This window comes from Mustela erminea, chromosome 3 (assembly GCF_009829155.1).
Source record: "Mustela erminea isolate mMusErm1 chromosome 3, mMusErm1.Pri, whole genome shotgun sequence".
NCBI lineage: Eukaryota > Metazoa > Chordata > Mammalia > Carnivora > Mustelidae > Mustela > Mustela erminea.
The window spans coordinates 48,118,298-48,262,476 of NC_045616.1; the positions used below are offsets into that span (position 1 = coordinate 48,118,298).

The following is a 144,179-nucleotide window of genomic DNA, read 5'->3' on the forward strand; positions in this document are numbered from 1 at the left end:
GCAAGATTATTTCTTCAACCTAAAACATACGGGCTTGTTTATTTGGTGAATAATGGTGCATATCCCTAGAACATGCGTTAGTAGTCATCTACTTTGCATCTAGTGTAATGTGCTCTTTTGTGATGAAACATAGAAGTTTGAGTTTGAAAAATGATGTGTCTCAGAGAGTATGGACTAAGCAATTTTAGATATGGCAGAGCAATAAAAAACATTCCTGCCATGGATTCATTGGAGGTGCAAGGACACAGATTAACCTTGGGAGGTGTATTATAGCATTTATTTTTTCAAAAGAGAGGGAAGACTTGGTATTTAAATTCTCACTTTCATTTGAGGAGGGAAAAATATAAATCTTGGGATGTCTGAAAAATATTAAAATGTTCACAGAATTAACCGTCAGTGATAATATCAAATGTCACATTTCTACTTCATCACGTATTGGGAGCAACTGAAATATGCAACCAAGTGGCCTACGAAGCTTTTCTTACGGTGTGTTAATTTTCTACCAAAGTTTCTGGGTGTAAGTATGTGTATACAGTTTTGTTTGGGGTCTTAGGTGATGTGGTTTGTGATTTGCAGTTGGATTTAAAATAAACCAAGGAATTCAAGTGTTTTTGTAACAGAATTTTAATAGTATTTATCTTTTAGTGACATTTGTTTATCCTCTTATTTTCCCATTTTAATTCATTTATTTATTTTTTGGTTGAAACAGGATACATGTTGAGAGAGTAACCAATTGAATCTATTTTCCCTAAACATCATACCTTAAAAATCTGTGATGTTTCTGGAGCATTTGGATTCTGAAAGAGTGGTTTCATACCTTACGGTCCTTTGTTCTCTTTCAAAATTTGTGTAAGTGAGATGAACTGTTCCTGGGGAAAAACAGCGATAATGTAGACAGATATTGAACTTTTCTCTCCCTGGGTGAAAATTCAGAACATCAAGCTATTTATATGTGGTACATTTTCCATCAAAAGGCACAGAGTGACCACAGTGGAAATTGGTGTAGAGCAGCTGTGTCCAGTATGATTTTTCTATCCTGCTTGCCTAAGTTTTCTCCTTTGCAACTGGTCTTGCGGCTTCTGAACCCAGTGCTAGGTCCTGGGTGCCTTCCTTTCTCTCTCCCTGACAGGTAGAATGGCACCTTTCCTTGTTTCATCCACATCTGAACATTTGCTCTGAAGGCAAAAGGACTAAACCTTGTTTTATGTGGAAGCATTTAAAATGTGAAGTCAGAAGAGAGTCAGTAAAAAGAATATTGGACTTGGAATTAGAAAACATACTAGATGTTCTTTTTTTTTTTTTTAAAGATTTTATTTATTTATTTGACAGAGAGAGATTACAAGTAGGCAGAGAGGCAGGCAGAGAGAGAGAGGAGGAAGCCGGCTTCCTGCTGAGCAGAGAGCCCAATGCGGGGCTCGATCCCAGGACCCTGAGATCATGACCTGAGCCGAAGGCAGCGGCTTAACCCACTGAGCCACCCAGGCGCCCTACTAGATGTTCTTTAATCCTTACCAGGCTGCTTATAGCTTAGACAGGATATTCAATTCTTACTCAAACATTCCTTCTTTAATCCATTGGCTCTTCCGTCCATTCATCTTCTTTCCAACAAGCATTTATTGAATATTTCCTGTGCTTTAGACACTGTGTTAGGCACAGAAGTGGAGATAAAAACCACAGACCCTAACTTCAAGGAGTTCATAGATCAGACGGGAAGATAAAAAAAAAAATCATGGTTGGAGTGATGAATGTTGTCGTAGAGATAATCATGTGTAAATGAGGAGGTAAAATAATATGATTTCTAATGTTCTTTTTACTTCTATAATTACATGGTTCTAAGTCTATAAAAATCCTAAAAGCTGTTCGCATGCCTTTCGACTTGGGGATAAAACAGGCCTAGCGATATAAAGATAAAAAGTCAACCTGTTTCCTCCACTTAACAGGCCCCTGACTTGAACAGAAAATAGACGAGTAATTGAATGTGTGTATGTGTATCCTTTACTTGCTCTCGGAGTCCTTGGACTGCGACATTCCTCATTACCGTAGGTGATTAATGGCCTTGGAATCCTGGCACCTTGGACTACAATTTGTTCAGAGTCAGAGGAATTTGGAAGTAAGTGAATGGTAGTCTCTGCGTGCTAGATGGAGTAAGGCAAGAAAGGTAGAACTTCGTCATTCTCATCTACCTATGTTAGAGAGGCGAGGGGATCATCGGAGAGGTGAGAGCAAGACTCCAGAAATGTGCTTGGTGTTTCTTCCTGCACCTGAAGATATTTTAGAAGGAGTATAGACAACACGTGACTTATGGAAATATATGGCAAAGAACCAAGCCGCAATAACTAATGTTTCTCATTTGCAGCTGTAGATACCCTCTAGGTCCTGGTGGAGACATTACCTTATAAGAGTAAAACTTCTCTTGGGGGAGTTAGGACGGTTAGTGACTATTACTCCAAAAGTTTACCTCCCATTCTTTACCACCACCAGTTAAAAAAGAAGGCAACCGAAAAGACTTCAACAGGTAGACTTTGTACAAGTGTAATAAAGCTGATGTGATTGACTTGTTTAAACAGGCAGTGTTTAATCAGACCAACAGAATCCATTTGAAGAATTTCGAGAAGAGTTAATATAGTTACAAAGTACTGGAATGGCTAGAGGCACGGATGGGGAGAGAGAAGTATCTGTAGGGAAGCACTCCCCACCCCTAGGCCCAGAGGCCCAAAGGCGAAAATGGATGTTTTGTAGAGTCCACCTGTGGCTGAGGCTGCCGGTGTGGGCCCCGAGTTACCCGAGTGCGACTTGGAACCATACTTGCCTGTCACTATTGTGACGGCTGAAACTGCCGATAGAATCTTTTCTCCTCAGTTTCATGCCACTGGCAGAACTTAACAGGTAGTCAGGCGGCAAGGGAGTCTGGGAAGTCCAGCTCTGCAAGCTCCTGCCCATGAAGTACCAAAGAGGGTAGAGAAAAATGAAGGAGGAGCCAAGAGACAACACACTCCAGCACACGTCTCGTTGTCTTCCCTCTCCTTGATAATCTGCTTTATTTCCTGAAGCTTGTCCACAATCAAGCCGGTGAAGGAGAGAGTGAATTAAACTGAGAGAAAGAAGAGGATATAAGATGGTGGCAACAACAACAACAAAATCCAATTAAAATGGTGGGATTCATGGAATGGGGGTTAGGTTCAGCTTGCTACTTATTTCAAGATCTATTTATCCTAGGAGAATTTCAAATGCCCTGAAGTCTCATGGTTATCATGGTATGACACTGATATGTTGTCGTATGGCTGGTAAGTTAGGAATAACTGAAAGACATGAGGGCTGAATAATGCCCCTGGTTTCCCATGGTCCACAAGGGTATCAGGGGAATCGGTAAATTCTTTAATCTCCGATTACTAAGAAAATCCTTGGAATGCAGGGAGCTCGGGATCAGGGTAAGGATGCTATAGAGGCTAAGGACCTTGTTAAAGAAAGTGATAAGAGAATCTGAGGTCTTTGGGAAGAGATGCTACCATCACCCTCCCTTCTGTAAAACCCCCCAAAGCACCAGGCAGTACAAAACCTAACACGTGGGACACTAGCACAGAATACTCCGTAACTCGGTACAGTGGGGGAACACACCAGCAGAGGCCAGCGAACACCCGGAGGCTACTACACAGGCCGGAAGTCCTTCCCCTGTCACTATTAGGACAGGAGATCATCTCCTTCTACCCAGATAGCATCTTGGGAAAAAGAGAGAGTGGGGTAAAGTCCCTTGAGAGGAGAGATTTAGCCTTGCTAGAGAAGGTAAGGCAGTCTTTTTCACCAGCCACTTAAGGTTCAGACTGGGAGACGGGAGCATCTTGGGTGCTGCAGAGGAAGATACGATGAGTTCTGTGGTGGAGCGACGCAGCCACACCTCACAAGCTTCTTCTTCAGAATCTCCTGATATTATGAAAGGCGTCATGCTCCTAATTGGTTAGAATAAATGAGAACAAAATTTTTCCACCTGAACCCTTTTTAGAAGGAATATTTAAAATACCAGTCTGTCCTTCTATGAAGTAGAACAGTCCCAGAAAATAAGTTACTTTTGAATTACTACAGTTATGGTTTCATATGATAGAGAATAGGGTAAGCTAATTTTCAGGAGAAAGTGCTTATAATTATTCATTATTTATGTTATTATGGGAAGGCCTGTGTGGTGTTTTTAAGAACCTATAGAAAACAAGGTTTTGTGTTCTGAGAAGCTGATAATCTAAAGTGATTCATTTATTTGTAAAGTGAGGGTTATTGTAAGAACAAAAGGATAGTCTTTATTAAACTTTATAAGCTAAAGGAGAAGAGATTGTTTCCATCCATCCCCATCTTTCCATAATGCTTTTGTAATGGGAACAAATATTAAAATGATCCGTTCTTGTCAAAAGAGGGTATATTCAGATTTGGGTCACTTAATAAATAATAACAGAACTCCTAGGCTACCCACCCTATTGTGGGACCCTGACCCCAGAGGGGCCATACCAGAGTGAAGTATTCCGAAAGCCCATAAATTACCTTTCTATTTTTAAAATTTATTTGTGGTAACTACAACACTAAATTGTATTAAATAATGACTTAAATAAGTAAGATAATAATTTAGAAGTGAAATTGTTCTATGTCTGTGCTCAGATTCCTAGAAACAATGTATACAGACTAGTTATTTGTGTCCATAAATACATGATGATCTCATAATGAGTTAGTATATAGTATTATGCATTAACTTCTCAGATTGCTCGAGTATCATTTTCTACTGGCTATATTATATTATTGGGTCACCATAATACTAAACTGCAGGAGGTTTTAGCTGATAATTCCTGAAAAGTGCTTACTTTTGAAATAAAAAGCAAGGCAAAAAAAAAAAAATCAAGCCACAATGCTGACTGAAAAAAATATTTATATTTATATTAAACCCCTCAGCTAGATTCTCAGACACATCACTGCTTAAAATGCAGTCACCTGACAAAAACAGTTCTAATTATTACCCCCTTGGGCTAACATTTTTCAGAGTGACTGGCTAAAATGCACTCCAGCTCATAATTTCTGTCTCTGACAGTGGAAGACATAACCTAGTTTCCTCTAATGCAAAAGTCTCTAATCTAGAGGGCAAGACCCTACTCCATATAACACTGAAGGGAGAAAATGCAATTTGAGCACAAGGAAATTGCACACATAGTTTGATAGTTCTACCACTCTCAGAATTTTTTTTTTTTCCTCCTCGGGTTTAAATGTCTTGTTTTATTTTATACTAAATTATGACCTGGCTGAAATTGCTATGTTTTCTTTGTCATATTCTAGAAACCTCTTACCATAAAAGTGAAGGTTATACTATAGTTCCATACTTCCATTTTTTCAAGGGGTGGGAATGTTCGCGTTTTGACAGTTCAGCAGTGAAAACATTAAAAGTTACTGTGCTTGCTACAGCAATATTTTTTTCGGGTTGAATAATAGCTCTTTTGTCTTGGCAAATGGAGCATATATACTGCATTAGAAAAAGGTAATTAAATCGTTTTGAAATGACGAAAGTGCAGATTTTTGACTTGGACTAATCAGTAACAGTTTCATTGTTGAATCTACGAACGAACAAACTTGTATGATTGCTGGGAGAGGTGAATTAACCTCAGATTGTTCTGGTTCACTTCACAGGTGGTGGCTGTGAGCGCATCGCCCGGAAACTGATAAGCCGGAAGGCTACAGAAGTTTCAAGGAAGTAAGTCCGAAGTCTTGCAAAGAAGGCGGCTATCAGGGTACAGTACTGGAGCTTTTCATTAACAATTTTTGTTTCTGTGAATTGGAGAGACTTTATTCCCTTTCCTATCTCTTTCTGCTGACAGCTGCTGCTTAACACCTTCCTTCCAGCTGGGAGGGCAGCTGGATGGCTGCATACGCGGCTAACGCCAGGATGGCTCCTTAGCGAGCAACCGGGGCATCAGTTTCCTCCTGGAGACTGCACATGTCACCTTCACGTCTCATGCATCTTCCATCATTTATGTGACTCTATCAAGGGGCTCTGGTAGAAGGCACTAGGCTATGAAAGTGCAGTCTAACCGGTGACTGAGAACAAAGGCCGCCTTTAGCTATGAATGATTCACTACAACGGTAAAGAATACTTCCTTTTTTCCTCCAAAATGACTTTGAATCCTAAAGAGTCAATGACTAGGCCTCCACACTCGCTCAAAAAATAAAAATGAAGGAATGGTATAGAGGAAAGATTTTTTTTTAAACCTGATTTTGAGAAACATTTATGGTATTACTAGGCACAGAGATTTGGCAATGTTTTGGGTGAACTTGTAATTTCAGGAGAAACGTTCATACCCAGTAGCTCTCCCACATGCTACAGTAACTTATCCCCCCACCCCCCAGATCTCTCAGCTTCTGTCAGCATGTGTCACGATCTCATCAATCTCATCACTACATATGGAAATGGGGGGGGGCGTGCTGATTTGGACAAGATTATTTAAAAAGTTAAGGGACTATATCTGACAGGTACTGTAAAACATCTTGTGTGGTTTATTAACTGGTTTAATCCAATGAGTTAATAAAGAGACTCCATAGTTCATCTCTAGAAAATGAAAACATTGATTTTATTTTTCGATCAGGAAATCATAAACATGAAAATGTTTTTTAAAAGGTACTTGTTTTCCTACGACCCCATATCATCTGTGTCCTTGGGAGCAAGTAAGAATAATGAATAGGAAATATTTTATGCATAACGATATACCCCTGAGATTGGCACTAAAGCACCCCTGTCTCTCCCCTGCTCCTGGCCTGTTTAGGAAACTGACTCGGTCTCAACTAAGGTAACATTGAAAGTATGGAGAGGTTTCAGCCCAGAAACACAGAATGCCATCTTCGGTGCTAATTCAAGGAGTCTTATGGACAGCATTTTGAGGAAACTCAGAGTATAGACGCATTTGGCAGTTTCTTATAGATATGGAGAGACTTATTTAGAAGGGTTTATTTCGTATGTTTGGTAATTGTATTTTGAAATTAAGTTGTCAGTAGAGAATACATGCTAAACTTTGAATGCAAGAAAGTAGTTCACAACAAAGAACAATTACATACCGAATACACTATTCTGGAAACTTGTTGAGTATTAAACTTATCCTTATTGATGTTAGTTATAGGTCCACAGGACTCTGTCACCATCTATCCATTGTTCTGTTTTAATATACCTCACAATATTATTCCCAAGGAAATCTGAAAAATAGTAGATTGAAAAGCTTGCTTCTAAGCTGTTCGGTCAGGTCTGACTTTCATAAACTTAATAGTTTCTAAATATTTCCAGATTTAGCTGTACGATATTATCAGAACAATTATGAAATACCTGCAGTAATACTGTGCCAACATAGTCTTTGGTATTTTTTAAAATGTCTCTATTAACTGCTTCAAAACATGGAAGGTACTAAAAATAATTTTAAAATTAACTCAACCAAAATTAATGGCTCATCTATCCAGTATTAGTTTTATATATTGCATTTATTGAGGGCTTACCGTGTTCCAGGCACTTTGGTAAAGCCGTATGTGTATTATTCTATTTGATCCTTGCAACAATCCAGCGGAAAAGTTACCACTATTCAGTCCATTTTTATAGATGAGGAAACTGAGACACAGACATAGCATGTAACTTGTCCTAAGGTTCATCGTTGCTGGGTAGAAGCCTTGGTATCAAAACTTAGGTAGGCTGAGGCTGTGTTCTTTGCCCTTACATTTTATTATATTGTTTTTTACTGGTTAATTTTGATTCAAAAACTGTTAACATACAAGATAGTTCTTTCAAAAAAAATGTTTAAAGGGTAAAAATCATTAATAAGGAAAAAAAGATGGCTCTGTGAGTCAGTGGCCATGGCGATATCCCTGTGTCTCCATCCCTGATCTTGAAGCTTGGTAATAGTGTGGGGAACATGTGGCATCTTCTTCATGGACAGAGCTGCAGAACATACTATTTGCCTGTGGGAATGCTAAATATGAAAGCATGGCATAAATGGCTGAGCAGTTTTATGGAAAGTGGGCAATTTTATATTTTTTCTCTTACAGGTTAGTAAGATTTCTACATTATAACAAGAGACTATGGTATGTTTAATGAAAATACTGACTTACATATATCCAGGATAATATTATATAGTGAAATTACATATTAAAATAGATCTTTTTTGAGAAATGACAATCATGCTTTTAAAAAAATACATACTTTTTGATTCAAGTATAAAATAAATCCTCTGATGAAAATTACTTGGACAAAACTGAATTCAGGTTAAAAACTGTGAATCATGAGTTTTCCAGGAAGAGTTTTATTTTGACCTAAATGATATCTGAGAGATGAACTTCAAGCTTGATACATTTTTAACACTACAGAAGCGCTGTGGCCTCTCGGTGGGTGTCAGGGAGGAAACACTTGAGGAGGCCTTTATCTACCAGCGTTCGGCCAAGGGGCCCAGCAGCCTGGGGTCTCACTGGTCTATTCCTGATCCTCTCTTAGCAGAAAGGACAGAAAGCAGGAAAAGTGAAAGCTGCTTCTGAACAGATTACTTTCAATGTAGAGGCAATTAATATTCCCAATTCTTTTTTTGGTAATAACATGCAGCTACCAAAATCTTGCTAAATTTTTTTGTCAAAGGTGAGAAAATGTGTAATGCTATTGTTTCTCACATTTGTTTTTGGAGGAAAAAAACCCAATTTTTATTTTGTCATTAGAGCCTGTTAAATAAAATCCCAGTAAAATTCATGTAAACAAATCTATGCAAAGCAGTGAAAAGAAAATATTTGCATAAGTGTCCTATTAATGAAAGCTAGTTTCTGAGAGTTTGAGATTCACATTCTTCGATGTGTTTTGCTTACCTTTCCTATCTAATTTATATGGTCATATTGGGGATATATTTAATGCATGTATGCACACACATATATTGCAGAAAGTAGTTTGAGTTTTTAATTAGTAAAGATTTCAGAGGTCAGCAGTTACCCTTTTCATTTAGCATTTCACTTCAGTCTCATATTATTTGCGTTTTCTGCTCACTTCTGTATAGACCACAGTAAACATTTGGAAGGCATTTTGTATGGTAAGTTTGTGTATTGCAATTTTTGAGCAATGCAAACATCCCCCTTAAATAAACGAAAACAGATCCCAGAAAGGGTATGCTTCCAACACATTCCCCAAAGATCTGAGTGCCGCTGTGCATTCTTGCTCAATTTAAACAAACTAAACTTCAGTTAGTCTCCCCTCCCCTAATGGGCACCCCCACTGGGAACATTGTTAGGTTACCACCATGGACAAGGCCTCAGTACAGCTGGATCTGTAAACAAGACCATAATCCGCATGAAAGAACTCTCAGAGTTTTGGCAGCACTCGCAGTGTTGTTAACATATTGTGCCAAAGCAATAACAAAGCCATCATTTTTAAGTTTGTTCACGGATTTGTATTAATCAAGAAATTTTCCAGAAATTACTTCTAAATGAGGAACCTTCCAGAAAGTTACCATTTGGCAAGAAGGCTTCCAGATGCCTTTTTTTGCTTATCTGCAACATATTCTTCCAAATAAATTACAAATTTGTGGAAGTTTAGTCGAGACAGAAAACACATTGCTGCTGTGTTGGCGGAAGGAGGCTCCCTTCAGTTCACTCCCTGCTTCATCAAAGCCTGGCTAGTGCTTAGGTCATTTTTTTCTTATTAGGAGGAGGAGGAGGAGGCCAGGCCATCTAACTTGGCATTCTGGTGATAAACATTAAGTATTGATATTTGGATCAGAAAAGCAATTATTAGATTACAGTCAGAACTGCACACTAAGCATTTAGGAAGAGACCAGGAGAAGGCTGTTGGACCTTTGTTGGAATTTAGTTGTTGGTTTTTATTGGCATATTAGGCGATTGATTCTCGCAAATTCAATCTTTTCCAATTTAGACCTTATTTTTAAAACTTGTGGACAAGCAGGGCTTCTGCAAACTATTAGTCTGCTCTATAGGAAAAAAGGGGAAAGAGGAGTATATAGCAGCGCACTTAGACATGAGTAGTGGGACAAACCTAAAAGTTTTGATTTTCAATATTTTCCTTAGTCCTTAAGTACTTAGAAGACTAGTTTTTCATGTACAACTCAAGTGATTAAAACAGTCCTGGGTATGCGTGCTAAAAACTGAAAATGCATCTCAGTATGTGATTCAGCCTGAACGGAGGGTACCTATGGGGCTCCGGGGAGGGTTAACTGTGTACAAGCTCGAGACTGTCTGTCGGGAGGTGAGGACCCATAAGTGAGTCTATCACCAATGGTTTGTGTAGAGTTTTGGTTGTATTTCGTCATTTATTCAGGTCCATGTTACCTTCTGGATGACATTCATTTTTGTTACAACAAAAGAAACTCTTTAAAGTAACGACTAATAGTAAATAAGCCCTTTCTCCAGCTAAAGACAACCCCCAGCCTCCAAGCTACACATCTTTCCTGTTTCCTCCTATGGTGCATTGTTTAAAGCACCAATATATCGTGTTTATATTCTGCCTTGGTTTAGAGTTACTTGTGTTCATTTCTTCCTTTCCCTTTGAAAATGTAATGTTCCTGGATGTCTCTCTCAATATCTAATACGGTGCTTTGTACGTAGCAGACTTTGACTTTGCATGAATGCTTATGTAACTGATTTCAAGAGGTTTATTGTTTCTCTAAAAAAAAAAAAAAAAAAAAAAAAATCCTTCTCTGAACAGATAGCACTTTGGAAGCCCCTTTAAACTGTAGAGAGCACCAGCGTTCTACTGGGTCAGTTATCGCTGCAATTGAATGAATAATACTCCAATAGTCTCCTAGAAAACACCTCACTTAAGGGAGGATCTATAGTATATGATAATTAATAAACACTACAAGGGCATGAAATAATGACAGAATCATAGTTTTGGTTTTAAAATATAAAATTGTTCTTCAAGAAACAAAACAGCTAGCCAAGTCATTCATAATCTCTTCGGGAATCAGCATACTGTTCCCAAAGAAAGTATACTTGAATTTTTTCCAAGTATTTGACTATATATTATTGTTGTTTATATCTGATATATTGATGCTGATTATATTTATTAGTCTTTCTCTAAAGACTATGTATTTACTCTGTTTTTGAATTACCTCATCTTTGAATGGTTGATTGCTGTATGAGATTGAGTGCATTTACCTAATTTTGAAGAGTGCTTTCATCTGAGAACTTCCTTGTGCCTGTGGATTGTGACCCAGTGACGTGGTGACTTTTGTTTTCTATCAGTCAATGGCCAAACTGCATTACTCATGTGGTTATGTTGGTTTAAATCAACCAAAATAAATTTTTATAAGTCTTTTAAAAATTTGACTGAAGGTGAAATAAATCAATAGTTTGGAAATTACCCTTTCTTTATTACCAATAGAGACTTGGAAAAATTAATCAGATAGATACATTAAAATATTTATTTCAGCCAATGGGACATCTTTAATCATACCCTTGAAATCTCTTTACTTTGACATTGTTTCTTTATTTTTAGAAAAGGAATTATTTAATCTTCTCCTTGAAATTCATAATACTTAATTCCCAAACAGAAGCCACTGTAGATTAAGGTCTATCCTAAGGGGTAAATTCAAGAGACGAACTAGGAAAAAAAAAAAAAAATAGCAGGGGATACACAACAAATGCGATCTAAGTTCTACCAGTTGCATATTCTCAGAGCTGTGCTGATCCAAGTGCCCTTGTGGATGGTCCAGGAGAAGGATTCCTTGTGTGCAGGGAAGGTCAGTGGTGCTGACAGGGTGTCATTTGGTGCTTGATTCACAAACATTTAGGGTTGCCTCAGCCATTTTTAGGTAAGATCGGTTATTTACTAGAAAGGGCAATAAGAAAATAAATAAATATTGTTTTATAGTCCAGCAATGTTAAACTAAAGAAGCTCTCTCCAGTAAACAGCAGTTCGCAAAAGCAGATGTGAAGCCTCTAGTTGTTTCTTACGAATTCAAAATGTAAAAATGAGCCCTGCAAAGCTGAGAACTCTGGCACAACCATGTCAGTTAACAAGACAGATAGTAGCTCCCTATCTCGGTTGCTTTTTCCTATCTGACATCTGGTATCCCTTCACAATTTTTACTTTCAAAGATGCTTTAGGAGTTTTGCTTTAAAAGTGATAACCATAAAATGCTTGCCTGCATACTCTAATCACAATTTTGGGAAAAGTGTGAAAGAGGGGCAGTTTTCCATGCTACTGATTACACTGTTTGGTTAACGTTATTGGAGGGTTCAAGAGTCTGTCAGAAAGGTCACATTGTAGAGAGAACTCAAGGTGCTGATTATAGAGAGTAACTAGGGATAATGGAGAGAAATGTAAGTAGGAAGAGGGGACAGCTCTGGTTGACAATAGCAAAGCATTATGCTGATGAGAGAAGACACGTGAGCATACACAACAGAACACACAACAGCATGTATACACATATCATGAACACTCTCATTCCCTCTCTCTGGCCAGTGGAAGATGAAATTCACCCAGGAGGGAGAAGCCACTGAAAGATTAACAGTACCAGTAAGATGGAGGCTTGCCTTTTGTTCAGGAAAGGAAAGTCATCTAACTGTAGTAATTCAGAAGGTTTAATTAATCCATTGTTCATGTTATTTACTTTTTTTAAAATCAGTGTGGACTAGTAGAGTGATACGAACATACAAGGTAAAGTTCCTAATAAAGTATTTCTGTGGTACTCTCCTAGCTTGATACCAAGCTCCTTTTAGTTAGCTGATTAATTAATTCCTATATGCTGGGTACTTTATTTGGGCAATAATTTGGCCAAAACAGAGAAGGTCTCTGCCTTTTTGGAATCTATGGTTTATTTGGGGGAGCAAGCAATAAGCAAGTAAATTGTATTTAAATATAAATTATGGTAAGTACCAGTCTTATAAACTCCGATCTAATTTTTATAACTTACAAAGAAAGTTGTGCTTATTTTTGTGAATTTCAAGTTCTGCTCCTTCCCATTTATTATTAACATTTATTCTGTACTTCTAAGCACTGCGTTAAATGCTTTATGCATTGTTTTATTTAATACTTACAATTAATTTAAGGGACATGTACTATTGTATTTATACAGTATGGTTAAATAATGTTCCCAAAGACATACTACTGATTAGAGAAGGGACTAAATTCAAACCTGGGGCTCTTAGTGTGTCAAGCTTTTTCTCTTAAGAGCTTTGCTATACTACCTCTCTGGTTAAAGGATAAGACCTATGATCCAATATGCTAATATTTCTAATTAGTTGCTACTCTGTCATATATATTTAAATGTGAGAACATGCACAAGGAATCAACAAGGGAAGAGAATTTCTCTACCCTATCCAGGGTCATCTTTACTATTTCTCTCATCACACAGCTGGGCTGTTGAATGTTGCTATAGAAAATCACAAAACTATTCTGACTGGATCTGTACAGAGTCATGCTTTCTAATTTTATGGCTGCTCACAATTCTTTTGCTGACTCCCTATCACATTTCCTACAGCAGCATTTCCACCCCATCCTCCATCTCAGCAAAAGCCTTTATTTCTGGCTTGACTGATTAACGTTTGGAAGTGTGTTCTATTGGAGAACTCTTTTCCTGGTCCTCTTTGTTTTCATGTTTTGCAGGAAGGAACAGCAGTGGATGAGTACTTCCTGTTCCCCCCGTACTCTTACCCATGAGAATGAGTGATTTAGTTGATAGTGCAAGTAGACTCTGACATCCACAAGTTCACATTCTTTTATTGGGCAGGTTGTATGCTTCAATTAGCTGCTTCCTTTGCTTACCCTTCTTCTACGTCTTCCAGAGAAGCCTGAATGTATTCTCTTCTCTCCTTCATGTGACTGCTTACCAGGGCTGGCAGAGACCAGCCAGCCGGGCATCTGTTTACTCAGTATAAACCACGAAGTCCGCATATGTCAATGTAGCATTTGCTGTGTGGCTCTTACTGATCTAGGTTCACGGGGGAGGAAGGGGGTCTAAAGATGTTTTTTAAAATTTTTATTTACTTTTTAAATTTCTTTTCAGTGTTTCAGAATTCGTTGTTTATGCCCCACACCCAGTGCTCCATGCAATACGTGCCCTCCATAGTAGGGTCTAAAGATTTTTAAGACTATTCAGGTCTTCAAGGACCTTACACACTGTTTGGCAAATTGAAGCCAGTAACAGTAAAAGAAGGCTTATGCCTATAAAACATATCTATGTTTCTAAGAAAACACACAGACTATAGAATTCCAGAGCAACTAACAACAGTCTGTGTCAGCCATGTGAACACCAGAGTATGGAATTCCAGAGAAATAAGAGATCACTCTAGTGGAGATGATCAAAAGGAAAGGTCCCTTTCAATAAGATGAAATTCTCTACAGTTTAAATACTCTAAACTTACTTGAAATTATATACCACCATTCCTCCATGAGAACGGGAAATGGTGCCTTCCCTGTTTCAATTAATCTTTATAATATTATGAGCTCTGAGGAGGTATTCTTAGGTCCATTATATGGACACAGAGCTGCCTACAAAAGTCCTGAGAGGTTAAATAATGTACTTAAAGTCACGTGGTTAATAACTGGTAAAAAATAAAATCCCAAATTTGACTCTTTTGATGTTCATGGTGTTTTCTTAAAACAAGGGCACTTTTCCAAGCTGGTGTGGGATAAAGGACTCTGGATAAGATTAGGAAGGTCAGAGTTTGAATATTGGATCTGCTATTTGATGTGTGCAATCTTGGACATTTTACCTCCCTACTCTTCACTGTCTTTTGTAGAAATAGAGGTAAAAAAAAAAAATCCCACCTACTTCGAGAACTTTGGAAAAGTAAACACAAGATAACCCATCCATTTTGTAGTGTTCTGACCTAGAACTTTATTTCACCTAAGAGCTGTGTAAGTAACCACATTCTTAGCAGCATGAACAGAGACTGGGTTCCCTGGAACCAGACTGTGAGATGGGGAGTTGCATGGCCAACTTTCACCAGAGAGTGGTCTTGGGCCACGTGTTTAAAGAAGTAAAGAAGGAAGCAGGGTAGTATTGGGTAGAGTGAGCAGCTGGATGGCCGTCTGATCATGGCAGGATCCCTGAGGCTGGATGGCTCTTCAGAGGACTCAAATCAAGGCAAAGGAGCCTTTAGTTTTGTTTCCGTCAATAAGCCAGTCATTGGCTGTGAGTTGCCTCTCTCACCTTGGGTAGGGGAGGTCCCTGCAGCTGAAGGCAGTCCCCAGTGAGGGGTGTTACTGTTCATAGAGATGTTTCCAACAGCCTGAAGTGGGTGTATCAGTCCTCAAAAAGGACATCTGGGTAGAGCACTGCAGGATCCACTGAAAAAAGATGAAACCCTCAGAGCCTTACCGCCTCTGCCACGTTCTCTCCGTGCTCGCTCCTGTTTCTTTGCTCTTCCACCCTTATGCTTACCGTGCAATTGGCACTTTCCTTCCTCCTTGAGTTGCCACTGCAAGGCTATGTCTTACATCTCTGAGCTTCCCGCACTGAGGAGAGGGCTGACACGTGGTAGAAAAAGCTCCGTTAATATTTGATGTTGGTGACGCTAATGGTGGTGATGATATACCAACTGTCCTGCTGAGGACTGAGGAGTCTGGGAAAGAAGATAAGGCCTGATTGATTTTATTTGCCAAATATATAATCATAGACTATAAACTAAAGGATGTGAAAGAATCGCTATAATTACCAAAGTACGTTAGACACACAGAAGTGCTCAATATATTTCTGGAGAGTGGATGAGGAAGAAAATGAGTCAGAAGACAATAAAGGGGGCACATGGCTGGCTTTCATTCTGAGCATAACTCAGGCTCACTTTGGACATGGACCGGGAAGTCAGAAGGACTCCCTGGAGATGGTGGTCTTGAATTGGGCGTGACAGTATGGGTAGAATGGGGTTTAGAGAGGGAGGCTAAGGCGGACGTGGTGTGGTAGGTCCAGGAATCTTCTATGGCAGGAGAATCTGACCTGAGGGGTTTGAGTATGCACAGGGGCAAGGAAGGACACTTGGCTTGCCCGGGGTGAAGTATATTTGGGAGTGGACTGCCGGAAGCAAGGCTCAGTAAGTAAGGGGACTGGAAGAGATTGTGAAGGGCTAGTGAGACTGACAGTACTAAGTCATGATGGGGTCCTTATGTGGGGCATGAAAAATGGAAAAAATGTATTTTTAAGAAATAGCTGGCTCAGAATGGATTGGAGGGGAAATCAGTGAGAGTCAGAGTGACCAGACAGAAGGCTGCAGGGGCATTTAAATGTAAGGGATGAAAGGCTGAACAAAGGTGGTTGAAGACAGAATCAAGCATAAGGGTGGAGGTGAGGAGTTAATCTCCAGGAAAGAAAAATATGAATCAATAACATGCTGATTTTTCCCACTTTTTTATTCCTTAAATCTAAAAATGTTGCTAAGGATCAGTGACAAAAGGACTTCAAATTTCTGAAGTATTTATTATCTTTTTAAAAAAGTTGATGCCACGATCCACAATACATCTATGGTTTTAAAAATACTGAGACTTACCTGTACAGCACAACCACGGTGACTGTTTTGGCTTAACTGACTAGGCTAGTTAAATGCTAACTCAGTCCTTTCACTCAAAGGAGCCGCTGAGTATCTGCTCCTTGTATAACTCCTCTGTTAAGTGTGTTCACATTGTAAAGTGACCAGTTAAACCAATCACTCGATTTAGCCCAAACATTTAAACCAACTGTCCAGCATTACTTATCTCTATTTCTGTCCCTCCTTCCCCACCTATGATACCTAATCTACCTACCTCCCTACCTCTATCAGCAAAACTGAAGTTAGGTGATTTATTTCCTGAGCTAATTTTGTAGTGATTTGGTTTTGCCTCAAGGCAGGTCTGGTACAATGTGACCTTGGTTGAAAGAGGATGTCTCTCATAAGTGCGGACACGATGAGTGATGTATGCGGAATTTATCATAAATATATCAACTCTGATATTATTTTATAAATGCAAAGTATATCAGAATTCTTTTTTTCTTTGTTTTTCATCTGTTCTAATTTAAATTGCATAACTTCACGAAACAAAAACACATGAGTCTACTTAAAAAGTGTCTAACCTGACTGAATCCTTAATTTGGGGCTATGTAAAATTCAAAATCTATTCTTTTTGTATGTCTATACATTTTTCAACGTAACCATCTGTGCCTATTAATTAATTAATTACATTTTTATAATTTTATCTGTTTTATCCCATTACTACTTATATAAGATTAACGTATCTTAAAAATTTATTGACTCTGTAGCAAAATACAATGGTTGAGATTATACTCTCAATTCCTTTCTCGTCTTAGATTGCTAGGCAGATAATTTGGAAGGGAGAAGCATAGTTTTCTCCTTCATGTTTCTTGATGTATCTAGTCTTTGTGTTTAATATTTGAAAAGCTGATAGCCATTACATTGAATTATTTTAAAATTTAACTTTTTATTTTGAGATAATGGTAGATTCACTTGCAGCTGTTAAGGAATAACACAGAAAGATCTATGTGCTCTTCAGCCATTTCTTTCAATGGTAACATCTTGCAGCACCATAGTATAATAACACAACCACAATATTTACGCTGATATAGTCAAGTTATAGGATATTTCCATCACCACAGTGATTCCTTGTCTTGTAGTTTCATAGGCTTAGCTACTTTCCTTCTCTCTTCTCTGTCCTGTTCTCCACTAACCTATGGGGAACGTTTCTCTGATTTTAGCATTTCAAGAATGGCACATAAATAGAATCTTCAGGTATGTAACCGTTTGGGACTGGCTTTTTTCACGCAGTATAATTCTCTGGAGAGTCATTCAAGTTGTTGTTTGTATCAACACATTTTCCTTTTTTATTGCTGGCTAGTATTCTAAAGCATGATTATGCCACAGGTTGTTTAAACATTCACCTGTTGAAGAATATCTGGGTTGTTTCCAGTTTTTAGCTGTTAGAATAAGATCGCTATAAATATTCATATATGAATTTTTGTGTCCATATATCTTCATGTCTTTGGCATAAGTGCCCAAGGGGGCAATTGCTGGGTAGTATGGTAATTGTGTTTTTAAAGAAGCTGCTAAACTTCTCTAGTTGGCTACCCTCTTCTAGGGTAGATGTACGTTTATATTCTCACCAGCAATATATAAATGATCGTTTCTCTGCATTATTGCCAGCATTTGGTATTATCACGAATTTTTTTTATTTCTACCATTCTGCTAGGCAGGTGGTAGCATGATAGTGGTTTAATGTGTACTTCCATAATGACTAGTGATGTTCAGTATTATTTCAAGGACTTACTTGCCATCTGTAGATTATCTTTGGTGAACTGTCTCTTCATGTTTTTTATCCATGTTTTTTAAAGATTTTATTTATTTATTTGATAGAAAGAGAGAGTGTGTGAGCACAAGCAGGGGGAGCGGGAGAGGGTAAAGCAGGCTCCCTGCTGCACATGGAGCCCCATGCAGGCCAATCCCAGGGCTCCAGGATCACGACCTGAGCTGAAGGCAGACGCTTAACCTACTGAGGCACTTAACCTACTGAGCGTCCTCTTTTACTCATTTTATAATTGGGTTTTTACTACTGAGTTTTGAGACTTCTTTAGAGTATTCTAGGTACTATTCCTTTGTTGGATATGTGATTTTCAAATATTTTCTTGCATCTCTTGTAAAACGAAAGAAGGTCTCTTGTAAAACAAAAATTTAAAAAAATTTACTGACGTTCCATGCACCAATTTTTAATTTTATGAGTCACTGTTTTTAGTATTAAACCTAAGAAGACTTTGCTGAGCCCTAGCTACTGAAGATTTCCTCCTGTGTTTTTTTCTGAAGTTTTATAGCTAAAGTTTCACATATATGTCTGTGATCCATTTTGTGATAATTTTTGTAGAAGGTGTTAGGTTTATGTCACTTTTTTTGGTTTTGTTTTGTTTCTTGTTTTGCATATGGAGGTCTAATTGCTGCAGTACTAATTGAAAAGTCCATCCTTGCTGATTGAATTTCTTTTGTACCTTTGCCAGATATCAGTTGAGCATATAAGTGTGGTACTATTTCTGAATTTTTTGTCCTGTTGATCCATGTATTCATCCCCCCAACAATAACATACCGTCTTCATTACTGTAACTGTCCGGTAAACTCACTATCAGGCAGAGTGATAGTTCCCACCTTACTCTTCTTTGTCAAGATTGTTTTAGCACTTCTCATTTCTTTTTTCCTTTCACATACATTTGAGAATAATATTTTTTTAAAAGATTTTATTTATTTATCTCACAGACAGAGATCACAAGTAGGCAGAGAGAGAGAGGAGGAAGCAGGCTCCCCACTGAGCAGAGAGCCCGACGTGGGGCTCGATTCCAGGACCCTGGGATCATGACCTGAACCGAAGGCAGAGGCTTTAACCCACTGAGCCACCCAGGCACCCCTAGAACAATATTTTCTAAATCTACAAAATTATTGCTGGGATTTTTATAGGAGTACATTTGGGGAGAATTTTTAGCATATAAGACCCATGCATATTTTGTTAGATTTACACCTTAGTATTTACTTTTCTTTGAGCAGCTATAAATAGTATTACATTTCTAGTTTCAGTGCATGTAAAGATTCCTAGCATGTAGTAATATAATCTTTTTTCCTGTTTACTTGAGTCCTGCAATCTTTCTGAACTCATTTTTTACTTTGACTTTGTTGTTGGTATTACCGTTTTTAAAAATTCCTGGGGATTTTCTATGTACACAATCATGTCATCTGCAGATAAAGACATTTTTGCTTCTTCCTTTCTTATCTATATGCTTTGTCTTTTCTTTTATGGCCTGATTGGAGTGGGTAGAGTTTCTAGCACTATGTTGAATAAAGATAGTGAGAGGAGACTTTCCTTGCTTTGTTCCCAATTGTAGGGGAACACTATTCAGCTTTTTAAAAAATATGTTATGTTATGTAGTTTTTTGTAGTTGCTTTTAATCATGTTGAGGAAGGTTACCTTTATTTCTGTTTTTTTTTTTTGACAGTTTTTATTACAAGTCATGTTGAATTGTGTCAAATGACTTTTCTGGTTTAACTGAAATGATCACATACATTTTTCTTTAGCTTGTTAATATGGTATATTACATTGATTGATTTTCAAATATTGAACCAGCATTGCACTTCTGGAATAAACCCTACTTGCTTGTGACATATAATTATTTTTATAACTTGCTGAATTATACTTGTTAAATTTTGTGAGGAATTTTTACATCTGTGTTTATAAGGGATATTAACCTGTTGCTTTCTTTGTTTTTACTTTCTTTACTTGGTTTTGGTATCTGAGTGATACTAACTTCAATCAGTAAGTGTTCCTTCCTCTTTATTTTTTGGAAGAGATTTTGTAGAATTGGTGCTAATTTTTCCTTCAAGTTTTGACAGAATTCTCCACTTCACCCTGTGGGCTTGGAGGACTAATCAGGGTAGTTTTTAAGTTACAAATTTAATTTCCTAAATAAATATAAGACTAGTAAAACTATCTGTTTCTTGTAGGATGAGCTGTGTTAGTTTGTATTTTTTGAGGAACTGGGGAATTTCATCAACGTTGTCAACTTATGTCGAGTTGTTCATAGTATTCTCTTATTATCCTTTCAGTGCCATCAGAGTCTATAGTGATAACTCCTGTTTCATTCCTGATATTGGTACTATACATCTTTTTGGTCAATCTTGCTAGGAGGTTGTCAATATTATAGCTGTTTCCTAAGAAATAGCTCTTTGTTTCATTGGTTTTATCATTTATTGTTTTCAATTTTATTCTTCTCTTATTTTTAATATGTCATTTTGCTTGATTTAGGTTTGTTTTTCTCTTCTTTTCCTAGGTTCTTAAGATAATAGCTTTAATTATTGTTTGAGATTTTTACTTTTTTCTAGTCTGTGAATTTAGTGCATAAATTTCCCTCTCAGCACTGTTTTAGCTGTGTTCCACAAATGCCGATATGTTGTATTTGCACTGGCATTCAGTTCAGTATAATTTTTGACTTACCTCAAGATTTGCTCTTCGATCCATGGATAATTTACAAGTAGGTTGTTGAGTTTCACAGTGTTTAGAAGTTTTCCTGTTATATTTCTCTTATTGATTTCTAGTTTGAGTCCATTATGGTGAGAGAACATACTCCAAATGATTTCATTTGTTTTCAGTCTGTTGAATTCTGTTTTATAGGAACACAATATGACCTGTCTTAGTATATAATCCACAAGCACCTGAAAAGAAGGTGTGTTTAACAAATGTCAATTAGATCCTGTTGGTTGATAGTGTTGTTGAGTTCTTCTTTGTCCTTGTTGCTTTTCTGTCTAGTTCAGTCTGTTACTAAGAGACATGTTGAAATCTCCAATTATGTTTGTGGATTTGTCTATTTCTTCATTTAGTTCCACTAATTTTTGTGGCTTTGCTGTTTGGTGAATGAACATTTAGCATTGTTATATATTTTTGGTAGATTGACCCTTTCGTTATTATATAGTATTGCTCACTATCTCTAGTAATATTCTTTGTTGTAAAGTCTAATTTGTCTAATATTAAGTAGCCATTTCTGTTTTTCTCTGTAATTTGATTGTCTTAAATATTTCCTATAGACACATTTAGAACCTCATTAGACAATGTTCTAATTCTTTGCTTTAACTATCAAACATGATTAGAAAAGTCAAGAAAAGAGGATACCCATTTACTCTTTTCCCCCCTCCAGATCTCCTGCTTGTCTTCTACTTTGGGCCACTTTTTATTAAAGTTGCTACTCCACACTTCTTTTCCAGATCTGTAAGTCTTACTGCTTTCCCCTGTTACTAGCCACTACTTACCAGCTGAACTTGTTTTTATTTTTAGTGTAAATGTTCACATATTTAATAGTACCTTTAAAAAAGCATTACTGCATTTAAAATGGTTCTAAAGTTTATCTACAAATAGCAATATAAGTTAAAAAAACACAAACTTGAAGTAAATAATATAACATTAGCTATAGTACAAATAAGAGTAAATGTGTGTGAGTCAAGTTATGTCACAGCTATATTCACTTGCTTCTGGAAGAAAATGAAATCTAATTATTAGATCTTTAAACAAAGCTAACAAAGATAGTAAAGCCCTGGAATGTAAAAGGGAGATGTGAGAAAGAGCATTCCCAATGAGCTCAAAAAGTTTTGAGACACACATTTGATGTGTACTCTGGTCTGCAGCAAGATCTTGACATTGTCATATGACATTAGGATAGCAAAATAAGTAAAAACAGTGTTTTTATCTTACACTAATTTTTTACACCAAGAGATAGTCTGGAATAAAAGCCAGTTGAACCCTTGACAGTCCCCAAGCAATGTACAAGGAAGGAGTTGCACAAGCATGAAAAAGCAAAACCACAGTAAATCACGTGATTGAAGTAGACAGATGCTGCAGGTGAGTATGGTTTTTATTTTAAATAAAAAACGAACTTTACTTTCATTAATACGACATTACATTGTATGTTTTTCCAAATTTACATTCCTCAGATACAATTTACATGAGGATTTTTTTTGTTTCTAAGTTATTTTATATCTCCGTGTTCTATTTTACTGTGAACTTCAATACAATGATAAATCTTACTGTTTTAAAGTACCCTGGTTATTTATACAGTAAGGGCTAATGGAAGAAAGAGTTCCAGATCTGTATCTAGAAAGTTGTGTGGGATGTTACTTACTAGATCGTAGAGTCTGATTAGAGACCTTTGGGAGTACTCCTTTCTCCCTGGCCTTTTGTAAGCAAAGACCTTGCTCTTTGGGAGCATTTTTTACGTTGCATTTTAATTTATTGATATGCCTTTCTCTCATGAGAGTGTGAGTTCCTGGAAGGCAGGGATCAGCACCTTATACGCTTGTGAGCTAAGCCAATGTATTAGAAGGGATGAATTTTATTGCAAAGTTTATTTATAACATTTTATAAATGGTAATTTTGAGGACATGAATCTGCTCTAGCTAGTTGCAGAAATATTGCTTTATTATCATTTGCAAAGTGGAAATGAACTGTAATATTTATCAATCTATTAACTCATATGTATTTGACACCTACTCTGGGTTCTGCAATCTACTGATCACTGTAGGAATATAAAAATAGTACAAAGCATAATTCTCTCCTCCCAGGAGTCTCTAGTTAGGAAGAGAAAACTAATATATGAAACAATTCAAGTAAATCTAAGCTTATATACAGCCTCGGCCTAAACTGGGTGGGATAGTATGCACATTAGAGGTTCAAAGGAGGGGCAGAGTCCAGAGGACTGGAGGATCAGGGAAGGGTTCCTGGAGTGGATGAGACTTGATTAGGGTCTTGAAGTATGGGGCAGGGTTTGGGTAGATTGAGGAAAAGACAAGTGGTTTTGGAAGAATGAGGAGTTTCTTGAGGAAAGGATTTTAAGTAGGAAATACATTTTTTAAAAAGATTTTATTTATTTATTTGACAGAGAGAAATCACAAGTAGTCGGAGAGGCAGGCAGAGAGAGAGAGAGGAGGAAGCAGGCTCCCCGCTGAGCAGAGAGCCCGATGTGGGGCTCAATCCCAGGACCCTGAGATCATGACCCAAGCCAAAGGCAGAGGCTTTAACCCACTGAGCCACCCAGGTGCCCCAGAAATATATTTTTAAATTAAGGAAAAGAAAGAAGAGGTCCCAAGAACCATTGAATCTTTTGAGATATGCTTCCTCTTTGTGATATGATGAGAATCAATCCTATTTCCCGGAAGGATGGTGAGTGACAGATAATGAAAGAGATTCTTTGGTGAGTGGGGGGTCAGGATAATTGTTGTTCCAACCTGATGGGCCATCCTTATTCTAGTCAGAAGAAACTCAGTGAGCAAAGACTAAAGCTTCTAAATGGGGGAGAGATAATCGGAGACTTCTGGGAGAGAGAACACTCAGTAAGGAGAACTACCCTAGGTCCATATCTTTAGCTTGCAAGGGTGCCCAAGGTGACATGAGGGCAGTGGCCTCAAACTATTAAACAATGAACTCATTAAGAAAAGGACTTCTGGTTAAGGATTTATTTTTTTCCCCCCAACCATTGCCAAATACACAGACCCTGGCATGGATAAATATCCTTAAACTTGAAAGATTATGCCCATGTGTAAATTTAATACATCAGTGTTTAATTATGTAAGTCATGTATTTTTGGTATTTGTTTTGAACATGATTTATGAAGTGTTGGCTTGTAGAAAATTGGCACATAGAGATATGTTGAAACAGGTTTAGAATCTTTATCAACACAAATTTTACATAAAATACACATTTTATATATCCTAGTAGTGTTATCCCTCTTTCTAACACATTTAAAGGAGGACACCTATTTTCACGTTGTGGGTCTTAAAGATAAGTAAGAAAAAAAAGGACCCATCAAACAATTCTCTAGGTTTCCCTAGAAAATGTTCTCTTTGCTCCATATGTGCTTTGAGTCTTAACTAAATTAAACTCATGCCTGGACCAATGTCATTTGAATTTTAAAGGTTACGTACATAGAATGTCAAAACAACCATTGAAAACACATTACTGAAGTGAAGGATTGGCCAAGATTATTTCCACGGTTCCTACCACACTTAACATTATCTAATTCTACGAATGAGAAACACTCTATCTACTGCAAACGGCTCGGTTTACACTTTGCTAAGCAACTGGTTGACTGGCTTTCTTGCCTAGGTTCCAGATTCTTTGGGGATGCAGGCACAACCTCTCGCAAAGCAGCAACCCCCTCGAATCACAAGTTGATCACAAAGTAATTGTGGTAGCAAAGCGATGCGCGAGGCAGCTGCTCCTCTGCCGTTTATCTGCGCGCCACATGTTTGCATGAAAAATTGGTTAAGCGCTTCATACTTGGAACTTGTTTTGTCTGTAACTTTGGGAACAAGAGAACTTGTATCGCCAAGTTTAGAATGGTCTTGAATTTTATGGCTGCTTCAATTTGTTTCCAAATTTGTGTCATCTGGATTTCACTCTGGTTGTGCTGGCAACACATGACTTTCTGGTTCTGAGACAGACTAATTAAAAGGTGCATCGTCATCACATTGCTAACCACGCATTTTAGGGAGCTAAGTGTAAATAAATCAAAATCATGTGCAATAAATTTACTGAAAAATACACGTGAATTTAAAAACAAATGGAAAAAAAAAAATCGGTGCCAAAATGACCTGTTTCTTTTCTCAAAACCAAAAACACTGAGCCGTTATTTACTGAACTTGAAATTGTAGTTGGGCTTGTCAGTTTTCTACTGGAAAGAAGAGAAGCTCAAGATGGCAAAGCAGTGAATGGAAAAATATTCTAACCAAAAAACAAAAGGCAAAATTCTATTTTAGAATGTTGTGCTTTTCTCAGATTGTGAAGGTCATTGCTATTACCTCAAAAGAGAGACTTCTCCACGTAGTGTCGGAGGATATAGTCTCAGGATTGGAAGGGTCTTGAAGGTTGTTCCGTCAGGCATTTCTTCCTGGGTTTGGGTCCCTGCCACCTGGTTAGGAGCTGGTGCTGGGACTTCTCTGTGGCAGACCAACCTCTGTCTCTGGAGGCTGCCATTTCACATTTATGGACTATCAGAAAGACACCAATTTCTCTGAAGCTTCCACCAATTGATGGAAGACTCTAGAGACCCTCAAGACTCTAGAAAATTGACTTAATCAATTTTCTTAGAAGTTTGTTTTAGTCTTTATTTTATTAGCAGGGCAACAACTTACATGTATTACCATAAGAAAAAGCGAGTTTATTATAAGCATTCAAATGGAATGGAAAAAAGAGAGAGAGAGAGAGAAGTACGCAGGAATGGAACCAGCTTTCGACAACTGCATTTTCTCCTCTCTGTCCTGTTTTCCTGTTTCCCTCTCGGCACCTTTGGCTGCCTTCTGAAGTTTGTTCTGTTTTCTTCTCTCTGCTGCTGAGGTTTCTCTGCTTACAAAGTGTTTTGTTCTGTCATCATTTAAGTTTATACATGGTGTTGGTTTGCTGTGGGCCAACTCTATCTGCTGGCTTCCTCTTAGCTTTTGCCTCCATTACTAACTGGTTCAGTCTGTCTGTGTTTTCCAATACAAATTCCATTCAGGGACCGTCAGGTCCAACTGACCTTTTACTCCAAGTGCTGGTATAGTTATGCTGGTTTATGGACTGGCTTTTTGAGTCACAGTCATATGTCAACTACTAGTCCAATCACCACCCCCGCCCCACCATGCATTGTATGATACAATCACATGGGTATTCAGGAGGAAGGATTTTGGTAGAGGCAGTATCTCTTTATAGAGTGTGGAGTGGCTAGAAGTCCATAGTTGACAACTCGTACACATTTCTTAAGTTATTTGAAGTGTGTGTTTGTTTGCCTTCCTACCCCTTTTATTTTCCAGTTAAAGATTCCTGGGCTTTTCTGTCGTTGCCTATGGGACATAATATTGAGTGTCTTTACCAATTTATCTATCTTCTGTACATAATTTAGTTGGTTTATATCCCTCTTAAAGTGATGGCTGCACGTTTAAAAAACATCCCACGCTGATCTGATCAGTGAGGTTTATGCCACCCAAGATTCAATTACCTTTTCTGAAAGTCACCACACCTTGTTGACTTCTAGAACTTGCTGTTAACTAAAGCCTCTAAGTCTTTTATGCACATGCTGCTAAGCCAGCCATCTTCATGCCTCATGTACAATTGGCTATTTGTATTCAAGTTTAAGATCCTTTATTTATATTGCTTGAATTTTGTTTTATTTTTTAAAGAAAAAAAATATAAATAAAACAAAAAATACTCCCCGTATTCTGGAGGTTTGCATTCCCTATTGACCTTACTTGGGTCATAGAAAGTCTTTAATAACTAACCATTCTGTAACTAAATGTGGAAGAATCATTTTGTTAAAGTTTGACTTCATAAATATCCATTAGGTCCTTTCGGACTGACCCTTAATCTGTTACTCGACATTTTTACTCCCAACCTCATGGGCAATAGTCATTTGATCATGTGCCTTTAGATCCAACTTCCATTCATATTCATATATTGTGTGACATGCTATATATTATATAATACACCCAGTGGAGTCTGAGGCACCAATTAGTAAATATTAACATCTTTTGCCGCTAAAAATCAGAATCAAATGTTGCTGCCAAATGAGTTTGGTCATTTTGCTGCCAATTGAACTATTAAAAAAAAAATCTGGTTTTCCAAGGCTTTTGGATTTTAGAATTATGAGTAAGGGATTCTTGACCTGTAATGCAGAACATTTAAACCAATGTCTGGTACACAGTGAGTACCAGGTAAGTGTTACTGAAAACTTCTTCCAGTTTGGCACTGATTCCTCTTACTCCACCCAGCTCAATAAAAAAGTGCTTTGAAAGGGAAGGATCCCAGGTCTTTCTTGGATAAAATAGCTCCAAAATCATGAGATAAGCCAATTTCCAGTTTTTAAAGCTCAGAAATGCCACATGACTTTTGCATTAATTATTTTAACTCCATAGGAAAAAAACCAACACACATGGGAATTTAGGAAATCATCCATTGAACCCATACAGGTAGAAATCTACTTCTGTTTTATCAACCAGAAACATCTATGCTGAATGCTGAGAATTTATGAAATACAGCAGCAAAAGAATTAGGGAAATACTGGTGTGAGTTTTCCCCTTCACCCAGTGTTTGACTTACTCAATGGCAATGACTAATTCCCCAGAAAACCTGAAGTCCTCTTCTGCAGTCTGGCTGACTTCTCAATCAGTCTTATGTAAGAACCCTGAAGATCAGCAGTTCTGTGAGTTTCCTCGGCTTTGATGGATTCAGTAGGTTACATTTGTCTTGGATATTTGAGTTCTAGGATAGAAACAGAATTGATATTTTTGTTATTAAACTTTAAGATAAAATATAACAAAATAGCTTTCAAAGATAAAGTGTAGGAAAGCCTTCATAAATTTAGAGATTGGAATTGTGTCTGCCCCTATTAAAGTTGGCCGAGTTAGTACATGCATCATGGATTTTCTTCCTAACCTTTCCTTGCCTGAACCACCACTTTTCTTGCTCACACTTGGCCAATATAGAAAATTTGAAGTGAATATCTCTGGCTAATTTTGCAAACAAGTTTTGGGAGCTCTAATAGCACTCTTAAAAATCTTACTGTTTCAGGACTGTAACACCAAATTATTGAATGAAATGTCTGTTTTGTTCTTGGCAAATTTCCCTTTTGTTATTTTCTGTGGCTCTGTAGACCTATTTCTCTTGGAACTGTTCATGGATGTTTGTTCTCCACTTTTTTCTAACATTGCTAATTGTTCCAGAAGGTAAGAATACTTCTCAACTGAGTCACTTAACTCACTGAAACGCTCAGTAGACTGAGACTTTGGCTCTGCTCTCTCACACAAACCATGCCCTCCAGTGGCAGAGCAGCCACAGTAAGTCCAATTCATCAAAAGCAAATCTGGATCTACTTCTTCCCCAACCACAGAGGTGAGCTCCCTTCCACACGAAGCCCACCTCCTGTTGCTTACATGTTACCTAACTTCAGAGTGGAGGGGTAAAGCAACGGGCTTCATCTTCCCCTCCATCATCTGTGTTATCCTCCCGTGACCATTATCAGTGGTCTCCCGGAAAGTTTCCTTTTCTACCATCTCTGTCGAGCAGAGGTTGCTTCAGTTAGACTCACTACCTTATTTCAGACCCTGACTCACAACCTATCCTTGGGAAAATATTTTATTTTTAAAGTTTCTGTTGCTCAAATGACTTCAGGTGTTCGATGATCTCTTCTGGATCTCTGTCTCTTATATTTATTTATTTACTATTGATGCAAGGGCAAGTTTCTTTTTCGGATACATGTGAATCAATATCTATTATCATATATCAACATCACATGTTAATACATAATACATAATGTGTCTGTATATGTAAATCTGTAACCAAATACCATAGACTGGTGGCTTGAACATCGCTCATTTTCTCACTGTTCTAGAGGCTAGAAGTCCATGATCAGGGTGCCAACATGGTTGGTTCTGGTGAGATCTTTCTTCTGGGTTGTAGAATGCTGCCATCTTGTTTGCTCACATAACCTCTCCTTTGTCTGGAAGCAGAGAGTGAACAAGCTTTCTCGTGCCTCTCTTTATAAGGGCACTAATCCAGTCATGAAGGCCCCAACCTCATCCCCTAACTTAAACTTAATTACCTCCCAAAGGCTCCATCTCCTGATATCATCACATTAAGGATTAGGGCTTCAACATACAGTAACATATGTTGAAGAAGTTCATGACCCTGGGTACTTAGTTCTATAATCATATTGAAGGCAGGCCTATGGTTCCATCTAAATTGAGGGCAAAGCTATCAATATTTATGGCAAGAGGATAATAATTTTGTCCTTTTTTTTTTAATCGTTTTAAAAGATTGTTTGAGAGAGAGAGAGAGCATGTGGGAGTGAGCATGCTGGGGGGAGGGAGAGAGGGAGAATCTCAAACAGACTTACCACTGAGTGGGGAGTTTGATAATTCTGAAATCATGACCTGAGCTGAAACCAAAAGTCAGACTCTTAACTGACTGAGGCACCCAAGGCACCCAATAATTTTGTTCTATAAAATATACTGGTAGAGTTGTACCTGGGTGACTCAGTGGGGTAAGCCTCTGCCTTCTGCTCAGGTCATGATCCCGGGATCCTGGGATGGAGCCTCATGTGGGGTGCTCTGCTAAGCTGGGTGTGGGGGAGTGTAGGTGTGTAGGTGTGGTGGGGGCATCTGCTTCTCCCTCTGCCCAGCCTCTGCTCTCAAATAAATAAATAAAAATCTTTAAGATAAAATAAATAAAATAACATACTGGTAGAATTAAATGTTTTGAGAAAGTCTCAGTCTCGCTAAGTTAGCAGAAAAAGTTCAAATATAAAATTAAAACAATGATAGGAAATGCAGTACATAATAATAAAGAGACAAAGGTAAATTACAAAAACCCAAAAGTACCAAATATTGCTCCGAACCAGTTTCAGTTTCTATCAATTCCCATAGGAAGTGCCCATATGAGACAGTACATATGTGAAGCAGCTTTGTAAGGCACGAAGCTTTTGAAATGCATTTTTATTATTTGCATTGCTGACTTCTGCTCTTCTGTTGTCACAGACCTCGGGCCAGATTCTCATCCCCCAGGGCCAGGGAGACCAGATTAACAACAGCCTCCAGTGGGGAGGCCCTGCGGGGCTTCTGTAGGTGGGGGTGGAGGAGGCCAGCTGCTGAGTAGGAACCGAGAGAGGCCGGGTCTGTAACTTTTTGCCGCCTCTGATTCCCACAGCCCAAGGACAGGATATTGGAACACAGCACATTAGATTCCTCTGACCACTCTTTCTGAAGTCCGTCCGAGAGAAGCCTGAAACAGTTTCTGGGATGGCAACTAGAAGACACTGGTATGCTTGGGAGAACATGTGGGAGGCGAGGGGAGCCTGCAACTAGGAGGGTACAAACCAAAGGGTCGAACATCAGCCACCTTTTCAGGTAGAGAGTACAAGTTAGCGGAAGCTTGCAGTGAGGGCTGTTTGGCTTGGCCACCTTCTTTATTGAAATCTCCGTGACATTGTAATTAAAAGCCTCGGCTGTGGAGTCAGTTGACCTGGGTTGAGTCTTGCCTCTGCTCCTTACCTGCTGTGTGGTTTTGGACAATTTATTCAACCTCTCCGGCATGCACATTTGTCAAGCAGGCTAAAATTAGTACCTACATAATATTGTTACAGTGAGGATTAGAGTAGGTAATTCAGGCAAAACACCCAAACTGATATCTGGCGTAGAGTCCTGTAGTTAGTGATAATTAGGTGTTCTTCATTTTACTGTGGCTGCTATTACTGTTTCTGTCAGAATTTGTGTCCTGGCTCTGCCACTTATTAGCTGTGTTGCATTGGGTATGTTGCTTAGCCACTATCTCTCTGCCTCAGTTTTCTCATCTGTAAAATGGGGATGATAATATTACCTATCTTGTAGGATTATTATGAGGATTAAATAAGCTTAAGAGCTTTAAAGCCCTTGGAAGAGTGCCTGGCCCAAAGCAGTTCCATTTAAGTGCTGGTTAAATAATTAAGAGACATTATTATCATTTCACTGATCAAATTAAAAGACATTTCCCTTGACTTTACTTAAAAAAAAAAAAAAATCCCAAACTAAAAATTTAAATTCTAATGAAACATGCTCGTCAAGATTGTGGAAACATCCAGTTAAATATACTTGAATTAAAAAACAGGCTAGATAGCTTACAAACCTTAGAACTACTTTATTAATGAAGTACTTTATGTTTTCAAAACATGAAAATAGTGCATTTAAGTCCTAGAATTGAGATTTTCGTAAATATTTACCTATGTCTTAAAACCTCCACTGCATAAAGTTTGCAGGCAAACCTTCAGGCAATCAAAAGACTTGCCTCAGTGAAATGTAAAATAATAATAAAGGGAGACATTGGGCCTTCCGAACTGACAACATATCCTGAGAATGGAATTATGTAAATGGCAATTCAAGCTTTAGAAAGTAAAGCCACAATATGCGTGGATAAAAGCTCTCCATACTTGTGAAGGGAATGTGGAATGTAGGTTAAGGGAGGGCATGTGAGCTCCTTCCCTCCAATGGCCAGTAACTGGGATGTGGTTACCAAGGTGGCTTGGCCAGGATTCCTAGGGCAGTGGACCCTACTCTTTCCTTGGCTCACATACTTCTTGGAGGATCTCCTGTGATCAGCAGACTATCCACCCTGAACTATACTTTTTTTTCTTCCATCCATTTTTCTCAAAAAGTTTCACAGACTGCACCATGGAGAACTCCTGGTTGAGTGCTTTGGTGAAACGTCAGCTCCGCACTTGGGAAGAGTTCAGAGTCTGGCATCAGGAGGTTGGACTCTTCTGGGATCTCTTGAACTTTTTGACTGTCCCTCTGGAAGTGGGGCAAGTCACTTTTGAATGGCAATACCTAAGCTCCTTTGATGGTGAACAGTAGACCCCTGGCAGGAATGGGTGTGAACATAAGCATATATGTATTGAGATGGGTAATTACACCACCACTTCTCTGTACTTGATAAGGCCCAAGTTATAGCATTTTGTCCCTTTAAGTAAAAAGTCTTCCCTTCTTTTCTCTCTTCCTTTCTTTCTTTCTCTCTCTTTCATTCCCTCCCTCCCTCCCTTCCTTCCTTGGTTCTGGCTTTCAGAAGAGAAAGTCAAAACTCAGAAAGGACAGATGGGCTATCCAAAGTTACACAGCTAATCCCAGTGCCTACTTACTCTTCTTCCTACAAGAGAGAAAGAGTAATTCTCTTGTCCATTCCTTGAAATATAATTTGACTACTTAAACCTGGGTGAAAGAAAGACCTGCCATCGTTGGAATTTAGTTTATTGCCTTTAATAAAATCATTTTATTAGGAAGGATTATTGTCTTCTATCTTGTTTGTATGTAGAGTTTTATTCTTGCAACCTTTCATTCTCTTGGTGAGAAATAATACCAATCCAAACTTTGCACTTATTTGGTAATTGTAAGGAATGCAGTGAATGTAGCCCCTGACAATTCTAAAATTCTTCAGCAACTTGAAAACATGCTGAGAATGTTGAAGTTAAATCATATCTCCCAATGAGTTTTCTTTACTTTTCCTATTAAAAATATTTTTAGTTCATTTATGTTGAATCTTAGGCACCTACTGTGTGCCTGATAGTGTACTAATATTGGACTGGTTGGATGAGTTAATTTTTTTTTCCCTAAGAATCCACTTCTTTTATAATCAAATTTCACATTAGCTTGAGTTTTTATAATCAACAAGACTCCAGATACCAGGTATTTCAGAAATTGGAATATTAGCTTATATGTGAGGACTACCATGCTGGCTGTGACTAGTTTGTTCTCTAGATCCAGGTCCGCACTTCTTTGCCCTGCCCTGTTCTTTGGAATGTATGTGGGCATGTGGAGGGTGAGAATGCTGGTTTTGAAATAGTGACTTCTCTGGCATCTCTTACCATCTGGCGTCTGGTTGTGGTTGACCAGTAGAGGACCAACAGGAAATCAAAGGGTGGGAGGCAAAGAACCCTTTGTATTTATTCTCTTTCTCTGACTTGCTTGCCATGGTCTGGCAGGGATGAGCTCTTCTGCTTTGCATCTGTCAGAGGTTGCCTCTCTCAACTCCAGCCTTCTTCAGGATGTGCGCATCACGTGATACATCTGTAACATTGTTTTGACTACTTGCCCTTGTCAGGTCTGGGGCTGGTACTGGCTTCCCACTGTTGCTAGTCCCTGGATGCCTCGCCATTCCTTATTGGTTCTTTTAGCTCTGCCCACACCCCTGTAAATAGTCCTTTATTTTGAATGTGCCATCTGTTTCCGTTAGCATCCTGACTGATACTGCCAATTAGTCTGTGCCAAGCACTATACTACGACTTCAACATGGATTATCTCATATAATACGTACTCACTCTATGTGGTAGGTTCTAATATTATTCTTATTTTAAAAAAAAAAACAACAACGGATGAAAAAGATTTAAAGAGTAAACTGCTCAAGGGAACACAGCTTGAAAGCAGTGTGGCTAGGCTTCAACCCCAGGATGATTCTAGTGCCCATCTCTTAACCAAGGCACTATAGGTCTCTAGTTGGAGTTTCTGGGAGATAGACTCTGAGATGAAGATTTGCAGGCAGGCAGAATTTTGGGGTGTAAAGCTCTCAGGATCAACACCTGTTGGGGGGGGGGTAAAGGAAGTAGGACTGGGGAGAAGTTGAACTGTAGTGTAGTGATAACAGAGGCGTAAGTTCAACCCAAGAGGAGCTTGGGAGCTAGGAACATTCCCAAATTAGTATAAGGGGGCTGGGCTTTTATACTTTGGCACTGCCTTGTCACTCAATGCAAAGTCTGACCTTAGGCCCTCTTCAGCCAAAGCGAGTCTAGATGGAGACTCTGTTGAGAATACTGACTGCCAACACTTGCAGAAGCTGGGGGAATTAGGGACTAGTCTTGGAGGATGGATCTGGGCAACACACCATGGCATCCACCACATCCTTTGAAACACATATGGAGGTCATGAGTTGGCAGCTTGCTCAAATCATTTGTGATCTCTGAAAACTTTATTAGACTCATGAATATAGCTGGGTTTTCTAGCATACACATGTGTGTACGTGTGTGCGCCGAACGTGGTATAATTATTTGAAATTGTTGAATACACATAGAAGTAGAAGTGAAGAGACATGGTTTCTAGTCCCTGCCCCTCTGCTGACTATCTGCATGTCTTTGTTCAATTCACTTAATGCTTCTGGATCCCAGTTTCCTGATTCATATTTTGAGGCTCTTTGGTTAGATGTCTCTAAGGCTACTTGCACTGTGATATTCTAGGATTCTATTAATTTACTAGCTTCCTAATATCCAGAAATAGCAAAAGTAAACATGTTGGAATGCTTTTTAAGTAATGCTGGAGACTATCCCTTGCAACCTTGGGTTAGTGACTTTCTCAGGCTCTCTCAATTAATCATGGTGAACTTCATGAACATTCACACAGCCTCAATATCACCATGTTCTCTGCAGAACAGAGATGCCCCTTGTGTCTCCAGAATGTCTTTATTTGGTGTATATGATTTTAGAATGCTAGCACTTCTCATTCTTTCTGTATAGCTCATACAGATGTTTTAAGAATTAATTTGAAATTCCTTTCATGGGTAATTGTTACAATTTGAACATGCATGGTCTTAATTTGGACAGCTACATCTTGACCAAAGCAAGAAGAAATGGAAACTAGCTTTAGCTTGAGTTGGTGAAATAAAACTGATTCTCAAAGTGTAAAGAAGCTAGAGAAACAAATAGGTAAACAGACAAAAACTAGTAACAAAAAAGACAAAGTATTGATGATAGAATTATAAAAAAATGTTGATTAAGTACTTAACATTGTACACTTTAACTAAAACCAACACAAATATATCTTAACAGAGAAAAGGGTTAAATAGTGAACTGAGTAAATATAGAAATCCTTTAAGATTGATTTTCCTGAGCTGTGGCAAACGATTCAATGAAAATGGAAAATAACTATTATTGTCAGTCATGTATGGCCCTGCTTGTATGATTTCCCAATATAAGCCTTATGGTTGAAGCTGCTTAGACCATAAATAAATAAATAGACATACCTTCACTCTGGCTTCCTTACCGGACTCTCGTTAAACCCTATCAGCAACTGTAGAGGGCCAAAGTGGCAATTTCAATAAATATTTCATTACATGGGAGCCCATTTGCTGGTATTTCAAGTAAATAAGTATATTTTCTCACTCAGTGGACACTAGAAGAGAAAACTCTCCAGTTTCCATTTTCAGACTTTCTTTTACTTTCTGGGGAGGTCAGTCATTTTCATTTTCCAGTGTACAACTCGATTATTTATTGGAAGAAAATGTTTTAAATCAGGAAAAGAAAAAAAAATCCTACCAAATAATTTATCGAAGACTGTCTCCTGGCAGATTAATCCCTACCACTTAGCCAGGGCTCATTCCACAGTGATCAGACTGGTCAAGCTTAAATTGTATGTCCACAACAAGTTGCGTAAATAACCCCACATACTGTGAACCTCTTTGCACTCGGTCATCTCCATGACCTTCAGAGAAAATGTCAGAAAGGTAGGAAGAAAAAATATAGCCTTCAATGCTCTAGTTATGGTATTTTCTAATAAATAAAACCCTTTTTGGCTTTTTTCATCTAAACGCATTTATCTGTTAAGACACAAATACTTCTCCGTAAGTGAGTAGAAATACTGCCTTTTTCCTTGTGGGTAGCCAGGAAATCCAATAAATGTATTTTCAGTTGTGCTTAGGAGCTACTTCGAGAGCCAGAGCTAACTGTCCTAGGTAATACTCTTAGTTCTTCTAAATTTTATCACCCTGATTTGTCTTTATAATATACTGTGGTCCATTTTCAATTATCCCCTTAATAAAGAGGCTGTGTCTGTGGCAGTGTTTGAAGAGATGATTTCCTGAAAAGCTCCAGCTTCCATCCTGCTTATCCAAAGGATGGGCCTTGATTTAAGCTACGGAGAGACAAGAGTTGTACCAGTTAGAGATGGCCGGGTCTACCTTTGGCCAGTAACTTCAGTTCAAAACTGAAGTCCTATTCTTGGCCAAACTTTTTGCATCTCCAAGTTTTCAATTTTGGCTGGAGACATGACCAATGTGCAGGTCCCCCAGGCCTGAAATTATATAGTTATCTTAATTCTTCTCATTTCCTTTAGTTAATATGTTATGTGCTATTGATTTCCCCCACCTTTTAAGTGAAAAGAACACAATGCTTGGAGAAAGGGACCTGTAATTCCAGTAACCCCGCTCTGCCACTTAACTAATATGGGACCTGGCAAGTTACTAGAAGGTTTAGCGTCTTCCCTGTGAGATGTGGGATATTAGTACTATCTATTTTGCGGACACCACAGAGATGTTCTCATGATGAAATGAGTTAGTGTACTTTGTAGATGATACCAGGTTATATGATGGAGAGAGACAGGGGTAACCTCATAAGGTTGCTGCCTTCTTTCGGGGGCCAGAACATAAAACTCTGCTCTCTGCACACCATCCACTCCCATGCATTTGCCAAATTAGAAGGTCGAGGTTGACCAGCTTGCTGTCACTTATTGTGGATACCCAGCTTTGATTCTGAGGTACAAGCCCTCTAGAAGCTGCTCATCAAATTGCTTGTCCCTGTGGACCAAGCCACATCCCACACATACTGTGGCTGCTAAGCCATCTTTCTGGGCTGCTGCTGAATCTAGTCATGGCCAAGTGTCCACAACCCTTTAAGAGACCACAGAGATTAAATTTACCCTTCTTCACATCCCTGTTTTCCTCAACTGTCTACCGGACACGTGCTTTTGGATACCCCACAGGAACAGCATAGTTGGTATGTCTGAAACTGGAGTTGATATTTCCTCCTCCCACATAGTTCCTCTCTAGTGTCCCCCACTTGAGTGAGCCATGAGCAACACTAACACTCACTAAACTGCCCAAGGCAGCAAGCTGGGGTAGACTTCTCTCTCACCAGTGTCTAATTAAACACCAAAGCTTCTTGCGTCTATCTCCTTAACAAAGGAGATAGACATTGTTTTTTTAAAAGATTTTATTTATTTAAGGGAGAGAGAAACAGAGAGAGCACAAGCAGGGGGAACAGCAGAAGGGGAGGGAGAAGCAGACTCCCCACTGAGCAGGAAACCCGACTCAGGGATCCATCCCAGGACCATAGGATCATGACCTGAGCCAGAGGCAGATGTTTCACCCACTGAGCCACCCAGGAGCCCCTCTCCTTAATAAAGTTTAATTCTATTCATTTTTCCTCATCTTTATGGCTACCTACCCCATCCTAGGGCATCATCCAGCTTTACCTGAACAACTGCTGCAGCTCCCTAAATTGTCTCCCAGCCTTAACTCATTCCCTGCCTCTCTCAGTTCTATCCATACATTTTAGCCAGAGTTTTTCTGAAGTGCAAAGCTGAGCATGTCAGCGTAAACTATTAAACTATTCTTAAACTATTAAGTAGTTTAAACTATTTAAACTATTCTCAGTGACTTCCAACTGCTTTCAAAGTAGTGGTCACATTCTATGGCTCCGTAAGGTCAAATTTCTGTTATTGTCTCCAGCTTCCTTCTCCTCACTCAGACTATTGCATGAACAACTTATAAACTTGAGTATTGCTTTCAGGTTCCAAGAATGTGCCATGAGCACCTTCATGACTTTGCATATGCTCTTCCTCCTCGCTTGGATCACTTTCCCTCTCTCTTTGCCTGGCCACTTCCCAGTCATTCCTTGGATTTCAGTTTAGATGTTGCTTCTTTTGGAAAGCTTCCCTTGAGTCCCTAAATTCTGAGACTACCCCATCCTGCTGCCCTAACACTTGATGCACTGTCCAGTCCTTGTGTGTTTACTCACCTAGGTCTCTCACTAACGCCCATGAAGGCAGCATTCTCACTGGCTCCTTTGGCACCCTGTTCCCAGTAGTCAGCACAGCGTCTCACAGAAAACTCCAAAGTCGTTGTTGAATAGAGGCGTGAATAAATGATACTTTAGTTTCTTTTCTTGGTAAAGCAGACTAATTCAGTTAAAAGAAATCACCAGTTATCAAAGTCTCGTGTTCCAGTTCTACTTTGCATTGCTTGATTATGGATGTCACAAAACCTGTCTAGGAAGTGAAATAATGCCTGTCTCAGGTTACTTCAAGAGTTGCTTTTAATAATAGGTAATTAAGACAAAATCTCACTGTAAAATGTACAGCTTCCTGCTCATAAAACTATGTCATTATTATCACATTCATCGTGTTTTTAGTGGCGTGTGCATGTCTGTTAGGAGAAAGACACAAGAAGCTTTGGTGTTTATTTAGATATTGGTGAGAAGGAGTTCTACCCCAGACTGCTGCCTTGGGCAAGTTAGGCCTAGTATTTGAAAATAGTCATTTATAAAATTCTGTGCTGGGTGTATCAGTTAGCTATTACCACATAACACCCTTCTCCAGAAACTTAATGGATTAACACGTTTTTTTTTTTTTTAAAGATTTTATTTATTTATTTGGCAGACAGAGATCACAAGTAGGCAGAGAAGCAGGCAGAGAGAGAAGGGGAAGCAGGCTCCCTGTTGAGCAGAGAGCCTGATGCGGGGCTCGATCCCAAGATCCTGGGATCATGACCTGAGCCAAAGGCAGAGGCTTTAACCCACTGAGCCACCCAGGTGCCCCAATTTAATGGACTAAAACAGCAATTACTTACTTAGGTCCTGATTCTGGAGGTCGGTAGTTGAGGTAATTCAGGTTGTTAGGCAAGAGGTTAGTGCGGGCTTGTTCACATGGTGGAGGGCAGGGTTCCATGAGGCTAAACAGAAGAACATAGGAACTCTTGGAGTTGAGGCTTGGAACTGGTACAGTATAACTTGGTTGCATTTTATTAGGTAAAGCAAGTCCCAAGCCATCCCCTATTAAATAGGTAGCGAAATAATTAATCTCTTATGGGAACACTTCCAAAGACAGAAAGAGGAGTGGCTACAGGGACAGAAATAGTTGTGGCCATTTGCAAACCGTCTACCACGGTCTGTCACTATCTCCATTTGATTAGTTACCAAGTCACAAATCTGACCATGTCACTTTTTTTATTTCAGATCATTTAGTGGCTCTCTGTTGCTTATAAAATAAAGTCAAGTTCATAGCAAAGACCTCCACGAACTTTCCACATTGGCCTTCTCTGCCTGGTCTTTTATGTTTCAGGGACAAAACATTTCTTATAGTTGCAACAAATCAGTTGGGCTGTTGGTGGCCTCTGCAGCTCCTGCGGCTCCCTCCCTCCTTTCCTTGCCTGGACATTTTACTCATCTCAACAATCAATGACATTAACGATACCATTTATTATACGGCAGGCACTGACTGTTTTAAACACTATCCCCATGAGGGAGGAACTATTATTATCTCCTTACAGATAAGGAAACTGGGACACTGTGAAGTTAAGTAACTTGTCCATGTTCACTCGGCTTCAAGTCTGGTTTCAGAATTGGAATCTAGAGTCTGCGAATCTAACCACCAGGGTCTCCTACCTGTGAAGACAAGCTCAGTTTGGCCCATTCCCCTGTGTGCCTTGCCGTTTGCCGTGTTCAGTGATCTCTTCCAGTGTCGGATGCCCCTTTGAGTTGTGAGCATGTCAAGAGCACAGAACAGGCCTTGCCTTCGACTGCAACTGTCAACTGTGGCACAGAATCATGCCTCCGTTGCCCTCTCCATACTTCTCAAGATGCGTCTTTTGCACCATTAAAAATCTCTGCTTCTTGGAAGAAAAAAAACCAGAGTGAAGACTATTAGTCCTCACAGCATCTCCAAGAAAGAAGTGACGAGTGGGAAGCTCTATCTCATTTTGCAAACAGGAAATTCAGGCATGTGGAGATGAAATCACCCAGCGCCGTGCCAGGATTCTTTTTTTGGTTTTCCGATTCCTAGTTTTGTGTTCTATCTACCAAAAAGTGGTATTTGCCTATGAAGTGCAGCTGATGGTTGCTTAATTTTCCCCAGAACAAAGTGAGAAAACATAACAATTAAATTAAATCACCCAAGAGGGACGCCTTCTTCCTTTGTGAAGTTTGGAGGGAACAAACTTTTGGGGAAACTTTCTTTTCCCTGGGGTATAGTGCTCTCTTCTCTTTCAGCAGAATATATTGTGTCTGATGGAGCAAAAAATTGTTTTTAAGAAACCCTGCACCAATCTGTCTGCCCCAGCTCAGACACATGCTCGCACAGAAAATTAAATTCACAGAAATGAGAGAAAATCAAGAGAACCAAAGGAGCATGTCTTCCGTTTCTCAGAATCATTCTCTAGTGTATTTAGTGGCCTGTTGGGTGACAGGGTGATGAGGGGAAAGGTTTGGTTGAATGCAACTAATTTTTCATGTCTCTTTGCTTATTTCATCAAAGCACCATGAAAAAGTAAGCATTATGCACATTTCACCTCTATGGTTTTAGTCTGTAAGAAGCTTTATTAGAACTTCGTTAAAGCAGTTTTTTTTTTTTTTCCAGTTTGAGTTTCATTACTATCATTTGCTTCATTAACAGCAGTAAGTTCTTGGGTGTGAAGCTTGCTTGAAATGGTAACTACTAAGAGAAAGCAGGGGGAGAAGGAGAAATAAAAGAAGAGGCTTAAAGAATAGTGGCACTGAGAAATGCTCTTGGGAAAGAGAATCCCCAGGATGATCTCTGGCCGTCTAACATGGTTTTCTTCTTCAACTTTTTTTGGCCTTGGTCTTAAATCCTATCACTTCCTAAATCAGAATCTCTAAATCTCCTTCTAATCAGCTCTCTCACACGTATTTTGATCATGCGTAGAATCCTGATTGATATAAACACGTGTTTTGTGAAATGAACCAAGGAAAAAAGAGACACACCAACAAATCAGACTCTTAATTCTAGAAAACAAACTGATGGTTACCGGGGGGGCGGGGGGTAGGGATGGGTGTAATAGGGGATGGGGATTACGGAGTTCCCTTGTCATAGGGAGCACCTAGGGATGGGTGGAATTGTTGTACACCTGAAACCAGTATAATACTGAGTGTTAATTCTACTGGAATTAAAAAAGTAAAATAAAATGTGTTTTGTGTTGTTTTGAGTCATAGTGACTTCCAATTATACAGCTTCCATCTCTCCTACATCACCGGGAACTTCCTTTGCCAGGACACCCATGCATCGGAGTCCTGGGTTGTAAGCTTTGTCAAAAGAGGGACTTTGGCATGTCTTGCAAACCATGCTCCTTATAAATGTTCGATAAGGATGCTGCTGCCACTGCGGATACTAGCCTTTTGTAGTAATCTATTTTCCTTGAAGTAATTATATTTGCCTCAGTTGACTCAAAAAAGTCCCCCCCCCATTTTTTGATATTTGATGAAAGACCAAACACCTCCCAGATTTTGTTCCTTTCTACTCCTGAATTAAGAGTTTGACTGAGAAACCAGAAGCCAAGTCCCTCCGGTCATCGTGCGCAATCATGAGGCTGCATATGAACTGGCAGTTAAAGCTCGCCAACTCCTCAACACGTCTCAGAATCTTCCACCCGATCTCTTCTCACCTCTATTCTCAGAGTGGCTGGTTTGTTATGAAACTAATTTTTTTTCTAGGCCAAGTTTCCTTTGAGCAGGGTGCAAAGGCATATGATCCTGTGGATTAGAAGTGGGTTGTCATCAAAACGATATAGCTCTGTTCTTCTCCGTTCCTTTCTTGGAATGGCTGAGAACAGACTTGCGAAGAGAAAAACTTGTTGGCGTTTGGGAGCTGCCAGGTTTTAGAGAGCCCAATTATGTCTTTTTTGAACTAGCATTTCTTTAATAGAGTTTAATTTAAAAATGTTTTTTTTTTTCATTTTTGACATTTCTTGTAGTTTTTAATTTGAGAGGATGAAGATATGTTTACTTATGGGGAAAGTAAAAACAGATTGCGTATGAGTGAGTGGGGTCACCTGGTCACCAATTGTGATGGTGTTTGAGTGGCCAACAAATGGCCTGTGTGTTCCAGAAAGTACCCCTTTTAATGGCTCAGTCCCTAAAATTGCCCCATTGCTTGTGCCTTTGCTTTAAATCATTGTAGTTCCATGAGAGCACTAGTCTTGTTAGTGGCTTAGCGTCTATTCCATCTACTTCTTATTACGAGCACCCACAGATTCTTTATGACAGTCCTTCCTCCTCCATTTTGGAAGAATGAATTCTGTCTGAGTTTCAAGATTGTGTCAATAGTAAGTCCAGTCCAGTTTCTTGACCAGGAAAATTGGTTCAGATATGGGCACGTTCCCAACTGAAGAGATGTGAAGAGAGTTTTGCTGGATTTAATTTTTGTTTTGTTTTGGTTTTGGTTTTTGAGGAGCCTTTTGTTTTCAATAGGAAGTCTTAGACTTTTGATTTATTTTCCACTTGAGTTGTTGCTGGGAGGATGAGGTATGTGACCAAGCCTTCATTTTCTGTCATGTGAGTCTTGCAAACCATGCTCCTTATAAATGTTAGATAAGGAGTCTGGAACTGAGGAGACCGCTGAATGGAGCCAGAGCATAGAGCTGAATGGGTGGAATGCACAACAGACAGCAAGAAACTGGGCGCTTGGTGACATCCTTTGAACACTAGATCAAACCTCACCTGAACCCATTGCTAGGTAGGATGCATATTATAACTTTTCGTCACATGAATATCATCTGTTCAGTCTTAGTTCTAGATAGTGTTGTCTGTTAGCTCCAGAGAGTGGAAGGGGTTAGCTGAAGTGCTTAGGCCTGCATTACAGCTTGACTTCTCTGTCTACTTAATCCTGCATCTTCTCTTTCACAGGGGTTGATCCTAAGGACCCTCCCTAATAAAAATCCCACATAGATGTTGGCTAATTGAAGATGATAAAAAAGAAAGAAAGGAAGAAAAAAAAATCCTACAGAGGAAATCCCATTTTAGAGTATTGTTTCTGGGGAACCCAAACTGTGACAGGGGTGGCTCCTTCTAGGCAGACTGATTTTCCATCGGCTAACCAAAAAACAAAATAAAGCAGAATATAACAAATTTGCTATACTTTGCTTTTGTGCAATGTTTTGGTAATTCGTCTGTTAGATTTTTCTCCAAGATTCAATAGTCCACATAGGAGACTGACTTATCCCGGAAGGGAGTAGGAGGGAAAGGAAATCAGGTAGACCATTATCTTATAAAATCTCTAATCCAATTTATGGTTTGTTTTTTATTTTCAACATATCTGTATACTCATGAAATTATCACCATGATCAAGATAATGAAAATGTACTTTATCCCAAAAGTTTCCTCCTGGCCCTTTGCAATTCCCCCTCTTCCGTTACTTCTCCCTTCCCCATGCAATCACTGATCTGCTTTCTTTCACTAGAGATTTGTTTGCATTGTTTAGAATTTTATATAAATGGAATCACAAAGTATGCACTCTTTTGGCTTGCCTTATTTTACTCCGAATAATTATTTTGAGATTCATGTATATTGTATACATCAATAGTTCCTTCCTTTTTACTGATGGGTAATTTTCCATTGTATGCATATATAATAACTTGTTTATTCATTCACTTGTTGATGGACACTTGGATTGTTTCTAGTTTTGGGCTATTATAATTAAAGCTGCTATGAACATTTAGGTACAAGTCTTTGTATAGACATATGCTTTCATTTCTTTTGGCTAAATACCTAGGAATGGAATGGCTGGATCATATGGTAGGTGTATGTTTAACTTTTTAAGAAACTGCCAACTTGCTTTCCAAAGTGGTTGTGTCATTTTACATCCCCACCAGCAGTGTATGAGAGTTCCAGTTCTTTCAGTCCTTGCCAGTCTTTGTCTGTCTGTCTTTTAAAATTTTAACCACTCTGTAAGTAGGTAGTTGTATCTCATTGTCACTTGTAATTTGCATTTCTCTAATGACTGCTGATGTTGAGCATCTTTTCGTGTGATGACTTGCCATCCATATATTTCCCTTGATGAAGTGTCCGTTCAGATATTTTGTTCATTATTTGAGTTACTTATTTTTATTGTGTTAAGGGCTTTTAAATATAACATATTCTGTATACAAGTACTTTATCAGCCTTGAGAATATTTATGTGCCTTGAGAATATTTTCTTCAAGTCTTGGTTTTTTTTTTTTGTTCTCTTCTCATAATAGTGTCTTTCAGAGAGCAGAAGTTTTAAATTTTGATCAGGTTCTACTTACCAATTTTTTAAAAAAAATTTTATAGATCATGCTTTTGGTGTCAAAACTAAGAAACTTTGCATAACCCAGAGCCACCAAAATTTTGTTCTATGTTTTCTTCTAGAAGTTTTATAGTTTTGGGATTTACATTTAGATCTATATCCATTTATTTTTAATTTTTTTATGTGATTCATTTTCAGTTAATTTTTATATATGGTGAAAGATATGGATTGAAATTCATTTTTTTTTGCATATGGATATCCAAGTGTTCCAGCACCATGTGTTGAAATCGCTTATCTAATTTTAAAATATGGAGCACATAATTCCAGTGTGGTCCATAGACTATCTCAGCATAATCACTCTTAGTACTTGTTAAAAATGCAAATCCCTAGGTCTCACACTAGCCCTTTTGAGTTAAAATCTTATGGCAAATACCCTATGTGATTCTTCTGGATACTAAACTTTGGGAACAACTGGCATAATGCCATTATTACTCATTAACACTTTACTTCAAGTCAACACTGTCTTCACCAGAGCCCAGAAAAGATATAGTTTAGAAAAAGTAAGTCTCCATAAGATGGAAAGAAACCAGAAAGTTTTCTATTTTTTTAATATAAAAATATTTATACATATACAAAAGTAGATGGAATAATATAAATTTTCATGTACTCAGTGCTCAATTTCAGCAACAATCAATATTACTTTTTAAAAAACAAAACAAAACAAATCAAAATATAGGTGAATTTTTGCTATGTAGGGAAGAACTTCCAAGCTTAAAAAGCAATGGGAAAAACCAACAGCAGGAAAAAAAAATTGAATGAGCAACTGAAAAAAAAACCCCCAAAGATCAATATATTGCTAATATAAATATTAAAGACCTCAACTGATCAAAAAAAAAATCTTAAGTGGCTTAAAAGACAGGTAATAGTCAGGTTATATTTTTAAACAGGACAAATGATTAATTTTTAATCTATGAAGATAAAAAATTTAAAAATGGCAAGAAAACTCACTAAGTGATAAGCAGATAAAAGGGCATAAAATATAGCATTGAGATAACAGTGAGAGGATATTATGGAGCCAGTCACATTATCTTTAAACATAATGTTTTATAGCAATGGGAAAACATTTATGGTATAGTGAAAAAAGCTGAATACAAAATTGTACTTTTTGTATGTTCTCATGTATTTTAAAAAAAGGCTTACGAAAATAAAAGGACTGGAAGCAGATTTGCTTCTGCAGGTTATTTTCTAGGTTATCTCCAATGAACATGTTTGTTTTGCTGATATAATCTGAAAATAAAGTCCAATTTTGAAGAAGAAACTGTCTGACATGGGACATTTCCTTGGCAAAGCCAGAGATTGGCACAGAGTACAAAGATGGACAGTGAAAAGGCACAGGGAAGGCTGAAGACAGGTTGTGTGCGACATCATCTTAAGTGCAAAGGTACAGGTAATGGCTTCCTCCTTTGCAAGTATTACCAGTAGATGAAGATTGCCTTCACGTGAGTGCTACAGGCTGGGGGAACTGGCCAAAGTGGATAGATTCTAATGGCCATGCCACTGTCTGTTTTCCTGATCGGTTGGAGACCCTGCTCAAATCCATAGAGCCCCTTTACGTGACACAAGGAGTGGGGTCCAGAGGAAATAAGTTAGAGCTGTAATTTACAGCCCTTTCTTCTTGTCCAAAGCCACCCAGTGGATGAAATGTCTGTTTGTTCATGGGCTCTGAAGTGTTACTTTGTATCGTTTTTCTTCTACAGTTCAGACACTAAATCTAAAGTACTTCACCAAATTGGAAACCCACTCATATCTTCTGGGTTTGTTCTTCTGAACTGAAATTGAACTCTGGCACTTTAGTTCACATGATGGTAGAACAATGTAACTTTCTGTTTGGGAAAAGAATGGCTTTTAAAGTCTCATAAATGGGTCTTGCCTCTTCTTGGAAATGAAGTAACACTTGTAAACTCTACTTCCTAAATGTTGTGTAATTGTGAATGAATAAATATTAAGGAAGGAGGAAAGTACAGATTATACATCTCAGATTATACACAGGTTCAGAAATAATAAAAATGTATTCGTTCTTTTAAAGTCCTACTATTGAAAATCACATCGAGAATTGCAGAGAGAAGGAGAGAGAGAGAGAGAGAGAGAGAGAGAGAGAAAGAATTGCAAAAAAAAAAAAAGATATTAAAGGACACAAACATATTATGATTCAGGACAATATGTTAATCTGAAAAAAAGTAAATTAAAATGTCACGTAAGGCTGATGAGATTGCAAAAGTACCACAAAATTTACCACAAGAAATTTTTATATCTTTGTTCTTTGATGATTCTCTAATTTTATTGTTTCAGGTGGTATAGATTAATATTTTTATGCAGTCTTCTTCTGTGATCAGTACTAAAATAGCTATTATCAAAACAACTATTGAGTATCTAAAGTATGCAGTACAAATCTCATAAAATAAATGAAATTTGTATAAAAAAGTTTTTCTCAGGCTTGTCAGGGAAATAATATGGAGTGACTGTGAACTATAAAAACTAGGCAACTTCTCTAAAACTAGGCAACTTCTCCAAAATAGCAACATAGGACACCCTAAGGAGGTTAAAAAATAGATTTAAGGATTGATCCAAGTTCTTTTCACTACTTTTGTAGAGTCTCTTTTCAAAACCAAGAATTGAAACATGTAGTATGATGATTTTGATTCTACTTAAAGGAAGAACAGAGCAGAATATCTGAAATAAGAATGGGATGAAACAAATAGGGTGTGTTGATTCATATTCTAAAACATGTACCATTAGATTTCTCTGACATGAAATACACATGGGTTTCATTTACTTATAACTATTAGTGTGAAGTGTGCTAAAAAGTAGACTCAAAATAAGGTCAGATTATCATAGGATTATTATAAGGCAGGAAAATGTAAGATTATTAATTGAGCTCTGGATTCCCATGTACCTGTAGGAGTAGATGTCACATCCAAATTGCCAGGCCAGAGCATCTTAACTTTTCATATACTTAACTTGTCATATACTTTTTACTTAGCTTGAGCAGTTAAATAAATATTACAAGCACCACATATTAAGTATCATAAATGCATAAGACATTCTGCAGTGTTCTGCCTTTGTGGAGAAGGGTTATCAGAAGGGATATATAAATAGCATTTTGGGACTGTTTTGATCATGTACTTATCAAGATAAGCCTGATTTCTACAATTAGCTGGCTCGATCAAAGATGTTTTGCTCCTATTAGCTAGTAAATCCTGTACTTTCTCAGATTCTTTCCTACAATGAGCAATATGGCTGTAAACTCCTCCTTTGATTACTAGAGAACACTGGCTACTTCGCAATATGTGAGCCATTATTTTAGGAGTTATAGACATTCTATTCCAATACATTTGATTTGCCTGAGTCCTTGAGTTTGAAAATCATATGGTCTCATATGGGCTCAGTCTCTTGGTGAATTCTAAAGTTATTGCTCCAAAAATTTTGTAGAAAAATTTCCTGGGCTCAATTAAAAAAAAAAATGGTTTTCTGATAATAAGGAAAGTGCTATCTTCCATTTTAGAATCTGGAGGCACTTGAATGAGTGCTAACTTAATGTCAAGTACTGTGCACATGGTCCCTGACTTGCAGTGATTTGATGTATGATTTTTTGACTTCATAGTGGTGCCAAGTGATATGCATTTAGTAGAAATTGTACTTTTTTGAATTTTGGTCTTTTCCTCGGCTCGTGATACACAGGGTGATTCCCTCATGAAGTTGGGCATGGACAGCTGCATCAGCCACACGATCATGAAGGTGAATAACTCATCCACTCACAGCTGCTCTGTGCCCCAACCGCCATTCTGTTATTCACTTTCAGTACAGTAGTCAAAAAATTGCATGAGATATGCAGCACCTTATTATTGAATAGGCTCTGTTAGGTGATTTTGCCCAACTGTAGGCTAATGTAAGCATTCTGATCATGTTTAAGGTAGGCGAGGCTATAAGCGATGATGTCTGGCAGGTTAGGTGAATTAAATACATTTTCATTCTAAGCCGTTTTCAGATATAACCCCATCATAAGTTGAGGAAGATCTGTGTTAAGCATCAGATTTTTTTTTTTTTAAAGAGCAAAACAGAGTGTCTGTTCATCAATGCACTGTTTTATATTTAGTAGCATACTAATACATTATCTTGTGAAACTTCACAAGATTGATATTATTTCCCCCATTTGCAGTTGATAAAACCAAAACAGAAATGTCGCTTGCTCCAGATCATGCTTTTAGTAGAGCCAGGACGATAACTCAGGTATTTTTGGACTTCAAGTTCTTTTCTATATTATCCAATAGATATATTTCCCTAATGTTTTTTGGACAATATAAAGCATGTAACTATTGTAATGCAGATATCCCCCTAGTCCAAAGGAAGAGTTTCTATACCTTGTCTAAATTTCACTGGCCATTTCAATACCACAGGAGCAGGAAATTATTCAATTCATGAGAAAATTCATGCACCTGTGGATTTCATCTTTTGTGCCAGATGAATAGGTGAGGTTGGATTTGATTTACTCCATGACTAAACTCTGAAATTGGGATTTAAAATGGATATGTAATCTCACTCTGATTCCATTTTTTTCCTGTACTGCTGCCTAATGGTTATGCAAGTCTCAGGAATGTATTTAAAGTAGTAACATGTCCTTTTATCCAATAACATCAAACGGAGATCTTTTTTGTTCACTTTTGCTAGACCTATAACCTTTAAAGGTGAGTCAGGCAGCTGCAGAAAACCTGATCTTATTTTCTGCCCCTGGCAAGACTTTTTCAAGTTCATCTTTTTTCCCTTCTCTCAAAATCTGATGAAAAATGAAATGTCAGGAAAACAAGCTCTCGAGCTAAAAAACTTGTGTCTGTCTCTGTGACAGATGTCAGTTTGAAAGGTTTCAGGTCACCTGTCAGAAGTGTGCCATTGTGATCTGTACTCACCTTGACTCGACCTCACACCAACACTGAGTTCTGCTTTTAAAGATACCCTTGAAAAAGAATTAAATGATTTTAAATCATTGCCTTTTCCTCTTTTAGCTCTAATTAATGAGACCAAGAAAGGAGAGAGAGAGAGAGACAGAGAAAGAGAGACAGAGAAAGAGAGAGAGAGAGAGAGAGAGAGAGAGAGACTGAGACACCGACTTTCAAGAGGACAGTTTGACCTTTGGGTGCCCCTGGCAGTAAACCAATCAACATTCTTGTAATCCAAACACAGATGCCTGAAGCTAAACAAATCCTATACTTGTGAACAAGAATTCAGTTTGCTAAAAAAAAAAAAAAAGAAAAAGAAAAAAAAAGAATTCAGTTTGCTGTCAAAATACAGTGAAGATCAGCACAGTGCTGCTTTGAACAAAAATATCATGAATTGAAGTTTAAATGTTTGTGATTAATAGAGAAGAGTAATATTGAGCAACATAATATCTCAATTGTGCCTCAACTCAGTAACAAATATTTCCAGTTTAAAAAAAAAATCATGTGTTTTGAAAAGTTCTATATCCTAACTCCATATCTTGGACATAACTCCCTAATACTTTTATGCCTGAAACACCACTGATACTATTGTACAAGTCAGTAGTTTGTACTGACTAATTAATGGTGTTGAACTCTGTTCTTTTCTGGATTATTTACCCAATGTTTCAATTATTTATCCTAGTGATAAAATTTTTTTTCCTCTCTCATGAACCTTTACCATAGCCCTGGAAATTTAAGGATTGGGGAAAAAGAGAGAGAGAGAGAGAGAGAGAGAGAGAGAGAGAGATTGATTTTATTTAATCAGTTTGGGAGTATTCAAGACTTTGCCTTATAACCAAGATGATAAAAGATTACAGCTCCAAAGTCATGTTTGCCAAATCTACCACTCTAAACAAGAGGCTAGATGAAAAGAGACAAAAAGGTCAATGGAATATAAAACCAAAAACTTTAATAGCACTTTGGAGATGTTAGCATTTTTTTTTTTCTTTGCTTGACTCCTAAGTATACAATACTTCTCTTCTTTCAAGGGGGCCCACCCTTGACATGAAATACAAGCTAGTTTATTGAAGCTAGTTTCATCGTATCCATGTCTAGAACAACATTATTTTTGTGTGTAGAAAAGCTGGGGGAAATAAGTGCAGGCCTGGAACGTGATTCACTAGCTTGAACTAGAGACGGAAAGCTGATGCTTCCCAGTGATTTGTAGTCTATCTGTGACATTTTCCACAGCTATGCTTTAGACCAGCGCTTCTCAGGCATTCATGGGCCCACGAATCTCCCGGATCTTCTTAACGTGAGCTTCTGACTCGGTAGTTGAGGGTGGGCTTGAGCATCTGCCTTTCTAACAGATTCCCAGGTGATACAGCTCCTGCCCAGCCCAGACCACACACCGAGCGTGCGAGTGTTTGCTTCTTGGCTCTCCACAGGAGTGTGTGTCAAATGCCTCAAGGTCCCCAATTAGTTCTGAAGCCCAATCTCTTATTTTGAAACATTACCCTTCTGATATATTTTTCCTGTTTATGATTTTTTTTCTATGTATCTGTAACTTGATCTCTTTTTAGGAACTTCACATTTTAACATAAGAGTCATCATGTCACCTCAGAATGACCTTACTGTATTACAAAGTCAAGGTCCATGACAAAGATGGTAACTGTGTCAAGTTTTTTTCCACCCTTGCTTTTATTTGTTTATATATTTCCTGATTAATTTTTTCTTTTCATTCCAGGATAGTTAACATTCAGTGTTAACGTTAGGTTCAGGTGTGCGATGCAGTGATTCCACTATTCCACCAAGCACCAATCATGACCAGTCAACCCTGCTTTTAAATCATTAGTTTTATTTTAGTTTTATTTTAGTTTTTTTTTCCCTCACTTGATCATGGTCTTGACAAAGCATTTTACACTCTACAGGTAATTTTATTAATACTGACTGACATCTCTTCCTTGCTATGCAACAGTCAAACTGTTCATAATCAAAAGGTTGAAGTCTTTGAAGTCTTAGCCCTTGGCCCAAGAAGCACCCAGAGGAAAAACAGTTAAAAACAAGAGTAGTCAGAACTATCAGCAGTGTTTAGACCCAGATAACCACAAACATCCTGGAATTTACTTAACCATGTCTGATTTCCCAGTGAGTCATGTTTACATCTCTAGATGTTAGTTTACTTTCCCTTCATTTTTTTCTTGATCACTCATGCAGTGGAAAGCGGAAAAGAAATCTTCCATGGCAATTAAAGTGCCAATACTTGAGCTCGCTCTGTGTTCCTGCTACTGATAGGGAGAGATATGGTTATTAGTCAAACAAAGCTGTACCAGTTTTCTCATGCTCATTATGTATTTATAATGTGGACATTCTGGTGACATAGCAAGCAGCTGCGTTCACAGGAGACTCCTATCCAATGAGGAGTCTTCACCAGATTTCACTTTACCAGGTTAAAACGCACCAGATTGAATGTTCAGTTTTCATCCCATGTGTGTTAGATACACATGTGATTGCTGAGATTTTCATACCAGTGTATTCACAATGGTGTATGCCACTCTAAGCTATTCTTGTCCTTGGTAAAGATTCTTACTCTCTCTTCTGTCGAACGCCAAGATCATTTAAGCAAGTGAGAAATATTTGCTAATTTTCTCAAAAGCCTCAAATTATTTTCTGCATGGAGAGTGTAACCCATTGCTCCCTTCTGTTAGAAAGACCAAAGCAGGAGGTGGGCTGCTTCTCACAGGGTAAGACTTAGGGGCTACTGAATCACCATTGTCATGAGAAGGTTTATCTTGCGTGGTCGGCTTCATGTGGTGTATCCATCAGACACGCGTGAGCACAAAATTGTAGATTAGAACCAGAAATACAGATTCTCCTCTTGTTATCATACAGACTCTCAGTAACAATACTTTGAATAAACCTTCCCCTATAAGAAAACTGTTTCCACCTTTCGATGAATATTGGTATGGGGGAGGTAGCCATTGGGAAAACAGGTTTTTTTCTGGCTGAAATTAATAATTCTGAGCAGTACTAAAATTAATTACTCTGTGGTTCTAAGTAGGCAGCGGATTTATGGTAAATGACAGAGTGTTTGCAAATTTTCCTGACTACTCGATTAGAAAATGCGCAAGCGGAGGCGTCAGCCGAGCATGCATTATTTAAGTGGTTGGTGTCTGGCGACAATCTGGAAACTGCAATTGTTGTGGTTGCCGTAGGAAAATTCGCACTTTCTGAGAGAAATTCTTTCACCTTTGTGTGCCCACAGCCTGGATCTCTCCTCGTGGCAGCTGTAGGAAACACAGGAACTCTGTGACCTGGAAAATGTGGGACAACTGCCACAAGGTGACCCTGGAAGGCTGGGGTAGGCCCAATTAATTTAAAATTTTGCTTGGCCTTGTCTCTTCCAATTTTCTAAATCCTCTGGAAAAATGATTAATGCGTACACTGCCAATGCGAAAATATTTTTGACCCTATTAAAGTCGACCAAGGGTAAACCAAGTGTAGGCTGGCATTGTATCAAACTAGCTTTATTAAATTTGATTGGAGGTTTGTATGAGGAAGGGACAGACAAGGACATTATTTTGCACAGCGGCTCTCTTTTAAATGAAAATATCAAGAGGAATACAAAGTAGCAATATGCCCTGGACAGGAATCATTTTAAATATAGGAAAATGCCACAGAGAACTTTGTTTAAAGGGTAAACCATATTTGCTAGAAAATTTTCTGCTCTCTTATTGCTCTGCTGGTCAGTTACCAACGAGGCTGTTTTAATTTATGGAAGAGGCTACGGAAGCCTTATATTTCTTCATTTATAGATGAACTAGTTCAACCTTGCTTTCTTTCTCTTATCTGTCATTGAAGTCTACAACTTAAAACGATCTGTCTGCAGTTTGAACCTTAGCAGAACAAGGCTTATTCTCACCGTGTTTCCCCTACATGTCCATCCTGTGCAATCATTTCATTAACAAAGTGATAGGGTTTTTGTTTGTTTGTTGGTTTGTTTTTTCCCTAATGGTTATTCTGTTTTGAATAAAAAGGGCACACTTCCCTCACAATTTCAAAGAAGGGAATTTCTTAACAGTGTTTCTTCCTTTTCCAAGAAAGTGAAAATCCTTTAATTTTGGATCCAACACCCAGATTTCACACATAAGGTTTCCTATAGTTTTCTTACACCTAGGAGATATTCAGTCACATGACATCATCATAAAGAGTATATTCTAACCATTTATCATGTAGGAAGTAGATCAGTTTCCTTTGTGGCAGGCATGGATCTTAATGACGGGATGAGGGAACGGTAGCAATTGCCTGGGATCACCTACCATCGGGATGATTGGAATTCAGCGGGAACAGCAGCTTAGGAGGCGGCAGTAGCCCAGGGAAGGTTCTAAAATACACTGGTCATTCTAGTCATTTCAGTCTACCCAGCATAGATGTGGGGAACAGATAGTTCTAGGATAAAGAACCCGTGACTGTGGATATTAGCCCCGCCCAGGGCTTTTTAACTGAAAGACATGAATGAACCAGCTTGTCTATAAGGCTTGTCACAGACTGCGTCACTCTTGACCCGTGTTCCGTGGCTTTGTCTGCAGTGTCTTCCTTTATAGGAGGATTCTACGTCTCTGTCCTGTTTAACGCAGGTATGGCCTTTTGATGTGGTTTGACCAATGGAATATGAGAAGAAGTGAGGTGTGTCACTTCCAGGCAGAAGCCTTAAGATCCAGGGCACGCTTTGCCTATTTTCTTTTTTCTCTGCATGACAATCGGCAAAATTCCAAAAAAAGGAATTTTGTGGAGCCAAGTTATGGCTAACCTGTGATATGCACAATAGCGTGAGTGAGAAACATACCTTTGTTATTGCTACATAGGGATTCTACAATCGTCTGGGAACCCTGCAAACATAGCCTATCCTGACTGACACAGATGTAAGCTGCAGCCTTTCAGCATGAGCTCAAGAACATGGTGTTAAATATGACTCTGAGCTTTGGCATGAAATTAGCTCTCATCTTCCTGCTCCCATTTCTAGGAACCTCCTTGCTTCCACACACGCTTCTTCCCTCTTCAGTGGGTAGAGCGAACCTAACTCTGACCTACAGCCAAGATCTTTACTTGCGCTCTGGATCCCACCTCCTCCCAAATTCCTACAGCCTTGTTTCTTTCGTTGTCCCTTCTCTTTTGTAATACCAATCTTTCCCTCTCTAACGGATCATTCATATCTTCCGTACTAAAACAGTTCTTTCCTGGCTTCGCATTCCTTTCAGCTAACTCTTCCCATGTCTCTCTTCCCTTTTTCCACCCAACTTCTCAAAATATTTAATTGTGTGTGGTGTCTGCATTTCCATTTAATTCTAATCTAATCTAGTTTTCATCCCACCGCTGAAAACAAATCGCTCGTCCAAAGTCACCAGAAGTCTTCATATGGTCCAGTCCGGGGGACATGTGCTCATTTTATTTGACTTCTTAGCAACATTTCCCTGAGGTGATCATTTCCTCCCTCCTGAAGGAATATTTTCATGGCTTCCAGGATAATTCCTGGCTTTATTCTTACCTCTTTTGTGATAGCCTCTTTCTTCTTCTTTACTTACCTTTAAAATTCGTAAAAAGTTCCCATGGATCAGTACTGAGTCCCATTTCCCTCGCTCTGTGTTGGCTTTGGTCTCACGACAATTCTTACTGTTTCTGGAGTTGCCATTTTGAAGTCCCTACTTAGAAATACTCATAAAAACCCTATTTATATATACTTTTGTATTTCCCACTTCAAAACATTCTTCATGAAACTACAGGCAGAATTCATAACTTTGTTATTTTAATTCTCTCATTTTATTCTTAAAAAAAATCTCTTGATCAGCCACAGCGTGCCAGGCACTGTAAAAAATGTTAGGGATATAAAATTGAATCAGATATAATTCTTTCTCTCAAAAAAAGTGCTTAGTGGGGAGGAAAATATGCACACAATTATGGTAAAATGAGTAAAATGAGAGCATTTCTAATAATGTATCTTGTATAACACATGGTGGGAACATAAAGGAAAGAGAATCTAGGTTTTCTGGGGCAGTAAGAGAAAGATTCCCAGAGGAAGTTATATTTGGGCTTAAACTTAGTCAAACAGGAATTTATCAGAAGCAGGGAAGAGGAAACATTATTCCGAAAGGCAAAGAGATGTGAGAAGGCCTGTCATGTTTGGAGAATTTAAAATAGTTCAATATTTTTGCAAAGGGTGAGGGAAGTAGGGGAGGAGTGAAAGCTGAAGCTAGTCTTGGGGACTGGGCTCAGGGCACGAGGGCTTTTTATGGATTACAGTCTTCGGAGGCTTGGGCTGACATTTCTGAGCCCTTGCGATGTTTCTGTTTCATCTCTCCCAATCCTCTCCGCATGGCCTCTGTTGTGCCAGGAGGAGGAGGAGCAACAGAAACAATACTAAAAATTTTGAGACAGCCCTGCGTTCTGTCACTATTCCAATCTCTCTATTCTTCTATCATATCTATCTGTTTACATTCTAGTCTTCTTTTATTATCTCTTTACTTCATTTGGCTTTGAGTAGCAGTTTCCTAAAAAGATAGATGCTACAAGTTGGAATGTTTCGACAACCACTATTTACGGCAATCCAGTTCCATTCCTTTATTTTTAATACTGTAAGGAAACAATTCTGAATATCGAATGGCTGTTTGAGGACTCAATTTGCTCTGTTTCAGTATGGATAAAATCAGTTATGATGTATTAGAGAGTTTGGTACTGGAAGAAAATCCCAACTGATGTTGGGTGAGTTCATGTAAAATGTAGTCTGTCCAGCAGAATTCACTGAAAGGGCATGCATCTGGGTAACTCAGCACTCTTTCAGTATCGGCAACCACCACGATTTCTATTTTGTTGTGTTTACATTCTAAGCCTCAGCTTACTGGAGTTTCTTGTTAAGCTCATGACGAATAACATGCCTTTAAAAATTAAAAATGGCAAGCAAGAATATGTACACAGATCCTTGAATATTTCACACTTACCAGAACAATACAACAAAGAACTTCATTTGAAACAAGCTCAGGGAAGGGAATTTCACTTCTAAATATTATAATATAAGTAGCATTTGAAATATTTAAATTTTGTGATGCAAAATTCAGTTGAGCAATATGAGAAATGTTTTGACTTTGTTTTACCTTTAAAAAACCCTCTATTTCCATATCTTAATTCATAAGGAGAATGACAAAGAGATTATGAACAGGGCATTCCAGATGAGATCTTTAACTTCATGGATAAATATGTTGGGGTGAATCGAATCACTTCAGGAACGGACCTTCGTCATGGAGTGCTAGCAGGCACCATTGTCTTACTTGAATTATTTTATAGTTGCAACTGAATGGACTCTGATAACTCCTGCAGTAAATTAGTCATTCCAGTGAAGTGCCTACAGCACTTTTTGTGAAAGCAGTAGAACCAAGAACAAAGAGACGTTAACAGTATGAATCAGATTCTGCCCTGTGACTTCCAAACTAAGTTGAAAAAAAATGGGTTGGTAGGAAGGAGAGTGCACAAGTCTAATTTTCTGAAGATAGAGGCCGTTTGTAAAATGACTCAATATGCAGTGATTTCTTATCTGTGTGCTAGCCTGTTCCAGTGCTCAATATAGTTCTCCATTAGCATTTGACAGACCAGAGCTGGGAAGGTGGCCACTGACGTAGGAACTGGGCTCATTTCTCATGGGGAACTTGTGTTCCTGGGCACAGAGACACTTCCTAAGCTCCACTTCTTCCCTAACCCCTCTGACCACAGGTGTTGGATCATGTGACATCCTGAACACCAAGACAGGTTCAGGAATGAAGAAGTCTATACTGCATATGATGTAAGGAGAGACTAAACAATTTGTAAGATGATTTAAATAGAAAGCCAAGTAATTATGGGCTTCTTTTCCCCACAGTGCCCATGTCTCTCATCAGCATTAGGTAAAGCGTTTAGGGATGTTCATTAAGGATTCCAGGCCGCTGGAGTACTACTAAGATCATTAATTTCTACCGCAAAGCCTCAAATGTATTACCCTAGTCAACTGGGTACTGGGGAAATATGGTTCATTATTTCTGATAATGGAAAATGTACTTTTGTGCAACGGCAGCTACACAGCTTACAGTTGTGGCTCTTAAGGAATTAGGTATCAGTTGTTCCTGGTATCTAGGGTTCCACTCTGTATCTCACTTTATATGTTACGGCTCTTAGAAAGTAGCAGATACACTGACAAAGAGCTTAGCTTGTTGGAAGATGGGGAGGTCCCAAAATGCAGAGAAAAGTTTGACTTGGGTCTTAAAACTAAATTAGATGCAGTGTGTTGAAAAACACTCATGCTCTCCATTTGTCCATTGAGTTAAAATAAAGCTAAATCCATAAAAATGTTTTTTTTAAAGTATTTATTTCTTACGTCTCAAAACTGTCTTAAAGCTTTAATTTGTGTGGATCAAGCTTTTATTTATTTATTAAAATTAAGTGAATGCAGAAAGAATTAGGGGTATCTGGTATGTACAAGATACTGTTTTAAATATGAAGGGGGGTTACGAAATGTGTAAGAGTAAGGAGATGTTCTGATCTGTAGAGTTTCTCTTCTGATCATGAGATGTACCAAATAACCATAGAGCAAAGCACGTGAGACTTACGGATATGCAGTGCAGCAGGGGATCATTCTAATAGCATGTTCCAATGATCGACTCTCTATTTTTTGTGGTGGCCAACATTAAATAAAGTGGAAGTGCCAGATATTCTTCACTATTCTATGGAGGAAGGGATAATAAGAATTGTTTGGATAGAAATGTTACAGTGGAATTCTGTATCTCTGCCCACACATTCTTTAATTATATTTCTCAAGTAGGGCTAGAGAACATTCTCTTCAATGAGGCATTGAGTAATACATTAGTGAAGGAATACTAAAATTCTTTAGGAGATCAGTAGTGGCTGCCCTCTGTAAGTGGGGGTGTTGGTGGACAAAGTGCAGTAAAGATGGACTTCTCATTTTCATTGGGATGATAGGATTTCAGAGTAGCAGAAACATTTAATCTCTACTTTAAATCAGTAATGGGGGTTGAATTTTATTAAAAATTCTTGGCATCTATTGAGATTATCATATTTTCTTCCTTTAATCTACTTCTTATACTGAATTACTGTATTAAATTAGGTATCTAAGGTTATGCCAGCCTTTCATTTCTATGATAAATTTCATTTGATAACAGTGTTTTATTTTGTGACTGGACTATGGGATTCATTTATTAATAATATTTGAATTTATGTAATACGTGAAATTGGACTACGATTTTATTTTATTGTCTTATCCTTGTCCAATTTTTGGTATCAAGATTTTGCTAGCCTTGAAGAATATGTTGGGCAGGCTTCCACATTCTTCTATTTTTCTTTGCGCATGGGGATTATCTGTTCTGGGAAGTATTTACTAAAACTTTTCCATAAAATCATCTGCTTTTGCTACCATTTTAGGCATAAACTTTAATACTTTCTTCTATGGTAATTATTCTCTTTAGGTTTTCCTACTACTTCTGACAGTGTTTGAGGTCATTCTGTAATCTATTTTATTGAGGTTTTCATTGGTATAAAATAGAACATTCTCAAGTAGTTATTTTTAGATAATGAGGGTGGTGAATTTTCGGAGTCTTTGCTTTTCTGAATATGCCATTATTTCCCCCTAACAATTGCTTAAAAATTTAGCAGGGTCAAGAATGAGGTTTAAAGAAATGTCCTTCCTGTTCTTTGAAAACATTGTTCTATTATTTTCTAGAATAAGTTATTGCTCAGGAATCTGTTACAAATACAGTGGGTCCCTTTGCTTTGTATGTCACCTGGTTACTTCTCCATGGAAACTTTAGGATTTTCCCTTTCTTTTGAGTTCTGAACCTCTCCTACGGTTTGTCTTCATGTGTATCTGTTTTCTTTCATTCTGTTGAGCCTTAAGTGGGCCTAAAGTCATGTGTCTTTTTTTTTTTTTAAGCTCTGTGAGATTTTCTTATATAATTTTCTTGGTTTATTTCCTTTCCTTCTTTGTGTTTGTTTTTCCTTCTGTGAATCTAGTGTGATGGGTGTTAGAACTTATGTTATTTATGTGTCTTAGATTTTTGGGGGGTATAGTGTTACTACTTTGTCCTTTTGTATCAAGTTTTGAAAGAGTCTTTCAGGCTGTTCTTCCAGTTTGTGAATTCATTCTTTAGCTATGTTTTTATTCCATTAGGCCTTCAAAATTACTGCTTAATATTTTTTTGACAATCATATTTAAAATTTCTAAGATCATTGTTTCTATTTTTGTGTATGAAAGATCCCTTTGAAGTTCTCTAAATATATCAAGTATTTATATTTGACATGTTTGCTCTGTGAAGCAAACTGTTAATTTTCAGCTGTTATTCTTGGATGAATTTATTGTCTTTCTCTATCATGCTGATGACTTCCCCAAATGTTTCGTGATTCTCTTTCTGCTCATCCTTGTGCTTAAATATCCCTGCTCACAATAATAGATTGTGTTTGGTGGTTCTAGGGGAGAGACCATACACCCCGTTGCATGGGCTTTGTGAGTTCTTCTAGAGGTAAGAGGTTTCCATCCTCCCTGGACTTTGCTAGCTGTCTGGTCTAACGTGTTGCCTTTCAGACCTAGCACATGTATTTGTTGCAGTATTCCTGCATCCAGACAAACACCTCTGTTGCCCCCTGTTCTGGGCCTGGGCAGTTAACCTAAAGATGTTCCAGGAACTTTTCTTGCTGAGCCCAGAACACCCCTGGGATTGATTTCCTTTTTTGACTATTTGATTCGTTCTGGTCTTTTTTTTGGTAATTCCTGAGACCTTCTTGTCTGTGAATAACATTCTCCTTTTCACTGATGTGTATTAGTACATTTTAGATGTATATTTTCTATCATTCCAAGGACTTTAGGTGAGAGGGGAAAAAAGTATGTGTACTGAGTATGATGTCTTGGTCAAATATTAACTCTTTTCTTTGCAACATTCTGCTGTCGTGATCTGGTATTACCAGTATTCTCAGGTCTGCCAATGCATTCTTTTTTAATCTTTTAGAGTCCTAGAAAGTGAAATCAGGCTGTGGGAAGGATGGCCACATCATGCAGGAGACCATAACCCTGGGGCTCTTTCCTTTAGAAGACTTCTATTGAATAGATTATTACCTGAGGCAATAAATATAACAGGCAGTTAGTTACCTGAGATCAAAAGCAGGGAACTGCCTGTAGAATCAGGGAATAAAAGAGATCTTCTCTGTAGCACATCAATGGTCAGAAACATGGGACAATTTTAGAAAATTTTTGATTCCTGTTTCCAATATTATTCAAAAAATTTATTAGACTAACAAATAGTTAAGAACACAAAAGAGAAGTGAGACTCAGAAGTATTATGTAGGTATGGAACATACAGCTATTGGATTGGCATTTCAAGGGAAACAGAAAGAAAATCAAATTAACAAGTTAAGAATAAAACAATAGGATAAAATGTGAAAACTTTAGGAAAAATATAGATAATTGAAAATGAAAAAATTTACCAATATGGACAGAGTTGTATGATTCAGTCTACATATATTAAAAAAGAACAGAGTAAGTGAAAAGAAGTAATAAGCAAAGATGTAACAAAAGAAGATTCATTAGCACAAAAGTAAGACTTGATTTTTTAAAATACGAAAAGAGCTCACAAGTTCCTGGGCAATATTAATTTTATTAAGCATATAGTGGTGAAATTATTGTATTCTAAAAATTGAGCATAATTCTCAGATATTTAGCAAAAACACTATGTTACTTGTAAAGAGCAAAATTTAGGCTGGTTATAGACTACAAAAAAATGTTTTAGACCACATCTGAAACAACATAAAAGAGAATGTTACATACAAAGTTATAGACAAAAATATACCAGACTTACCAAAAAAAAAAAAAAAAAAAAAGATTAAGTGAGGTAACTTTTTTCTTTTTTAAAAGATTTTATTTATTTATTTGAGAGAGAGAGAGAGAGCGAGCCTGAGGTCGGGGAGGGTCAGAGGGAGAAGCAGACTCCCCACTGAGCAGGGAACCCATGCAAGACTTGATCCTTGGACTCCAGGATTGTGACCTGAGCTGAAGACAGACACTTAACTGACTGAGCCACCCAGGCACCCTGTGAGGTAATTTTAATGTAAAATAGAATTCAAAGACAAAAAGCATGTAATGTGATGCTTTTATATTGATAAAAGCTAATATCCACAATAAAGTTACATCATTTGTGAAACATTATGTAACTAAAAGACACTATCAGGGGTGGCTCAGTGGGCTAAAGCCTCTGCCTTTGTTTCAGGTCATGACCCCAGGGTCCTGGGATCAAGCCCTGCATTAGGATCTCTGCTCAGCAGGGAGCCTGCTTCCCTTCCTCTCTCTCTTTGCCTGCCTCTCTACTTGTGATCTCTCTCTGTCAAATAAATAAATAAAATCTTAAAAAAAAAAGACACTATCAAACTATACACAGTATAAACTGTTAGAAATTCATGGGGATAGTGACAGAAACACAATTATAATAGAATCTTTATCACATACTATTATTAGTCTTTAACAGATCCAAAAGTTAAAAAACAAATAAGGACTGATGGACTTGAAAAAATACAATGAACATAATTATACTTATGTCTATATTTTTATTTATATATGATATTTGGTATGTATACACATAATAAAAAGGTTTATAAAATATGTATGTATCTATGCAAACACTCTATAGAAACAATATTTTTTTTGCAGATGCCTCAAACATTTGCAAAAAGTAATTGTACTCACACCCCCTCAAAAATCTTAATTAAAAGCAAGGAGTAGAAATTTTGTAAGCTGTAGTTTTTAATGGCATTACAATAAAGTGAAAACTTAATTATAAAAGTCTAAACAAAAAATCCAAGCCACCTGGATTTAAAAGCAAAAGGAGCTTTTAGATTTAAGTAACACAGTAGACTTAAGATACTGTGTTTACGGAGACAAGGAGATATTTCTAAACTGAAATCTGTGATGTTTCCAAAGTCATGACTTAAAGGCATATTTATAGCCAGGAGTTCCTGGTTTATTGAACAACAAGGAATGAAAATGAATTAATTTAATATTTAACCCAGATAGTTTGAAGATAAACAATACAGCAAATATAAGAAACTCAGGAGGAAAAATATGCCTTAATAAGTAATTTATTTTTGGGAAACAACAACAACAAAAAGGCAGAATAATACCTAATAGAAAGACTTCTGGTATTTCCAAACAAGAGCAAAAGAAAGGAAAAGCTAAATATAGAAGTTTATAATTTTAAAAGTGGATATATCAGAGAAAGTTTAAACATTTTAAGAGAATTTTATATACTAGTCTGTGCTAAGAAATTAAAAAACCCTCAACAAAATAGGTGAGTTCCTGACAGGGCATGATTAAAACTGGTCTCCAAAAGAGGTGAAAAATTTAAGTAGACCTACAACAGTTGAAAAAAATTAAAAAACAGAATTTTATCTTTTGTGTGTTTAAAGTTGGAATGATGAAAATTTCCCATAGTATACAAGCTGACTGAAAGCCTGTAAAAAGTTTTCTCCAGTCACGTTAGGAAGCTAGTGAGCCTTGATAACAAAGTATGACAAAATTAAGTTTTAGGATGGTATCCAGCTCACAGTAGCAGATATTAGTTCTCCACCTGCAAGCTGGTCGTTTTTATCTTTACCATCAATAGTTCATGATCCATAAGAAAAATAAACCATCAGTGAGGCTTACACTGTCAATCTGAAGCATATGTGTATCTCTGGCCCATCAACAGTTTGTACAAATTATAATAAACATCTGAAATCTATGGCAAGGATTAAAATATTGATTTGGCAGTGTATGGAAGGATGGATTGGAAGTGAGAGGGGGAGGCAAGGAAAACTGGAGGGGGTGAGGAAGCTACTGTAGTAACTGAATTGCAGTAGGTCCCTGTGAGGGTGAAGGTAGTAGGAATGGAAATGATGAAATGTGTTCAAGGCATTGCATAGGTGTCCCTTCGTTTTTGTCATCATTGTTATTCCAAGTAACGGGCTAAGAGAACTCGATCCGCGGTTGGGTAAGAGGAAGAGAATTCATGTATGATTCTAAGATTTTAATCTGCAGGTAGAAGGAAATTTTGGTATTGATACTGATATGGCTTAAAGAGTCTGGATTAGAGAAAAATGAACTTGGTTTTGGACATGCCAGATTTGTGAAAATTGTGCTTTGTGGGCACATGGAGACGTGAGTTTATAACTCAGATGAACGTCCCCAGACTTGTATTGTTCAAATTGGAATTCCTAATGTGGACACGCTAGAGCTGCTTTAGAAATATTCTCCAAGGGGCGCCTGGGTGGCTCAGTGGGTTAAAGCTTCTGCTTTCAGCTCAGGTCATGATCCCAGGGTCCTGGGATTAAGCCCTGCATCGGGCTCTCTGCTCCGAGGAGAGCCTGCTTCCTCCTCTCTCTCCCTGCCTGCCTCTCTTGCCTACTTGTAATCTCTGTTTGTCAAATAAATAAAATAAAATCTTAAAAAAAAAAAAAAAAAGGAATGTTCTCCAAGCAGGAAAAAAAGACAGCTTATAGAAAGCATCTACAGATAAAACAAGAAACAGAAGCACTGAGGGAAGTGACAGTGGCAATCTTCACCGTAGGGAGAGGAATACACTGTCCAGTGTGGGGACGCGAATCCCCAGGGCCAAGAGTGGCTCAGAAGCCCAGGCTGATGGGAGCGTTGAGGAGAGAGCACTACAGTTCCTGAGAAGGAAAGAGCCTGTGTTCTCAGATGGGGGGCATTTTAGGGACACTGCGGTAGGAAATCGTCTTGCAACAAGGAGTACGAGATCACCCACTTGAGAATGGCAAAAAGAAGAAAGGAGAGGTCATTAGTAATTGGAATGAACCCTGAGGTCAAGGGCATATTTGTTTAAAATGGCTTTTCAAATTCCCGTTGATTGGAAAGCAGATGGGAAAGAACCAGTAAAGAGTGAGAAAAGTTAGAGATTTGGGTAGAAATAAAACAAGTATTGTAACTGGATCCCCCAGGGTACAGGAAAGGATAACATCCGGTTTGACTTTAAAGAGGAATGAAGACTTAGCTTCTGTTATATTTGGAAGGAAGATGAGAATAAGGGATAGAGCTTGTTGATGATGTGATGATGGGAATGTGAGGAAGTATATACCATCAGGTGTGATCGACTTAGTAAAGATGGAGGCTTTAGATGAGCTTGTCCTTGGGCATATTTTGACTGCCATCTGCCCATGGGGAATTAGGCTGGATTTGCCCATGGAATCTAATTTGAGCACTGCAGAATCACATCTGGTTTTATTTAATGCTATATTGCAATTTTAAAAAAAGAGAGGAAGACATCTCCATTGGAACTTCACTGTTACCGGGCCCTTATGCAACAATGTCATTTATGAGACTGTCTAAATGGGAAGATGTATAGTGAGGAAAGCTCTACATACCCGTTTGAGGTTTGGCCCAATGCTAATGAGGCTGATTCTCTTTACCATCTTTTAAAATTGTATACTTAGAAATTTTCTTCATGAAATTGTATTATGAAATAAAACCATTTATTTTGAGAATTGGAATGTAAGCAGAGGTAATAGTAATTAATTTACACATAATATATCCCTTCTTTAAAAAATATGCTTTTTTGATTTATCCAGGCTATAAATTAAAATGAAAGTTTTTAATGCTATAACCCACTGATTCTACTACCCCTTTCTTTCCCATATTATATTCTGTGGGTTGTTATAATCACTCCCTTTCATATGTAAACCCTTTGGTCTTTTCTTCTACCAGCAGAGGCACCTTGAAAAATCCCAACCCTATTTAATTCTTGTTCTTCCCTTATTCTGTGCTCTTACAGTAGTAATTAAGGTAGCTGAAGAAAATCACATGTATATTAAGTGTAAACTGGGGTTTTCATGGTTTGGAGTAAAAACAAAATCAATTTTCTGTTGGATTTACTTACCAGGTTTATAAATAAAAACCATTTTGGTTTCTTAAGTCCCTTGGAATTCTCAAATGAAGTTCTTCAAGAGCCCTAAAAACTTTATAAAGGAATTTAATGAATGATCATCTACTGCTCTTTTTTGGCTTATCTTTTGCTCTTAACAATTGCTTTAACTCATTCATCTGGCATTTTGAGAAGTGTTCAGATTCTGGTTATGTTCTGAAAGCTAAGCAGGTAGAATTGACTGATAGATCATCTATGAGATGTAAGGAGAGGAGGCAGACAAGGATAACTACAAGATTTTTGTCTTGTAAAACCATTTTTCAGAGACGCAGAGGAATATGGGAGGACCTGGCTTTTGGAGAGATGAAGGTGAGAAGGAATCAGAAATTCTGTTTTTGACACATTAATTTTAAGATGCCTTTTAGACATTTCTAGAGATGTCATGTAGGCAGCCAGATATGTGAGTCTGGAATTCAGGGGAGAGGTAAAGACTGGAAATATTACATCCGGGGGTCTTCAAGAATACATAGGAAATAATAGCCACCAGAACTGGATGAGGTTACCTCCGGTTGAGTGCATATAGGGAAAAGACATCACAAAATTGAGGCCTGAGGTTCTTCAAAGTTTAGAGATTGGAAAGATGAAGAAAAATCAACAATGAGAACGAGAAGGAACAGACAGTAGAGAGAAGGAAAACAAACAAAAAAAAAAAAAAAAGGAGAAAGATCGTCTGTATCCAATGCTGTTGATGTTTAAGATGGGGACTGGTAAATGACCACGGCATTCATCAGTGTGGTCATCATTAGCAATCTCGAGAAGAGAAGGTTTGGTGAAGACTTGCCGATAAAAGGCATCTGGGAGGAGGTTCAAGGGAGAATGAGGTGGGGGGAATAAGCTGAGGAGGAATTCTGTCAAGGGGAGCAGAGAAACGAGTTGTCAGCCAGCAAGCTATGGTCTATTGGGCTAGGTATAGTCAAGAGAAGGTATTTTATTTGTTTGCTTATTTATTTATTTAGATATTTTATTTTATTTTTAAAATTATTTTTATTAATATATAATGTATTATTTGCCCCAGGGGTACAGGCCTGTGAATCATCAGGCTTACACACTTCACAGCACTCACCATAGCACATACCCTCCCCAATATCTATCAGCCAGCCACCGTATCCCTTCCCCCTCTAAGGCAACCCCTCAGTTTGTTTCCTGAGACTAAGAGTCTCTTATGGTTTGTCTCCCTCCCCATCCCGTTTTGGTTCATTTTTTCCCTCCCTACCCCCAGAGGGTATTTTAAAGATAGTAACATTCTTCTATATCTGTATGCCGTATACTGATTCAGTAGAGAAGGAAAATCGTTGATAGAGGGGAAAGAGAAAAGAGATACTGAAACAATGTCTCTCAGTAAGCAAGAGGACACGGAACTGGGGAGGGAGGAAGGTCAGGGCACTAGTAAGAACAGACAGTTCACCCACGGGAACAGGAAGGAAGGCAGACATAGGAGCAAGCTGCAGGGAGGTGTGAGCTTGTCTCTGTGAGAGCAGATTCTCTTCTGTTCTTTCTGTTGTCTCACAGGGGTCTGTAGAAAATAGTGAGGAAGCTGACGTCTGTAAGTGAATAATGATGACACTGGAGCATGGTATCCAGAGTCAGAAGGGGGACGGACAGCAGGAAAGTGAGAGACCTGAAAGAGAGGTAGGATGAGTGAATGACAGCATTAAATAAATAGAGATTTTGGCATATAGCATGGATAAGACCCAAAGCAAATTATTTATTGAGTGGGTGACCATTGTGTAAACTTAAATGATTTTACCTGTGTTTACGTCTCTTATAGGTAAATTCTTAGTGAAAAACTTCTACCTATAGAGTGGTTAATGAAGGTTGCTTTAATTTTCACAAATCCTTCTGATCGTGTGTTTGTTTCAGCAGTCAGGCTCGGTGTAAACATCGGGCAGGCTCCCCTTCAGGTCCCGTTGGTTCCTGTTGTCTTGTCCCAGCCTCCATGCGGTGGGCAGGTCTAGATGGACTCTGGTCGACTTCATTGGGTGCATTGTGGCAGCACCCTCCCTCTGCCCCTGTGGGCTTCTCACCCACTGCACAAACTGTTGGCTGCCAAGGCATGGGGCATTGAATTTGTGCTGAAGGTCTACATTGTGCAACTGGGAAATCTGTAGGGAGTTAATAGGGTGACTTTGATGCATGGAACAGAGGAACTGGTAGAAAAATTCTTTTCTCCCTTTACCTCCTCCAGCAGCTTGTTCTGAGATCTTCTACGGAGTCACGGTCCTCAGTGCACTCAGCAGTGCCCAACTTCAGCCATGTCTTGGCATCCTTGTTTAGGCTGTTTCTCTTTCCCAGCCATGCCCTCTTGGCCATCCCTTCTGCTCCTGGGCTTGCCTGATAACGTACTAGTTGATGGTCCAACAGCTTCAGGCTCTGCTCTCAAATACCAGGACTGAGATAAATGTAATACTTTCTTTTTTAATACTCTACCAACTCTGGTAGGGGACTAGAACTTTACACAGATAATTTGTCCTGAGAGTAATCATTAAGAGAACTTGAAAAGTTTTGGCTTGAGATTAGAACCTATAATTTTTCTTCCCTAACACAGACTCTCATTGACAGATGATTTTAGTCACTGGCTCTTGTTTATGATTTTAAATTCTAGTGTTGTGTTTTGTGATAACGTAGACACAATATACATGATTATTTGGACCTCAGAAGTTAAAAGAAATAAAACAAGATATAATTGCCTTTATTGTCCATCATATACTATGTGATAAGAATTCTAATTCTTCCTTTTCTTAATTTTGCTTATTAAAAATTAGGCCTTGGGAGCCTGGGTGGTTCAGTCGGTTAAGCATCTGCCTTTGGCTCATGTCATGATCCTGAAGTCCTGGGACTGAGTCCCGCATCAGGCTCCCTGCTCAGTGGGGAGCCTGCTTCTCCCTCTCCCTCTGTGTGTGTGCATGCTTTCTCTCTCTCTCAAATAAACAAATACAATCTTTTAAAAAAATTAGGCTTTAATGGTTCTTTCTTGGATTTTAAAAATAGCTTCTTAGCTCATTTCCTTGCTTCTGAATCCCCTCCCTTGCAGGTCTACAAGTTGTTCTCTGTGATTTTTCTAAAACAAAGATTTATCAGCTCATATTTCTTGCTTAAGCGCTTCAATAGCTTTTCATTACCCAAAATTAAGCCTGAACTCTTAGGATGACCTATAACTTCCTCCTCTCTCCTTCCCGGTCCCGTGTGCATCTCATGCCCCATACATATTCAATTATTCATTGTTCTTCCCACTGGCCATACTGTTTCAGTCCTCAGGCAACTCAAGTGTATTGTCTTCTGCAAAATTCAGTTCATTTAAAAAATTAATACATGCTACACACAGCAAATCTGGATTTTCTTCTTCTCTTGAAGAGTGGGAGGATCTGGGATACTGGGCTCCTGTTTTTCCACAAGGCAACAACTGGCTCGAGCAGAACCCTGAGTATGAAGCATGCATTGTCCTGTCTATTGCTATGCTAGCCCTGCCTTCTCCTGTCATTTGTTTATTTTGACCACTTGGCCATTGTTAGCATTTGGTTTGCAAATCTTGGCTCTTGGTCATACAGCACTTTAAATAATATTCCTTCTGTATTTGCTTCTGTAAATAAATTCCTTCTGTATTTTAAGAACCAACTTGCGCTGTGAAGCTATGGCCATCATTCCACTCTAAGTCAAAATTCTACACGATGTTTTGATAGTTTGAGTTATTTGTAAGTTATTTTCAGATACCATCTGATTAAATGTAAGTACGTCCCCTTTATCATGTTACCTCTTAACATTTTTAACTGACAACTGAAGTCTGTGATCAACTGTGATTTCTCAGTCGGTTCTTTTAAGAACCAACTTTAATAAGGTAAACCCAGTTGCTCAAAAGAAGTCAGGTAACTCAAAATATCTTTACCATATTGTCTGCTAAAACTGAGGATTTATTTTTTGACATCTTCTACCGTGTCAGTGTGTTTCTCTTGTGTCTTGTTGCATTATGCCAGTTCATGGTGGGAAAAAGCATAATGGGATGTGGTGTGATGTAAGTGATACATGGACATGATAATTTAAAGACTACCCTCCTGTTGGAAGCAGACACCTGTAATGATTTCAGATCCTCAGAATTTAATTTGAAACCAATGAACAAAACAAGAAATGCCTGTGAACTGATGGCTGCATGATGTGGTTCACCAACCCAGAAGCAGATTCTGGTATATGAGTATGTCTTCATCACCGAAGACCTGAAAGCTTACTAGATAGGAGTCATGTGCCGCTTCTGAAATTTGATCAGATTCTTTAAAAGACAGTTAGTAGCAAACATTTAAGAAAATAATTTTCATTTTTTAAATTTTAATAACTTGGTCATTTAAATTATTTAAATCCCAAAGGAGAGCTGCTCTCTTTGTCATACTTCTCTGAATAAATTATGTTAAAGACTTACCTTGTTTGAAATGGTCATGATCAATATATTTTCCTCTTTTAAAAATAACAGTTTTGGAGAAAGGTATTGCATGTTTATCAGTGAGAACTTGGTAAGGCTAAAAGAATATGAAAAATTATTGATAAACATCCCACCCAAAGATAACTACTGCTCATATTTTAGAGTATTTTCTCCTACGCCTTTCTTTGAGATTCCTATCTACCCATCTTCGTTTATCTGTATTCAGAGCCACATTTGTGCCTAGATCGATACCTATCATTTATCTGTGTATTAGCATATTGACAATCATTTTACTGTATCTCAAAATTATGTGGGTTTGGTCTAGGCTCAGTGGGCATTTCTTCTTCTCATATAATATTGCTTGTCACTTGGTGATCTGCCGTTGGCAGACAGGCTGGTCTGGAAGTTCTAACATGGCTTTCCTTGTCTGCGTCGTACGGTGACAGGATGGTTGTGTAACACTTGGCCCAGCTGAAGCTGTTGGCCAGGTGAACTAGCTGTCTCTTTGGGCCTCTCTCAAAGACTGCTTGAGCTTCCTTACAGCGTGGGGGCTGAATTCTAAGAGCCAGTGTTCCAGATGTGCATATATTCAACAAATGTGGTTGAAATTCAATCGGATACCCAGTTTTGACTCTTGGATTTAAAGTTTATAAGCATGTTACAAGCTTTTTTCCCATTTCACAAAAATTTCTTAGCAATTCATTTTGATAGCTACATAATATTAAACATTTTACTATGCAATTTACTTTGCTACTATCCTATTTTCACACAAATAAGAGCATTTTATTATGTTAGGAATATGCAATAAAATTCTGTGCATACATTTTTGCCTGAATTTTCTATTCATTCCTTAATATATAGTTCAAGAAGCGAAACTGGCTAAGGGTGATGAAAAATTTTAAGACTGGTGATATAGATTATCAAATTGCTTTCCAAGGATATAGTACTTATTCATACTATCACAGTTATTGTTGAATACCTATCAGTATACCTTCATTAGTATTTTCGTTTTCAAATCCTTGTACTTTTGAGTGCTGTAAGTATCTTATTGTTGTTAATTGCATTTATGTGATTGCTAGTAAGCTTGAAATATTTCCATGTTTATTATTGACTTATTTTTTTCTCATATATTTGTCTGTTCATCTACACTATTTTAAAAATCAGTTTATCTGAACCCTTTATAGGTTATATAATTATTTTTAAAGCTATAAGCTGTGATAAAATATATCTAGGTGATTTTGGATTCAAAACAACAAGATTCACATAGTTTCAGGTTTCTATGTCATAAATTTGAGTGAAATTTAAAATATTCTTGAAAAAATTTTGCTTGTTATTAGCAGAGTTTTGCTCACTATTCCTACTTAATCTGAGTTATGTAGAAAGATAATAAAAATTAAGATGATTGTGCGATTTAAAAAGATCCCTTTCTCAAGAAAATAGATACAAAATAGACTATGAAATCAGCATAAAATTTGATTACTTTGACTTTTAAAATAGCAAACAGTTTTTTAAAATGTTTCTAAAATTCTGAAAGTTATATTAACTATGTACTGCCCTTTTATGGTAGAGTGAAAAATTATTTGATTTATATCTTTATAAAATGGTAACTGTTTGAATATTATTTCACATTAATGTTATATATATATATATATATATATATATATATATATACACACACACATACACATACAGTTTCTCAGTACAGAAGAATGACAATACATTCTACCTAAAAATATTTTTATTGCTTAATTTAAAAAGCTGTTTGAATTACTTAAGGGATATGATTTCACTCTTTTCATGTTCATTTCAGGACACTGTAATAAGGTTATTAAAGTAGCAAAAGTAAAATGGCTGATATATACATAGGTATAATCGCCTAATAAGTTTGTATTTTGAACGTGAAGGGCTGTGAAACTCATTGTGGAAGTTCATTCCACATTTTCAGTTGCAGTATCACAAACTGCCTTGGAAAAAAACAAAACATAACAAAAAGAATGCAGGAAATCTCAACAAAGAAATGCATTTTTCTTTTTTTTTGCTGTAGAATGAAAGCATTTCATCATGATGTCCTGCCAAGATTTGTCCTCAATAAATTCAAAGTCCTTCTTTTTTACTTTCCAAAATTCTGTTAAGTGCATTGCTATTGATTTTGAAACATATATTTTCCCACATAATTCTTACTCAGAGCCAGTTTGTTTGATGCCTGCTAATTTGCCTATTAGTCATTTTCCTATATCCTTCCTTTCTTGTCATTGCCTTATTATGCAAGTGTTCCTCTAAACTAGCTTGACCGCTTACACTAGTCTTTCATTGATTCAGATTACAAGGTTAGTTAATAGACACATGAAGATTCTATGTTTGTGTGTGTGTGTGTGTGTGTGTGTGTGTGTGCACATGTATGTATTCTTCTCTTTTTCTTTTCTTTTCTTTTCATTTTCCTTCCCTTCCCTTCTCCCCTTCTCTTCTCCTTCCTGCCTTTCCACCTTCCCTTCCTTCTATCCTTCCTTCCTTTGCTGGACTTGGCAATCATGAAAGAAATGCTTGCAGTGAAGTTACATTACCAGCTACATAATGTGACGCCATGTTAAACTGTAATCACCCCTGCACTGAACCTAACAAAGGCAACATGCTAATTTTTGTGTGAAGACACAGTGCGATGGCACACAGTCACATGATGCTGTTTCATCCCCTTTCTTCTCGAGACTTTCATAACAGTCCTCTTTATTGCACATGGGTTTCTAATAATGGTGTCCATGTGGCTTTGGAACAACAGCAGAATGTTAATTTATTCCCCAGTGTTACCTAGAGGCCCTGATGTGGGCCCAGGATTGGTGATGCCCTAATTTAAATACTGGGTAGGATCAGGCTGATCAGGTGGCTCAGCGTGAGCACAATAGGCTGTGAAGGGAAGCCCCGCTCCCTGATCAGGGCAGATCAGGAGGATTCCAAATGTAATTGGCCTCCAGGGAGCGCGTAAGTCAGTCTGTACACCCCCTTCAGACCTCCTTAATGCCTTGCCAGCTGGAAGGAAAAGTGCCTGCTTGCGTTGCCCACAAAGGAAGCGGGGATTGAGGGGAGTAGAACTGGAGAAATTAAAAAGGAGGAAAGAGACAGCGACACAAATGAAGAGGTGGGTAATAATATTGTACATCTAAAAGCCGGCTGAGTGTGTCATAAACAAATGGGCTTGCAATGGTCAGTAGACAATTATATCCTGTTACCTCATTTCTAATGCTGACTAATTATATAGAGCAAGAGGAAATTAGCACAGGAACCTCATTCTTTGCCAAGTCCACATCAAAATGCTGTAAAAGAAAACATGAAATCAATCTTCCGTGGTTTTTAAAGAACTCCTCGTTCTTGAAGTTGAAACTTCTGCACGGAGTCCTCCAAAATATTCTAAGACTTACTGCATGTTCACATTTCAACAATTAGACTTGTAAAAAGAAACCCATGGCTTTTACCATTTGTGTGTGTGTGTGTGTGTGTGTGTGTGTGTGTATGATCTGGATGACAAATTTGATCTTTTAAAAAATTCTTGTCTTATTGCCTAAATCCCCAACTTTCGTCCTACTTGCTTTATGTCAAAGATTTGCTGAAGTGGGAAATTGTCTTCTTGGACAACGTCCTCTCCCAAAATTCTCTTGGGGTGTATTTGGCTTGTTTCAGCATTTAACTGAGTTCTTGAACTTCCTATTCACACACATGCTCAATAATAGAGCTGAATTAATAACTTTTCTGACTCTTTGAAAACGGGATCACTTTCTTCTATTGTTTTATAGCTTATAGATGTATCACCGTTAAACAGACAGACAAAAAAACCTTAGTTCCCAAAATTACTTAAAAGACATTTACACAAGCACCAAACAAAACACTTGAATTAAAGCACCAGACCCTTGTTAAGATACTCCAAAATGTATGGAGGCATGATATCGTGGACGGAGTCAATAAGCCAAGCCTGTAATGACCTTTGGCAGTGAGAGGCCTCCCTGACGCTAAGTTTTCTGGTCCCTAATGGTGGTCATCAGCACTTAACCAAAGATGATTAACTTTGGGATTCTGCTGTGCCATGTATCGGAGGTCACTGTGTGTCAGGCTCTAGGACTTCATCCTGGTTTCAACCAGAGTGGTATCATTGTCTATTCAATATGGGGTTTTGAAGCAAGATTTCTCCTGGGGGAAAGAAAATATTTCATAATTCTGCTAGTTTAAAAATATTTTAAAAGGCCTGGACTAGATGATATTTTGGGACTCAGTCAGCTCTCACATTCTGTGCTTCTCTGTCAAATATTATTGTGGAAAACCTACCACGAACTACAGTACTGTGTCTGAAATGGAAGTTACTGGTGAGAAAATAAGGGGTCTTATTATACTTGAACATATAACTCAGGTTTTCCCCCGTGACCAAAAAAAAACCACATCTTTTTAGGAAACAAATCTAAATGACCCCTCTTAATGGTAGTCACAGAGAGATCTTTCACTCACTTTTTTAATGGGCTAGTTTGTTGTTGGCAAGGTAGGGGGGAAGATGATCTTTTAAATATCACCTTCCTTCTGGTGTGAGACTCTTACTGTCCTCTCATTTCATTCCTGTGCCATTCTCGTGAGGGCCATGTTGGCACAGATTCATTTGCTATCATAGTAGTAAAAAATAGAGGAAAAAAGCAAGAAAGCCAGCACCAAATTAAGACAACTAAAAAAGCATAATGAGGTTAATATTTTTGAAAGTATTGCTGATGTCTTTAGCAAGTTGCTTAGTAACCCTCATCCATCGAACCAATAGCATTTATAGTTTCCATCTGAATCCCTGGGAATAGAGGCCATTGCTCAGTTTAGGGTAGCGACCTCAATTCTTAAGTAGAAGGGTGTTCTAAATTCTGTAAGCTTCATTCCACATGCAGAGACATGGATAACATGTAGGTAAAATTCCCATTAGAGGGAAGTATTAATAAGCCTTCTAATGGTGAGGTGGAGCGGTAGAGAAAAGAGACAACGGGAAAATGGAAGAATCAAGGTATTAGTGTCCAGGCTTATCTCTGGTACCAGTAGAAGGGGTTATAAAACTGAGGGTCTTGGCTTGAGAAGGATGACTCAGCAGAGGGACACTGTGAATATTTGGGATTTATAGTTCTGGGAGGAGACCATTGTAGAAAATCTTTCACAACAGAAAGTGGCTCCATTGGAGGAGACATGGTGAATGGTTTGTTGAGGCAAACACAAACCTGAGACATGATCTCAGATGGGTGGGACCCAGATGAGGCTGTCAGTGAGGTGATGGCCATGGTGACGTGGGGCAGGCCTGCAGCAGGGCAGACTGCTCCAGCTGATACTCAAAAGAAATTCACTTCAGAGCCCAGGTAATCTAGAGCCTAACGAGAGCCAGGGAGGTGGCTTATCCTTAGCAGAGAAGGTTGAGCTCACCAGAGAGCTGCATCTGTGTGCTGTCACTGCCAAGAAAAGGGACTACAAATTTCCCCAGCTCAGATCGGCAGGGAGAGTCCAGGAAGACAGAGACGGGTGCCCGGAGATGAGCAGGGTTGGAGCTTTTTCTACCCACTCAGGCTCTATAAGCACCCCATGTACTCAGATGCCAGACCGAGCAGGAATAGGAAGAAACAGTTGCCTGGATAGTCCCAATTTTAGCACTGCGAGTCTGAAACCTGGGGAATACCTCAGTACTGGACAATCTGGGACAGCTGGTCACCTTCCTTCAAGTTCAGAAAGGCAAGATTCATAGAAAAAAAAATGTTTTAGCTTATGGCACAGTGACGGGAAATAGAGTTGCCCAAACTTTGTGGTGTCCTGAGGGTAATACCTACCCAGTAATTAAATGCATCAGTCATCATAGAGATTTGCCCATTAAAAAGGTAGCTTTTTTTTTTTTTTTTTTGGAGTGTTCCACATGAGTTAAGTGAGAGATGTTTTGTCCCAATATTATAAAAGACCTTTTAAAAAAATCTGGGTTATTGTCCTTTCTGGTAATTCCTCTCATTTTAAATTAGATTTCACTCTTTCTTTTAATCTAGGTTGAAAGAGCTCATGATTTAGGGTTAAGAGTTTTGAGTTACAAATCCAGTTCTTTGGAAGGGAGAAGGTAATACTGTGTCTTTCTGTAATAGCATTTATACATTTCCTGTCACACGTCCTATCCATAGTTCATCTTGGCCATGTAGCACGGTGGTTTAGCAAGTGGGGACAGACTTCAGACTCTCTGGGTTCAAATCCCACTTCTCCATTTTCACTTGCCGTACCTTGCAGACCTTAACTGGTGGTGACATGGTACTCTCACCTATGGAATGTGATGATGCCAATAAAGGAATAATTGCAGTTTTTTTTGGTGAAGATTCAATGATATAATGAGCATTTTCAGTGTGTCCGGGCACACAGAATGCCCTCAATAAATGTTAGTGTGTATTTTTAAAGAATGTCTGATTCCACTACTAGATTGTAAGCAATTCGATCATAGTTTTACCCACCTTTATATCTCTAATATCTGTAACAGTGTAAGCATTAAATAATTGTTAGTTATTATTAGGATTTTTTGAAAAAATTATACAAAACTTTCATACTCCTCCTTGTGTCTGGATTTCTCTTTCTTAATATTTCTCCATAGACTTAGAAGACAAATGGAAAAAGAAAAACTGAAAACTAATTGGGGGTAAAATATTTGGGCTTTGTTATGAAGATAAAGGGCATATATGCAATCCCAAATATACTGTCTCCTGGGGTATCCGAGACAGGAAGAAGAGGGTCACACGCCAATCCAGGAATCTGAAAATCTGGCTCCTGGTATTTTTCTTGGCCAGAAAACTTTTCTATAGTGTTCTTTTTAAAATTGTCAAAATTAGAGGGTTGGACTACAGAAGGGCCAAGTTCATGTCCAGCTCTAAACTTTAGCAATTCTGGTAGAGAACAAAACAAGACAGTATACAATTAAGTGCAAAGTTGTGAGCTGAACAACAGGGTAATGCTTTTTAAAAACTCACCGTCTTCTCTTAAATAAAAAAAAAAAAAATCTTTCAAGTGTTAACATTCCCCCGTTTCCTTTTGAAAACCTGCTTTCCTTGAGCAGGACTATTCTGGTTTGGATGAAAAAAGAGAACACGCCTGTGTAGCCTCTGTAGAAGATTCCCAAGCAGCTGAGAACACCTGACAGCAGAGACACAGCCAACATTATTGCGCACCATGCGCCAATGAGGGAATAAGTACAGCTCCTACCTAGAAGGTTCGTGAGCTGAAGGAAGCTGGCAACTTACTCTGTAATTACAGCCATCCATGCAGCAGGGCAGAAACGACAGGCAGCATTGTCTGTGTATCTCGGGGTAGCTGAACATTGTGCCACCTCTCAGTTGGCCTCTTTCCTCTTGTCTTTCTGTCGACTTTTTCCCCATGTAAGACAAATTGCTGTAGTCCTCTTGTGGAGAAAGGAGGAAGTGAGTTGCATAGCTCCGAGTCCGACGGCCTAGGACACTCTCCAACTCTCATTTGCTAAATGTAGGCAGGAGATCATTTCATTTCTTCTGAGCTCCTCTCTTACGAGGAGTCTCATGAAAATCCTTCCTAGGCTCTATGTTATAGCTTAGGCTGTACTGTCCTTCCCTTGATGACACTGACTTTTCCAAGTGTCGCTGCTAAGATCAGTCCAGTCTAAGAAGGAAGACAGAGACTCTAGTTCTGAAATTTCACAGTATTTGGAAAGACAAGGTCACGAACTGTTTGTCCTCACACTACCTTCTCTGACATAAACTACAATCTTTTTGGAGTAAGGATCCATGCATAAAGCTAGAAGATTTGGTGCCAGTAGAAATTCCCCTTGCTCTTTGAATTTTTGAGGGATTTCTTTGGGGAGTGATATGTAGGCACAGCTCACTCTTTTACCAAAGGCCCACTAGGACTTTTCTGCAGAGCAATGGGCCGTGCAGGCTCTATGTGGGCTCTAGGGTATGTTGGTAGCATCTTGTCATTCTATCAAGTACCTTTCTTATTAGAAGGAGGAAGAGGTGGAAAAAAAGCCTGCATCAGAGAGGAGACTGTGCATGACTTTATTTGTCTGAGCACTGATGACAAATAGAACTTGATTTAGACCAGATGGCAGATCTCCCATACTTCTTTTCAGTGGCGTCCTTATGACTCTTAATCTTACTCTTTCTTTCCGAGGAGCAACTGGGTAGAAAGTGATGCACTATGGAGCTGCTGGCTTCTTAGAGTGGCAGACCAGTCAGAGGTCAGGGGGCCTGGCCTCAGGATGTGGTCTCTCAGAAGACTGGTCCCCACTCTGTTCCCTTGTCTTCCTCTAGCCTCATCCAAACTCCTTGACACAAGAACATGTGTCACCATGTCCTTGACACCACCATCCTCTTCCTCAAGACCACGTAGCCCAGAGTCCTTTCTCACTGGCATTCTCTCTCATGCTACTTCGGTTTCTGTGTGTTAATTACCATGTTGCCTACTTCCTAGTAGGTGGGCAGGTGTGCATACGGGGTTTAAACCTCTCACGGTTTCTGGAGAGAAGCCAGGCATAATTTTGTAGACTGGTAAGTGGGAAAGGAAGTCTGTAGTTACGGAGTGAAATCCAGAAACAAACTCTTCCTTACTCTTTAGACCACTTAGCATTTTGCGTTTGTTTATTTGTTCCATAGCTTCTAGTCTCTGCAATGGCTTGTGCTTTTAGAGATTCTAAGTAACACACGGAGTATCTAGCCTCTAACTCAGTGCCTAGCTTAATAAATACCTATTGAATGGAAACAAAGAAATGAAAGGAACAAATTCTTTTTAACTTTTGTGTTGGAGTGTGTGTGTGTGTGAGAGAGAGAGAGAGAGAAGAAGGGAGAAAGAAAGGGGGAGTGTGGGGAGAAATATATCTGGGAAAACTTTAAATCTGAAGTTTTCAAACTCTTTGGTTGACAGTGTTCTTAGTGTCTTAATGTTTTGTCTCACAGCATTCCTAGGCCAAAAGAAATACATAAAGAGTTCCATTAAGTGGCCGGGTACAAATAATTTAATAAGCATTGATGTCTTAAGAACTTAGTGGTCAATATAAGTTGAAAAAATATTTCATTCTATTCTTGTGCAGTATTGCATACGAATAGCATGTATGTGCCTATTGGGCACTGCACAATTCCTCAAACTTTGGAATCAGGCTAGACATTGTTAGCCTCAGTTCCAGTTTTGCATTCTGTAATGAATTTCCTGTGATATTTGCTCACAGCAACTGCCAAAAACCCATTTTCACAAAGGCATGATGTCATCAAAAGGAATCTAGCACAATATCATACTGAAACTGGGAATAACCTCAAACGGGTAGTTTGTGGGATATATGACAGATATAGAACATCTCTATGTCTCTCTCTTAAAATAAGAAAGATATCTCATGGGAACTATGCTGTGGCATCTTGGGGCACATTGGCACAAAGATTGGGAACTGTGTGTCTACATCCACATGGATTTCAAACACTGGAACTATCGTCGTGAAAGATATGTTTTGATGATGAAAAGGTAATAAGAGTTTTAATCACATTGTGAACTGCTTACTCAACATGGCTAATTTTCTTTCCCTAATAGTCTTCATTAAATACGTCTTGGGTTAACTTTGTGACGGTGAGTTTGATTATGCTCAAAGGCTCTGACACTAGAGCAGTGAGACCACTTTCTCACATTACTCACACGAATTGGTCTCCTTACTTTACATCCCACAGGTTTAACCTTCACACTTTGTGGCCCATGGAGCATGTTGTCTGCTTGCGACTTAAGAAGGGTGTGGGGGTCACACTGCTGGTCTTGCTCACAGTCGAGCATGAGAGGGCTTACGGCATCTGCAACACATCACAGCACTGTGTCAACCTACAAATTATGTGTTGGAACTGGAGGAATTTACTTAAAAGGCTTCCAGTGAAATACTATGACAAATAGGTACAATCTAACATCAGCCTTCACACTAAATGCTTTATTCTTGGCATTTATAAATGTTCATTACCGTTGTGCATTCTTGAGTAAATTTAGGTCTTAGAAGATAATTTGTAATCCTTATCGCTCCTTCTTTAGAATCCAGGGAACCACGGCTCTTTCTTAGCTGAAATGTGAGACCTCAGAGGGTTAAGTGAGTTGCACCCACACACACAAAGTCAACATCAAGTATTTCTTTAAATGCGGACTCCTTGACAAACACATCTCTCCATTTGCAAGGCCCATGAATTTAAAGCGTCTGGTAATAACAGGCCTGTTCTCCTTCTCAGAGCTGGAAGCTCCTTGTGAAATGGTATCCTGCCAAAGTGCCACTGCAAGAAAGCTCTGCGTCCTAACGTTGGTGTCAAAGTGCCAGCGAACCAAGACTGGCCGCCAGCTAATTTGGGAGAGCTGTCTGCCTCAGTGCCCCCCCTCCCCACTCCTACTGATCAGCTCACCCACATGAGAGCTATTCAACTTGTCAACCATTCATGGGTAGGGGGAGAGGGCGTGAAAAGAAATTAGGATGTGCCTTCTTCTCTCATTCAGTCCCCAGATTCCTCTGGGTCACTGATCCAGCCTCTGAGAACACTGGGAACTCTGTTCCTCCCGCTAGATTAATGGCTCCATAAGCAGACCCTTGAGGTAAGAGATCTACGCTTTGCTAAAGGTGGTATTAACTCACGATATACAATGTTTTGACAATACCTAACACTTTCACAGACACCCTTAAATAAGTTGAATACTTAGATATATGAGCATCTGTACTAATGTCTTGCCTGATGATTTAATTATCTTACCTTTTATTAAAAATGATCATTAAAATTGAAGGGAAGTAAGCAGCTGCATCACTAGGAACGATTGGGTGGGTGAGAACCTTTCTGCAGTGTCTGAAGTTTGGGGCAAGAGAGCTACAAAGAAGCAATCTGTGAGCAACACATGCTTACTTTTCGGTAGACTAAGCCTTGACTTAGTCTCCATGGCCAAACTTAAAGTCCCAAGTATACAAATTTTATTTCCTTTTCTCAGTCCATCACAAATCTATATCATGGGGACAAAAATAATCCTGGCTTTGTTGGCATCAGGCCCCAGTAAGCTAATGCACTTTAAGATTTTAGCATCCAGAAAGCATGAAATAAATGAATTCTCCCCCTCTTCCTCTCCTTATTTAAACAATGCTGTGAAATAGGTGTACCCTATTACAGATTTGCAAATTGGCCCCAAATGTTTGATCTTCACTGAATATAGCATGAGAAGAAAAATACTTAAATAAAGAAATCCTACCTATCGGGAAGAAATTATGGCAAAAGGAATATGGCCCTCAGAGTCTTGTAGGTAAGAAGTGCTCATGTAAGAATGGCTTACCTTGAGACAATGATTCTGTGCAGCTTCTTCACGACATCTCACAAGCAGTTTGGGACTCTCTGTAGCCTAATTTACTGTGTGGACCCTGTGTGTGCTCCTCACCCCCTCAAAAGGCATTTCAAATAAAATGTGTAGATCCCACTCTTTCGGCACATGGGTGTTCTCACCGTGAATGGAGAGACCTGGTACCTCGGGCTGATGCCTTAATTCTCCTTAGCCATCATGAAGGGTAGATGTAGGCACACCCCAGCCTGGTAAGTAGTTCAGTGAGTTATAAATGTGGGCACTTTCCTCAAGCAGTAATAGTGAAGGGAGCCGAGCTTTACGGCCAACGCAGTGGTGGTGGTGGGGAATCTGCAGGCTCCTGTCCTAGGGAGGGTCCCATCAAGGAGAAGAGAAAGTTGGAGATACATGCACTTAATTCAAGAGTTTCAGAGATGGAGGGAGCAAGGTAGAAACTGTGTGTGTGTCTCAGGGAGAGGCAGGGGGAGAGAGAGGGAAAGAAGAGGGAGAGAGTTTTCGTGGATTTTAACAGTGCTCAGTTTTCTTTCTTTCTTTTTTTTTTTTTTAAACACACAGAGGGTGTTCTGCTCTGGACTACTTTCTGAAGGCTCTTTCCTGTGCAATATGCATGTCGTAGATACGTTTTCCCCTCCTTTTAATGCAGCTTCTTGTAGAGAGTTGCAAAAGGGTTTTTGAATCTCCTAGAGGCCAGCTTTTTTTCTGTTATATTTTTTAACCTTATTTTGTTGGTTCACACTGTCAGGCTTCTAGACCATCTTCTTCAAAAGACGCCTCATTTTCATTTTCAATCAATTTCTCTCCACGATTTTTCACATAGCTTCCTTCACACTACTAATTTCACTTCAGAGCTGGCATTCTATCCCACATCCCTGGGCTTGCTGTGCTAACATGTTTAAACATGATTAGTCTTTATTAATGTAAGAGAGACAAAGCTCCAAGAATCACACACCTCTTAATTTGCTTAAAGGGGGTCTTCAGCCCTGGAAACTGAAAATGAATGGGCTCCTTGAGAGGCAGACATACTGGGCATTCTGCTAAGTGCAAAGTTTTGCTTTGCAGACAGGATCTTCTTTAAGGTGCATTCTAGTCCAAATCTTTGATATATCATATGCTGTGAAATGTCCAAATAATCAAAAAAATATTTCCTGACCACAGATAATGATTGATTTACTTTCAGCAGTATCTGTTACATGTTTAGTTCAGAAAATGAACTATAAAATAGATTAAATATAAAAAATAAAATTTATATAAATATAAAATATTTATATAAATATAAATATTATGGTTGCATTTTACCCACACCGTAATCTTGAGAATAATATTCTCTCAATGTAATGTTCATTTGTTCTATGATTTGGCAAATATGGGTCAAGGACTCAGGTAGGCGCTTAAGAAAAGGCAGAGTTGTCGGAGACTATCCACAAAAGCATTCTGTAGTTCAGGTGAATACTTCATCTCTTTAGTACTGTCATGAAAATTCTAAGATTCAGAATATTTAGTATTATGTATACATACAGATATCTGATACTTGATAGATGTTGCTTGTTTTAGAAACATTTGATCTGGGTTGCACATATACATTAAGACATTAGAATGTGGCTGAATTACTAAGGGCCAAATAAAGGAGTGGGGGAGATTACTGGATCTGAAATCTAAGCCAAGGATAATTTCTACCACCACACATTACATTGAGTTCCTGTGCAGGTCACAAAGGCCAATAAAGAAATTCCATGAGTCATGTAGTATTCATTTTCTAATAAAAGGATATATACTAGTAGGTAAGAAGAAAATGTTCCCGGAAATAAACTGTAACAGGAATCTAACCCAGCATTACTATAATAAAAGAAAATATCTTTAATAGCGGCCTTTGGAGAAGATGAAGAAAATGTATTCATATGGTCATTTCTTACACTGACCCTGGGTACAAATCAAGAGAAAAATACTATATAGCCATTATATGAATGTGCTTCTACAGGGAACAAAATGACATCGTCATCAGGCAGCTGTAGCCTGATGTTTTGTTGGGGCTGGAGGAGGCTGGGAGAGCAGCCCATGCTCCTGGCTGGATATGGGTCTGAAAATTGGTATTTCTCGGATGACTCGGTCTCAGGAGCCCAAGCCCAAGCCGCTGCAGGATAGCATTGATGCCAGGGTCACATTCTGCAGACCCGCCATCCTGAACCGTGGGCGGGGCCTCTGCCCTTTCCACTGCTGCCTGTGCAGCAGCTAGCGGGGTGCCCTTTCTGCTCGCCAGCAATGTGCCTAGACTCTTGTACCTGCTGCTGGGGCTCATGGTGGGGCATCACAGGTGACTTAAAGCCTAAATAAATGGAGAGTTTGGAAGTATTTCAAAATGTTACCAAGCAGGATGGTTACGCCCGTAAGTCATGTGTTTCTGCATAAGACAGGCATCTCTTCTCTTCCAGAACTCACTTAGTAATGCAATTTCCTTTCTCACGGACACTTTTCATATATATTTGTTATCTTCTCTGCTAGACTGTGATGGCTATGAGGGCAGTGTCTATCTCTGGTTTATTTCTATGCCCATAACCCTTAGCACAGTCCCTCATGCTTACTAAATAGTTGTTGAATGAATAAAGGAGTGGGAGGCATTGAGCCAAATCCTTTGGGTCTACAGATATGGATGGAAATAGGGGAGGTGTCCGGTAATATTTTCAGTCTCTATTGGTTTTAGCTAGATTAAACAGAGTGCTCTATCTACTGTTGTATGAAGTGATTTTTGCATTTAAATTATAAAGATCTGACTCTTGAAAGTGGAAACCTAGGAAAAACTAGAGGTATAACCAGACCCCAATCCTAGATATATTTCCTTATTGAGACTGAGGGCCAGCAGAAACCTCCTATGAACTCAGGTCACTTTAGGAAGCTTGAAGGCTTCTCTTTTCCAATTGATAATAAATAAGATCACCATATAACTTATTGTCTAAATTGGGACATTTTTGAGAGTGAACAAGGGTACTTTTAATTATTATATCTAGTCCACAGATGTTAGCTGAGGCTGTCTTGGGCAAATGAGAATGTATGTTCACTTACTTATTAATGTATTTTTACTTTATGAACCATTGGTTGCCAATGTAATGATGTTGCTTCTGTCTCCTTCCATGGCTATGAAAGAGGCAAGAAATTTACATTTCCCCAACTTGCCTTTTTTAAATGTATGTAATAGATTGGGATCTTTCTTACACTTTTTTTTTTCTTTAGGATTTTATTTATTTATTTATTTATTTATTTATTTATTTATTTTACAGAGAGAGAGGGAGAGCGAGCGCGTGCGCACAAGTAGGCAGAGAGGGTGAAGCGGGCTCCCTGCTGAGCAGAGAGCCTGATGTGGGGCTCGATCCCAGGACCCTGAGATCATGACCTGAGCTGAAGGCAGAGGCTTAACCCACTGAGCCACCCAGGTGCCCCCTTTTTATACTCTTTATCCTACTGCAAAGTGCACTCACCATTCCTAGATTTAAAAAAGAATAAAAGAAAAATAGCATCTTCTTCCTTCTTGAATATAGAAGGTAAAAACTGACACGAAGTACCATCAAGCCAAGTAGCCAGTGAAATTCTCAGAGGAAAAAAAAAATTACTTCTCTGCAGATGAGACTTTAAATTGTAAGCTTCAAAATTTGGTAAGATTCTCATGATGAGGAGGGACTCTGTTTCAGGGGAACACTCATCACCTCCTTTCCTTCATGGAGAAGGATATTTGGTCTCAGCTTAGAGAACAGAGGAGGAGGCAGAATGGCTGGTATGAAATAAAACAGAACACTAAATACTTGGGAGTACGATTCCAGCTATCTAACCAATCAGTCATTTGCTTGCAGTCTGAAGTGTCTGGATTTATCACAGTAATATTCTTGTTGGTATTTCATAGACCATGCAGCTCTCATTATATCTCTGCTGATGGCCTTGTCATCACCGCTCAAGATCAGACTTCTCTTTGTTGGCCTTATGTGAGTCAGCGACCTTCAGTAATTGAGGATGGAACATGGCATTAAGTGCGGAGGGTAAAGCAAGTGTCTAGAGTGAGATCTTCCTCCCCTAAGAAGGGACCAAAACTTTGTCAGAAATGATCAGCAGGTTTTCTTGGAACATTAAATGGAAGGGAAATAAAAGGGCCCTCCCTTGTCTTCATAAATTACACAAGAGTATCCAATCTGCTCATCTTCACCCTGTAATTTGGAATGGAAAATTCTCCTGTGCATAAATTGCCTTTCCTGAATCTAACACAATTAATCCAGAAGAGAAGTGGGAATGGGTAGTAGGGTTCTTTTTTTTCTTCCCTTCAAATTTTGTTGTTAATTAAAAAAACAATTATCAAGGATTTCTAATTACTTTATAAGTGCTGTATGGCCTGTACCTGCTCCTCAGCAAATTAGTAAGATAATGCTGGAAACATCTTATTAAACAGAATTACTCTTTCTCTGCCTTTAGATTCACACATTTACTTAATAGGCCTCTTCTCATGCAACACCTTTGTGAAACATTTATATCCATTAAGTTATCTCACAGTTATTAGCATTGTGCATTGGTTTCTCCATTTTTTTTTTTTTTTTTAAACCCGGGACCTAATGAATTGATAGGCTACTATAAGGGTGAGTGTCTTTAAGGATACTTCCTTAGAGCAAGCAAGTATTTCGGAAATAATAAAATATTTCTCGTGGATGAAGACAATACTTAAAAGATAAGTACTTAAAAGAAAAGATAGTACTTAAAGGGAAATAGAGCCCAGAGGTCCACAGAGAGTCCCTGGAACAAAATGGGAGTATCCGTAGCCAGGGCCCTGCAATAGGACTCGAGCAAAAATGTGAGCCATTGCTGAGGGCTGACAGGGCACACGTGAATGGGAGAATCACCTGTACTCATGTGTAATTGTGTCCATTTAAGGTACACAAGGTGTTACTCTGATACATTTATATATTGTAATATGATTGCTGAGGGAATGATAACATTAGCCTTATATAATTATAGTACAATATTATTGTTTATATTCCTTACACTGTGCACTAGATCTCGATGGCCTATTTACTACTTGTAACAAGTTTGTACCCGTAAATACTCTTATCCCCCACTCCATCCCCCAGAAACCCCCATTTTACTGTTGGTTTTTTTACATGTTTAACTTTTTTAGATTTCACATATAAGTGATACATTGCTTATCTATCTGAATCTGACTTACTTTTTTTGCATGATCTATGCACAAGGTCCAACCATGTTGTCACAAATGGGAGACTGTCTTGCTTTCTTATGGCTGATGTTCCAATGTGCCACATCTTTTTAATGTGTCTGTCTGCTGATGGGCATTTGGGCTGTTTCCATATCTTGGCTATTCTGAATAATGCTGTGATACACATGGGAATACAGAGATCTCATTGAAATTTTGTTTTCATTTCCTTTGGGTAGGTATCCAGAAGTGGAATTGCTGGATTGTATGGTAAATCTGTTTTTAATTTTTTGAGGAGACTCCATATTGTTTTCCATAGTGTTTGGACTAATTTATATTCCCAACAACAATGTATATGGGTTCCCTTTTTGCCACATCCTTGCCAGCACTTGTTGTCTCTAGTTTCCTTGACGACAACCATCCTAGAGCTGTGAGGTGATATCTCACTGGGTTTTAATTTGCACTTCCCTGGTGATTAGAGATATTGAGCATCTTTTTATGTGTGTGTTGGCTCTTTTGATGTCCTCTTGGGAGAAATGTCTTTTTAGTCCTTTTGCTCATTTTTTAAATTGGATTGTTTGTATTTTTGTTATTGAGTTGACAGAGTTCTTTGTATATTTTGGATATTAGCTCCTTATCTAATATATGGCATGCAAAAATGTTTCTCCTGTTCTGTAGATTGTCTTTTCATTTTAATTGTTTCTTTTGCTGCACAGGAGCTTTTGAGTTTGATGTAGTCCTATTTGTTGATTTTTTTCTTTTGTTGTTTTGGTGTCATGATCACCAAATTATTGCCAAGAGCAATACTGATGAGCTTTTCCCCTATGTTTTCTTCTGCAAGTTGTATGTTTAGGTCTTTCATTCATTTTGACTTAATTTTTGTGAATGGTGTGAGGTAGGGGTCCAATTTCATGTTCTGTGTATGTTTCTCCACTTTTCCCAAAGAGATTCTCTCTTACTCATTCAGCTCCTTTGCTGAATATCAGGTGACCATATGTCATGGTTTAATTCCGGGCTCTCTGTTCTTTGGGGTTGTTCAGGGTGTCTATTTTGGTATTAGTACCATACTATTTTTATTTTATTTATTTATCTTTTTAAAAGATTTTGTTTATTTATTTGACAGAGATCACAAGTAGGCAGAGAGGCAGGCAGAAAGAGAGGAAAGGAAGCAGGCTCCCTGCTGAGCAGAGAGCCTGATGCGCAGGGCTTGGTTCCAGGACCCTGGGATCATGAGCTGAGCCAAAGGCAGAGGCTTTAACCCACTGAACCAACCTAGACACCCCAGTACCATACTGTTTTTATTACTGTGGCTCTATAGTATAGTTTTCAGCTGGGATGCATGATACTTCTGGCTTTGTTCTTTGTTCTCAAGATTAAGGTCTTTGTGGTTCCACACAAATTTTAGGATTGTTTCTTCTATTTTTATGAGGAATGCCTTTGGTATTTTGATGGAATTGTGTTGAATCTGTAAATGGCTTTGTGTAGTATGGCCATTTTAACAGTATGAATTTTCTAATCTGTAAACAATGTATGTCTTTCCATTCGTTTGTGTCTTCTTTGCTTTCTTTCAGCAAAGCTTTGTACTTTTCATTGTACAGATCTTTCAGTTCCGTCAGTCAAATTTATTCCTAAATATTTTACTGTGTTTGATGCTATTTTGACTAGGGTGGTTTTTCTTATTTCTTTTTCAATGCATTCTCATTAGTGTAAAGGAATGCAGTTCATTTCTGTATGTTGATTTTGTATCCTGGCACTTTGCTGAAATTGTTGATTAATTCCCACAGTTTTTTGACTGAATTTTGGGGGGATTTTTAAATTTTTTAAAATTATTTTATTTATTATTATTATTATTTTAAATATTTTATTTATTTATTTGATAGAGAGAGACAGACAGTGAAAGAGGGAACACAAGCAGGGGGATTGGGAGAGGGAGAAGCAGACCTCCCACCGAGCAGGGAGCCTGATGCAGGGCTAGATCCCAGGATGCTGGGATCATGACCTGAGCTGAAGGCAGACGCTTAACAATTGAGCCACCCAGGTGCCCCAGGGATTCATGTATATATGATCATGTCGCCAACAAATAATGACAGTTTTACTTCTTCCTTTCTGGTACAGGTGCCTTTTATTTCTTTGCCTTGCCTAATTGCTCTAGCTAGGATTTCTGGTACCATATTGAATAGAAGTGGTGAGAATGAGCATTCTTATCTTGTTGCTCATCTTAGGGGAAAACTCCTTCAGTTTTTCTCCATTGAATTTAATGTTAGCCATGAGTTTGCTGTATATGGCCCGAATTATGTTGAGATACATTATTTGTATACCCATTCTATCAAGGGACTTTATAAAAGGATGTATTTTGTCAAATGCTTTTTCTACATCTATTGAGATTATCATGTGATATTTATCTTTCATTTTATTGATATGATGTATTACATTTATTCTTCTGTATTCATCAGGAATATTAGTCGTTAGTTTTCTTGTGGTATCTTTATATGGTTTTGATAAAGTGATGTTGACCTCTTAGAATGAATTTGGAAGCATTCCCTCCTCTTCAATATTTTTGAAAAGTTTGAGGAGCATTGACATTCTTCTTTAAATATTTGGTAGAATTTTCCCATGAGGCTGCTTTGTCCTGGAGTTTTCTGTATTGAGAGGTTTTTTGATTTCTGATTCAAATCTCTTGCTATTGGTCTGTTCAGATTTTCTCTTTCTTCCTGATTCAGTCTTGGTTGGTTGTGTATTTCTAGAAATGTATCCATTTATTCTATATTATGTAATTTGCTGGTATATAATTGTTCATAGTAGTCTCTTATGATTCTATTATTTCTGTAGCATGAGTTGTAATGTCTCCCCTTTCATTTCTAATTTATTTGAGTTGTCTCTCTTTTTCATAGTTAGGCTAGCTAAATATTTGTCAATTTTGTTTACATTTTCGAAGAGACAGCTCTTAATTTTGTAGATTCTTCCTATTGTTTTTCTGGTCTCTATTTCATTTATTTCTCCTCTTATCCTTATTTCCCTCTTTCTGCTAACTTTGAGCTTAAATTTTCTTTTTTTTTTTTCTTCCCCTTAGTTCCTAGAGGTATAAAGTTAGGTTGTTTATATGAGATCTTTCTAATAATCTTCCTCTCAGAACTACTTTTGCTGCATCTCACAATATTTGGTATGTTTCATTTTCATTTACATTTGTTTTAAGATGATTTTTTATTTCCACTTTGATATCTTTTTTGGCTCAGTTGTTGCTTAAAAGTGTGTTGCTTAGTTTCCACATATTTGTAGATCTTCTCACTTTTCTTCTGTTGATTTCTGGTTTCATACCATTGTGGTTAGACAAGATAGTTGGTATACTCTCAGTCATGCATTTGAGAAGAATGTGTATGCTGATGCTATTGAGTAGAATGTTCTCTCTATATCTATTGAGTCCATTTGTTCTAAACTGTGGTTTACTTCTAATGTTTCCTTGTTGACTTTCTGTCTGGATGATCTATCCATTGCTGATAGTGGGGTATTGAAATTCTCTACAGTTACTGTACTGTTGACTATTACTCCCTTAAGATTTGTTACTTATTGCTTAACATTTCAGTGCCTGGTCTTGGGATCCTATATAGTTACGATTGTTTTATCTTCTTTTTTTTTTTTTTTTAAAGATTTTATTTATTTATTTGAAAGAGAGACACTGAGAGAGAACATGAGTGAGGAGAAGGTCAGAGAGAGAAGCAGATTCCCCGTGGAGCTGGGAGCCTGATGCGGAACTCGATCCCGGGACTCCGGGATCATGACCTGAGCCGAAGGCTGTCGTCCAACCAACTGAGCCACCCAGGCGTCCCTGATTGTTTTATCTTCTTGATGTATTATTGACCCCTTTATTTTTCAAGTATAACTTATTTTATTTTTAAAATTAAATTAAATTTTATATAAATTCAGTTAATTAACATATGGTATGTTATTAGTTTCAGAGGTCGAGTTCAGTGATTCATCAGTTGTGTATAACACCTCGTGCTCATTACATCATGTGCTCTCTTTGATACCTGTCACCCAGTTACCCCATCCCCTCACCTTTCCCCTCCAGCAATCCTCAGTTTGTTTCTTATGATTAAGAGTCTCTTATGGTTTGTCACCCTTTCTGATTTCATCCTCTATTATTTTTCCCTCCCCTATGCTCCTCTGTTTTATTTCTTAAATTCCACATATGAGTGAAATTATACTATAATTGTCTTTCTTTAATGGACTTATTTTGCTTAGCATACATATACCCTCTAGTTCCATCCAGGTGATTGCAAATGGTAAGTAATATTCCATTCTTTTGTATACCACGTCTTCTTCATTCATTCATCTGTTAATGGACATCTGGGCTCTTTCCATAGTTTGGCTATTGTGGGCATTGCTGCTATAAAGACCCCTTTATTGTTATGTAGTGACCTACTTTGTATCTTGTTACCCATTTTAGATTGAAGTCTGTTTTTTCTGATATAATATGGCTATGCCTACCCACTTTGAATTTCCATTGCTTGGAGTATTTTCCATCCTTTCATTTTGGGTCTATGTGTGTCTATGTCTTTTGAACTGAAATGAGACTCCTGTAGGCAGCATATAATTGGGTCTCGTTTGTTTTTTCCCTCCATCCAGACACCCTTTGCCTTTTTTTTTTTTTTTTTAAAGTAGGTTTCACACCCAGCATGGAGCCCAGTTTGGGGCTTGAACTCATGACCCTGAGATCAAGACCTGAGCTGAGATCAAGTGTCAGATGCTTAATGAACTGAGCCACTCAGAGACCCCACACTCTGTGTCTTTTGATTGATGAGTTTAATCCATTTATATTTAGTGCTATTACTGACATGTAAGGATTTATGACTGCCATTTTATCTTTTGCCTTCTGGTAATGTTGTCTATCATTTCTTTTTCCTTTTGTTTCTGTCTACCTTTGTAAGTTGGTGGTTTTCCATGGTGATTTGCTCAGTATCCCTTATTTTTAATGTTTTGTGTCTCTGCTCTAAGTTTTTGCTTTGTAGTTAACATGAGGTTTACATAAAACATCTTGTAGATTACATAATTATTTTCCTGCCAAGAGCAGTTTATCTTTACTCACCCTTCAAGTTCTATCCTTTTTCTCTTCCCCTTTTATATTTTTGATGTCACAAATGATGTCTTTTAATGCTATGATTTCATTACTGAGTTGTAGTGGCTTTATTTTTAGTCCTCTTTTCCTTTAAGCATTATGTTACAGTTAAGAGTTTAATATACTTTTCTAAAAATGGGTTGAAATATTCTAATTCTGACTGACTTTAACTTTAATCAGAGTTTGTGTGCTTTTGTCTTTTCATTTTAACTTGGAGAGTTCCTTTCAGCATTTCTTATAAGGCAAGTCTAATGATGGTGAACTCCCTCAGCTTTTGTTTGTCTAGGAAAGCTTTTTTTTTTTTTTAAAGATTTTATTTGTTTATCAGAGAGAGAGAGGGGGAGAGAGTGAGCACAGGCAGACAGAATGGCAGGAAGAGGCAGAGGGAGAAGCAGGCTCCCTGCTGAGCAAGGAACCCGATGTGGGACTCGATCCCAGGATGCTGGGATCATGACCTGAGCCGAAGGCAGATGCTTAACCAACTGAGCCACCCAGGCATCCCTAGGAAAGCTTTTATTTCTTCTTCATATCTGAAGGATAATTTTGTTGGGTAGAGCATTCTTGGCTGGCAGGGTTTTTTTCTTTTTTATTTTTTTTTCAATTTTTTAAAAAAAGATTTTTATTGAAGTATAGTAGCTGTAGTTTTAATCTTTTAATATTTTGAATATGTCATTCCACTGTCTCCTGGCCTGTAGGGTTTCTGCTAAGGAATCTGTGGAGAAAGCTGCTTATACCTTAATAGGTATAAGGTACTTATAGGTACCTTTGTGGGTTACTGTCTTTTTTTCCACTAACTGCCCTAAAATTCTTTCTTTATCATTAACTTTTGACAGTTTTAATAAGATGTGTCTTGGAGAAAGTCTTTTTGTGTTGTGATAACAAAATGTTCTATTAGATTTGTGAGCTTCTTTCCCTGGATTTGGGAATTCTCAGCTATTATTTTTCTTCTTTTCTTTCAAGTTTAATTAACATACAGTGTTATATTAGTTTTAGGTATAAAATATAATGACTTACAATTCTGTACATTTCTCAGTGTTCATCAAGGAAAGTGTGCTGTTAAACCCCTTTATCTGTTTCACCCATCCCTCACCCACCTCCTTCTAGAAACCACCAGTTTGTTCTCTACAGTTAAGAGTCTGTTTTTTGTCTCTTTTTTCCTTCTTTATTTTTTTGTTTTGTTTCTTAAATTCCATGTATTAGCAAAATCATGGTATCTCTCTTTCTCTGACTTATTTCACTTCACATTATTACTCTCTATGTCCATCCATGTTGTTGTAAATGGTAAGATTTCACTTTTTAATGGTTGAGTAATATTCTACTGTGTGTGTTTGTGTCATCTATATGTGTGTGTATATATATAGATATATATGTATGTATATATCATATTTATACATGTATGTATATATCATATTTATACATATATATCTATACACACACACACACTATATCTTCTTTATTCATCTTTCAGTGGACACTTGGGTTTTTTCCATCTTGGCTATTGTAAATAATGCTGCAGTAACAATGGGGTGTATACACACTTTTGAATTAGTGTTTTCATTTCCTTGGGGCAAATACCTAGTGGTGGAATTACTGGATCATGCAGTAATTCTGTTTTAAAATTTTCAAGAAAACTCCATACTGTTTTCCACAGTGGCTGTACCAATTTGCATTCCTACTAACAGTGCAAAGCTGTTTTTTTTCCCCCCTCTATATCCTTGCCAACACTTGCTATTTCTTATGGTATTTTATTTTAGCCATTCTGACAGTGTAAAGTGATATCACATTGGTTTTAATTTTTATTTCCCTGATGATTAGTAATGTTGAACATCTTTTCATGTATCTGTTGGCAATCTGTATGCCTTCTCTGCAAAAATGTCTTTTCAGGTCTCTGTCCATTTTTAATCAGATTATTTGTTTTTTCAGTGTTGAGTTGTATAAGTTCTTTATGTATTTTGGATACTAACCCTTTATCAAATATATAATTTGCAAATATCTTCTCCCATTTACTAGGTTTTTTTTTCTTTTGTTGATAATTTCCTTTGTTGTACAAAAGCTTTTTATTTTGATGTACCCCCCATAGATTAATTTTGCTTTTGCTTCCCTTGCCAGACATAACTAGAATATTTCTACAGCTGATGTCAAAGAAATTACTGCCTATGCTTTATTCCAGCAAATTTATGGTTTTAGTTTTCACATTTAGGTCTTTAATCCTAATCTTTTGTATCTTTAAGTACATTCTCTACTCTCTTTCTCTCTTCTTTTCCTAGGATGCCCTTTGTTCTTATGTTGGTTTTTCTAATTGAGTCAGATAGTGTTCGTAGGGTTTTTTTTCTCGTTTACTTTTAAAGATCTTAGTTCTTGATCCTCTTCCACCTGATCATTTCTATATTTTCATACTCAAGCTTGCTAATTCTCTCTTCCATATGATCTGCTGTATTTCCACTGTATTCTAATGCATTCTTCATCTCATTTATTGAGTTCTTTAACTTCAGAGTTTTTGTTTGGTTCTTTTTTAGAATTTCAATCTCTTTGGTAGAGCCCTACTTCTTTTCACAAATTTTACTGTTGAAGATCATTCTAACGCTTTACTGAGTTTCTTGAATTTCTTCTTAACAACTATTTTGAGTGATCAGATTATAGTAGTCCATGTTTTTGAGTTTAGTTGTTGGAAAATTGTCATTTCTTTTTTTGATACCATATTACTATGATTTTTCATGATGTCTGATGAGGAGTGCCTTTGCGGCTGTGTTTGAAATGAACACCTTTCTTAACTAGGCAAGGTGTTTTTTTTGCATTGATTCTAACAATTCAAGAGATCGGTAGTTAGAAGCCTTCCTTTTGTCTTCCAGAAGGTGGCGCTATAGCACAAATTTTTGGTTTCTCTCTGGGAGCTAATTTGGCCTAATGTTGAGAGAGGGTGTTAAACCCCGCCCCCCCCAAAGCCATGAGTGGCAGCAGGGATGGGTGGGACTTAGGATGTGCCCTGGGAGTTTGGATGTGTCCACTGCCTGATAAGGGGATCTCCAAGTGGGGAGGTTCCAGAGGTCAATGGGATATCTTCTGGCCTCCTAGGTCTGACAGCAACAGCCATATTCCTTCATGTCTGTTTGTATACTTGTCTTTCCTTTCCCTTTCCCCAATCACTGCATCTTTCCTTAGAGAGAGCAAGTGGTCTCTCCAATTGCAGCATACATGGTTGGGCAGTCTCCCACTTAACCGCCTTCACCTTCTGCTTCCTTTGTCAGAAAGCTTGTGCTGCTCTGCGGCCAGGTCAGGCTAGCGCTGCCTTCTCTGCCATTAACACTTCTACTGCTTCCAGCTCTGCGACCCCTTCCATCCCTCCAGCAACTTCCATGTTCCCAGAATCTCCTGCAGTCTAATCTACCCACTTTCAGATGCACAGATGGATGGATCTCTTGGGTGTCTTTTAAACTGTTTAGAAGTGATTTCTTTCTTTCTTTTTTTTTTTTTTTTAAGGTGGGTGTCCAATGAGTTGTAAATCTAAGGGGACATAAAGGAATATGGACTCCTGTCACCATGAAGCTCACAAAATCCCCATGATCTCACAGTTTTAAATAATTTTTAAGATTATTTACATGATACAGTCCATTCTAGGACTACATAATACTGAAGATTTAATATGAAGTTAAGATATATTCAAAAGTTTTTATTGATTTCCTAAATTTGAAGTGACTTTCATTTAATCTAAATATATTTTTATTCTTTTATATAGCAGTTCACATAAGGTTCATGGTAATGGTACTCCTTGCAAATTTTTTTTCCTTTTTTTTTTAAGTTCAGTACTCTGTAGTCTTAGGAGCTGTGTCAAGATCATAGTATTGTTTACTAAATTATTACCTGGGGTCTGCAAGCTTGTCCAGCAGTACAATATATGTGGGGGATCTGGGATTAAGCCTAAAATTCCCTCCCTTCTTGTCTAGATCTGCAGTAATCAGTCCATTGTGCCTTGGGTATCTAACAGATATTATCAAGTCTGTAATGCTTTGATGTCACATATGCCAAGCTGCTATTTACCAGAACGAGAGTCCCATTTTGGCATGTATTACTCATAAAATATTTGTGGAGTGTTTGGGAAGCTATGGAAATCCTTTTATTTGTAGGAATTTAAAAGTACAACAACAATTTATCATGAATAAATGGTACTGGTAGAGACTTTAAGAGAACACTGGGACACAGTTTGAATTTCAGGTTCAACTCAGAAGTTTCACAGAGATATAGGGAAAAAAGACAAATACACTTTAACAACTATAAATTAAGCATTATGACTAAAAGTTAAAGGATTTGGGATCACCAGGTAGAAAGTGAGAGTTGAAAAGTAGTTGATAGACTTCTGGGGAAGATGATGGATTAAGAAATGTGGAGAATTCAATAGCTAACTAACCATACAAGCAACTGGTAAGGTATTAAAGGTAGCAAGTTGAATAGAGTAGGGGTACCTGAGTGGTTAAGTCAGTTAAATGTCCACTTCAGCTCAGGTCATGATCTTGGCATCCTGGGATTGAGCCTGGCATGGAGTTCCATGTGGAGACTAGCCCAAAGCCCCAAGCTCAGTGGGGTGGGTCTGCTTGACTTTCCCTCTCTCTCTGCACCTACCCCTGCTCACAGGAGGATCTCTCTCTCTCTCTCTCTCTCTCAAATCAATCAATCAATCAATAAATCTTAAAATAAAAAAGGAAAAGAACACGGCAATGTGAATATACTTTACTGAACTGTACCCTGAAAGATGGTTAAGATGGTAAATTTTGTTATTTTTTTTTGCCACAATTAAAAAAAATGTACCATTCTAATCAGTGTAAGGTGGAGAAAGGGGAACAAAACTTTTTACACTGTTGATGGGAATGCAAATTGGTGAAGTCACTTTGGAAAACTGTGGAGGTTCCTCAAAAAAGTAAAAACAGACCTACCCTATGAGCCATCAATTGCACTACTGGGTATTTACCCCAATGATACAGATGTAGTGAAAAGAAGGGTCATATACACCCCAAGTTCACAGCAACCATGTCCACGATAGCCAAACTGTGGAAGGAGCTGAGATGCCCTTCAACAGACAAATGGATAAAGAAGATGCAGTCCATATACACAATGGAATATTACTCAGCCTTCAGAAAGGATGAATACCCAACTTTTGCATCAACATGGATGGAACTGGAGGAAATTATGCTGAGTGAAATAGTCAAACAGAGAAAGTCAATTATCATATGTTTCACTTATTTGTGGAACATAAGGAATAGCATGAAGGACATTAGAAGAAAGGAAAAATGAAGGGGGAGAAATCAGAGTGGGAGATGAACCATGAGAGACTATGTACTTCAGGAAACAAACAGAGTGTTTTGAGGAGGGGGTGAGCCTGGTGATGGGTATTAAGGAGAGCACTACTGCATGGAGCACTGGGTGTTATACACAAACAATGAATCATGGAACACTACATCAAAAGCTAATGATGTGCAGTATGGTGACTAACATAACACAATAAAAAAAAAAAGAAAAAAATTTTAAAGGGAAAGAAAGTGACTTACAAATGACTTTCATTAAGACAATGGAAATGTTAGGAGGTCCTGACAAGCCTTATTGCAAGCTTCTTTGTGGCTAATTTCAGGAGTCTTTGGACGGGTATAGGTGACCTAGGAAGGGTTTCTTTGTACCTAAGCATAGATGAGAGAGGGTTTTCTGGTATTTTGTTGAGGTACACAGCTGGGAGCAGCAGAGCAGTGGCAGTACAGGGCAGGGAGCTGGGGGGCAGCCAGTAGTACCAAGACCAGGAGGGTAAACTGTGGGTACTTGTTGGGCAGAGAGGACCAGCAGTGAAAACTCTTCTGGAGCACCCCAGAAATGGTCCCCCTGGACTCTGCAGGGTGCTGGTGAGACAGGACACTCATATCACAGTCATCTGGTACCAGACTTAAGAAAGTTCTTAAGTCTTCTGGGGGCAGTAATAAAAGAAGTCTTTTCTGCCACTGTGGAATAAGTGCTCCTTTCAACATGGTGCTCCACCCATGGATCTCAGGCAGCATTATAGTGAAGGTTACTGGAAATAAATGCAAAATATAAAGTGAAGAGGGCACGGACATACTGAATTTCCTTCCATGTTCGCAAAGTCCAAGCAACTCATCTAGATTATCTGGAATGTACTTTGTCTCCATCCTCCACTAAGAATTCCTTTAAGACTTTCCCTAGAAAGCCTCCACTCTAAAGTTTCATCCCTGGGCACCTGGGTGGCTCAGTTGGTTAAGTGACTACCTTTGGCTCAGGTCATGATCCTGGAGTCCCAGGACTGAGTCCCACATTGGGCTCTCTGCTTAGCAGGGAGGCTGCTTCTCCCTTTGACCCTCCCCCTTCTCATGCTCTCTCTCTCTCTCAATCTCTCTCAAATAAATAAATAAATAAATAAGATAAAGTTTCATCCCTTTAGCTTACATACATCTCTTCTTTTGCATACTGATGTGCATTAGGCCATCCTTCCCCATGGGGTGGGGCTTCCATCTTTTATTTTTTGGGGACCTAATTTTTTATTCTACATTTGATTTATAAAGTTTATTTATAAAATTTTAGTGATACTCTAAGTACTTTGGACTAAATAAAAGCTCAATAAGTATTTATTTAATGGATGAATGAGATGGAATTTTCCCACTCTCAACATATTTTATCTATCAAAGAGTGGTTCTGTGATTGTAAGTGTGATGTTCACTGTTGAAATTTTTGAGATTTTAGAAGATTGTCTTCTTCATGCAAGCCTATTTTATTATTGTGGCTCTTTTTAGAATTACATTATAAAAAGCATTTTAAAGTACTTCCCTCTTGGCTAAGAAATGTATTGTATTAAAATAAAAATGTGCTGTAAAAATTAGTGATTTGTCTATAATGCAAGGATACTTTATAGAGTCCTTGTTCTTTTGAGAATCTATGAGTATATGCTACTTTAACATAGTGTGGAGTGAGTTCAAAGTCATTTTTGTCCCAGTAAAAGACTTTTCTTCTAAATGTACTTATTTCTGAGTTACAGTCACAGTTTTCTTATTTTTATGGGCTAGGGATAATAATACCTCTTCCATTGATGTCTTATTTATTTTGGTTCTCAAATAATGGCTTAAATTCCTTTGTAAAATTTCAAATCCCCATACAAGTATTAGAATACATGGATTCTTCTTGATTTCATTTATTAGTTCAAGGCATTTTTAAGCTCTATGTTTATGAATGCCAGGGCAAGGGCTATAGAGGTTTCAGAGATACATAAGAACTGCATTTACCCTCCTCTTAAAACAAATGCCCTTTAACTTTATAACATCCAGAATTGTTCATTCAACTAGATAGTCTTAGAGTTTAACCAGCAACTCAAATAAGAAAGGGCAAATTTCAGAAATCCAAGATAAGTCTGAGTTCGTGACATATGTCTCTAGAATAAGGAAGACTTCAGGAAGTTTTGGAATACTTTTAGTAATAATATTGTAGCTATAAAGCTGCAGGTTAAGCCAAAAAGGAGGAAAAGGTGGTGATATTCAAAGAAAACTATCTTCCAATATTCGAAGGCCCATACTCTGTAAGAAACATTAAGTTAATTCTGTGTGGTTGGCTTCAAGGAGTAGAATAAGACCAATGAGGGAAAATTACAAGGATGTGATTTTTAGATTATTACAAGGAGAAACTTCTGATATGCTAAGTTATACAAAACTAAAATAAGATGCTGGAGGGGTAAGGTGTTTCTTGTCACTGGAAGAATTCAAGCACAAAATGCACTACCTCTAGCTTGAGCAGGAGACCTTTAAGGTATATTCCAATGTTGATATTCTGACTCAGTGGTTCTACTCTCAGAGTTAGTTTCATTAATCCATGAGAATCCCTTCTCCCTGCCCTTTTTGGACCCCTTCTCCTAGTTCCCTCCTTCTCAGAAGGCATTGGAGTAACAGGAAGAATAAGGCTCCTTTAATATTAATTCTGCTATTAAGCATGGAGAAATTCTCCCTTAAGATGAGGTTTCTATTTAAGGATAAACCCAGGGTCACAGATTTATGTTTTTACTTATCTTTCTTTTCATTTTAAATGGAACCATAAGTGTTTAATATGGTGCTCATATCATTTCATTTCATTTTCCACATGTAAGTATGTAGGGATTGAGTGAGTCTGTTTTGCCTTGATACAGCAATTGGTTTTCGTCCTCTGTTTTCAATCAGACAGTTTTAAATTTTGGTTAGGCGTATAAACACACTGTGATGGACGACATTAATAAATAAGTATTACATCGGCTCCGCTTGAGCATTCCCTCTTCATCTTTATCTTTTTTGTTTAAATCCTGTGGGGTCTCGGAATGCTCTTTATGGAGATCAAAAAGATTAAGCAAAATTAGCTCTCAGCTACATAATGGGCTTTCCTCTCCTGGCATGTGTCTCCCCTCTCTGCATATGGTGACTTCCTCTGATAGCAACAGGAGATTCACAGATGGGGGGGAAATATGTTCTAGGAGGGCACACCACGAGATTTCAGAGTTCTTGTTCATTTCTAGCAGTGTATATGATTGAATTGGAATAACAAATGAAAATGATAAATAAATCAGCTGGATACTCAAAGACACCTCCAAATTCATCTATCTCCTAGGGCAGACTAACCTTTTCAATCTTGGAATGAAGGGTAGCTTTTCTAGTCTTGAGAACATCTAAGCCATAGCTTCATAAATGGATGATACCTTAAAAGAGGTTATTTTCAGAGAGAACTATACTTCACCCATGTCAAACAGTGAAACTCATGCTGTTTATAAAGTTCTCCAGAGAGAGGCCGGCTTACTCATGGGCAGAGTTGGCAGCTGCCTACATGGAATAATTTGAGGATCAATGAGAGGCCCCTATGCTTTAAAATCCATCTCCCTCATCAGTCTGCAGTGGTGCCTGAAATTTCCGCCATTACTGTCATTTCTTAAAAGCCTTTAAGAGGACATATGCCCTATTATCTTGAGGGAGGTAACATTAATTAACTATATAGCATATTAGAATGGATGAGTTTTCTTGTTAATAACCCATTACAACCATTGACACCCAGTAAAGATCAGGGATATGAAGAAATAAAAGCAAGGGCAGGTAAGTTTTAATGGTGAATTGGAGATGGTGATTCATAGTATGAGTGTAGGGGGTATAGTTCAGGTCCTGTAGATGGGGGAAGGGGAGGGGGGATTCTAATATGGGGATAACCAATGGGAAGAAAGGAGGACCTGGGTATTTTGTTCCAGGTGGTAGGGTGTGCATGGCTGTAAAAATATGAGAAATGGAGAACCAAAGGAAGGATACCAAGGACAGAATTTACTTGCCCTATAATACTGTTAACCTGGGTCCTACCCCTCCCAAAGAAGTTCATGGTCTTAATAATCATTTGTAGAGTGATTTCAAATTAAATTAAATTTTCTCATTTGAGGGTGAAGGATGTGTCTTTAATCCTATCTCAATAAAAATGGAGAACGGGTCATCCTAATTTGTATGGCAATACTTCACTAGGATTCGTATTGACCCTTTAGCTATAGTATCCATTGGCTAAATAACTCTTTTACTTTAGTAGTTTCTTCAGAGGAATTACTTAATTTTTTTTTGTCCCACCTGCAACATAAGGTATCTATGCCATTTAATTGGAATCAGAGAAATTTAAGGGCTGGAATGAGTGTTTTGAGGTCTCTCAGTTTGATCTGTTACTTTAGAGATGAGAAATCAAGACACATGAAGTGTCTTTATTTATTCCTTCATATATTGAGTATTGACTATGTGCTAGGCACAGGGATATAGTGCCAAGTACATATAGTGTTTTCCTCATGGAGCTTCTACTTTAGTAGAAGAAATTATTAACTAAATAACTTAATTAAAAATAACAAAAATACATATAAAATTAAAGCTCTGGTGAGTGTTATTAAATATTACAGTTTATTGAGAGTGTATTATGGGGGATCTTGACCCTGGTGGTGATAGAGTTAGAAAAACTTGTTTGCAGAAATAATGTTTGACTTAATATCTGAAGGTGAGTGGATGCTCACTAAGAGAACAGAAGAAGGGAGAAAGAGAGGTCTAGGGAATGGGTAGAGAATGTGCAAAGGTCTTGTAGAAGGTCATGGCCTTCTACTAAGGTCAAAGCCTTACTGTTTGGAGCTCAGAGAGTTATGGGAGAGAGTTTCTAGAAGAGGCTATAGAAATAAACTGAGATGGATCAAGCAGGGCTTCGTTTAGGGTTTTGGACCTTATTCTAGGGGCACTGCATAGAAGGGTCTGGAGCGGGGTATATGTGGATAAGGAGGCTAAAGCAGTGATCCAGAAGTAAACTGTTTTGTGACTTACTCAATGCTAGAGCTTTGGTAGAATTAACATCTCTTTTGGTTCTTCAATTAACATTTTTTTAAAAACTCATAGTATGCATTTGTTGTTTTTTAAACTCCCCATCATCCATATATCCCACTTCCATTTTAGTAGGGATATATTATTCCTTCCTACAGCCAGTTCCTATAATTTTATTGGCGCTAACTTGAGCATCAGCTCCAGGAATAGCATGTGACTCAGACTTAACCAATGAGACCCTCAGATTCTCTTGGAACCATAGCATTTTGTTCAGGAGTGGGGATGTGAGCCACTGATAGCAAATGAGATGACATGGAACTATCACTAGGACTTCGAAGACAGAGAAAAATAGTAAAGTAGGACCTGATGAAGTCATTTAAACAATAGGTAGAGAAGAAACTGAAGCTAACACTGCAGAAGCCTGATGTGAGAGATGGAAAAAAGAAATGCACCCAGGTGACATTGCTTGAGTCCCAAGGCCAGTCATGACAGAAGTCAACTGTGTCTTGAATTTTTCAGTTGTGGAGTCAGTAAAGTCTCATTCTGTTAGAACTGGTCTTTTTTGGTTTTTCTACTATGTGCAACCAAGAGTCCTAACTAATAGAGGACTAAATTCTTTTCTCCTTTCTTAACTGACTTACAGGATACCACCAAAAAAAAAAAAAAAAAAAAAAAAAAGAGGAAAGCTATGATTTTTAATATAACCTTTACAAATCATATGTATTTTTATATCTTTATATAGAGAGTACACTTTGCTATAAAATCAGCTACTCTGGATTCATTTGGATCTAGGACTAGGAACTTTAGTCTTAAGTCACTTTAAGGCTTTTAAAAAAGGTTAAATTTTCACATATTTTATTCTATATAGAAGTGTTTTTCCACAAAATAATTACATACTGGAAGTGTTTTTATCATATGTAATATTTAGATAAGTAGTATTTATTAAATTTAACGTCATTAAGGGAAAACAGCCAATTAACAAATATTTCTCAAATAATATACTGACATATGATATACAAATAATTTCAGTGTCCCTCTAAAAACACCTGTTCATTCATACCCATTAGTAAATCACTATAATATCTCTATTATGACATTTTACCTATTATTTTTGATGTTTCTGCATATGTAATACATAAATAGTCCCTGCTTTTGTTCTCTCACTGATTTTAGTTAATCTAGATAAATGATACATAGTTTCCTCAAGTCTTTTCGGAGTACTTAAAGATTTTTTATGTTGCTTGTATGAATGGATAAGTAGCTTAACTATTTGCAAATGATAAATTTGTTTAAAATAATATTATAAAATTTATTTAAAATGTAAAATAAGGTTTTTATAGGAATTTTAGAACTGAGAAAGACTCTTCAATTAACTGTTTCTTAAAAAATTATTTTAAGAATTCTGCTTTACCTTCTAAATCATGTCATTTCATCCAGAACAAAAGCATCCATTCATAAACTTCAGAATTTGATGAGTTTCAAGAAATGTTGCCACTGACAATATTTGCTCTGATGTGTTTTGTATCCAAACAGGGATATAATAGGTAGTAGTCACAATTCACTGTTAGCTCTTCTTTAAGCTCTGACTCATGGGTTTCAGAAGTGTGCAGAACAAACATTTTTATCAATCTGAAAGGTTGAAGATTATTACTAGTCTAACAAACATTGATACTTCTTTTTTGTGTTTATTTTTCTGCTGGAAATCTGAGATCTATAGCATCTGTGGGGGAAATGGGTGCTTATGTCTGATAACCTACCAAACTGAACAGCGTTGATAACCAGTACAGAGGTAACATAACATCTTTTGTCCAGGTAAGTCCTGGAAGATTCTAAGCCCTCAAGAAGTCCTCCAAATAGGGGACAACCCCACAGATACAGAATACTACCAGTTTGCTCCTAATCTTGCCATTGGGCTAGAAGAGATGAGCCTCTAGGGCTCATTGTAAAACAGGCCCAACGACTGGTTTTCCATACATTCATTCATAATGATCAATATTTGCTGATAACGATAGCAAATGAAAGTGAATTAATCAGGAATTTTGCCATTGATCTACACATGATTTAACAGGTATACAAGTTATAAGAATAAATAATTGTAATATTTATTTAAAAATGTAAAGGGAAGATTTTATGCTCAGAGAACCTTTAGTTAGTATGACTGAAAGAAGCTACATGGAAGATGTGATATTTTGGCTGTGACTTCATGATCATGTGGGATCTATATGGCCATTCCAATGGAAGGAAATGGCATGAATAAAGTTATGTAGGAGAAAAAGCGAGAGTTTAAGACATGAACAACGTGAAGAGCAGGTAGTTTATAAACAAAAGGATATAAAGACTAGAAAAACATTTGAGTGAGGGCAGATCATAGAGGTACTTGAGATCTATTTAAAGGGTTTTGTTGTTTATCTTTGAGGTAATAGGGAACCATGAATTCCTTCAGAGCATGAAGATAAGACTTAAGGAAGATTGAGGTGGTTTAGGGAATGGGGCCTTCTGAAATAATCTAGGTGAGAGGTAATAAATTCTATTTTAGGGAAAGTAGAAAGAAGGGAGAGGTAGTGGGATACTGAAAAGTAACTGAATGATTATGGGAAAAGGGCAAGAAAGAAGTGAAAGACAACTGAGGACACAAGCAAATGTGGCTATTAAAAAAGCAGATGTAGTAACAAAAAGAGTCAAAGGAATGTGATTTTCTTAAGATCTGCAGTCAACTCTTTATGGAAATAGTAGCTCTGGATAAAGCTACCACACTTGGTAATTTTTTAATTTTATGTATATCCTGCTTAGGAGTATTGTACTTAGCACCATCCTACTATAACATCATTATAATGATGATACTCTCATATTTATAAAGTTTTAATTGAAATAAATTGATTTTTTTTTTACTCTGCTAGTGTCAGCTGCCTGTACCAAGTGAAGAAATGACCTTCCTTCTTTCAAAAACTGCTTATTACACAGATATAAGACCTATGTATTTCATTTCTATATGTGTTCTGTCAATCCATGGAACACTTCAGCTGTAGGATTTCTTTTAGTATAGATAAAGGCCAATAATGTATGAAATAGACATTATTACCAACATAACATTACAAAAGATGAGGCAAAGAGAGTGCATTCAACATTATAGAAGCTGTGTATGTGTGTATACTCTGTGTGTGTGTGTGCGTGTGTGTGTGTATAATTACATATATTATTTTCTTTAAAAATAGTAGTTATTTCCTCTAGTGTTAATAATGTTTCTGAACCCTCACCAGGCATGTGGCCAGCCACCCAAAGGAGAGTTTTAAGCTATGGAATCAAAATCATCTGGTAAGGCCAGTGAGCGTCAAACAGGAGAGGTGGTTTTATATAATTTTTATAAGGTCCTCAAGAGTTGAGGGACTCTAAATCTCCCTTAAATGTCTCCAGTAGACACAAATAAATGGAAAGGTATTATGTGCATATGAATTGGAAGAATCAATATTGTTAGAATATCCCTATTACTCAAAGCATTATACAGATCCAGTGCAAGCCCTATCTGAATTCATATATATGATCTATATAACATAGATCATATAGATCATGTTACATCTATATAATACAGATCATATATATGATATGATATATAGATATAGTTATATATCTATATGATATATAGATATAGATATATTATCTATAGATATAGATATATTATCTATAGATATAGATATATATATCTATACATATATATGATATACAGATATAGATATATATGATATATATGATATATGATATGATATATAGATATAGATATATTATCTATATTATCTATAGATATATATATCTATACATATATATGATATACAGATATAGATATATATGATATATGATATGATATATGATATATAGATATAGATATATTATCTATTTATCTATAGATATAGATACATATTATAGATAGATATATAGATATATATACATATAGATATTATATATATAATATATTATATATTAAATGTTATATATATTATATATTTATCTATATATTATATATGAATTCAGATAGGGCTTGCACTGGATCTCTATGATGCTTTGAGTAATAGAGACAGTCTAACAATATTGCTTCTTCCAATCATATATATATATTGATTCTTCCAATATGCCAACAGTATTGATTTTTCTAATCATATATATGTGTGTGTGTGTGTGTGTGTGTGTGTGTATGATGAAGCTCATAGAGAATGGATTGATGGTTGCCAGAGGTGGGTGTGAGAGATAGGAGAGATGGATGAATGTTTTTGTTTTTGTTTAAGTTTAAATAAATAGAGTTAAAGAAAGTCTCCTGTGTTTTATCACTCTCCTAATTAAGAAGTTCCTGCTTATGTCCTGTTGAAATTTTTCCTGCTCCATTTTCTATTAGTTCTCCAAGGAGCAACTGTTATTTCCTTCCCTGAGTTTGGTGAGGCCTCAGGTGTTGGTCCTCTCCAAATATTTTGTGGCTGTGAACTGACTTGAGAATACATTCTCTTCCTCATTGTTCAGTATTGTTTGAAGAAGCACCAGCCAGGGAATGTTCTGGAACTTGTAGCATGAATCAGGCGTGGCGTAATCATAGGAGAAGGCAATGTAAAGAGCGTGAGGAGTGAATTGGGCAATCCCTCAAAATCATCAAGTGTCCTTTGCGGCCTCTCTTGCTCACGGATCTTCATACTCAAACCAGGACATTGTAGTATCTGGGAAAGAATAGATGCAGTATGAAGTCCTGTGGGCCTGTAGCCAGAAATATTTCCTCTTAGAAGACACAAACCTCAGTAATAGAATTGAACAAGGGTGAGACAAAGAAGAGTGTAGAACACTGCATTTTAGGAGACAGTCTCAGCAGCTAAGCCTGTACTTGTGTGACTATGAAAGCAAGTGCCTTCTTCTACTGTGTGCAATAGGTGCCCGTTGCCTTATTCTAGTCACTGACCCTGGATGAAAACAAGTCTTTTGAGGAAAGCGTCATGCTTCCCAAGATGTGAATTGCATTTCTCTTATTCTTTTGCCCTGTAGGCCACAAAGATAATAGCAGATGCTTGGGATGGGAAGAGAGGATTCTTCGGGTCCAGGTCCAGGGGTTGTGTGTTAATTAGGACCCTACGGTTGTAAGCAACAGAACTGACTTTTTCCAACTAAACGAAAACAAACATTTCTGGAGAAAATATTGGGGTAGCTCTTAGGGTAGAAAAGAAATTTGTAGAGGCAGGTTGAGGAAGGACAACGTTTGGTTGATAAAGATATGGAAACATTCGAGCATTTGTGCACTGTTGATGAGAATGTAAAATGGCGCTGCCATGATAAAAGGTGGTTTGAAGTTTCCTCAAAAAAATAAAAATAGGACTACCATATGTTTTGGTAACTCCACTTCTGAGATTATTCAGAAGAATTGAAATCAGGATCTTAAAGGAATATTAGCACTGCTCTATTCATTGCAGCACTATTCACAATAGCTAAGTTGTGGAAGCAAGCTAAATGTCCATTGAAAGATGAATGGATAAAGGAAATGTGGTATACACATGCAATGGAATTTTGCATTTTTAAAAAAGAAGAAAATTCTGCAATATGCCACAACATGGATGAACCTTGAGGACATTATGCTAAGTGAAATAAGCCAGTACAGAAAGAGAAATACTGCACAATTCCATTTTTGTGAGGTATCTAAAATAGTCACATTCATAGAATCAAAGGGTGGAATGGTATTGCTAGGGGCTGAAGGAGGGCAAAATGAGAAGTTACTATTTAATAGACCTAAATTTTCAATTAAGTGGGGGGAATAAGTGTTAGAGATCTTCTGTACAATAATAAGCGTATATATAATCATCAGTATTGTATTGTGCACTTAAAAATGTGTTAAGAGGGTAGCTCTTACATTAAGTTTTCTTATTATAATAACATGAATTTAAAAAAAAAATCATGGGGCGCCTGGGTGGCTCAGTCACTTAAGTGTCTGACTCTTGATTTTAGCTCAGATCATGATCTTAGGGTCATGAGATAGAGATCCATGCTGGGCATGGAGCCTGCTTAAGATTCTCTCTTTCCCTTTCTCTCTGCCTGTCCCTTACTCCTTTCTCTCCCTTAAAAAAAAAAAAAAAGTCTTCTTCAAATTAAAAACATAAGAAAGAAGAAAAATTCTTTGTGATTGGAATTCTATCCGTTTCACCACCTCATAAGTTCTGATTAAATGAGACATCATCTACAAATCTTGAGGACCATGTCAGCACAAAGACTTATTTTTAAGTGTTAACTATCATAGCAATGTTTAAATACCAACTTGAATCATTTTGGAAAGCAATTTGAGCCAAGCTTCTCAATCATTTTTTTACTCATTTCACAAATATGAGCACTTGCTATGCAATTAATTGCTGGGCACTATGTTAGGCAGTGGGCATCGAAGAATTAAGATACTGTTTCTGCCTTCTTGGAACTTACTGTCAAATGGGAGTAGAATTTGGGGGACAAGCATGTAAATAATGACACAGCCAATGTAGTGTTACAGATACTTGCAGGGTGGTTGAGACTGAGAGGGAGATTTTGGGGAGAAGAGGGTAGAGGGCAGCAGAAGGATAAGTCATTCTGCCTTAATTCTAGGACTAGGACTTCATGGAAATGTATTGTCATAATAAGAGTTCACGAATGCGGGACATCCACAAAGCAATAAAAATCTCTTTGAACCAAGCTTATCAATCCTCCATGTGAAAATGCTTCATGAATCACAATCACAGGAATCAAAACTTTATTCAAATTATTACTTGCGTTCCCACATTGAGCAAGGCATTATTTTCTTTTAAGCGATTTTTAGAAGATCAAATATGTGCCTAATGCCTTTTCATTTTTTCCCATACTTTCAAATTTATTCTTATTTAGTTCTCAAGAGAATTTTTAAAGCAAGTAATATTTTTTTATTCAGACTGAGGCTCCCTTACCTAATCTAGGCTGAAAGGAAGCCTGCTGATCACTTGGGCTGAATTAATCCACCCGCTTTTCCTTCCTTCCTTCCTTCCTTCCTTCCTTCCTTCCTTCCTTCCATAGATAAAAATAAATTGAGCCCCAGTTAGTAAGGGATTTTTCCTGTGTCATGTACCTTTGACATATGAATAAGACAAAGGCCTAAGAGTGTAAATAATTTAAGGCAGGTAATGCACCTAGGTGTTGAGCAAGCTGAACTGAGCTTTGTGGGATATCTGAAGCCCAGACTCAGGCTCCTTTCTTGCAAAGCAAGCAACAAAAGTGGTTAGGGATAAAACTCTTCTCCCCCTACAAAATGTGTATATTTTAAATGGCAACCATTTCTCTTTTTTCTTTTCCTATTATTGTGTTGGAGAGGCAGTCTGTCCTATCCTAGCAGTGGAGAGTTCTGGCTCAGAAGGAGCCAGACCTGGGCCTGCATCCTGTTTTTATCACTTACTAGGAGTTTGGTATTGGACAGTTTGACCAACCTCAGTGAGCCTCAGTCTGTGAGATAGTAAGAGTTCAAATGAAGATAGTAGTATCCTGTATGCACCTGTAATATTAATTAGCAGAAAAAATTGAATGGGACGAGAATATTGATTTTGTTCCAGTATTAGGGTTCTCTAGAGAAATAGAACCAGTAGGTTTGACAGATTGACTAATTGATTGGTATTGAGGAATTGGCTCATGCAGGCTGGGAAGTCCAAAATCTGAAGTTTGGACAGCAGGCGGAGACTTAGGGAAGAGTCAGGTAGCAGATCAAGTCCAAAGGTCATTCACCAGTGGACTTCCCCCCTTCCTCAGGGTATGTCAGTCTTTTGTTCTATTAAGGCCTTGAGCAATTGGATGAGGCCCGCCCACATTAGAGAGGGTAATCCTGTTTGCCCACAGACCACCAGTTTAAATATTAATCTCATCCAAAAACACCCTCACAGAAACATCCAGAATTATGTTAGACTGCATGTCTGAGCATTGTGGCCCAGACAAATACACAAATAAAATTAACCGTCAGAGTTCCAAAGCACCTTAACCCTGTTTGAAAGTTTTTGTTGTCTGGTCTAGTGAAGCTACCCACCATTTCAGTCATAGAACTCAAGCCAGCTGGGTTTTTTGTTTTGTTTTGTTTTGTTTTTTTGACAAGTTGGGATGCAAATCGCTCTCTCTTCTTGATAATAATGAAGCAGTCATAATTTATGATGGGCTCTGTCAGTTTTTCTTCACAAGCTGGTTACGGTTACGGACATTGACTTGCTCTCTCCATGCTACCTTCTTCCAAAGTCCAGTCTGCTTGTACTCTTCCCAAACTAATTATAGAGGCACCTCTTCATGCACTGATAGTCACAGCCAAGTCCCTCGCATTTCTCGGAAGGATTGACATTCCTGTCAGTAGCAATAACTGGCCATTAGTGGTTGTTAATGCCATTCAGGTCCTGGCCAGGAAACCTACCCTTGTTTTTGGAATGAGTTCTGTGGGAAGCAGTCACCTGGTGTGGAGCTCTTTCAGTTGGGGCTTTGGTGGCTAGGACAGGTCCGAGAAAAGCTATGCATATTTTTAGGCCAGCCCTCTTCTGTCAGAAGCCGTGGAGAAGGTGGAGGAGCGTCATCCGTCTCCTGTTTGTCAGGTGATAGCACAGGGGATGCTCCAGCCAGAATGGCCTGGCTGATGCAAGTGGCCTTATTTGCCTTGTGCTATGGTACATGTTATGAATGCTGCCATTTCATGTTCTTTTCCAAGGAGATTGTCTCTGGTGTTTTTATCGTCCTGGGAAATGTGGTACCAGAAATGATCACCTTCCTGGCAATTTTCTTTGAAAATGGTAAACTTTTGCAGAGTTTACTCTCTCTTCTATTAGGGTTGATAATGAGAAATTGTGAGGATTATTAAACACTCCTAGCTTTCAGTAGGAGCTTATTTAGCACAGATGTTTCTATAATTGCAGTACACTGGGAAAATTCACAGTGTTCAATGGCCCAAAACTCATTATTACTTATTACTTCTACCTGTGTATGGTGGTGCTCGTAAGCTGGGCTGAAATGTTTAATTTAGCAGGGGCTATAGCTGTGTATCTCAGCTGTTTTAGAAAGACTATTGAGAAGAAATTATAGGATGTTCTGCCCAAACCCTTACTACTTATTAATTTTTGAACCATTACCTGGTACTGTGATATGTACTTTATTATGGGTTTGGGCGACATCACTGTTAAGACTCTTTCCGACAATTCTCCAGCTTATGGCCCTGAGGAAAAAAAATGGAATATTAAGAGACTTTTAGAACAAACAATGTAGCTAACCATTGTGTTTTATGGGGGTAAAAAACCTGAAATGGGTACAACCGTATTCAGCTTTCTACCACTTTAGAAAGCACAGCTCTCTTGTTTCAGCAGTCTTGCTTGTCCTTGTAATGAAAGCATGGCAATGTTTAAGAACAAGGGTTCAGAAGATGCAAAGACAACACTTTGAAAAGGTCTCTCAAGAGAATGCAAAATCTCCTCGTATTCCCTCGTTCTCTCTATCCTTAAGACCAAAGCCATAAAGATTCCATCCCATCCTTTATTTCTGTAAGGCGAGGAGAGGTTCTTTCGGCTTGGCTGCCAGTCTGCGAGGGGAAAGCTAGATAAGCACACCTATGGGAGTTCAGTTGTGCTCTCTCCTTGGGTGACCAAGTTCTGGTTTACTGGGGACTTTCCCAGTTTTAGCGCTAAGCACTCAGAGTCCTATGTCCCAGGAACCTGTCTTAGTTTTGGGTAAATTGAGACTGCTAGTCACTCTGTGTCATGGCTACGTAGAGTTCCTGTGGTCTTGGCTAAAGTTGGAGCTACTGTCCCAGGAGTTGAGGTTTCATGGGTATGTCAGAGACTGCTGGTTTTTTCTTTGTACCTGGAAAATCCCGGGATTCACACAATTAATGTAAAATAAAGAAGAATATAAACATGAATTCAATTGCCATTTTCACTCCTTCAAGCCAACCATAGAAGCTAGCAGAGACTAAAGAATGCATCTTGTTAAATTGGAACTAGATCTCAAATATATAAAGTTTGAGCTTTAAAGCAAGGCAAAAAATGTTTGCTTTTTATATACATTTGCTATAACTGAATTAGTCCAGATCACATGTATTTGGTAGTGGCAAAAAAAAACAGTTATAAAGTGGCCTAGTGAATTTGGATAACTTAGATTTATATTTCTACCTTATGTGAATATTCTTGTTCTTTAAATTTGAAGATAAGTTTATTTTTCATCTTTTATTCTTTGCCTCAATTAGGTTGATTGCCTGCTTGGATCACCCCGCCTTTCCTCCACTGCCCTGCACACCATCAGAAGTAAGAGTGATGACCCCATTTCTGTTTTTTTCTCCCGTTTGCCTAAAGAAAGCAAATAATTTCTGAAAACACTATGAAGTTTCAGTAGGTATGTAAGACTCTATTGAGATCAGTAGATTTGGTATAACAAAGGTTAACATGAATCATATTTTCCTTAGAAAGTATATGGAAATGCTTCCAAAAACTAGCACCTTATGCCTTGTGTTGAGTTATTCTGGAGGATAGCAAAAGGGTGTCCATTTTGTTGATGTTCCTTTTCCACACTTACGTGAGTTGTGCCGGGTTGTAAAGTACATGGACAAGACTGGACTTCTTGTCTTTAGCAGCAGTGGGAGGAGCATTGAACCATTGGCCTTTGGTAGCTGCCTTAGAAAGGAATATTTCAAACCTTAGGAATGGGATTAAGCCACCTTTTTTTGCACACTGAAAGACTAATATAACTATGGCACAGCTTTTAGGAAACCAATAGACTTGGAGCAGTAGTTCAAAATACTCCACAACCCTTGAATGTCTCATACATTAGTAACCAAAGAGATGTTCTATTAATTAAAGTGCTGGATGAACTACTGCATGTTTATTTATTTTTAATTATGACAAGGCATTTCAAGGTTAAGGTATTTATGAAAATTGTCTCATTAGTATTCTAACTTTCTAGGTCTCAGGGCTTTCTAGTGAGATCTAAAATGTTTAATCCACTTGATCATGAAAACAAACTATTAGGAATCAAGAAATAGCCTCTGTATTATTTGTAGTTTCCAGCTTCAGATGGTACTTAGGAGCACAGAGGTCTGAGAAGTGTAAAAACTAATTAAAAGTTTTTACCAAAGTTATTTGAATATCAACTTAACATCAATCTGACTCTATGCCGAGAGGTCAGATTTTTAAAATAGGAGGGCAGAAGGGAACTTGACCTCCTACTTAAAAAGTTTTTGAATGTGTTCACCTCTCATTCATTTGGACTTGATTTTTTGAAGCTCTAAATCAAGTTCTTTTTTGAGACGGAAAATAAGTGACAGAGATAAATCCAAAGCTAGTGACACTTGCACACAATATGTCAGCTTCAGATGGAGTTATCAGCATTTCAACCACGCTGCATTGTGCTGAAATTCTTCTCACCCATTCCTTCCCAGGGATACTCCTGTTGAAGAGCCACAATAATAAGTACTCTGCCAATTAAGGTGTTCTACCTGGGGCCAGCCAGAGCTTAGTTTGGGGACAAGGTCACTTGCTGGGATGGAGTTGTAGTTCCCCAATTACTAGTAGTTCCACTACCTCTTCTAACTTGTCAAATAATGAGGAGACTTTGAAGGCTAAATCCAGCAGTAGCTCCTCGCGGGGTTAATGCAGAATGAATGACAATGATACCTCAGGAGTGAGAGTCTGACAATGTCTGTCAAGCTCTGTTCACAAGGATGACGAAGTTCATTGCTACTCAATACTACTTGGGAAAGAGATTGGTCTTGATCTTAATGGTGAGAAAGGACCACATTGCTCACTGTGGCAGAAGTTCATTAACTCTTTTCACGTCACCTGTATAATCTGGGCATGGACGTCGTATCTTAATGACAGAAGGTGAACGTGTTGTAACAGGGCAGCTCACACGCAAAACCATGTCTCTTGTCTATTCCATGCATCTTGAGTCTTTAGTCAGTGTGTGTGTGTGTGTGTGTGTGTGTGTGTGTTTGCAAGTTTTTCTAAATTCTGAGCTTAGTGATGAATAACAGTGGTTATACAACAATTATTTTTAGTACCCATTAACAACACAACTGAGAGAATAAGAGGATTATGCTCCCAAATGAAAAACAGAGAGATTTTATACCAATGATAACAATGTTCACTGCTGTCTCCGTTGGTGAATCATTTAACTTAAGACGGAAAACAACAATAACTCAACAAAAAGCCTGAGAAAATTATTCTAATGATTAGCCATTCCACATTTGTAGGAAATTGACTAGATGGCCTGCAAACGAATGTTTCCCGAGCCTAAATCGTACTTTTAAAGCTAGTGCTCAAAGCCGAATATGTAATGTAGCAAAGGATTTTTGCGATTAGATTCTTTTGCATGTGTTTTTCTTTCACTCATGTTTATTTATTGAAATAGTGAAGGATACTGCTGTCCTTTGATTATGCTTGGATTCCACTGCGTGAAAGATTGAGAGAGCAAATGGCCTTTTTGGCTCCTAGGGATGTTCTGACTCACTCCTCAAATTCTGCTGAAGTTTGCTTTGGATAAATGGACAAAGCCTCACTTAGTGATGACAAATATATACACAAGTGTTTAAAGAGATGCAAGTAATTACTTTTGACTTACCTCATAACTAATCAATTGGTTCAGATCCGAATATCAGACTTTTTTCCTGCTGAGAAAACAGTTCTGCATCCTTAAGATAATTTCACAAAAATGAAAAAGAAAAACATTTGAACAAAAAATAAACTAATATATTCCATCTTCTGGAACAGATGCCCCCTCCTGAATTCTAGTTATTGGGATCCAAAATATTGTTCCTGTTAGTTTTTTTTTTTTAAACTATCTGTATTCTTTTTTTTAAAAAAATTTTTTTTTAATAAACATATATTTTCCTGTTAGTTTTTGACACAGGTGGGAAATTCACTAAGAGTAAGGAGGGCATGTTTTCGTTATTCTTATGTTTACATCATAGCAAGTGGGTCTGTAATGACCTCTCAAGTTATTTGTTTCCTATGGGAAATTAGATGGCACAAAATAGCTGCCACAACTTAATTAGTATTTTGATAAATGAACAAAATTTCAGTTGAATAACTTATTTACACATTTTAAAGTGACTCTTTTACTATTATTTGAGATCTTGTTAGCTCTTTGGAATATGTTCTAGATGATTCTGGCATACCTGCCATCTTGCTTTCTACCTACTATTTTGCTGATTGTCAGGGGCCAGAACTATGCCAGAGAGGATCAAAGGGGAGGCTCTGGTATTTGCTGTGTGAAAGTGCATCTGAGGCATTTTTCTGTATGCACATCTTTCTCTTTCATTTCCCCAGGATGATATTATCCTTTATGTCCAGACCTCATTTTCATGTAGAATATTCATCTTACTAAAACGTATTGGAAATCATATAGGTAAAGTACTTTCTCTTGAGTGTCCTTAGGCTAGCTTGTAAGGAAGAGATCATCTTTACCATCAATTAATGATTTATTTTTTCTTACTGAGTTGTTGGGACTTTGTCAAGGATCTATTTTACTTCTTTAGCACTTCTGTAGAGAGACCCTTTCCTTTCGGGGTCTCTCTGTAGAGAGACTTTGGTATTTGCGGTCCCTATCCTCTCTGTTCAGACTCTCCCTCCCGCTGCTCTGGTGCCTGCACCCGCCCTCCTCCCTGCCATTCTGCTCCCTTCACAGAACGTTTCCTGCTCTTCCCCTCAGGGCCCCAAATGTCAGCTAGCTCATCTGACAAATTAATCTATGCTAACCTGCTCTTGGGGGCCCCTTCCAGGTAACATGGGCATGCATTTTAAATAACTGAATTGTTACCTGTTCTGAGCAGCCCAACCACCTTTTGTGGTATAATCAGTTGGTGATATTCAAAGACAGGGATAGGGGACCCCTGCTCAGGCAGTGGGCCTTTTGAGGCCTCACCCATGATACTCCCTCATGGCCTGTCAACTCGACAAGACGGGGGGCTTCAGACATTTAGACACATATTTCAGGGCAGCCGCTCTACAGATTCCCAGCCTGTAGGACCCTGTGGCCATCTGAGGTCTGTAGAGCCAGCTCTCTCCAAGTTGGTAGGGGGTGGGTGACTCTTTTGTCTCCCTTTTTGTTTTGGCAGAAAGCACCCTTTTGAAAAACAATTTCCAGACCTACTGGAGCGAAAAGTATAGAGACAAGTCTTAAGTAATCAGAAAACATTTCTGGCCATTGCTGCTCGAGAAGACGGCATAAGATTTGGACTGATTTTCTGAATATATGTACTACTATAGGCTGGGGGTTTCATGATACAAATAAAGGCTTCCGTTTAGTATTTCCACCATAGTGCCGACCTCATTACAAACATCATCTCATTTAATTCTCAGAACAGCTCTAAGAAGTAGCACAATTATTATTCACATTTACAGATGTGGAGCGGAGCCTCAGCGATGTTATATAACCTGCTCAGATTTGCACAGTAACAAAAATAGAACCAGACTGTGTCTGCATCGCTCTAAGGCTGGTATCTATGCCCTTTCCATGAGACCACAGCTGTGCTTTCTTCGTTTCAGGACACCTTAGGGTTCTGTCCTGGCGTCATCACCCACGTTCCGTGATTAGGGCAGGTTTCCATATAAGCTGGGACCTTGACTGCTCCCTCCTTATGGACGAAATGATCCCTTTTTAGGATATTAGGGTATCAGCCATCTCTTCTGATTGGTTAGATTATTTTATCAGATTATGCAGGTAAAAACCAAGGAGCGAGAGAAATAATCCATGGTTCCATGTTCTATAAAGAATTAGAATGGAAGGTTTTCAGTGAGTTTTTTCTACTCTTGTGTCAGTGCAATCTCCTTGCTCAAAGCTGGTTTCTTGTATGTCATCCCTAGGGTATGACAACCTAGACAAATAGAGATTCAAACTTAATTGGTGGCTGTAATTCGTGACATGTGAAGGATTTGGGGGGCATTCAGAGAGATTTTGCCCAGTCATTTCGTGGATTTGGTCATTGGGTATTGACCCTTCTATTTTTGTGTTTCAGAGTTGAGTTAACGCACCATCTGAAATTTTTGTAACCTTTAGCTACCTTCCTTCTCGTATAGTCATAAATTAAAATTTAGTGGTTGAAAAAGTTTCCATGAAAAGGGGAAAAAGGAAGAAACCATTTGTTTTACAGAAACCTAAAAAAGAACCAGAAATTAAACCCCACGAGTGCTTATTCAGTTTACCATTCACCATTACAGTTTTCTGTGTAATGGATATACCGGGAGGTCAAAATTCATCATCTCAGAGGCTGCAGCTTCTGGTTACCCGCTAGCTTCTCCGAAGACTAATACTGTTGGAAAAATATGTCTGTTTGGATTTAGATATAGTCAGGAATGTGACATAAACACAGAGGGAAGAAATGTTTTCTTCTGGCTCTCTTCAGAGGTTTGCTAATTGGGTCTGCTATAACTATTACTGGGTTCTGTTTAAGATCAGGCTTTCTTCTTGATATGTAAGATGTTCCTTTTTGTAAACAAAACATTGGATTTTCATTCAAAAGAAAATGTGTTCTAATCAGTATGTTTCTTCTTACTATTTCTATTTGAAGATTCCCACCAGGTCTCTGATATGAAATACAAAGGGGTTTGCCTCTAGCATGAATAATTTCATAAACTGAAGGAGTTCCTGTTTTAACATTTGTAAATTCAATGAGCCCAACACATTTTTATTTTAAGAATCATAACATCCTGATGCACATAAAGGGTCCAGAAATGTCATAGTCAAACAAGAAGGAAAAGAAAACATTTGACACATGCATCTAAAAGGTGGATAACCTTTTGAGTAGCAATCCTTTATATTTTCGATATATATGTATTTTTCTCCACAGAATATACGGTCCCTAAGTGGCGAGATTATACTATCTCTTGGATCTTAGGAATTACTGGACATGAGACATGTATTGATTCTTCCGTGCCTAAATGCAGAACACTCAGTAAGAATGTGTGATAGCTTTTTAATCACTGGACATATTCCAGTAAAATGTTCTTACACACAGAGCTTACCTACTTCAACAGCTAACAAAGATATCAGACTATTTGAATATTCATCTTGAAAATCAACAGTCTTTTTCTTCTTCAAAGTACAACACCAATATTTGTACAACAATTCTTTGGCCAGGCAAAATAATGATGTGCTATTTAAGAAATGAAGGGGGCTCAATTTCAAGGGAACTTCACTATGCATATAAAAGATTAAAATATTTATATTAACTTAACTATGCTTAAGTGCCTTTTAAACTGCCTTTATAGAATTTATGGCTCGCTGTTGTTTTGTGTGGTTGGGAAAAATACCCTGCCCTTTTTACTAGGCAGTGATTACTGGCTGAACTATGTTCATTACTGTGGGCTCTATATAAAATTACAACTGATCTAGTTTTCTATCTTAGAGTCTTAGAGAATAAATAGAAATTTTTTCTTTCCTTCCCTCCCTCTCTCTCCTTTTCCCTCTCCCAGTATTAACAACAGCAAATGACCCTATTGCTGAAGACTTGGGATAGGTTCTTAAAAAAAAAAAAAAAATACAGTGAGACATCTGACCATAAGTGAGAAGATTCTGTATTTGCTTTGGTTTGGGTTCAAGCTTAGAATTAAAAGGTCAGATTTAATCCAAAGCCACTTTAATGAATCTCTCGTGAAAGTTCAGCATCTTTATTTTCTTAACGACTTGGTCATTTCATTGAAGAAATCCAAACTGGAGAATTACAGAAAAGAACCAAAAAGTGGGAGGATGTAAAAATAATTATGTAATATATATAATATTTTTATATTCAAGTCTATTTTAATAATATATTCTTTACAGTGCTAAAAGATGAGTCCTCTAATATATTAATGGTGACCTAGCTCACCAGATTAGTATGGTCTTTTTGGAAGGGTAATTTGGTGGTGCCTATTCAAAGTGTTACAATAAATATAATTTAACAGAACAAATTTTTAATGAATTTATTCTGAATACAATAAAGATGCATGCAAAAATATCTTCAGTAATGTTCATGTTAGTGTTATTTTTAATAACACACATTTGGAAACTATATTTTAAACAAAAAGTGATAAATCAGATTATCAAATAACTTACATTATATCCATACAACAGATTATCATATATCTTACACTTAATGTGTAAAACTTTATTTACTAGTGTAAAAGACGTTTATGATAAAGTGGAAAATGTAGCCACTAAAGCAAAGAGTTAATAACAGATCTTTCTGGCTACGTGGGACTAGGAGGATATTTTTTTAAAATGTAATGTATCTGTGATGAGCACACATCCATTTTATACTGAAACAAGTCAACTTGTTTGTAATAAAAATATATTTTAATATCTAAATTTGAATGTAAGCCTGAAATTCAGGAAAAGAACAATCTGAAGTTGAAGTCAGACTTCTTGTTTTGTGGGGGCTCCTGGGTGGCTCAGATGGTTAAGCATCTGCCTTTGGCAGGTCACGATCCCAGGGTCCTGGGATGGAGCCCTACGTTGGCCTCCTTGCTCAGTGCAGAGCCTGCTTATCCCTCTCCCTCTGCTATTCCCTCGGTTTGTGCTCTCTGGCTCTCTCTTCCTCTCTGCCAAATTAATAAAATAAATAAAGTTAAAAAAAATAAACAATTGTTTTTGATATTTAGAAAAAGTAAAATTTCTGGTAAAATAGCATAGGAGATCAAGCACAATTGTGGTATTCTTAAGATGTGGAATCTTTTCTCTGGCTTTGTCCTAGGTACCTAAAACAAAGACTGGTTCTGTATGGGGAATACTTGATGTTTTGTTTGCTTGTTTGCGATGTTTTTCTAAGGCGTAGTAGACTAATTAGCAATAAATGTTTAGCTGGTGCCGTACTGGTTAATGTTTAAGAAGCAGCTCTGGGGATGAGGGGGTGGTGGGGGAAGGCTTTATTTGTAGCATTTGCAAATGGTGTAAACATTCTCACCATAGCTGATTTCAAGCTCCCAACGTCTCGTCCTTGAAGGGGGAGAGATGCACATCCCTAAGTTTGCAAGCACTGGACCAGCCAGCTCCAGCATACCTCTGGGACAGCCAGGTCTTACATGGGAGGGTTTGTGTGAGGGTAGGAAGAGACAAAATAGGTATAAAAGCACTTTGGATTTAAGATTAAGCTTGAAAAGTTCAGAAAATGGAAACCTCTGTAATGCAAAGGGGAAAGAGGATGTATATAGAACAATGGTACATGGAAATAGAGCACATGGGACAAGACTCTTCAGAATTCTTGAGAGTGGCAGGGATTGGGCTTTCTTGTTCAGAAGAATTAACTGAAAACCTCTTAAGCATCGGTGTTCCCAAGCCTCTCCCCAGGAGATGTGAATGGGGCCCTGGAATTTGTATTTTAGAGAGACCTTCAGGGAACTGTTCTTATCAGTCCAGAAAGATCTGAATTAGGTTGCCCTGTTGTGATCCCATATGATGTTTTGGAGTACTTAACACTTGAGGATACCTAATGATTAGAGTGAATATGTCATTTGTCTTCTGAACTAGGATATTTTAGAGCATAAGAGGGAGTATTCATCATGACTTCAGGTTGACAGGTATAACCCAGGACTATCATGGGAAAACAAAGTACAAGCTAAGCCTCCCCATAAGCACTTCCAGGAGAAGTCTTTGCAGTTGTGCTGGAATGCTAGCTATAATACCATAGGGTAGGTGAGTAGGTAGATACCCAATGTCTGCTACAGAGTACTCTAAAAGAAACAAAAAAATCACTGGGTCTTGCCTCAAACATGATGGGGATCATTGGGTTTCCTGGAATGTGGGAACTCTTTTTTAGCACCAGTCTGTTCAGTGGAAGGGAGTTTTCCTACAGGGGAGGCAACATCAAATTAGTGGACTCCTGGATAAGAATTAAGATCTACTTATACTTCTCCTTGTGTTCAAGTTTGCCCCATTTCTGGGAGAATCTCCTAACGTAGAGTGTTTTGACCAAATTTGCTTATAAGGAGAACTGCTCACGTGGGACCTTCTGAGACGCTCGGAAATGATTTTTTTCCTTCTCCATCTGGTTATGATGCCTCCTTTCAGGATTCGCTTACCCTATAGGGTTAGTCTATAATAACCTTTTAATTCTCCCATTTAAGAACCAGGAAGAATTGGGACCAATATCAAGTAAATTTTGGTGTTCACAGAGAGGGGTCAGTGTAGTAGGGGACACTGCAATTTAAAGGTAGCATGGACAGCTGTGATGGCGGCAAGAGGGACACCCTTGTAGATTTGCCTCCTGCTAGTAGTATCCAGCTATCTTGTAAAAGCACCTCTTTTGGATGAAAATGCTGATTTATATATATCAGATTTCTTGACCAAAAATGAGCAAATGCCAGGGGTCCCCAAACGGTCAGTGCAGTGGTTCTCTGCAGCTCTGGGTTATGTGTTCTTAAGTAGTGGTATTGGGGCTAGAATTAGTCCCTGGCTCAGATATATATATTGTGGCTCAAATATATATACCAAAGTCTTATTTATATAGAAAAACAATCAAGTGTGTGCTATCCTTAAGGTATGTACTCCGATGATTAATATGATACAGTTTAAAATAGCAAACAAAAGTTGTACTGAATTTATACATGTGCATATATATATATATATATATATACACATTTATTTACACACACACAGTTTTATACCTTTCTCAGGATAGTAAGGTAAAATCAACCATTCAGGGTATAGGAAACTTTTGTAGGTTAAAATATATATATTCAAATGGAAGGTGTTTTGGGACCATGATGCAAAAGATTATGGGGACAATCTAAATGATCTTGTCCAGCCTCTGTCTAAACACTTGGTCTAACAAACTTTGGTCTCGGGATTCTTGGACAGGGATGTAAGTGTGAAACATGAATAAGACATGAGAATGACAGATAATGGAAGATGTAATAGAGACAATAATTTTATTAGCTCAATGAAATGGAAATGATAGACTGGTCCAGGAGGAGGATCTTGGAGATAATGTCCTGAACCTTAGGAATTCAACAGAGGATTGGTCAGGGGCGGACATCAAAAGATTAACCTTTGGGGACAATTTACATTTCACAATCCTTTGGGGTATAGAATTATACATTTTCCTTGGAGTGCATTTTCCTATAAATATCAATGACATTGTAGTGAGTCTTTATAATGAATCTATTTATTCATCATCCCTTCTTTTATAGGATTGATTATTCCTACTGACTCTATTGTATAAAGAGCCCATAGTGTCCCCAGACAATCCCTGCAGTGATAGGGAAACCCAACGGCATGTCCTTTCTCCTATTGGCAGGTGATTTATTCCAAATTCTTTGTCTTCCTAGAATGCACACCAACACCTGGGTATATTTATCAGCCATCCCCACTTCTTTACATTTTTGAGTGTGTCCTTATTTTTGCACATTTTTATTCTAAGAAAGTTAGACTTTTGCCCTTGCAAAAAAAGGACACTATTTTCTCATCTCTTCTCTTATGGGTTTATGTAAGTTGACATTTGCTGTGCCTCTTCTCTCACTCTGAGCTATTTGAAAGTGCTTGCCCAGGGTCTCCTTGGGGACCTGGTTTCCAGACTGAGGGCTGGTGTTGCTTTCAGGGTGAAACCTCCCAACCTCTTCAAAGAACAGACAGGTTTGACCCCAGAGCCCTTATTTATAACAGCTAGTCACAAGGTGGCCGTCTTACATGACCTATGGCTGTGCCTGGCACTATTCTCAGACTCCATAGACCATGCTCAAGGGCAAATGACACATTTCCTGATTAGGAATGAATTCCTGCAGCAACATTATTAAATATTGAGAACCACAAATAGATCCATAGAATGCTTAGGTGACCCAAAAAGACTCAGCAGTACTTTTGCATTCTTAAAATCCATAGCAGTTTAAATTACTGAGGAATTGACATATTTCTTTAAAATGTGGATCTTGTTTGTTTTTAACTATTTGAGACACTAGGAAAGGATAAATATGGAATCCTAAAAATGACAAGTGTATTTTAGAGGTGCACAGCTGGAAGATCCTTTTTTTTTTTTTTTAACCTTCCAAGTTTCAGTTCACTGTCTATGTGTGTTAATGAAGACAACATTGAATCATGCAGTAACACTGGGAACAGAACAATGAACACAAATGCTATGTCTTCTTGTCAGGAAGTTTAAATGTCTGAATGATAGTTAGGTCTTTATTTTAAATATGTATTGACAGCATGATAATTTAAAGCTCATTAATTTTATTTATTTTGAATTTTCATGCCTCTGTAATAAAACAACAAAGGGCAGAAAAATTTAGAAAAAAAAAAATACCAACCACGTTCCCTTCTGCTTATGTAGTGTCAGACAATAGTTTTTTTTTTGTTTTTTTTTTTTAAATTTAGTTTTCAAACAGTTTGAAAAGTTGGTTTTGGAAATATTGGTATATTGTATGTATATGTGATATTTACATAAGAATAATTTACTATACTTTCAAACAAAGAAGTCTTGTGGATTTTACCAATTCGTGAATATGCACTTGCAAGATTAATGTCCAATATCTGAAGAACTCGATTAATATTTCCCCCCCTCTGTTTTCAAAGCATCCTGTAAAATCTCAACCTGCATAGTTACCAACAATCACATAATTTGGAATTTTTACATTTTTGAAACAAGAATTCACAAACTTGTATTTTCTGAGTTCAACGAGAGGCTTGATGTACCAGCATGTGTTCAGTGGACCTACCAGTTCCATTAACTTGTTACTATGTCTGTAACAACTACTAGAAGTTAGGAGTCTTCTCTTTGGGGTGGGGTCTCCAGCTCCTTGAGCAGTAACTTGATAGCTTTCTTGGTTATCTGTTTATCTGAAATAATCTGTCTGTGGAGACAGATGAGTTCTCCTTCTCGCCTCCTTTTCTTCTTCTACCTCTGGGTGAGTAACGGCTATAGAAGTGAATGATTTAATCATCTGAGTATTTGAATTCTAATTGCTAGTTTTGGCTCCACTACTATATACTCCTTTTACTGAGTAACCATGTCCTTGGAGATTATGCATAGATTTATCTTGTTGTGGACCACAGTATTACATTATCTGCCCAGAAAAAAATTATGTGAAAAAAGAATTATGCCTTCTGAGAATCCATGGAAACTTCAGGGAGGAGATAAATTATGATTATTTTTGTGGGGGGGAGTGGGAGGAGATAAATTATATCAGAAGAAAGACATATTTGGAAGTAAGAATATAAATATATCCCAAATATTAAAAGAACATTATAAACTAGGCAAGACTTACCATGGAACTATCATTTTTAAGAATATGAAAATTTACTTCCAAATGGAAAATAGAGAAAGGTACGCAAAGTAGAAGATTCCGAATGCTCCATTATTTTATTTCAACTACTGCAAATGTGAAATTTGTTTTCTACCATAGATAACAGGACAGAATGTGTTCCGGATCAAAAAAAATGCTTTTTGGAAGGGCAATATAACTTTATTTGAGGAATACATGAACTAGTATTGCATGATTTAAGAGCAATAAAACTTCATTACAATATAATGATTCCAGTCTTTATTTGTTGCTGGCAGTTTTAGTTAGCTTGGTTTGTCGTAAGACATTTCCATGACACCCCAAGAAAAGAATAACATCCAAATGACATGTCAACCTTTCTTTCCCTCCTTTTCCCTGACCCAGTACCCCACCCCCCATTAACTTTTTTTTCCGAAGGGTGATTAAATTCCTGGTGGAATACAGCCTGACCACATTCAGGCTCCTTTATCTGCAGTGTAAACTTTAATACTGTAGCTGCCTATATACCTTTTCTAGATGAATGATGCCAGTACTATTTATGCCACTACAATAAGGGGTCTCTTAACATTTCCATTCTAAACACCTATTTTCAAAGGTTTATAACTCAGCTATAAAAATGTGCTCCAGGCTGAAACTTAGCATACAAGGTCCTCGCCCAGGAGCAGTCTCTTACTCTTTTATATATTAATCTTGAAAAAAATGGTGCCACTGTATTTTAAAGAACTAGAGTGTTCACAGTAATAGAAGTTAAGGACGTAGGGTATGAGGAAAGATCACATGCCAACAAGTCCCCCTCATCTGTAATAGGTTTATCTGAAATTCAGTTTTACAACATCTCCTTCCTGCCTGTCATTCTCTCTTTCAATTCTCTCTGCTCGGAAATAAATCTAGTTTTATTGCTTTTATTATTTGTTTCAATAGCCTCATTTGTGGAACTTATTTAGGAGTTGTGCCACTGTGATCTACGGTCCTGTCCGCAGGTATGAGCTGGCCACTCTGGGGCAAAACCAGATTTGGGAGACCAGGGTTGTCATGATTATTTTTGTTTGTGGCTGTTGCTGTTTGTGCCGTTCTTATTTAAACATGAAGAAAAGTGAGAAGTTATTCATTCATTTTTGTAGATGGTAATTAAGAAGGAATTATAAGTTAACAATACAAGTTTTACGTAGTAATGATTACCTTACTTTTCCAAATTGCTTCTCAAGACATGAACTTGAGCAGTCAAACTTTTATTCTAAAATCTTACTGTTTCTTTCTGATCCAAATTGTTAAATAGATGGGCTTTTCCACCATGGATACAGTGCATTAATCACAAGTAAATTGGTGATGAAGTGTCCTCATAAGCATCTGATAATTTGATTATGTTTGCCTGGTTTTCATCTCCCGCAATAACCCATGGGTTTTCAAATCTAGATGATTTTAGGCTTTTTGGTATTTCAGTTACAGATCTAAAGCCATTGGCTAAATCCTTTAATTATAGAGGTTTTTTTTTTTCCCCTTTATTGGTGTGTTCCGTGTAGCTCTAAACCTTAATCCCCCTTAATTGTAATATTTTGTTTGAATGTTTTTATCATCTATAATAATTACCATAGCATTCATTATTTGAAAAAAGAGAGGACTTCCTTTACATCCAGATTATTTGGAGTGATACTGAAGATTATCAAGGCATATGGCTTTATTTATATTTTAATCATTGACAACTGTTTTGGGAGTAAAGTGTCACAGGTGGAAAACCAAACAAACAATAAAAAACAAACAAAAGATACCACTCTTTCTAACGGCGCTACATGGAAGAACAAACATGTATGTCTGTGTCATGCAGGCATAGATAAGATGGGAAATATGGACTGCTTTTTTATTTTTCCCTGTGACGTTTGCGGCACATCTCAATCTATGACCTAAAATGATGGATGGGCAGTGGGAAACTCATTAGCTGTCAGGACTGGTTAATAAATCTGCTTTTTCCAGCATTTGCTTGTTATTATATAGCACAGTACACTTTGTAAACCTCTACGACTTCATGGCCCTTCTGTACCCAGTACCCTCTCCAATGGCACCCTTTTCAGCTTGCCTTCTCTGATCATGGGAATTGGCAGGGTGGGAAGATGAAAAGTGACAGGCTTGGTGGGGCCAGGAAGGCATAAGCGAGGCAGAGAGAATGAAGGAGAATGTGTGAGCGCATATGTATCCTTCAGGATTCTCAGTTATTCTTTACCATCTGTCCATAGTGTGAATTCTTTAATAACTATTTCAGAATGTGTAACATTTACTTGGAAATTCACAGATGTATTAAATTACAAATATACTTTAAATCAAATATAATCAAATTTACTTTCATATTCAATGTATTATATATATGTATATATGTAAATAAATACATGTATGTATACACACATACACTCATTCATTCATCAAACATTCATTGAGCATCTAGTCTATATCCAGCACTGCAATAGAAGCCAAGGAGACTTGTACAAAATGAGCTGGCTTTCAGAGGGTGGGGAGAAAGCCTTAGAAACAAATAATTATAATGTGATCAGTGCAAAGTGATAATTAGAATACATTGTGAATATACTCTATGAGTGAACAAAGAGGGAGGAACTCTCTCTGGAAAGGCTGGGAAATGCCTCAAAGAGATTAGTGTCTTTGTGTTGGGTCTTGAAGGATGGGTAAAATTTTCTAAGGACGTGTACAGACACCTGGGCATGACAGAACTTTGGAGGCTTTGTAACCAAAGACTAGTTCGATATGTGTTGGAGGATAAGGCATTTTCATTAGAAGGGATGGAAGATACAGCTAGGAAGGTAAACAGGAACCAGGTCTGTGTTATATGAAGGTATTCATTCTTCATCCTGTAGGTGATGGGAAAGCACTGAAGATTTTTAAGCTGACATGTAAAGTGATCGATTTAGGAAGATAACTCCAGTGGCAGTGAGGAGTCTGGGTTGAGAGGGTAAAAGCTGAGTGAGAGAAGACAAATTTCAAGAGTTTTTGCCCTAATCGAGGGGAGATATATATCATGGATGAGAATCTGAGCTAATGCCGTGACAAAGCAATCAGGAATTACAAGGAGCTGGGACAACGGGATCTAAAGTTGGAGTATGGGGACTGAGGAATTTCTCAAGGTCACTCTCCAAAATCTAGGTTGAGTACCATGGTAGATGGCAACATTATTAGGATAGAAATTTAGAAAGTTGGGCAGGTGTGAGTGGGTATAGTAAGTTCATCTCTGAATCTGGAGTGTCTGTATGTTATCCAGAAGAGCTCTTATAAGCAGTTATAACTATTACATAAGTTTTTAAAGGAAAGCTTGGAACTACAGATAAATTCACTTGTTGACATGTTCATTATGTGTGAGGTTCAGGAGGTATAGTACCATACAAGATGTAATCCTTAGATATAATTCTTAGTTAGAAACAAAGACAATAATCAAATGGCCCTTAATGTGCTAAATCCACAAATGGGTGAGTATACAGTGGTATAAAGAAAAAAAAAAGGATAAATAATTTTATCTTTCAAGGCTTATGGGAGGGGCCTCAGAATAGACTTTTCTTTCTTTTTAAATTTTATATTTATTTATTTATTTAATGTAATGCTCAATAATTCATTAGTTGCATCTAACACCCAGTGCTCATCACAACACATGCCCTCCTTAATAGCCATCACCCCGTTACTCCATCCTCCCAACCCCCTCCTTTCTGAAACACTCAGTTTGATTCCTGGGCTCCATAGTCTCTCATGGTTCATCTCCCTCTCTGATTTCCCCCCCTTCAGCTTTCCCTCCCTTCCCCTGTGGTCCTTTGTGCTATTGCTTATGTTTCTGATATGAGTGAAACCATATGATAATTGTCTTTCTCTGCTTGACTTATTTCACTTAGCATAATCCCCTCCAGTTCCATTCATGTTGATGCAAATGTTGGGTATTCATCCTTTCTGATGGCTGAGTAATATTCCATTCTATATATGGACCACCTCTTCTTTATCTATTAATCTGTTGAAGAGCATCTCAGGTCCTTCCACAGTTTGGCTATTGTGGACATTACTGCTATGAACATCGAGGTGTATGCCCCCCCTTCTTTGTACTACGTCTGTATCTTTGGGGTAAATACCCAGTAATGCAATTGCTGGGTTGTAGGGTAGCTGTATTTTTAACCTTTTGAGGAACCTCTCTCCTGTTTTCCAAAGTGGCTATACCAGCTTGCATTCCCACCGAAAGTGTAAGAGTGTACCCCTTTCTCCATGACTTGCCAACATTTGTAGTTTCCTGTTTTGTTAATTTTTGTCATTCAGAATAGATTTTTCTGAGGAAGCTACAACTCACCTGACACCTGAAAGCTAAGTGTAATATTTACTAAGCTGAGAAATGAAAAGAAAAAGCACAATTGATAAAAAGTAGGTAAGAGTAGGAAGGTGGAAGAGATAGCTAAGGGTGAGCACATATATTAAAAGAGATAAGCACCTAGGGAGATCCTGGGGACATCAAGTTTTGAGGTGCAGGGAAAGGAAAAAATACAGTGTTGGGTGAGGTAGAGTTGATATCAGTGATACTGTGTATGTCTAGAAGGGAGGGAATGCTCAATAACGTCAAATGCTATGTAGCGGAAAAAGCAAGGAAAAATATTTCTAATAAGCATAAAGTCAGTGAATATTAAGTACCTGTTTTCTAAAGACTATGCTTTCTATCCTGGGTTACAAATGGGTGAACAAGGCAGACACAGTCCCCACTTTGAAGGGACTTATATATAGTCCAGCGCCCTGTAGATACAAAAGTTGTTAGGGATTTGATGAGTGGAACCAAACTGATAACATCAGTAACGGCTCCCCATTTCCCCTGCTCCGTACTTTCTCAGGCCCTTGTACCTCTAATCTTTCTGTCTCTACGGATTTACCTATTCTGGATGATAAGTGTAAGTGGAATCCTACAGTGTGTGTCTGATTTCTTTTAATCAGCATAACATTTTGAGACTCACCCACGTGTGGCGTGTGTTAGCACTTTATTTCTTCTGAGGCTTGAGCAGTATTTCATTATATGGATGGCTCATATTTTGTTTATCCATCCATCAGTTGATGGACATCTGGGGTGTTTCCACCTTCTGGCTATTGTGAATAGTGCTGCTATAAACTTCTGTGTACAGGTATTTGTTCATATATCTCTTTTTAATTATTTTCTTTTAAAGAAGAAAGCTGGTTTTTATTTATAATTGATGCGGAATGAACCCTTGGAGAGGAAGAAGATACCAACAAAGACATGGGTAATTGATGGAGGGCAGTTCTGGAGATAAGGGAAGAGACGAAGGCTACAGTGTTTGCTTGGAAAACAATGCGAGAAAGAGCAGAAAGAAACATTGTAGCTACCAGTTCAACTTGAGACATTGCCAAATGTCAGATATATTCATTTAAATGAGGATATTAATTCTTCCAAATGTGTTTTGTATTACCAGCATGGAATGAGTCTTGGAAGTATCTGTCTATAAATGAGGCAAAACAAAAACAAAAACAAAAACCCACTCCAGAATATTTAGAAGTATTTTTAAAATCTTCATTGACAAATTTAAGAGAGCTACATATTGGTCATTGCTTAAGAGAGGCATTTAATTTGGATCAATTTCCTGCAATGCACTTAGCAGACTTTCAAATCCATTTTGTGGGGACACCTCTGAGACCCCATGCTAGATAATAAGGATGGCTGGAAGCTGATTTCATAATTTCTAAGTGCAACTGAGGTAGAATTAAAGTGCAAATGCAATTTTTGAAGTACTTGACATGAGAGAAGCTATAAAATTGCTCTTTGCTCTGACTTGTTTTAATTTCTATATGAATGTTTTATACAATATTCTTTTTACTGTTTTTCAAGTCATGAGCAATTATATTTGATAAAAGGGCAATTATCACACATAGAAACTTGGCATTCCAAAACCTATCAAAATCCCACCATTAGATTCCAACTCCCCCTACCATTCCAATCTGCTGAAAAAAAATCATGGAAACTTTTGATATGGAAAGTTTAACTTGAATGATTGGAGATGGCAAGTTGGGGAGATTTTTCTAAATACAGGAATATTCTCTTCCTGCAAAGAGATGCTATAATTATACTTTTGCTGATTAAATATTAACATTACTATGGTTTTATAGTTCCAATCCCTGTAGCTTCACTTCCAGAAGTTCCATTTATTCTCCAAGCTAACAAATGACAAAGGCTACACGTTCTGCAGGTGCTGGCTGGAGCAATATGGCGGTACTGATTAAATGCATGGGGTCCCAACTGTTCTCTTTTGGGTCCTGGACTCATTGAGTCCCTTTCTGCCTCTGACTTGTTCCCCTCTCATTTAAAATTAAACGTAGAACCATTGGCAGTTTGCAGCCTTGATTTTCATCCCAGGCCTAATGGCTTACAGGTGGCAATCTTTTTACCCCCCTATGACAAAAACTACGTTTTCCCAAGCTTATCCAAGGGTAACGTTAACAAGAACATTATCGAAAAAGGACAGGAAAAGGGCCATTTAAAAATAAATAAATAAAACCTTTTTCACTTTTCTTTGTTCCATAAAAGCCCTTTTCTCTCTCTCTCTCTCTCTTTTTTTTCCTTATGTTTGATATATGGAAGCGATTCCATTTATAACTTGAGCTCTTTTGCTCCAGGCTCCCTGTACTTAAGCTTCAGATGTTTTGATGTTGTTTAACTGTTATAAACTGACCAATATTCTGTGACTTATCTGTGAAACATATTGGGCTGCTTTTATGATCAGCACACCCAGAGCTTACACCCAGCAAAAAGACAATACTGTGTAGGAGTTATTCTCAACGAGTTTTGTGACATATACTGTGGCCTCTGAATAGGTATTAAAGTTATATTGCCAATATGTTCCCGTTTTTTAAGACACTGCAGAGTGGTGGAAGTGGATGGGATTCTGTGAAAATATTAATTGTGTTACACATGCTTTCATTGCGATTGTCACGAGGGAAAACCACCTACTGTTTAATAAGAGATCATTGTCTCCCCACCACCCCTGAGGTTTAGAAGTCAGAATTTCTAACATATTGAAATCCTTTAAGGGACATGGTAAAGGATGGTTGAGAAGATTAGAACTTCAGAGTGATTTCAAATGTTTTAAAACAAAAAATTATTATCGAAGTAGGCTGCCATTAATAGCTTTAGCATATTAATAAAAATAAACCCGTATGGGGGTGCCTGGGTGGCTCAGTGGGTTAAGCCTCTGCTTTCGGCTCAGGTCATGATCCCAGGGACCTGCGATCGAGTCCCGCATCGGGCTCTCTGCTCAGCAGGAAGCCTGCTTCCTCCCTCTCTCTCTGCCTGCTTCTCTGCCTACTTGTGATCTCTGTCTGTTAAAAATAAATAAATAAAATCTTAAAAAAAAAAAACAAAACCCGTGTGATGTCTAATAGGAGGTTCTTCTAAGAGAATTTAGTATTTATAAGTAAATATCTGCTATGTGATTAAAGAAAAAAATCACCAATGGTGTTTACTGTGTATCAGTAACTACATTGTATTAGGTGTGTTAACTCGGGATATACTCCTTGTCTAGCAGAGCAGCTTTTACAAAACTTGCATTCATGTCAATAGGACTGGCTTCCATATATTAATAACTGATTTCTTTCCAAAAGAAGAGAAAGCTAGGAATAAACTTGCATATTATTTTAGCAGAGAAATAGGCATGTTGGCCTATATAATGTAACTGCTATTTGCATATAAATTACTTCACAGGTATAATCAAGAAAGATATTTGCCAATAGTAATCATGAAAATAAAAATATTGTGAAAGCACAAATATTCATGGGTTTATTTTCTCATTAATATATGTATATATCTAGATTGATACAAATGCAGAGAGAGAGAAGAAAAACGATACATAATGATAGGGCAAAATATGAAGTGGAGGGATTTGTTTTCAGAGAATCATTGCCTCATTTTCCTGTAGACTCCTTTCTCCCATCTAGAGGCACCATCTGCCCCTGTGTTGAGCCCCCACACCGTCTTTCCAGTGAGGTGGTGTGTGCGTTACCCACCACCCTTGGGGAAAAGTCTTCTTTTCTTGACTCTTCCCTGGCATACTTGTCGTAATTCTATTTCCTCAGAACTGTGCAACTGATAGATTAATTTATGCCAGAGTTGAAGATGGGTCATGGATTCCACAGGGAACTTAAATTTGAATATCATCGATAGCTCTCAAAAGATCATGGGTATAATCTTATAAAGTGAGTGGGGTTTTCAAGCATCAGAATAGCTTCCTTCTTAAGATATTTTGGTGTAATAGACAGATGTTTGATGTCTTTTCTATTCCATCATGAAAATTATTTTTTATTCTTCCTAAATATTAGGACTGTCCTTCACTGGCATGCACATACCTGTAGGCAAATATACCTAACGCTTGCTCATGTAGAGAGGGGGGAAATAAATACCTGTGTGTATTTGGTCAGTAATAATTAGTAAGATGGCCGTAATTAGCCATCTTGTTTTAATCTAGATTTTTTTCTGTATCCTGGGGAAGACGTGAAATAAAGTTTGTTTTTGCAAGGGAGTATTTTTTAGACTTGCCTGTAATGCTGACCCAAGGTGACTTTTTTTTTGGTGAATCCCCTAAGAATTCTATTCTATAAGAAATTTATACTGTGTAAGTATAGAATCAAATAATCAGTCTGTCACTTGGGGTTTTGATCTGATGAAGGAGAATTGTCGGTGACTCTAATAAGAAAAATCCCCACACTTGCTGGGAGATAAGGATCTGGACCTTCTTGTGAGGATGCTTGGAAAGGCTAATTTAAATCAGGTTTCAAACAAAGTGGAAGTTTCTTGGAAACACAACAGAACAAAATACATTTTAAAAAGTTCTGGAAAAAAAAAAAGTTCTGCTTAACTGATAAGAGGGAACCTTAGGGTTCCAATTCTTTTATAAAATATAACACGACAATGGATGGTAATGTCTATGAAAACATGCCTCTTGGAAATCTGTTGACTTGGAGAGAGATCTGAAGCCAAGGATGTGGGCTGACAAATGAAAGCTATTGTAGCTTTAATTCACATATGTTTTTCTGCAATCCTAAAAATGTGGTGGGGTGGGGTGGGAAAGAGTTCTCCCTCTCCTCTTAGTACTTGTTTTGGCTTCTGGTTTGTTTAGATCATTTTATCTGAACAAAGTTTTCTGGCATTAGCCACACAATGGGAGAGCTCAAAAGATTCTCCCAAGGCTTTCTGTGCCGAGAAACATTGCACAGCCCTATCCCAAGTTCCGCAGACTGTGAGCTCAATTCTGGAGCCTTCTGTATGGACCCTACTTGATTTAAGTAGGAGATACAAGTGCTGGTGTTACTCACACCGATTATGTTAAACTCCAAGATATATGGATACATATAATTGAAAAACAAACCTTTATTTTAAGCTCACTCAGTGGTCTCCAAGAGATTAAACTATTACTGTAAGCAGCCCATTGTTTCTTGCATGTATCTTAGATTTTATTTCCTGTCAGCTATTGCAAGAACTACTAAGAAGAATTAGTTGCACCACACAGTAAGTAAATGCTTTAATGCCCTGCATTATTGTTTACACTAAGCTTTGCAAGCACTTAAGCCACAACAGATAATTGTCAAAATGATGAAGCAGTAAAATCACACAGCCAGCAGTAATAGTGGAAATGTTGTACTAGGGAACAGCTAGTAAGACTTAGAGCTTACACTTAGTTTGTTAGTTGGTTAGGGAGAGCAGTAATTTATGAAAATGTATCACAAGCACCAAAAAGAAAAAAAAATGCAAGAAGAATTTTATGCCCTAAGTACTGTACAAGCTGTGTTTGTCTATGCTTTCATGTTTTCTCCCGTTATCTGATTGTATTTGGTTTAAATCTGGTATGATTGTAAATACCGCTTCAAAAGAGCCTGTGAGAGGGACACCTGGGTAGCTCAGTCAGTTAAGCCACTGTCTTTGGCTCAGGTCATGATCCCAGAGTCCTTGGATTGAGTCCTGCATTGGGCCCTCTGCTCAGTGGGACCCTGCTTCTTTCTCTTCTTCTGCCTGCCTGTGTGCTTGTGCTCGATCTCTCTCTCTGACAAATAAATAAATAAAAATCTTAAAAAAAAAAAAAGGGGGCCTGTGAGAGAGACTAGATTATTGGGTATCTTTGTAAAAAACCTATGTCTCTTGTCAGTACCCTGTTAATTTTAAAACGAACACAAGGTAAGTCACAGTTGGCAATTTCGGCTCTGAAATAAGAGTTTCACCCCACAAGTGCACATTTTGATCTACTACTTTCAGTTGAGTTTTACCAGCCTCTTATTCTCTTTGGGGAGGGGGCGGGAGCAGGGGACTGAGATTTGTCTCCTCACTTGGTTTTTAACCACAGAATATTGGGATCGCTCCATGTTTTCTTTAACAGGAACATCAGTGAAAACTCCGTTCTGTCTGTGGTGATGTATCTGAGTGCAAACAGGACTCTGTTAGCCATTATGTACCTATTAGCCCTGATTACCTTCTGATAGCTCCTCACCAGTTGGTTTCACTCACTTTGACAGATCTAGTACTTTGTTTAACCTTTAAACCAGTAGGGCAATAACACAGCTGACAGAAGGGGAGAAATAATTAAGGAAAACTTAGCCAGGACATTTAAAAAATCTCTAACAAGGAAGATATTTCTGTTCAATTTGAAAACTTGTCAAGGGATACATACACTTCCCCATAATTGCTAGAGCAAAATGTTTTATAATTTTTGCTGGCTTCAAATTAATTTTAGCAATGTAACTTAATCAAATTACTAGGTGTCTTACTTAAAAAATATCTATAATTTACACTCTCAGGAAGCCAGTTTTAATATTTCAGTACTTCATAGACAGTGATATCCAAGAGAAATTCATTTCTAAAAGAATTTCTGAAGGAAAATATTAAAAATATTGTCTAAAAACTTGCCACTAGTTTGAACTTTATGTTTTCTGAAATGGCTGATTGATGTTTTTGGAAAATAACGCATGTGATAAAAAATACCTAGGTCCATATTATTAACTGCTTTTAGCCTTTGAAACCTGATCAACACTAATTAGATGAAAACCAGACATTCTGAACTTTGTTGGTTTATATTTCGAAGAACTTTTTGTGAGCCACTTCAGAGAATAACTTGCCCGGGAAAGAGTCAGTACTCTGTTTTCTTCTCCTCAACATTCTTTAGCATTAACTCTTCCTCCCAAGGCCTGACCCCATCACCATACTTGGTTTACTTTGGAGGCATTTTAGTGACTTCTATGAAAGGCCATATCTGAACTCTCTCGGTATTTCTCCCATTAATTCACATGCACAAAGCAGAGAACTAGAAAGAGGGCTTCATTGTTGCATGAAGATATTTAATTAAAGTCGGAACAACTTCTAAATGAGAAAGTGCAAATCGTCTCTCCAGATCATTAATAATTTGGCAGTTTATAAGACATTAAAAGATAATGTGTTCATTATTTTCCTCAAATCTATTGAGAGCATTACATAATTCTCACTTAACTGTATTCCTTTTGGTTAGGATCGTATCAACTGATATAGGTATCCCACCCTTGTCAGTTATAAGATACATCAAGAAACAACACGATTGTCTCCTAATTATGTCTGACAACAAGTCTAATTTAGCGTTCTTTCATACATCATTTATCATAAGTCTTAGTGTTCCCTGTTATTCCATTCTTATGTCAATTGATTACTATCATGTTCTCTACTTCATGGTTGCATAAATATTTCTTGAGACACAACTTTGGCATTTCTGGTAGCTAAAGATCTTTGGATCATATTAAAAAAACAATATTCTCAGTCATGAAGATATATGCCATACTATGATCTAATTTTAAACAAGATTTTAATGTAGCAACTGAGCGAGGACATTATTTTAAGACTTACTATTGCGGACCTTATTAATAGTATATATTTTATACTATAAAGTATATAAAAGATGAAATAACCCCTGTTAGGGATTTTTGGTGAGGGAGGAGATATCTACCACAAATTACAGTAGGAAAAAAAGAAAATGATTATATAAATGTAACCAACTACTACTTTGTATTACTTTTACTGTCCAAACGACCACTATGGCTTAATCTATGAGTCTGCATAGGATAGTTTTGTGGAGAAAAAAACCTTATGAGATATTAGCACAAAAGGGAATGTTTGAGGATGGGGGCAGGGTGGCAGAAGACATCCTGGGATACACATATAAAATGCTGGAAGATCAAGAAAGGAGAGTATTTGAGCTCTGCAATGAATAGTACTGGTTTTTCTTGCTTGAGTGAGATAAATTTAGAAATGTTATATAGGGCAATTTCCAAATTGACAAGGGGAGTTTTCACCTCTGTGAATAAAAATTTGCTTTTGGGGTACACATTTGAAACTACTGGGTGTTACTAATATGCATCATCAAAATAATCCTACGGTAAGACTTACTTATTTGATGATGGAAAACTGAATGTAGGAAATCAGGCTAGGAAGAAATACTAACCGTCCAGATCTAATGAGGTTAGGATCTAGGTCACATTTATGGCTATTGGCTTCCTGAACATCTAGGTCACTGTAGTGGCTATGGGCTTCTTGAAGAAAGTGACATTTAATTGGGGTCCCAGAGATGAGTATGTGTTAGGCAAGGAGGCAAGGAGGAAGGAGAGACACATTACCAATAGAAGGAATGATATATGAAAAAGCTATAAAGTAAAAGGACATGGAGGTTTGGAAGGAGTTATTTGTTTGTTTGTTTGTTTGTTTTGTTTTTGTTTTTAAGATTTTATTTATTTATTTGAGAGGGTGAAAACAAGAGAGCATGACAAGGGGGTGGAGCAGAAGCAGAAGGAGAAGAAGACTCCTTCCCCGCTGAGTGAGGAACCGGATGCAGGACTCCATCCCCCAACCCTGGGATCAAGACCTGCGCCAAAAGCAGACCCTTAACTGACTGAGCCACCCAGTTGCCCCTGGAGGAAGTTTTTTAAGAAGCTCGTAGGACTGGAATTTAAAGAATGAGGTAGTGAATGAGGACAAAGGAGACCATGAAGGCTTCTTATGTCATTTAAAGGAGTCTTGGTCCATCCTATGAGGGCTGGAGAGGCTTTGGAGAGATTTAAGCAGAAGAGCACAATTATAATCAAGTTTGCCTTTTAGGAAGGTTGTTCTGTCTAGATTGGAGGTGAGCAAAACTGAAAGAAGGAAGCTAAAGTGGCAGTATGGGATTCTTAGCAAAATGGTGACTTGGTGTAGGCTGGCAGCTGTGGGGAAAGTCTAACTGTATAACTAGGAAAAAGAAATGGGGACCCAGAAATTTATTTGATGTTGGGGAAAAGGAGAGGGAAAAAGAAGGGATCCAGAATAAGGCTATAGTAATGGACTTGGTAGGAGACCAATACAAAAGTTTTAAAAAAAAGAAAAAGAAAACAAAACTAGGTTAGAGAATCTATAGGATTTAAGAAGTAAAAGGTCATATTATTTGTTTTAATGAGGTAGTCTGGTAGAAGGAGAATAATAAAAAACAATTTAGATACATTTAATTAAAGATATTTCAATGGGGATATTTTATAAACAGCAACAAATATGAACCAAGAGTCACATACAGTGAGAAATTGGATAAGAAACATTCTTCAGGGAAATCCAGAGAGCCATGACTGAAGCTTACTGTTCAATGCTAATGGGCCACCATAGTGAAAGTTTCCCTTAGGAGAAGACATGGAACATTAGCAAGGAAACCCCACAAAATATGGAAAATAGTCCATCAGAACTTAAGGAAATGTTAAGGAAAAGAGTGTTAATAACATGGCGGGGTGGGGTCAGGGTTTGGTTCTCTGTTAGTTTTATTATACCTAGATTCCTCTGTTATACGACATGAAGTCGTCAAAATACTACAGCAGTAACTTGATTGCTTATCAAATATTCATTTGTTTCCCTCTTTTTACTAATAGAATCCTGATTTTATTGGTGGTGGCAGTATGCGCATTTCAAAAGTTCTCTAAACTTTTCCTAGCCTTCTCTGAAGTTTTATCTCTCAGACTTCTCAGAATCCAAATCTGACTATGTGATATGGTTCTGGCCAAGAAGTGATAAGCAGAAGTCACTGGGTGGGGCTTTTTCAAGACTTTTAAAAAGGGAGGTAGATCTAACTTTCATGGGCCTTTTTGTTTTTCTTGCCTGAAATGTTAGTGTGATATTGGAAGAGGGAGTGGAGAGGGAGCAGGAGTCATCTTCAAATCTGAGAACGAGGGTCATATCCTAGCAGTGCTCCTAGTGGTGCCTGAGGAGGAAGATAGAAGCTTGGGTCTTATGGACATTGTGGCTGCTGCATTGGTCCTGGTCTCCCTATCCTTAGACCTTTCAATAAGAGACAAAAAGAAAATTTCTAATTTGCTTAGAAGTCAGTCCAGCAGGGTTAATAATATTTTAAAAATATTATTGCTAATAATATTACCAATTAAAATAGTTATGATTTTTGCATAACTATTTTCATGATTTTTTATGTGAGATGTACAATGCTAAGCTTTTTATGTGTACTGTCTAATCCTTATAAGGGTATATAACCCTATAATCCTATAAATTACATATTTTTATCTCTACTTTGTGGGTGAGGAAAACAAGGTTTAGAGAGTTTAATAACTTTAGTAAAGTCACACAGTAAGTATAGTTACTAATTTGGCAAGTCATAATGAAAACCAAGATCTATTTGATCCCACAGAAGATTTTTTTAATTTCTACATCCCAAGGTCTTCTAAACCTACAATCAATTTTATGTAGTAAACAGATGTTGAATTCATGGTTTTTATTTTCTGTTTGCTTTTACTTAGTACCAGTTTATATAAAAAGGGAGTTTTTTTATTCCTTATTTTTTAAAAAGATTTGTTTATTTATTTGAGAGAAAGAGGGGGAGAAAGTAGGTGTGCATGAATGTGGGGAGGGTCGGGGGAAGGAGAGAGAAAATCTCAAGCAGACTCCCCACTGAGTGTGGACTGGTCTCTCGGGGCTCAGTCTCATAACCCTGAGATCATGACATGAGTCCAAATCAAGAGTCTAGATGCTTAACTGACTGAGCCACCCAGGTGTCCCAAGGGAATTTTTTTTTAAAACAAAAAGAAGATATGCATTACTATTAAGTTCACTGAATGGGTATGTGACTGAGGAGATGAATGCCAACCCACATTTTCTGACATAAATTCAACTAAAGAGTTTTAATAGAAATCTCTTAAAAACCCCACTGAGCTCCTGCCAGCCTGAAAGACTTAAACATAAACTCTGCTAGTAGCTATCATTTTGTCTTCATGCGTAAAAACGGGATGCAATTATTACATAGTTTATTCACTGTTTAGAGATGGACATGTGCCAGATGTGGACATGTTTGTTCTTTTTGCAGAGCTACCTGATGTCTCTCATTTCTGCCATGCTGGGGATTTCTTAGATGATGTGTATAGAATGCTCTAATATCTGGTGCTCATGATGAAGTTCTTCAATAGCCCTTCTTAGCTGAACCAAATTAGACATTTACAGTATAAGAAAGTCAGCAAGAGCCATTGAAACAGAGATGAGGAACTCTTGAACTCATCACCATACAAAAAAATTGAGTTACAGTGGTATGAGGCATTCTTAGTTATTGACTTGATCATCACACTCAAATTCTAGATCTAGGACACAGCAATATTAGCCATGCTTGTTTGTGTATGCGAGATGCAATCATTGTCAATTTCAGTGAAATCATAATGGTTGCATATACCCACCTAATTTTCTCAAAAGAAGATTTGCAATAGCTGTTGTCTTCATTTTTCAAGATAGTCTTTAAATTAGGATCAGGTATAAGTCTTTATATATAGACTATACTAATGATATAGGCTTGAAAGTGAACATTTCAGAGGGATTTGTCTCTAAAAATGGATTGCTGAGAAGAGATTAAGATACTCTGGTATGCCAGTGTTTTTTTTTTTTTTTAAAGATTTTATTTATTTATTTGACAGACACAAATCACAAGTAGGCAGAGAGGCAGGCAGAGAGAGAGAGAGCAGGAAGCAGGCTCCCTGCTGAGCAGAAAGCCTGATGCAGGGCTCAATCCCAGGATCTTGAGATCATGACCTAAGCCGAAGGCAGAGGCTTTAACCCACTGAGTCACCCAGGCACCCCTATGCCAGTGTTTTAACTGGTGTATTATAGTTAGGAAATTCCAGATGTATCTTTATTTGTGTAGTTCTTCTTCCAATAATCCTTCTGAAGTTAAGAACTTCAGGCTACCTTATAATTACTGAATTCATATCAGGTTTCTCCTTGTCCCAAAGGTAATTCATTTCTTCCTAAAAAAAATAAAACCCAAAGAACTATCTATTGAGTTTTACTTTCCTGTTGTATTAGTTTATTATTTCTGCTATAACAAAGTATTATTTCTGCTATAATAAACTTAGTAATTTCAAACAACACACATTTATTCTCTTATAGTTGGAGACCAGAAGTCTAAAAATCAAGGTGTTGGTCAGGCAGGTTTCTTTTAGAGGCTCTTGAGGAGAATTTATTCTGTGAGTCTTAGCTGTTGGCTTCTTGAGGTCGTTGGCTCATGGTAGCAATTGTCCAATCTCTGATTCCATAGTCACATCACTTACTTCTCTCTTGACTTTCTTATCTTCTTCTTATGGGAACCCCTGTGATTATATTGAACCCACCAAAATAATCCAGGGTAATTTCCCTATCTCAAGATACTAAATTTAAGTTCCTTTCACCATGTAAGGTGACATATTTACAGGTTCTAGGGATTAGGATGTAGAAATCTTTGGGGCCTATTATTTAGCTTATCACATATATATATATATATATAAATATATTTTTTAATTTTTTAAAGAGTTTATTTATTTATTTGAGAGAGAGAGGGAAAGCATGAGCAGGGGCAAGGGACAGAGGGAGCAGGAGAAGCAGCTTCCCCACAGAGCAGGGAGTCCAACATGGGACTCGATCCCAGGACTCTGGGATCACAATCTGAGCCGAAGGCAGATGCTTTACTGACTGAGCCACACAAGCACCCCTAAATATATATTTCTTAAAACATTTAATAGCACCTGAATTTTTGAAGTGACTATAAATTATCATTTTTGTTTAAACCACAGACATTTCACCTTGTGGTGCTGGATCTGTCTTGAATCCCAGAATTTTAGGGAAAAGACCAGTGGTATCTGTGAATTGAAACCATGAGTGAATTAACACAAATTCTGGGTCTTGTAATTGAATCTGATACTCAGAGGAACACTTCCGGTGTCATAACTCTTGGACTCAAACAAACCACATGCTTTCTCATACTAGTGACCAAGATGCTGTGGTCAAGAAATTTTGCTGACTTTTAAAGAGCTGTTCTGGAAACAAAAGGCAATTGCAAATAATTGCAAACTATTTTCTAAAGAGACATCAGCTTTCCTCTCTTATCTTCGCTTTAACATTTACAATTTTGCACCTGTTACATGTGATTTTGTTTTTCTCTTAGTTATGATGTCATGATTACATTTTACCTTTATTTATTTTTTGTAATTTATGGAAGGGAGTATTACCTATGCTTTCTCCAAACATACGGTTTACTAGATGGCTCTTGAGTGGGTTGTTTTGAAGTCTGTAAAGAGATGCTTTCTGGCTCCAGTTTCCTCCTTTGAAGGGGGGGGGATCAAGAGGTCGACATAGACTTGGCCTGAGGTCAACTGTTGAAGTGATCTTGGCACCTTATGACTGTAGAATCTTTTTTTTTTTTAAAGTTGTGACCCGGTGAACTGTCATAGGGAACCTCAGGAATTTATGGCCCGTTAAATAGGAACTTTTGCCCTCTTGGAAGTATTATTTGGAGGAAAGCTTCCAGTCTCTCTCTCCCACGGAGCTGGAGGAGAAGATCACTGAGCTTGTATATCTCCAGCTCTTGGTTTCTTTCAGATCTTTCTGGCAGTGGCACAGCTTCTTTTCTCTCTCTTCAGAGAGTCCAGTAGATTGAACCCATTCCATGGAAGAAGGTCAACAGTTGTTTAGCTGGTCTTCCTGTTACTACCTGGGAAATTGTGACACAGGAACTTAGAAGTAGAGAGCTCCTTTGTACTTAGTTCCGGACTACATTTTTCAACATATTTTTATCAGCAATAAAATAAAACAAATATGATCTTTTTATGCCTACCTGCCAGATTGCAATTGTTTCCAAAGAGACAGAGTTGATGAACCGGTACGAGAAATCCCGACAGCGAGGACTAAAAGTTTTTGTAACTAAAAACTCCTGTTGCATGATTTAAAATTTAAAAATACATCATATAAATTGCCCCATTTTAATATAAATGCCTTATTAATAACACCCTTCAATTCTCTCTCTCTCCCTCCTAACTCTCTCTGTCTCTCTCACACACACACTACAGAAGCAGTTCAAACAAGCCGGTCAATTTAATTATTTTGTGTATTCAATTTGTTTTGGTTATGATCATACCCTTGGGTTCTTAGAAGTCCTGAAGAAGAGGCACTATATGTGCCATTTTTGCTCACTCATTCAATATACCTTTTTAACAAATACCAACAGGCACTGTTGATACGCACGTACACAAGGCACTGTTCTAGGTGCTTGGAATATAGTGATAAGTAAAAGAGAAATGGATTTCTGCCCTCATGGAGCTTATATTCTCCAAGACAGACAATGAGCAATGCACGTGATAAATACATAATTTGTATGCTGTATTGCAAGGTGATAAATACTATGGAGAGTGGGAAGAACAAGGGCAGGGGAACTGGGAGCGGAGGGGGCAGGGTGGTTCGTGGTATTCAGTAGGATGCTGAGGCGGGTGTGTGCATGCGTGTGTAGAGCAGTGTGAGGGGAGAGAGATGTGCTAATAAAGAAGAAGTAAGACACAAGCAGCCAAGGTGCTTGGTTTGGTTTCTGACATCCTTTCATACTGCAAAGAGGGGGCCAATCTGGAGCTCATTGCACTCACCAGATACGTGTGCGATACATATCCTGCCACTGTTACAGCCCTTCGATGCCTTTATTCTCATTATGCCCCAAAGGTCTGAAAGCCAGCCTGCACTGTGAAGGACAGAGATGGCAGAAGCGATGGGTGTAATGGAAAGAATGTAGGGTTAGTTTCAAAAGACTTTCCACTTAGCCTTGGGGTTCTGCTTCCAACTACTATGAGATGTTGGGCGAGTCACTTAACCTTTTGGGTCTCGGGTTTTTCATTTGTAAAATAAGAGAGAGCTTCAGCCACATAATCTCACTTAACTCCCTGCTTTCTGGAGTCAGTGGAGGCAAACAGGAAAATGAGGTTAAAATGAAAAAGAAGAGAAGGAGAAGAAAACCAAATGCAAATAAGACAGTAATGGAATATTTAGATAAAGGGAGAAAAAGGGAAAAGATAAAAAAGAAGACAAGCATAATAGGCGACACGTATGCCAATACTTACTGTAATGGTACAACTATAGACATCTGGGCAATCCCCTTTCTCCCCACTGATGCTTCTGGATAGCTGCTTTTGCTGAAGTGTAGTTTTGTTCAAAAACCCTGAAGTTTTGTTCACATTCCCTGCATGGGGGTTTCTGGAGCCTTAGACCAGATTTGGAAAGCCTTATTTAGGGCCGAGATAAAATTATGGTATGAATTTTTATATTTTAGATGTAAAGATTAAATAAGCTTTATCGCATCTTGGTAATCTATCCACCTTGGCTAACACGATTTTAATGGGGACATAATTAACATATTTTTATAATCCTACTTGTTAGTGTCTTAATTAATTTGGACATCATCCTAGAGTATATTTGTTTGGAAAGAGATTAACATTCAACGTTGCTTATCTGGCTTACATATTTCATTTTACAGGTTTTTCTTGACAAACTCCTCTCTCCCTTGCTTGGCATTTTCCTCCCTCCTGGCCATTTCTCCATTTATTAGCACCAACCTCTGGAGGAAAGATAAAGGGAAGAAATAAAATATAAATCACTTCATTTATATAAACTATTGCAAAAACTGGCAAAGGGCAGATGTTGAAAACAAAGGCTGAGAAAAGTTTAAGTTACAGAGGAGAAGAGATAAGACTTTTCCTACTTTGTGCATTAAAATTGGTCCCACATAGCAATGACAGAATCTTAATGTATTTGTGAATTCTATGTAGCGACTCTGCATAGAGAATGTATAAGGAGCCTAGATGGCAGAGTTAGCCTAGGGCACTGCCTCCAAAGTTGAGATGATGATAGATACATATTGAGAGAGGAACTGGTTGGACGTTGAGACACTTGATGCTCCATGGACTATTTTCTCTGAAAAGGAAGAGGCATAGCCATTTTCTTAGAGAGAGTTGAGCAGATGGAGGTTTAGAGAATGGGAAGGAATTGGATCAGCTGGTGTGAGATTGAGGAAAGGAAGTCAAGTAAAGATGCAATCATTGTGGGTGGTGTTGAAAAAATTTGTAGGAGTTCCTAAATTTGCAAGATTAAGACTGCAGTCTTGCATTTTCCCCAGGTGCTTTCAGCAACCTGGGAGCAGGAACAGGTAAAAATGGAGAAAAGGCTTCATCTCTGATGAGGACGGATAGAGCAGAAGAGTAAGGGAAAGAAAGGGGACGGAGGAGGCTGATCTGAAGAGGCTCTATCTGTGTTATCTCGTTCAATCATCAATCTCTGGATATAACAGTTTTTCAACAGAGTATTTGCTAGGTCCTGGGTCCAATTTACAGGTGAACAAAGTGA

General features: G+C 37.9%; 1 long non-coding RNA gene across 1 annotated transcript; it reads left to right on the forward strand.

The window, feature by feature from the left end:
- The first annotated feature begins 2,891 nt into the window (after nt 1-2,891).
- Nucleotides 2,892-111,581, forward strand: LOC116586144. The gene is made up of 4 exons (XR_004283907.1): nt 2,892-3,284; nt 5,653-5,753; nt 52,251-52,346; nt 111,523-111,581. It is a non-coding gene; the product is annotated as an uncharacterized LOC116586144 (long non-coding RNA).
- Nucleotides 111,582-144,179: the final 32,598 nt, after the last annotated feature.